This window comes from Ruditapes philippinarum, unplaced genomic scaffold (assembly GCF_026571515.1).
Source record: "Ruditapes philippinarum isolate M1 unplaced genomic scaffold, ASM2657151v2 ctg1506_1_1_1_1, whole genome shotgun sequence".
Lineage (NCBI taxonomy): Eukaryota > Metazoa > Mollusca > Bivalvia > Venerida > Veneridae > Ruditapes > Ruditapes philippinarum.
Window position 1 is genome coordinate 839 of NW_026864737.1, and position 144179 is coordinate 145017.

At 31.8% G+C, this 144179-nt stretch overlaps 6 protein-coding genes across 9 annotated transcripts; 3 read left to right on the forward strand and 3 right to left on the reverse strand.

The window, feature by feature from the left end:
- The first annotated feature begins 4219 nt into the window (after nucleotides 1–4219).
- On the forward strand, nucleotides 4220–11831 carry LOC132726674 (transmembrane protein 198-like). The gene is made up of 4 exons (XM_060712015.1): nucleotides 4220–4244; nucleotides 4549–5145; nucleotides 7547–7683; nucleotides 8498–11831. Exons 1-4 carry the CDS (start codon nucleotides 4220–4222, stop codon nucleotides 8633–8635), a joined length of 897 nt encoding a protein of 298 aa, XP_060567998.1. The 3' UTR covers nucleotides 8636–11831.
- Nucleotides 11832–12983: 1152 nt separating this feature from the next.
- Nucleotides 12984–20158, reverse strand: LOC132726675 (succinate dehydrogenase cytochrome b560 subunit, mitochondrial-like). Of its 2 annotated transcripts, none has more exons than XM_060712017.1 (6): nucleotides 20050–20158; nucleotides 18141–18191; nucleotides 17276–17383; nucleotides 16626–16687; nucleotides 15598–15764; nucleotides 12984–15117 (listed from the first exon to the last, which is right to left on the reverse strand). In XM_060712017.1, exons 1-6 carry the CDS (start codon nucleotides 20064–20066, stop codon nucleotides 15013–15015), a joined length of 510 nt encoding a protein of 169 aa, XP_060568000.1. In that variant the 5' UTR covers nucleotides 20067–20158; the 3' UTR covers nucleotides 12984–15012. The 2 variants fall into 2 exon arrangements, with proteins under 2 accessions (XP_060568000.1, XP_060567999.1); XM_060712016.1 differs by lacking the exon at nucleotides 20050–20158 and adding an exon at nucleotides 19853–19902.
- Nucleotides 20159–22937: 2779 nt separating this feature from the next.
- LOC132726678 (tubulin monoglutamylase TTLL4-like) lies at nucleotides 22938–77629 on the forward strand. Its single transcript, XM_060712023.1, has 21 exons — nucleotides 22938–23063; nucleotides 38623–38810; nucleotides 39357–39573; nucleotides 40230–41451; nucleotides 42116–42231; nucleotides 43110–43340; nucleotides 43606–43716; nucleotides 44578–44654; nucleotides 45287–45481; nucleotides 46131–46213; nucleotides 46712–46840; nucleotides 47989–48111; nucleotides 50625–50723; nucleotides 52768–52902; nucleotides 53613–53753; nucleotides 59012–59123; nucleotides 59909–60119; nucleotides 60764–60837; nucleotides 61607–61704; nucleotides 64060–64261; nucleotides 76436–77629. The coding sequence occupies exons 2-21, from the start codon at nucleotides 38730–38732 to the stop codon at nucleotides 76475–76477; spliced, it is 3699 nt and encodes a 1232-aa protein (XP_060568006.1). The 5' UTR covers nucleotides 22938–23063; nucleotides 38623–38729; the 3' UTR covers nucleotides 76478–77629.
- A 9774-nt stretch (nucleotides 77630–87403) lies between these two features.
- LOC132726679 (short-chain collagen C4-like) lies at nucleotides 87404–90954 on the reverse strand. Its single transcript, XM_060712024.1, has 2 exons — nucleotides 90685–90954; nucleotides 87404–88396 (listed from the first exon to the last, which is right to left on the reverse strand). The coding sequence occupies exons 1-2, from the start codon at nucleotides 90914–90916 to the stop codon at nucleotides 87768–87770; spliced, it is 861 nt and encodes a 286-aa protein (XP_060568007.1). The 5' UTR covers nucleotides 90917–90954; the 3' UTR covers nucleotides 87404–87767.
- Nucleotides 90955–98217: 7263 nt separating this feature from the next.
- On the reverse strand, nucleotides 98218–102083 carry LOC132726677 (uncharacterized). Its single transcript, XM_060712022.1, has 3 exons — nucleotides 101778–102083; nucleotides 101332–101465; nucleotides 98218–100574 (listed from the first exon to the last, which is right to left on the reverse strand). Exons 2-3 carry the CDS (start codon nucleotides 101440–101442, stop codon nucleotides 99597–99599), a joined length of 1089 nt encoding a protein of 362 aa, XP_060568005.1. The 5' UTR covers nucleotides 101443–101465; nucleotides 101778–102083; the 3' UTR covers nucleotides 98218–99596.
- A 1268-nt stretch (nucleotides 102084–103351) lies between these two features.
- On the forward strand, nucleotides 103352–107758 carry LOC132726676 (uncharacterized). 3 transcript variants are annotated; one of them, XM_060712020.1, is made up of 3 exons: nucleotides 103352–103487; nucleotides 104103–104242; nucleotides 104536–107758. In XM_060712020.1, exons 2-3 carry the CDS (start codon nucleotides 104132–104134, stop codon nucleotides 105472–105474), a joined length of 1050 nt encoding a protein of 349 aa, XP_060568003.1. In that variant the 5' UTR covers nucleotides 103352–103487; nucleotides 104103–104131; the 3' UTR covers nucleotides 105475–107758. The 3 variants fall into 3 exon arrangements, with proteins under 3 accessions (XP_060568003.1, XP_060568001.1, XP_060568004.1); XM_060712018.1 differs by having other exon boundaries at nucleotides 103404–103500; XM_060712021.1 differs by lacking the exon at nucleotides 103352–103487 and adding an exon at nucleotides 103500–103541.
- The last annotated feature ends 36421 nt before the right edge of the window (nucleotides 107759–144179 follow it).

Below are 144179 nucleotides of genomic sequence, written 5' to 3' on the forward strand. Positions count from 1 at the left end.
AACTCATGTATATATACACAAATTTATTTACTGAACCCCATTAAAATGTAGAGATATAAACATCTGTGAAGAATAAATTCTGCTTCATCTTCAAAATGTTAAAATGTTTTATAAAAGACATTCCATGATAACTGAATCTTCAATAAAAAGTCCATTAAGGTGTATTTCCTCTTATCATTTTAATGTTATTTGAATGTTTGAAGCTAGTAAAACTGCAATAAAGAATGCACAATTAAGATTATAAACATTGGAATTCCAAGAAGTGATTTTAACTCTAACCACACTAAATATCATAAGTGGGCTTGTCCATCTCTTATTCTGGACCAAACCATTTGTCATTTTAAGGGAAAATTCCAAAATATGTACTGACTGAATATAGCAAACAATGCAGATCGTTATAAGGCTCATGAATCATTTTTGGGTTACAGGGAATAAGTGGCATTATGGCTGAGTGATTAACTCATCAGACTTGTAATCTTAGGAGTCAGGACTGCTGGCTGCATGGGTTCAAACCCCAGTTAGGGGCGAGGGGTTGTTCCTCTGTGCAAGGAACTTTACACTCATTGCTAAGTAGTGGATGGTTTCAGGAATAGCTTAGAGAGCTGGTAGTGTGTTGATCTTTCTACACAGTCAAACGGAAATAAATTCTGTCTAAACTATATATAAAAATTTAGCTTATTTTAATTATGAGCATGATATATGTTGTTAGAGCTGTATAAATGGCAACCACAGGACAAAAAAAGTCATCCTGACCATGATATGACGGTCAAAGTTTAAGGGACACTATGACCTTTATCAGTACATTGTATGTATTAATATCAAAGGGGAGACCCTTCAGGAATGAGATTTGCCATAGATGAAACATAGCATGAAAATTAACAGAAGTAATACACTAGTATCACATCATCTCAACTGTTTACATCTTCTATGATTGTGTTGTAATTGATTTTGCATGTAATGCCAGGTTTAATTATGTTACATGATTTCCTCCGAAATATTCTTTTGACATGTTAAATTATCAGGGAAACAGAATTTTGTCTGGTAATTTACTGTGGATTTTTGTTGGGAATAAATGCTGTAATTTCAATATTAAGAATTAATGAAAGAAGAAGAAAATAAATGAGAGCCTGTTTAATAAGATATCTCCTGTATATATACCTTAATACAGAGACTACCTGTATATAGCAGCCAAGTCTTTGAAAAAGGAAAAGAATGAATTTTAATAGTTGGGTGCTATCTCAGATAATTGCCCTTAAAATTTTATTGAAAAGAATGAAATTTATTAGTTATGTGCTGTCTCTTTTCCCTGTCAACTTTACTTTTGTTAGTATAATTGATTTAATTGGTAAAATTGAAAACTTTATGCTAAACTTTTTTGATTTGGCTGGCTTTTGGGGTATTGCCTTTATTTGGAAGTAGTATTCGGTTAAACAATATATACTTCTTCCATATTTTCAAACAAAATTTCAATCCAGGATTGAGTAGAAAGCATAAAGCTTATGAAACTCTCTGGAAGTATTCTTTAATAGTGTAAAATTTTGGTAACCATTAGAAATACATTGATAAATACCAACGTCTGTTGTTGTTGTTATCATTCTGATTTTTTCCACAACAAATCATGCAAAATGAATAAGATTAATATTCCCATAGATCGGTCTGCAGATCTTAAGGACACTGTGACCTTGTCATAGTTTCATACTCTTGTGTAATAACCTTGGAGTAATATTCTCAAGGAAAAACACAGATGTAACATATTATTATCTTATCAATGATATATCCCCCCAATAATCATGTGGTAATTGATTTTGCATGTAAAGCCGGGTCACGATTAGGATACATTGGTTTTTGGTACAACTTTCTCATGAAAAACATGACAGATTCACAGTCTGCTATGATATTGGCATGAACTCATTAAATTCACTGCCCGGCTGCCATTTGCTCAAAGTGACATTTTTAAAAGGACTGAATGTCATCAAAAATGAGGTATAATCCCAAACAAACAAGAAAAAAAACACTTTAAGACTCTAACATTCTTGCTGCAAATTGTCTGGCAGTTGTAAAGAAATCCAAAGAAAGCCTTATCATAGTGTCGGTGTAAGAAGGGTAAAAAATGCATGCTAATCAAATTATTGTTAGTTTAAAATTGTTAGGGGTGTATGACTAAAGATCACTCCAACTAACAGGCACAGAATGTTCACTGACCAATGAAAATCCTGAGATTTGATACAGAGCACAGATTAAATAATATTGAGGCCATTTTGTGCTTTTTACCAATCTAAATTGAAATCACAGGACATGGATACTCAACATGGTAAAACAAGTTGACAGTTGCCATTTTTCTTCTTTATGGGGTGCTATTTTTGGTGTGCACCATTTCCGTTTTAGTGTCTGTAAATCTACAGGTACTGCTGGCAGAAAGTATCACCTGCTGCAAGATATTATTAAAATGTTGGAGTAGAACAGCTGTTGTAGCAATATATGAATGGGATTTATGATCTAAGAAAAGTTTGCATTTTTCATGTAACAGAAGGTGTAGGCCACCTGCTCTGCAGAATGTTCTTAGAAATAGGTTTAAAGTAGATATGCTGAAATAAAGATGAAAAATTGCTCATTATCACACTTCTCAGGTAAAGATAAGTGGAATACATTATGTCAGAAATTGCAATAATTTTCTGAGCCATATTGCATTTTAATACATATTTTATTTTCAATTAGTGCTCGCCAATTTTTTTAAGCCAATCACCGACGAGGATTTTTCAAATTTTCAGGTTACAAATCTTAATAGAACAGATTTTATATAAACTGGACGTTTTATATTAATAAAACGCAAGTCTGAGCCATATTGCATATGTTCTTGTATAAGCTACAGTCGCTTTAGCTCCGCTCCTTTTATTTTCAAGTAGATCTTTCATTATATTTGGAAGAATGTTCATTTGTATATTTAAGGTTGGATCATAAAATTAACTAATTGCAGAACTGTGTTCTGAGGTTCTCAGGGCTCAAGTCCCGGTCAGACTGCACAATTTTTCTCACCCTATGACATTCACATACATATATTTCAATACTATAGACTCAAAATTGTTATGCATTTTATAACTCATTTTATAAAACGTATTAGAATACTGTTGCATTTAACAACACAAACTCCTTTTCAAAATTTGAAGAAAAAAAGTTTGTTCTTTGCTGTTGTTTTTCCCCCTAAAATTTTGCAAGCTGCAATAAATTTTCAAGATAAAAAATTCAAAATGTTAAAGCTATCTTTATGGTGAACTAGCTAGTAATGGCTTTATTGCTGACATATGAAATTTTTATGATTTATTTCAAAATAATCTAGACTTTTGAAAAAAAAAAAATTTTTAAAGGAAAAAGTTATGATTCATCTAAACTAATAAATAATTATGTTCCTTAAAAAAGCTCACTTTAGTAAACAACCTCTCCTCTATTATATTTACTAATATATTCATTTAATTATATTTTAATGGTTAATTTGCATTTTAAGTGATATAATTTATGTTATAAAAAATGTTTTTTTAATAAATGAAAGAGATAATTAGGGTAAAAAAAAACTTATTTTAGATAATAATAAATGAGTATGAATAATTATAAGTTTTACATTGCTCCAAATAATTTTTGATAGCCTCTATGAAAAATAATTTTATGAAGTTTAATTCTCCTCAAAGTCACATTATGCCTCAAAAACAAATAAATTTATACTTTTAAAAAAAAACCCGGCAAACATGAATTTCATAATGTTTAAATAATGGTTTAAGAGAATGTTAGATGCTTGTTACCTGAAGAAAGTGGCGATAAATGTGAAATAGTTTGTCATTAAAGTAACTGATGTATACAAAGTAGTATTTCAACTTCCAAACAAAATACTAATTCACTATAACAGTTTTACTGTAATTAATGCCAAAAAAGCAAGAGATGAAAAAGATTGTTGATCTTATTGGCAAATGAGTAACATTTTGGATACTATAAAAGTACACCAAAATCAAAAAGCTTTTGAGAGATAAGAATAAAAGCATTTCTGTGGCATAATGGGCCTTTAAATCTTATCTTACTATGGTATATGTAATGAATACACTTTTACATCTTTCATTAAGATCAAGACCATTCATCTTTTTTTAGGAAAAATTTCATACTAAGTATTGAATGAACAAATAGTTCAGACCATGATCTGAAGCGGGTTGCATGGGTTGATTCAGTCACAGCCAGCATGCCGAAAGTTAAAGTGGCTGACTGTTAGATTTTATATAAAATGTCATTCATTATTACCAAAAATCCATAATTTGCAACAGTGGCTGTCTGCACTACATTTGCCATTTTAACAATGATGTGTCCTTGGTTTTAAAAAACACATTTTGTTGAATTTTCCAGGATGCCTTTTCTAAGATGAAGGATTCAAATTACAAGTTATCATTATTATTTCTAATAATATAAAAGTACCATTGGAATATGAAATACATGTTTATCTAAATATTGCATAAAATACACACATTGTTGATGATTTGTATAGTAAACTTTTTAAATACATGATTGTATACAATATATTTATATATATATTATTAATATTTTCAGGTTACCGGTTTTTCAAGGCGGTGATGTTTCTAACCGGATTCCTGTTCGGTTCTGTACTAGTCTACATGATCTGTCTCGAAGAAAAGACGTTTACTCCGCTCATAAATGCCGGAATTTCATTAGGTGCCGGAATTTTATGTGGTCTTCTCACAATGTTCGTGCAATATATAGGGCTCTTTATGACCGGGTTCAATTTCGGCATTTCCATAGCAACGGGAATTCTAATCGTCATTGAACAAATTTATCATCTCGAAATAATATGGATTCCGATCGGGATATTGGTGGCGATCGGTGTAATATTTGCTCTATTGACGCTAAAATTCCAAAAATCGGGAACAATTCTCGGAACAAGTTTGTTTGGAGGACTTTTAATGATCTCATGTATAGACTATTTCATCGAACAATTTCTTTTGATGATGTACATGTGGGAAAGGATTAAAGCGGATGACTCGCCATCATTGTGCTGGTTTTCGTGGATCATACTCGGCTGCTGGCCGTTCTGTTTTCTGGTCGGATCGGTCACTCAGTGGAAAATTACTGGACAAGGGTTTAGTCACAAACAGGGTAAGTTTTTTATTATAATTATGCAGTTTTGTTAGTTTATACAAACTTGTTTTAGTTTAATTGTGTTGGAAGCTATTGGCTTATTGAAACACTCTCAAATCCGTTCCTGGAACTAAGCAATGAATGCAAGGTTTCTTGCTCAAGGAAACAACAGCTGGTCCCTGACAGGGTTTGAACCGACGCGGTCAGCAATCCTTAGATTACTAGTCCAATGCATTAACCACTTGGCCAAGCTTCCACTTTCAAGTAGTTTTGTTGAGCAGCATAGGTAGGGAAACTGTACACTCATTGTTCAGTACTGGTTTGATTCAGGAGTGTTTCTATTAGCTCTAAGCTTTCTACACAATCAAACTAAAATAAATTCTTTTTATTACATGCTTTTCGGTGGTTTATAGAAATATATCAGTGATTTAAAACTGGTAATTTCACTGTTTGAAACAGTGAAATTACCACTTTGATAATTTCACTGTTTTGAATTTAAGCCCCTTACGTTGTTTCAGTGAAATACCAGCGTGCACAGAACTGGGTACCAACTTAATGATGTGACGTCATAAATGACGTCACATTATTATTTGGCGCGCTTTTCATTCAGTATTAGGTTTAATGTCTTTTTAAAACGTTTCTTTGCATATAATAAAAAGAAAATTTGTTTAGTTTAGTGTAAGATCGAAATATATTTCACCTTGTGAACACCAAAAGTTCATATTTCACTCGTGGCTGCGCCACTCGTGAAATATACCTTTTGGTGCTCACTCGGTGAAATATATTCCGATCTTACACTGAACTAAACAAATATCCTCTATATAAACCAAATATTGCTTTTCTTAAAAAAATTGTGAGATTTAAGAATTTTTTCTGAGTCAGCTACACACTCTGCCTGGTGTTTTGACTCATGGCTTTCAGTAACAAGATAAATAGCTCCTGACTCATTTGATATTTATTTATCATATTCCAATCTTAATCTATGGTGTTATGATAAGAGCTGAATGCATTTTGCTATACATTTTTCTATCTTTTCCCTCAATTTATGACCAGTGTAAAGTTAGGCCAGCCTGAGCATCCATGTCCTCTAACCAGATTCTGTTCTGATCTCTGCTTTATGTCCATGGTATTTTTCTAGATTTAAATATATGTACATACCATTTGGTTCCACAAGTCTCATTTATTACAAAATTTGTAGGATAAATGTTTTTGGGCAAGGGGGACCTTATCCCAACAAACAGTTTGAAAAAAGGTATTATTTAAGCACAACTTACCAAAGATTTAATGAATTTGTTCGATTAGGTTTAATAATTAGTTGGTTTAAATAGCAACTCTTTGGTTTAATAAGTAATCTTTGGTTTGATAAGTAACTCAATAATTTTTTTATTTAAATAAGTGAACTGTTGGTTTTATAAGCAACCCATTGGTTTAAATTACCCTTTGAATTTAACAAAATAACCTGTTGGTTGAAGACTTCAATACAAGACTACAGGAGTAAGCTCCCTTGGTTAAATTTATATTCCTGTACTTATATGCATATTGTATATACCACTAAGATTGTTATCTGCATTAAAACTGATGAATGATTTGTAATAATAACCTAGGTGTTTTTGATTGTCTCTACTGATAAATATGGTTAACATTTATATAGATTTTATGTCTTGTCTAGTCTGGTAATTTACTGTTAACCTAATAATACATACAACGTATTGTATGACAGCTGTCCGTGTTTGATTTATAGATATACAATTATAAAACATCTGATATATGGGTTTATTAAAACAATGAAACAGTCTATTATTTTGTGGTTATTAGTGTAAGCAGGTAGTGATTACTTTTTTTTTGTAAATTGTATTTTGAATAGCCCGATGGGGTCCGAACCTCAATTTAGCCATTGCGGTCAGTTTAGAGTCATGCCAGCCCGCTTATCAAAGCAGTCTGACCAGACTCAAAGCTGTTGGTGGTCCAGTTTTTGTATTTTGATGTTTAAATCTCTTGATTAAACATTTGGACTAATGGATTCTTAAAATCTGAAGCATTAGAGAAATCTATTACACAAATTCTTTGGGTTTAGTGTTTAATACCCTGTAAATGTTTCACATCAAAATAAGATGTGTTATCATATATTGTCTCTTTTTTGAGAAGACATTACTATAATTTTTTTTCAAGAAGACAGTCAGAGTTTCTTTCTATTTAATGTTATATTTAATGAAAATTTGCATATTTTTGCTTTAATGGATTTCTAACCATCTGTTGGGTGTCATTGTGCAAATATTTCAAGGAAAGGTGTAAAATATTATATATATATATTTACCTATAGCTATATCTATTTCCTACCATGCCCAGTGAGTGATAGTTATAAATATCTCACTTCAGTTTTGTTGTTATCATTATTATTATAATTTAAATGTTATCACAGTGCTACAGAACAGACGAACTGAGACAGTAACTATAAAGAGGACACGACCCAAAGAGAAACCTAAGGAGAACCCGCACCAGTCACGATACCGGCATCTGTACCAGGTCCGACGTGTCAACGGAGACGTCATTTCACAGGTATACTTACTTTATGTCATATACTTATATACTGGTTAACTGCACCAGGGCAGTGGCAGTTTTAGTTCTTTCAGTTTCTTTTAAAGTTATGTTATAATGAATTTATCATACAACAAATTCCTTTTTTTTTAAGAGGAAAACATGAATTTCTTTCATAAATTCACAGCGTATAAAGTTTACATAAATGTCACCATTATCCAATGAAAAGCGATGTTATAAACATGCAGTATTATTATCACACAGTATATCAAAACTGTACATTACAAAGCTACAGGAGACAAAAGACCTTGCATGCTGCTCTGTGCATTATTTCAGTCACAAGTAAACAGTCCTTTGATCCAGTGACCTACTGTAGCTAGATATAGTACATCCTAATTATTACCTCTGTGAATCAGAGATGCTTTAAAGATTGCTGAGTAAGCAAATATATATATATAGGATGATAAACCATTTTCGCTGGTAAATAGTATTTATAAATAACTGGTTTCAGTAATTCTATATATAGAAAATTAAACGAAAATAGAAGTTATAAGTAACAAGCTATAATAATTTGATACAAGGGAAATTTATGGATATTGTATGTTAAAGGGAAGCTATGGCCTTAAATGGTTTATTTTTCTGCATTTAAACCCATGGATCATGGGTTGTAACCCTGGGGATACAAGGGGGTTATTTGATTTTTTAGTACTGGTAAGTTCCAGAAAACAGATTTGAGAGTGGTTGAAATTACGTTTTCTTTACTATCAGCATTTTATGAATAATGTGTAAAGTAATTATTAATGAACTAATATTAAAATCATTATTTTGATTTCAGAACTATATCCAGACCCTACAGAACAAATTGTCGCCATCATTACGTAACCTGACTCCAGTTCCCACAGAGCCACAAGGAGAGCCCTCAAATGAACCTGAGAGCACTAACACAACATTGACCCAGATTCCAGAAGTTTGACCTTGATCTTTGACCTTTGTGACTGTGTTTATATTCAGCCATGCTTGGCTTCAGCTTTCTGCAATGCTGGTGCAATAAGGGAGTTAAAAAGTTCCTTACAATGAACTTTTGAAAGCATACAACATCTGGGAATATGCATTTGTGTCAATTGTTCAAGATGTATTTAGATATACATCGATGACCTTGAATGACCTTAACCTAGGTAGTGACTGATTGCATAAATTTGTGTCATATCAATTTTTAGGGGGGTCATTGTTCAGATGAGAGCAAATGTGAAAGATGGTCAAGCTCAAAATATGATTATAAATGTTATATCAACCTTGACCTTGCACTGTGGAACCTTTGCTAATTGTCTTAAGTGAAAGTTTATTACATGAAAATGTTTTATGCTGGCATTAAATTGATATGTCTGGCTGGCTCAGTTATTTTCGGACATGAGTTGGATATGTTTCAGATACTGACAAAATATTCCAGTCTTTTTGTTTTTCGCACACAGGAATTTTATGTTAGACAAACTAAGAGAGCGAACATTTCTATGAAGGAATTGTGTGACTTTGTGTTCATAATATCAGTTGATGATGTAAATTATCATTGTGGTTGTTTTGTTTTTGTCACTGAATGAAAAAATGAATTATTTGGTGGTTAACATAGTGAAACTGTTTCTTGTTTTAGTAGTTGGTTATATGTTGCACAGTAGTACACATACTTATAGTAATTTTTAATGACTTTCTTAAAGGAACTCCACAGAGGTCCAAAAACCTGAAAACCTAAAAATACTATCTTGGATCAATTGGAGCACCAAACCCCCCAAAAAAACAATAAACAATATAAAAAAGATAATAATGTACTCAGAATTGAATTAAAAATCAATGATAAATGCAATTCTGAACCCAGTTTTAGTTGAAAGCGTATAAATGCTTTTCATTTTTAGGTCATTTTGTAATAAAAAATTATTTTTTCGTGAGCAAATGATCTGAAATTTTGCACACAAGTTATTGGCCTAGATATACATACATGTACATTAAATGGAACATTAATCTTGAGAAATAAATACCAGTCCAGTCATGTCAAAAAACCTCAGTGGAGAACCTTTAAGATTTAGATTATTAAAAAGCAAGTGTTTAAACATTTGCATGTTTGTTATAGAATATTCTGAAAGATGAATAGAAAATATAATTTTATTTCAATGAAATATATGAATGTATCTCACTGTAAAATGATACAGATTTTTATCATACAATAGAAAGAAATAAAGAATCTTTCAACACAAAATTGAAAATGTTGCAGGCTCGGTTAAGACATTTTAGATGTTAAAAAAGCATAGAATAAAATTTTAATGTTGTGAAATTTAATTTTAAGGAATAGGAATATTCAGACATACATGTATATATGTCAGATATTTTGTTTTATTTGAGTGTATACATGTATATCATGTCTTGCAGAAAATACATCCAGTGTTTCATTCTGAGTAAATAAGAAATTTAACATTTATACAATAAATGAAAGTTAACAGATTTGTTAATGAAGAAACATAATGAAGGAACAACAGTAGTTTGTTGTATATAAATCTGCACTAGTACTACTTTATGTAAATGCAATATATATACAGAAATGTTTGTTGTTTTAACATACTTTTACATTTATATTGGACACAACATGTTATTTATGACTGCAAAGGTTATGGTAATAAAGATTTTATATACACATACATACAGTTAATTAATTAGCTATGCATGTAAATTGTCAAAAAATGTCAATTATTGAATAAAAGTGTTAACGTTTTATGTACTTTGAATAAACAGCTGCGCATATGATATACTATCGAGTATGGTAAATGTATAATTTATGAACTGGAGGGATAATGTGAAAATTATGCTATGTGTATAAATTATGATTAAAGAAAAACTGTTTGACCACTTTGTTGATTCCCTGAAGAAAGTCAAGATGAAGCTCTGTTATTTTTGCCAGTTTTCTTTTTTTTACATTAGTAAAGAGTTACATCTTAGTTAACTTATATGACAATAATAAACAGCAACTTTTATCAGAAAGTACACAAATTGAGTGAATTTTTATTGTTTTCATCATATATTTTTAAAGTATCTATTTTCTGTCATACAGTCTAGGTGGAATTCAAAGGTTATTTTGTAAATATATGGTCCAGTTGTGTACCAGTACATGTATTTGAGATTTTTTAGACATGTGTAATAATTTCTCCATTTTTTAAATATATATTTTTTCACATTATTCAAAATTATGTCCTAAAACAACTTTGTTACATAATTTTTCTTTTCTTAAATTTCTGTTTTAAAATTTTGTCTTAACAATAATAAGAAAATTGATTTTACATCATGATTTTGGTTTTATACTGATGTGTTTGGATACTTTTGAAATGTATTTTTAGCTTTATTTTTTTACTCAATTCTAAGAGTGCTAGCAGCTTAAAGCTTGAACCTGTAACCTACAGGAACCAAAAGTGATTAGCCTTTTGTCACCGGTATTAGAGCCAGGCCAGCCTGTACATTCGTTCATGCAGTCATACCATTTGCCCCTCACTGCTATTGGCTCAAATCCCGCTAGGGACTTTGAATTCATTCAAGTGAGGAAGGTATCCATCTAGCTTATGAAACACGTTGTTCTGCTCAGGTGCGCCTTTGTGTCTGAAATAATTCATGGAGGGGCACCCGAGGTCTACCTCTACCAGTAAAGCTGGAACGTTGCCATATGACCTTTACTGTGTTGGTGGGACATAAATTCCAACAAAACTTTTAAATTTGAAAAGCAAGACTTCATTAACATACCCATGTTCTACATGTCTGTAAAATAAAATAAAAAATCTACATGTATATCATCTTCCTCACAAACTTTGGTATTTGTTTTACATGGTCTAAATGTCATTTTTGTCACTTTAGTGCAGTAATGAATTCAATCCTATTACAATTCAACACGAGTTAACTCGTTACTGCAATAAGTTGATGATTATAATTTGCAAGGTTTGACATTCAAGTACACTTATTTATATGTTTTTGTCATAGATTGTTGATAAAAATTAGCTATTGTTAGGTGATAGAAATACCTGTATATCTTGTTATATTTTGTATTTTTAAGTCATGTTTGTTATATGCTGCACCATTGACATTGTCCGGAAATGGTTCCAAGTAGTGAAATTGAAATAAAAAAACAAACAAACAAGTACAAACTTTTGTTTATTTTGATTTTATTCCCTCGATCTTTGATTTTAAAATTTTGTTTTGTTGTTTTTGGTTTTGTCCAGATTTAAAAGTATTTTAGTGTCACAGTTCAGAACTGTTATGTAGGGGGAGATGAGTTTGCTGCCGGATAGCTCGGGTGCTAGAGATGGGGAACAGTATTCGGAGGGATCCGGGTTCGACTGCAGGTCAGACTGCACATTTTTCTCCCCCCTGTGACATTTGGCACCCAACGTGGGGCCTTGACTGAATATAGCTCAAATTCTATTCACATTTCTCTGTAACTCTGTGAAATTCGAGGACGAATTTCAATATAGCAAGGGAGTTTGTCACAGTTCAGAACTGTTCACTATGTAGGAGGGAAGATGTGTAAGCGGCCGGATAGCTCAGTTGGTACCAAATATATCAAACATTAGCCAATTGGGTATATATAATAAGCAAGTGAATAAAGGGAGATAATTAAAACATTAAGCAAAGTAGCATTTTATTTCTTGGACAATGCACTCTTTTTCTGGTCTTTAAATTATTAAATCCTTCCAATATTTTAAATTCAATTCCCAGAGTATTTTCAAAGGAGGTTATTCAAGAACTAACTAATGTAAATACATTTTCCATATAGTACTTTGACAATGCATTCCCACTCACTAAATCAAAACTATGTGAAGTTTCAATGAGATATTAGACATGTGTTAAACATCATAAAGGGAGATAATCAAAAAAATTAAACAAGGTAGTTTCTTGAATTCTGCAATTCCTTTTACTAGCTATATAAAGTTTTAGTTATTGGGTGAGGGAACTTACCAGCCTGCATAACTCAATCAGTTAGAGCGCGAGACTTGTAATCTCGACATTGTGGGTTCAATTCCTGGGCTGGCCAACTAAAAATTGATAATCAGTCTTTCAGATGAGACTTTAAATCGAGGTCCCGTGTATGGGTGCTTGGCACACTAAAGAACCAGGAGAAGCTTCTGGAATTGAAGCATCTTTCTGTATCTGTAATTGCACTATCTCCAAAATCTAAAATGACTAATACTCTTCTGGAGGACTCGCCCATATGGGCAACCGGTGCCGGGTATAAATAAACACAAATACACACACAAGTGAGGGAACTTAGGCATTCCATGATATAAACAACAAAGAAACATTTTTGAAAACCCAATTTATTCTAAAAACTTTTGAGAATGAAAACCAACAAGTAACATGAAACATCAAATTTCAGCTAAATTACAATAAACATGTAAAAACATTGATTGTTATGATAAAGTTTAATACTGGTGGACATACAACGTGTAAACATATATAGTGGCAATACATTGTGAAATTTTGTTCAGATATAAATATACAAAAATAAATATTTGACTAAATTCCCTGACTTTTTTCTTTTGAGCTAATTCAAATAAAAATGAGCATTTGATATACATATACAATGTACACATCCAGTCACTTTTAAATTTTGTCACATTCACTACCCCTCCTTGTTCAAATTTCTTTGATAAATTTTTTGTCACTCACTTGTTATAAAATTTTGTTCCACAAAACAACTGATTACAGAACCAACACAATTTACATAATGATTTTTCATAGTGAAATGACCAAACAAATCTTACAAGTAATAAAATAACATAGTTATATAATGGTATCATTCATTAACAAGACTGCAGGATTTTTTTCTAGCACACATCTTTTACCTGTCTTGTTCTATTTCTTAAACATTCAATACACAGTCATTACACAGTCATTTAAATTAAGAGACAAAAATAAATAACAATCTCTGAGCACTTTTAAATATAAAGAACATTTTGGTACATGTAAATAAATAAAAAAAAGAAACAAGTTAAATTTAAACCCTTATCCACCCTTAATTTCTTAAATGAACCTGCCAAGCTTCCAGATTTGGAACTGTCCATTATCAATTTCAGGGTAATCAGGCTGAATTTTTGATATTGGTTTGCCAACAGTATAGAACATGGTCAGACAGCATGTACATTTAGCCTAGCCTGTCTCTATCCTGGCCCCACAGGCTACTCGCCCAAGTTCAAGCACCAGCCTGGTTCTATATTTGCAGCAATGACAACACGCAGTTCCGGCACTGGAAGGGTTCAACAAAAGCTAAATAGTCTGGCTTGTAAAAAGAGCCTCTAAATGTTGGTAAATTCAGCAACTTTGGTCGCTGATTTTAAACAAGGAATGTTTAAGAAAAATTGTCTATAGCTGTATGTGAAACAAAGTTAACTCCCTTTGAAATGAAATGCCATTTTTCTTGTCAAGTAATGAAAATAACATTTTATGTAGTTTTAACAAGTTTCTCTACTAATTAACAATGTTCACATAATACAAATGTATAATGTATATGTAATATCACATATTTCAACATCATGATAATACTTAGTAGTTTCCTGTTTGGAAATTGTCATAAATCTTAATGTAAATAAAAGTCTAAATTAAACGTAAATAACAAAATCAAATAAAAATCATCCAAATTGAAGTGAGCAAGTGATTTTGGTTTAACAACAAATCAATAATAATAGAGTCATATACCCCTAATTATATTTACAGAAAACAGGTTTAAATTTTAGATATAAATCTACATCTTCAATATCTATGTTCACAAATAAAGCACATGACTCAAATAATTTAGCACATTGGTTTTGACATTCATGAAAACAGCACTGGCCTAATGCAGATCATTCAACATTTCATTGACAAATCACAGAGATTTTAAGGTCACTTGTTATGACATCACATTTTTTCTGCTTTTTCTTGGTTAATATATATCTAAAATGCACCATTGGCTAATAGTCTTAAATCTATTCTTAATTATCTATTCTAATCTATTCTATCTTTAATTTAATCCAAAACTGGATTGCATTCCAGAAAATAAAACAGAAATTTATAACCACTCTACGCTTTTTGAATAGGAACACTTTCATTGGTCAATTTGGAAACTGAGATTTGAATCAACCAATCAATTACTTGATTTAACTGACTGGTCTAAAAATTCAACTTTTATCTGAAGCAAGTAAAAACTGAGGTTTAAATGAACAAAACAATTACAATTTCATAGGCTGGTCCACAAATTAATATTTTATTGTCTAAGACAGGGGTTTGATAAATGATCCATCAGAGAAGCAGTCCAGTTTAGTTGCCATGGTAACAATGCAGGTATCATAATTACAAGGCCATCAAGGCAGCTGTCATCAACAATGTGAAGAACAACACTGCCCAGCCCGTTTTAACTATTTGTGGTAACTGGAAGCCCATCACCATGTCCCATGCCTACAATAAATAAGTTATTATATACAACTGTTATATTTCTGTTATGAAACATTAGATACACCTTGAACCTGCCAAATTTTTGAACTGCTTTTGCTGTTCTGAATTTGGAACAGTCCATTCAAAAGTAAAAGGATTTCAAAATTACCAACAGTATAGAGCCTGGTCAGACTGCTTGGATATGCATGAAATATGAGTGTTAAGTATCATGAAATATGAGTGTTTACCAAAACATCCAGGGTATCAGAAAATAAAGGAAAATGCTATGAGAAAGAGTACGAGTCTTGCCTTGACAGAAGGAAGATAAAAAGGCAACTATTTGTTCCATCAAAATATTTCGGAGTTATACTTTATCACTAAGATTTAAACATATCTGCTCTTCATATCAGAAATGCATATTCATGATTAGTTTGCAAATCAATTTAAAATGTGCTTATTGATTTTTTCAAAGACAATTTTTATACCTTTGGTACATGTACTTACTAAATGTCTGATACTGGCTATAGTATGGTAGCTAAAGGAAAAGGCAAGAGTAAATTTAGTTAGATTTATCAATCCCGTCCCGACTGGTCCCCAACTCTGTACCATCTGCAGGTAACCAGCAAAATCGTTACTACCAAGCAGGTAAATAATTGGTCCCCCATATATCACTGAAAATAATGAACATATAAATCTAGTCAAATATACAAAATTTGGTAAAATATCTAATACATAAATACATGATGTAGGTAGTCAATTATATTCAAAAGATTTCAAATTTCAAACTAGAAACGTGTTCATAGCACAATGATGCCCCTACATTCCACTGTTCTGTCAGTCTACAAACCGTTTGTGAGACAGCAGGGAAAAGTGGCTGTCAAACAAGGACTAATCTATATCCCCCGCCCCGCCCTGCCCCCCTTCTAAAAAGCAGGGGCATAAAAGTTAATTTTCAAGGTAAGTAGTAGAAGTAAGTCAAGCTTGCACTTTCTGAGTCAAGCTGATAAGTTGACAACCTAGCTATACATGGGGGAAAAAGTAACAACTACATGTACTTCTCGATGTTATATTTCAGCACCAATGACACACCTGGGTTATCAAACAGAATTTTTTTATTTGTTTTTTACATCGCATCAACACAGTATATGTCATATTGCATCATTCCAGCTTTACTGGTGTAGGAAGACCACAGGTGCCCCCTCTGTACATAAATTCAGGCACAAACGGGCAACTGAGTAGAACCACTGACTTTCTGTAAGCTAGCTAAATAGCTTCCTCACATGAAAGAATCCAAAATTCCAGGCAGAAAATCGAACCCACAGCGGTGAGGGGCAAGTGGTTTGAAATCATTTGAGTTAACCACTCGGCCATGGATACCCTAGTAAAAGAGATAATTAATTAGCTAGACAAATTAAACTGAATATATTTTTCATCAGTTTGATTTATTTCTTTTTTAACTAATTTAGTCAGATAATGAAATGCAGCTTAAAATTCATTAATACAACATCTTGTCTATATGTTATATAATTTACCTGCAGTTAGAATTGTTCCAGTTATTCTGTTAGATATAGACATCACTGCCGTCACTGGTAATCTGAAATAAAGCAAAGCATTTTATTTTAGCTTGTTAACTAAGCTTGAAACTTATTTTAAAATTTCTCAATTCTCTTTCTTGATCAATACGTACTGATGTTAAAATTTGAGATATACTTGTGTCCTTGTCAAGATCAAACCCAGGCCAGAGTAAGGATCAAAACCAATGATCTATGGGTTGAGATACAGATACCTTTTAGTAACCACAAGGAAGGTTTCCCTTAATGCCAAAGAGGTGGCAGGCCTGATATTAATTTTGCTTAAGAAGGATATATAGTTGACAGCCACAAAATTATTTTTAGACAATTATACAAGTTGAAAGAAGTTGATAAAATGGCAGTCGACAATAAAAAAACTTATGGTATTTTAAGTGGGAAGATAAGGTAGGTCTAGTGAACTTTCTACAGTTGAATTATAAGTTTACAGTTGACAGTCACAAAACTTACTTTTGTCACTGTCAACTATAACCTTATTGAGTTACAGATAGTTGACTAAAGTACTTACTGCATTTCATTGTAAACTGTTGAATATTGCGGCAATTGATTACACGTATTAGAAAAAAACAAAAACAAAAAACAAAAAAACTTACTTATAAATTGTAAGATGAGGTGACAGAGGGCGGTTACGATCCCTGTTTTTCTTCCAGTATTTCTCCATCTGATCAGCAGCCTTCGTCTGTGAAGATGCTGGTATTATACTGTACAACGATAGAAAAACCGTCATCATTAAATGAGCCGCGTCATAACAAAACCAACATAATGGGTTTGCGAGCAGCATGGATCCAGACCAGCCTGCGCATCCGCGCAGTCTGATCAGGATCCATGCTGTTCGCTATCAGTTTATTTACTTGTTATAGGGTCTGTAAGCGAACAGCTTGGATCCTGATCAGACTGCACGGATGTGCAGGCTGGTCTGGAACCATGCTGGTCGCAAACACACTATGTTGGTTTTGTCGTGACGCGGCTCAAATGCATTCAATATCAAATAATTATTTATATATCTTTGTTTATCATCAATTCAAGGTAATATTTTTTTTTACATTTCACCATAGTTCATTTTCTACGAGATGCTGTGCTTTTTTTTATTTTAAGCATATTTTAAAGTGCACTATACCATTCTCCACCATTTCGTAACTACAGTCAAGTAACCAGTTCCGGTACAGGACCAGTTCCGGTTTCCTCAATGCTCTTTTCATTGAAATATTTCTCACATTTGAATTTTTTGTTGATAATATAATGTATTATGTGTTTCTGACAATCTGTTGGCAGCTCATAATTTTTATGAATAGCCAGTTTTCTAGAAAAATGTAATTGAACGAGTCTGAACAGATCCTATGCCGAAACTGGACCACTGAAAATAGTCATATTATACATAATTCAATAGTGATTTTATTCATAATAATATACATGTATACAAATGGAATATAATCGAAGTTGTTCAAAATAATTTTATACCATGATTGAAAGCACTTTGATGCTTGAAGCAATCTTGGAACTGTATTCAACCTAAAACAGAACAAAGCAATTCATGTATAATTTAATCAGCAAATATTTATTTTCCATTTAAATAATAAATAAATTACAAATCATTTCTACCAATTAAGCCAATCTTTATAGACTAGATCCTTATATGAGATAGAATCTTTACACTCCCAGACAGCTCCGTCAGTAGACCTCTGAAAAGCTATATTAGGGTCTTTTGTTTTCTAGCCATGATCAGACTGCACATTTTTCTCATTCTGTGGCATTTGTCATTGTAATTAATGTGGGTAAATGATTTTATATTTATGTGTCAATTTACATTTTGGTCTCTAAGCTCATTGTGAGAAAAATGTCATATATTTGCAGACTATCTTCTCTCTTATAATGCAAACAACCCTGTGAAATAAGAGCTGTTGGCAGCTCAATATGCTTGACTTTTCTTAGTGCTCGATTGTGAAAAACAGGATAATGTATAACTTCATAAAGGGCCATAATTCTATCAAAATCTATGTTAAGAGTTCTGGGCCTCGGACAGTAACCTCTTTTTTAGCTCACAAATATGTGTGTGAAGTTTCAACCCATTTCCATTTGTAGTTTTGGAGACTTGCACACAACAACTTGATCAAAGACTTTATGTGTGACACCCATGACAACTTGCCTGAGTAAAATTGCTTTCCCTATTCTTCAAATAGGTCAGCTAAAATGTGTGTTGATCGACATATTGATCTGCCCCACACCTGTAAAGGGGACAATTTCTAATTTACTAGTATATTGGTCTACTCATTTACGAGTTTTTATGTTAATTTACCCAGTATTATGTAGACGATTAATCAGAATGAAAAAGGGGAAATAATTCTCACAAAAGTGACAGTTACCAAATATTTTTCTTTCTGTTTATGTTATACATAATGCACAACAAACAAACAAAGTTTAAATGAAATCTCTTTATTATTTTTCTAAAAATATGATTTTTTATGTCTGTTCTATATTGATATATATTGAAACAGACTTTAGTTGCTGATAAGCTCCGCCTCCATAGCATGCTACATGTAACATCACTTGTGTATTAAATCTTGGAATGTTAAGACGTACTCTTGTTGTCTCTTCTAGTTCAAATTATACAATAGCATATTTTACTGGACATCTCATTTGAGATATAATATTCTTGATAATATACTTGTCACTAAAACAAAACATGCAATGTCATAAGCCCAAATAGTGTTAATGTCCCTCTACACTGACCGAGGGTAATCTATGAATAGCGTCTGCATGACCTGGAGTCAAAAACAGTATGCTGAGAAATTGCCTTGAGGCATAGGGCGGGGCCTATAGTGTTTTGACTGACAGGAAACTCGATCAGCAGGAGTCTAGGCTCCAATATACAAGGATTTAGTGACTTACATTTATCTTAAGCCCGTTTTTGTTAATATTTCACCCTTAAGCCCGTTTTTGTTAATATTTCACCCTTAATATGCTAGCTTAAATAAAAAAAATAATTTTAAGCCAGGGTGTCTGGGAGGGGGGGGGGGGCTTCACCCCCTTAAACCCCCCCCCCCCCGTAGAGCCGGGCCTCGATTAGAGGGTTGACATTTGCTTCCAGATGTGAAATTTTAAGGTGGACATTTGCCCATCCGCTGTGATACAAATCTGTCCGATTTCAGTACATAGAGGTCAAAATGACCTACCTTTTAGTATTACATAATTCATAATTGAGTAACATCGTGCATGTATCTTAAATTTACATCAAGGGGACTAAACCTGTTCTTTATTTTGCCGAGTTTGACAAAATTTTAATCCGCTATTGTCGTATTGATTTTATAAAAAAATTGCATATTTCTAAAGTCTGCAACTGATAAACATTGCATGTCCTCTAAATATTTACCTCATACTGCCCGCCATGGCTTGTTTACCTTTTTCGTACTGGTACCACTTAAAGAAAACGGTTCACAATGAAACCAATTTCACAGGCTGGAAAACAGCACGTAACCACGTGTATTTTTTTTTGGAATTACGGACATTTCGGACCACGGACGTTTCGGACCAGACACTTCGGACCAGATTTTTTGGTCATTTCGGACCAGATTTTGTGACATTTCGGACCATGTGATGGTCATTTCGAACCATGATGGAGACACTTCGGACCAGCACATATATTCCTTTTTATATGTAATTTTTTGTTATTTCAGGATGTATTTAAATATATTTTCTAATAATAAATGCAACAAATATTTGACATTGTTATTTTTTATGATATTCAAAATGCATGCAGTAATGACCTGTCCGACGAGATTTTCAGATGTTCTGTGGTACTAAAATAATTTTATGGTACTAAAAATATGGTCGTAGAACAGAGCGAACCGTGAGACCAGCATATTTTTTAATATGGAAATTTAAACAACAGTCCACCAGAATACCAATTACTTTACTGTATCTTTCTGAAGAACTAGGCCCTATACTTTTCATCTTGGAAGTCTTATAAATCCATCTTTCCAGTTTTCATATGCTTGTTAAATGGACTTCGTGGGTGTTTGAAGATCACTTGCCCAATTTTATAAAAACTCGTTTACAACCAATTATCAGTTCGTGAAGTACAAATGTAATATGGAAGAATTATACCAAAAAGGGAAAACGGCCAATGAAGCTTATCTACTCTTTACGTTATTGAAAGATATTCCGTTCTGAAATACTATGTACAGGGACCATTTTTCCTATCCATATTATGCAAAAAAAAAGATAAAAAACATATTTTTCTTTATTACTTACTTGCGAAAAAAGAACACTGAATATAAATACAACAGATATTTAAGCTGAATACCAAAAATCAGTTTAAAACCTATAATGGGCTTAATCTCAATAAAATTAAGATAATTTTGTAAAGCAAATATTAAGTTTTAAGTTTTAGCGTTTTTATTGTCACATCCGTGTTATTTGTGCCGTGTGGCGGCTGTAAAAAGTCTCCCCGTACATTTAATCAATGATGTTATATTTTCGATCCTTGAAGATCGTTCAGCACGACATCATTGTTGTGTATACATGTTATGTGGTACTTTTAGTTTCTTCTATTGGGCCATTTTCAACTTGGGTGGTTCCAGTATTCCTACTTGAATACTGTATAATCACCCTTAGGATATGTTGCCTGCTTTTTAAATTTGTCTTTTGACGTCTTATCTGTGATATGCAGGCTTCATAACCTCAGATCCCCTTTCAAAATTCCATTCTATTTAGTTCCGCCCATTGTTTTCTCGTTTAGGGCAAAAGCTTTCTTTTACTTGGGGACCATACGCCGCTTTTCATGGAATGACACTACTGTGTCACATTGAAGGTTCCATGATAACCGCCGTATGAACACATCTGCGGATGTTTATAAATTCAAAATTTCACCATTTTCGTGTTAAATGTTGAATTCTGCTTAAGCCGGTGCTAGGGGGCGTGGACGGTAAATTGCACTGTACAGTACCGTCCATGAACAGGCTCAATCAAACCGAGCCTGCAACATTTTCAATTTTGTGGTGTTGGACTTTCTTTAGGGATTCTGTTTTTCTCTATTTAATTGCAATTTAAAAAATAATAAACTGCTGATACAGAAAAAAGTGAATGCATACTTAATTAAATACACATAAAGAAATATCGTAAGGAAATTTAAATGAAGATATTTCAGAGAGTGAAGTTTGACCACGCGTAGTTTTATAAGACTGTTTTAATTTTTATAATAAAATGTAAAATGTCCATGTAACTGAATTGCTTTTAATTTGCTTAGTTATAAACAATTTAAGAACACGGGTCAATGCAAAGTGACGTTTACAGAAAGCAGCCTCTGACAAATCACGACACACAAGATTAATTATATAAAAAATTGTCCAGTAGGCCAACAAACATAAAGCAAGAGAGTGCACAGAAAGACGAGGAATATTGTGTGTGTGCGCGTGCGCGTGTGTGCCTGTGTATGTGCGTGTATGACAATTAACCATATCAATTAACAACTCGGCAAGCAAACCCTAAAATTGTTTGAATAATGTGAATCCCAAAAGCTGCAACGGAACGAAGATGCAAGGAAGTTAAATTCGTCAGTTTTAATATGCAAAGAATAAGAAAATGGGAAAGGAAGGTAGTTGGATAATATGACTGAAAGACTAAAGGAAAAATACATGATAGGACATACAGAGCAAAAAAGTGTCACCACATAGAATATAAAACAATAAAAATATATGTTTTTTTATTATTTTAGCGTTAAAACTTTAGTTGTGAACATCACAATTTGATTAAATATCAATAATTTCATGTGTGATTGACTATATATTCATGATTGACGGTAATTTATTGTTTTGAATTTGAATATGTGATCAAATATACATTAAAACAGTAAATTCACTTCTGATTAAACATATCAATTCAACCATACATCTCGTCTTACGTCGATCATAAATAGATGAGCTAGAAACTGTTTTTTTTTTCACTAATTTAAACAACGTATAGAAGGAGTATTTATAAACATCTGAATACTATGTAATTGGCCTACTATAAAGTATAGAATGTAATACTAGGTAAAGTTAGATGATTATTGAAATGGCAAAACATTCTTTAGGTTCAAATATTTTGGGAGTCAATTTGCAAAAGGAATTTTAACTTTTCGATCGATCTTGAAGCTGAAATGTTAAAGGATATGAAAAAGACATTACTATTCGCCCCCTCTCTTTCTTTTCTGTATTTAAAAATCTTAGGGTCTTTGTATACTTCTCGGTTCAATCGTAAAAACCGTAAGCCAGTCCGCGCACTTTGGCGCCGTATTCCGACAAATGTCTGATGGAATTTCATTGGTCAATAAAAGTTGTTTAAATCACTGTGATTGGTTCTTAACTGACTGTTACTTAGCATCGAGTGGAAATAGTTGTAATCAAGGTGAAACATTAAACATTTTTATCGTAATGACATTATTGTGTAAAAAAAGTATTTTAGTTTCATAATTATTTAATGATTAATTGGTAATTACAAATTTCCATTTATCAAAACTGATGATTTTGCGGATTTACTTGGTTCATACGTTCGTACCCGTGCCAGTTCGTACTTATTTCTTTTGTGTTAAGTTATGCACTTGTTAATATTTTTGTTCCTGTGTTTATCTGAAGAAAAGCCTTCATGTTTTTAACATTTATCTTTAATTTATTGAATAGACTGAAATGTATTGAATAGTTTGTTCAATGTGGCATGTATTGGCTACTTCTGCCTGATGACACACAGTTGCAGTCGGTGTTTATCTTGCTGTCAGCTACAGGTGATGAGTAATATTATATCTGACTGATTTGCTTATGATATGACAATGATCTGAACATGAAATGGACGGATTTATCCTTTTCCTAATTTTTAACTCTAGGGTGCAATTTTCCCCTAAACAAGTAAATAAAGGACTGTGCATCAAAACACCTGAACACATTCAAATCCATCATTAAAACAACAAACCAGTACTGAGCAATGAGTATAAAGTTTCTTGCTCAAGGGAATGACTTGCCTTAAAGGTAGTTTGAACCCACATGACAAGATTGTTAGATAGCAGTCATGTCTATGTTCCTGTAAGGGGTTTGACATGATATGAATATAATTATATATTGTATTAACTTTAAATTCAAAAGGGGGATGCCCTTGTGTACCATAGTATCTTATATTTCTGTAAGTTTCTTTGAATGAAAAGGACTTAGTTTCACAGACTTATTTTACAAGCATTGGCTGCTGCATCTTTAATTAAAATCATTCATACTGTACCAGTGAGTCAAAGTTGAGTCACTGATCACGGCATTTTGGTTTTCATTAAGGTCAATCCCCCATGATAATAATTTAATTTAAATTTATCTATATAATGGGATTATATCGGCAGAACTTTTACCCGGGTTTGGGTTACTTTATTTATGTACAGATAATCTTTGAATTACTGTATAGTGTTTAAGCATTGTTCCCTACCTCATAAATAAAATGTTTGTGCAGTACAGACAACTGTTACATTGTACTCTTAACTTTAGACGTGAAAGACTACCTTTTGCATAGTAAATCATGTTATATCAGTGTTGTTGGTTCATATCTTTTAGAAAATAAAACTGAAAAAGTATCACTATTAAGAAGTTTGACAAATAAATTTTTACAGTAATTTGTTATACTTCTTTTAGGTTTACTGGAAAACTTTAATCATTCCATTCCCAATGGTTTTAGGCCTTTAAGGAAAAGGGCCCAAAGTTTTGACTACTTGTGAGGAAATTTATGGGTTGTAAATGTTCAACAACAGTTTTAATTTTTTTTTTTTTTTTGCCTCCCATATTGGGGAAAAAAGACATTCTCAGCTTTTTTTGGAGCTGGCCGGTTCACCAAATCCATTTAAAGAAGGGAAAAAGTGTTGGATTCCTAATATATCGCTCAATCAAAGTTATTCTTGAAAGCAGCATGCCTCCTGATTCATCATTAATTTCATGAATTTTTTTTAAATTTAATCAAAAAGTAAAATATTTTCAAGTAAACAAAGAAAGTAATTTATACATGTATTGCAAACGGCACTTTCAACACACATAAAATGATAAATTACCATAAAATGTCAAAATATGGAAAAAAATCCTTTAAAATCCTTTAAATACTGTGTTAGTCATGCAGTAGAAATAATCAAATATGGTGATAAATACTGCATAATCAGTCTGTCATTGCCTGTAACATATAAATTTTTAAATGAAATGTAAAATTTATAAATTTACTTTCCTTATAATCTTCGTACAATTTTCTTAAAGGTTGATTTCCTTGAAAGTTTTTGGCACCTCTGAAGGCATACAGTTTTAAAGATAGAATGTTGCCATTATGTGAACTTGTATTGATTTATCTTGTGAATTTATTTGTAAGGCTTTAAACCAAAGAATATGAATAATGTACGCACCTACGTTTAAAGAAGAATTAGATCATAACAAGATTTTGTAAAGAAATCTTTAGAAGTCGCCCTTCAAGACAAATTAAAGAGTTTGTTTGATATTTCTCTATCTTTATTGATCTGTTGCTTTGAGACAGTGACTTTACCTTTGTAAAAGTTAATGCTCAAGTTTTTCATAAATTGTCAAAAAGATAAGAAAATTGATTTATTTGTCAATATTAAATATATACATTCCTGATCAGGGGAGATTTGAATGTGAAATGAAATATCTGCGTAAAAGGCTATTTTTGAATATACACTTTGATCATGTATTTATAAAAAATTTTTATATATGATAGGTAAAAGATTACAGGATCTTATTTTGATGCTACCGTAGCGTTCATGTTTGTATCAAAAAACTTCCAGCTTTTGTTAAAAAAGAATAAGGATTTATACCAAGTGCATTATTTTGGTATGTGTTATACTAAAGATTTATATTCAGTATCTTGTGAATGCTTTGGTTTTGTATGCTTATAAACGTCTCTGTATAGTTGGAAGTTTCTCTTCTTTCAGTATTTTGCACTTTTGAGAGAATTTTATTTCCAGAAATTTCAGTGTACAATTTTGTATGTGTCTTGGTTATTAGACAAAATTTCTTCTAGAAATTTCAGTACATGAATAAGAGAAATGAAAAAGACATGATTTGTTTTCTGACAGAATTTCAATATATGATACTTGTGGAAGTTGTGGTAATGCACTATGTGAAGATTATATTTGTTTTGTTGATGATTCCCTATGGTAGTGAATAAATGATGATTTGTTTATTATTTGTTTGTATATACGTTCTAGGTGATTATTTTGTTGTCATATCCAATATGTATGGGCCTTGTGTATCAGTGTGTCAGTGATGATAAGTTTCAGGGAAATGTGGTGAATTGTTGGCTCACATGATTTCAATATTCTTGGTAGTTCAATAAGTTATAGTTTGTTTTTCACACTGTTTTTCTCATGTATTTTGACAAAGGTATAGAAAAAATAGCAATTGCAATGTGAAAGTCTTGGCATCTAATTGGGAATTTTCCTTTTTACAATTAAAGGTAACCATATGAAATTTGGGAAATTTGACAAATTTATTAAATTGTTTTAATCTGATGATAATATTGATTTATGAATGGTTGTTTCCCTAAAGTCTGTTGTTATATATGTACATGCCTTAAATTTGTGCTTTTTTGGGATATCTTCATACACATGTATTTTAGGAAATTGTTTCGTCAATTGGGAAAAGGGGAAAAGGCCTATATATTGCACCAAAAAAAACAACAACAAAAATAACAAAGTGTTCAGTTTGAGATCTGCCTTTTAGAGAGTAATTCCATCATATATTAATTTCGATGATTTTTAAAAGTTAACTCACTCCTGTGATTGGTCGTTCAATGTTCATCTATAACAGCTTGCAGAAAATCTGATCCACATAAGTAGAATAAATATATCATGATTGGTTATCCCCAAATCCTTCCGAATTTTTCATGTCATTAATCGTATGTATACTAATTGGTGTGAAATGAAATTCGTTTTGATTTTGCACGATTAAAGTGCAATTTTTGTGGCAGTTGCACAAAGAGCAAGATTTTTAACATTTTAATATCATTCAACCGCAATGCCTTGTCCGATATACCAGAATGCACGCGATATTAGTGATGGTGCATTCAACACTTTTTTCCATCAATGCTAAATATTTATCTATTTTGGGCATTCAACATTTAGTCTTTTAGAACTTAGAAATTTTTGTGGCATTTTGAAAATAAGTGCAGAAAATATGCTTGGTTCAATAACAGTTTTAAAATACACCCTTTGATACCATTATATATTTATACTTATTAATTTTAAATAATTAAAATTTTAAGGTTCATTAAGTGAGATAAGTTGACAGAGAAATTTTATAGTCAACAGTTGAAATGTTAATATTGACACTTGAATTTTAACAAAACAAAACAAAAACTGTGAAAAAAAAACACAAACAAATAAAATAAAAAAAAGAAAGAGATAATATTACAGTTACAGTAGAAAAGAATTAATCTTTTGTGAAAAAAAAAATGTTAATCAATTTTAAGTCGAGAGCTAATTTAAGCACAATTGAACTTAATGACTGTCACTTTACACGGGGTTTAGTTACCTTAAGAAAACTTTTATTTATAAGGTGCAAACATTCGTATCGTATATATATCAAATTTTATTGCATGCTTTGACACTAGCAGGTACAATTTTATTTATATACTATTGAATCGTACAGTCCATTGAGCGATTATTTGCAAAATGAATGGGATATATACATATAGCTTTAAGATATTGAAAAACAGCCGGAACATATACTATTCTTAATATACTATATATCTTAGGTCTACAGTATTGATCCAAATAAAATACCTGTGTCAGTTAAAAACTTGTATACCTAATTAAAAAAGAGTTAAAATCTGAATATTTTTTTCATGATGATGACAATTTTTTTAAAGGCACATTAATTATACCTCAGAAAAGAATAATTTTTTTCCTTCTTAAGAAAGGGCAAAAGTGGATTTTATAATGTTTTATATAACTGTTTAAGAGCTTGTTAAATGCTTCTTACTTGGATAAATTAGTACTGAATGTGATATTTATTATAAATTATGTCAATAAAATAGTAAAATGTGCACAAAGTAGTATTTTGACTTCCATACAACTGTTACTGTACTAATTGTAAAAAAAAAAGCAGAAGCAAAATATATATCAGTTCACAGTATGCAAAAATAATAATAACGCATGGGTGAAAGTTTTTCCGTCTTAAGACAGAATTCCGTATTTTCGTCCTTCTAGGAAGTGGATTTTTGATTTTCTGAATCATGTAAATCCAGTGAGATTTTAGTAGGGGGAGGGGTGTAGGCCTCCTAAAAGTTTTAAACTTGTCTAAATTCCAAATTTGATGCTTAATAGTTTAATATGCTAATTAGCCTGGAGTGTTTCCAGATATTTGTTTGTAAAGCTGTCATCGATAGAAACAATACTGATGTATCATCATTATTTTTTTTGTTGATCAATAATTAATACACATTTGAAAGAATGTATGATTAATTTAAATTAATTTAAATGTCTAGAATTTATGAAAATTCACAAAAACAGATACAGAAACAAGTGGCCATTGTCCTAAACAATATGCTGTTCATGTCTGTTGTAGATCAGCATATTCGATTAATATGTTGCCACCTAGCTAACGCTGACACCTACATTGTTAGGTATAAACCAAGGTGCTTCTTCTATAAAGAATTCTATCAGTACAGTCAGAATCACACGCACAACTAATAAAATATTAATATACGAGACTTATGCTACTGCTGTAAATAATTTATTCAAGTATCGCTAGTACACAAAAACCTATCGTAATCTGAGAGTCGTGACATGATTTGGATCAAGTTGTTTTAATTCGGAGATGTTTTTTGACAATAGATGCACAAATTTATTTCAGTGGCTAAAAGTCCAGCACTTTATAAAAACTCAAAGTCAACTATGGTTAAGACTGAAAGCAACTATACTGGCTACTTAACTGAATTCTTACAACTTCAGTTTACAATATCACTGTATAATAGAGTTGAATGTCAACATTCCAACGACTGCCATGCTGTTCTCGAGGGATTTCGCCCTTAAAGTAATTTACAGCCAATTTCCTGAAATGTACAATAACCGCCCACAATAGATCTTATCATTCTCGTCCTTAAAAAACTTGTGCTGATGACAGGTACCGATAGTATAAGAGAAAAAACCACAGATAAAAAAATAAACATTAAAAAATCAAGCATAAATTGAAATTATGGATAAAATTGGATAAACCTAAATGTTCAGTGCTATCAAAGGAATAAAGTTCAAAGCTTTATTGCTCACGATCGAGCTTTGGTGGGAATTTTATCAAGATCAAGCTAGATGATTTAATCGTGATACAATCCAATATTACGCCCCAACAAGCCGCAATTTAAATTTGAAATTTGTGCTAGACAATACTCGCACATTTTAAAACACTCCTGATATAAATGTCAGTGCACAGGTGAAGAAGTGGGATATATTGTCAAGAGGTTTAATTCGTTCTATGCAAGTGAAATTCTAATTAAATACATTGTACATGTTTGTTGGAAATATTTTTTATTTAAGTAGGAAAAAAAGGTAAATTCATTTACCAGGGTATAGATTTTTAAGTTTTGTTGACTCACTGCTGTAGTTAAATATAGTATATCTAAGATATTTCAAGATCTTTTCTAAATATAATGATAAAATAACGGAATTATATTACAGCAAATAAGAGGTATGACCAAATATGAAATAATTTATAATAACAGCTTGATTATTTGTAAAATTATGTCAGTTTTTGCTCTTTTTGAATCATTTCAAACATTTCGCCTAAGATATTTCCTATAACTTTTGGTCTATTGGCTGAAACAGCACACGTGGTTCATCAACGCAATCAGCTACGCAACATCATCCGTTCGCTCGCTTCATATACGAGTCAAACATGTGTTAAGATCACTCTGAAGTGAAATCACCTGTAAATAAAGGGCCACTCTTTCAACAACCCTTCATTGGTCATGGAAAGAATGAATAATAAGCTCTAAATAAAAACAATCTTGTTAAAAAGGACAGTGTGCTTGTTTCTCCCTTGGTTGGTCTTTTGGTCACAAGTTTGAACTGTATGTTGTGTGATGGGAGCCGCCCCCGTGGCTCGAGGGTTTAGAGTCAATGATCATTCTAATCAGTTACGCGCTCTCTGGTGTGAGTTCGATCCCCGGGAAGATGCCTGTTGCGAATAAGTTTAGCGGCGGAGGACAGGTAGTCTTAGTACCAATTAGAAGGTTGTAACCTCCAGGAACTACGCCGCCTGTATGACTGAATGACGTTTAGGCGAAACTGAAATGCATAAAATAACAAAACAAACGACGTAATGCTTCTCAGTTTGGTAACGTATTGATATAATATATTTATTTCAATTTATATTGTCTTTTAATTTGACCCGGTAAATTTAAAAAAGAAAAACCAAGATACTGCACAACAAATACATTTATACAAAGGGTAAGAATAAAACTTCACAAAAATCCAAATTGAATTGTGTGTATTTGGTTATGTATTAAATTAAATTTAGGGCAAAGAACTACAAGTTTAATTTTAAATAATAACTTTGCATTTTTCCCCCCTTCTTGAGACCAGAAACGAAAATGTTTACCCTGAAACTAGGAGAAATTATCAAAATAAGGACAACAAGTGGTACTTCAACTATTAAACATAAAATTTAAAGGACTTGTTCCATCATGAACAGGTGCTTGTAACTTTGAAGTGTCATTACTGATAATGACTTTACTATCTCACCTTTTTATGGCAAATTTAGAGCTGAAAATATGGCCCTATTGAATAATTTCCCTCTCCGGAAAGTATAAATTTTTGCATTAATTCTGAAAAACATTCCCCTCCAACAGTGGAAAAAGGGGGATTTTTTTTTTTCTTTTATGAGATTCATTTTATCATAAGAGAGGAACTTTGAAGCTTGAAAAGTTACTAGTTCTTTTTATCACAATCTAACATTAAAATTCATGGACAGTTTAATCCATTTCAAAAATTTTCCGTTTTCCTCTCTGAAACACAATTTACCCCTCTCTCCATTGACTTTGGGACTATTTTTCTAAAAGTGAAAAAAAGACCCATGCCATTTAATTTTCCAAATTTTTACTGGTTTAAAGGCTAAATTCTACTAGTTGAAAGGCTAAATTCTACTGGTTTAAAGGCTAAATTCTTCTGGCTTAAAGGCTAAATTCTACTGGTTTAAAGGCTAAATTTTCTAAACTCTCCCAGTCTAAACTCTAAAAGCCATACAAGTCCATTGCATGAACTAAATTTGTGCATAATTAAATAAACGATTTAAGAAATTAAAATTAATCAGTAATTAAAAAAACTGACAGATGGATTTTAAAAGTTGACCTGAAATTTAAGGTGACTGGATTTAAAGAAGATTATCGTGATAAATAAATAATCTTATATTGGTACATTAATTGATATGCAGTGGATTAAGTCGTATTTTAGCACCTTGCATAATCCCCATCTGACAAGATCCAACTAGAACCTGATTAAGTGTGATTGTCACACAGATAGGGTGTCTCCCTGTAGGTCAAAAATATTTTATTTATGCTTGGTTATTGATTTGAGATAAAAAAAATCAAAACAAAACAAAAACTTGACGTACATGATTCAGCATATTAATTCATTGTTGAAGCGTTGTTTTTTTTGTGATGGAAAAAATAGGTTGTGTGAAGGATATAATATGATGTGTTTTTAAAAGGAAAATATTTGCAGATTTTTTTTCGAGTTATACAATATAGTTTTATACCATGTTGTTTTATAAATTTTGGAATACACATGACAATGTTTGTGCATTGTAAAAACTGTTTGTTGCTGGTATTTAACAAATAGTGTAGTAAAAAAAAAAAATGTTATATATGTATATTTTATTTGATTGATATACGGATATACTGAATTAATACATGCATAGTTTTTGGAAGAGTTTTATGAATTTTGGAATATAGTGTATATTTATTTGTTCATGGAATTAAGGCTTGCTTAAATGTGGTAAGAGAAATTTATGGATAAATCTGATATCATAAACGATATTGCTGAAAATTCTGTTATGTTACCACAGACAGTTAGATGTATATAATTATGCAAGTGGAAATAAGTCTTTAAGACTTTAATGGGCTTTCCTGCATATACACATCTTACTGTCCTTTAAGTGGACCCTATGCATAGGGTCCTAAAAATAAAAAAATTCTTAAAGATGTTAGCATAAAACTTGAACTTATCTACTCTTCACAGTACAGGACAGATAATTAATCATACTTTTTTAGAAAAAAAGTTTTTTCTTCCTCCTTACTTCCTTCTTAAAGGACACAGTCTGGTAAATAAAATGTGTGAGCTATTTTCATCCACAGATATGGAAAAAGTACAGGACAGATAATTAATCATACTTTTTTAGAAAAAAAGTTAAAGGACACAGTCTGGTAAATAAAATGTGTGAGCTATTTTCATCCACAGATATGGAAAAAGTACAGGACAGATAATTAATCATACTTTTTTAGAAAAAAAGTTTTTTCTTCCTCCTTACTTCCTTCTTAAAGGACACAGTCTGGTAAATAAAATGTGTGAGCTATTTTCATCCACAGATATGGAAAAAGTACAGGACAGATAATTAATCATACTTTTTTAGAAAAAAAGTTTTTTCTTCCTCCTTACTTCCTTCTTAAATGACACAGTCTGGTAAATAAAATGTGTGAGCTATTTTCATCCACAGATATGGAAAAAGTACAAGACAGATAATTAATCATACTTTTTTAGAAAAAAAGTTTTTTCTTCCTCCTTACTTCCTTCTTAAAGGACACAGTCTGGTAAATAAAATGTGTGAGCTATTTTCATCCACAGATATGGAAAAAGTACAAGACAGATAATTATACCCCCAAAAACGAAGTTTGGGGGGGTATATAGGAGTCACTCGGTGGTCGGTCGGTCGGTCGGTCGGTCGGTCGGTCGGTCCAGACGTCCGTTGCATTTTCCTTGTCCGGAGCATAACTTGAAAACTAATAGTTGGAATTCAATATAACTACATACAATGGTCAAGCACATTGAGAGGAAGTGCAGTGCACAAGAACCATAACTCTATCTTGACTAATTACAGAGTTATTGCCCTTTGTTACTTTTCCTTGTCCGGGGCATAACTTGAAAACTACTGGTTGGAATTCAAAACAACTTCATACAATTGTCAAACACAATAAGGGGAAGTGCAGTGCACAAGAACCATAACTCTATCTAAAGTAATTACAGAGTTATTGCCCTTTGTTGCTTTTCCATTGCTTTTTTTTTTGTCCGTTGCATTTTCCTTGTCCGGAGCATAACTTGAAGACTAATTGTTGGAATTCAATATAACTACATACAATGGTCAAGCACATTGAGAGGAAGTGCAGTGCGTAAGAAACATAACTCTATCTTGACTAATTATAGAGTTATTGCCCTTTGTTACTTTTCCTTGTCCGTGCATAACTTGAAAACTACTTGTTGGAATTCAAAACAACTTCATACAATTGTCAAACACAATAAGGGGAAGTGCAGTGCACAAGAACCATAACTCTATCCAAAGTAATTACAGAGTTATTGCCCTTTGTTGCTTTTCCATTGCCTTCTTTTTTTGTCCGGACCATAATTTGAAGACTAATGGTTGGAATTCAATATAACTACATACAATGGTCAAGCACATTGAGAGGAAGTGCAGTGCATAAGAACCATAACTCTATCTAAAGTAATTACAGAGTTATTGCCCTTTATTACTTTTCCATTGCTTTCTTTTGTCCGGACCATAACTTCAAGACTTATTGTTGGAATTCATTATAACTTCATACAATGGTCCAGCACATTGAGAGGAAGTGCAGTGCACAAGAACCATAACTCCATCTTGATTTATTACAGAGTTACTGCCCTTTGTTTCTTTTCCTTGTCCAGAGCATAACTTTAAAACTACTGGTTGGAATTCAAAACAACTTCATACAATGGTCAAGCACAATAAGGGGAAGTGCAGTGCACAAGAACCATAACTCCATCTTGACTAATTACAGAGTTATTGCCCTTTGTTTCTTTTCCATTGCTTTCTTTTGTCCGGACCATAACTTGAAGACTTATTGTTGGAATTCATTATAACTTCATACAATGGTCAAGCACATTGAGAGGAAGTGCTGTGCATATGAACCATAACTCCATCTTGACTTATTACAGAGTTACTGCCCTTTGTTACTTTTCCTTGTCCACAGCATGACTTGAAAACTACTGCTTGGAATTCAAAACAACTTCATACAATGGTCAAGCACAATAAGGGGAAGTGCAGTGCACAAGAACCATAACTCCATCTTGACTAATTACAGAGTTATTGCCCTTTGTTACTTTTCCTTGTCCAGAGCATAACTTGAAAACTGCTGTTTGGAATTCAGTACAACTTCATACAGTTGTCAAGGACATTAAAAGGAAGTGCAGTGCACAAGAGCCATAACTCCATTTTGACAAAATACAGAGTTACTGCCCTTTGATACTTTTCCTTGTCCGGAGCATAACTTAAAACGTACTGGTTGGAATTCAAAACAACTTCATACAATGGTCAAGCACAATAAGAGGAAGTGCAGTGCACAAGAACTATAACTCTATCTTCAGTATTTATAGACTTATTGCCCTTTGTTCTTTTTCTTTGTCTTTCTGGACTTATTACACAGTAATTCAATTAAACTTCATCAATGGCCAACCACATTCAAAGGAAATGCAACATATATGAACAACAATTATCTTTAATTGCCCACAACCATAACTCTATGTTTCAATTCTTTTACAAGGTAATTCTGTTACTAGTAACATCCTCATTTCCGAAGCAGACTTGTGGGGGTATTAATCACATTTAGTGATAGTTCTAGTTAATCATACTTTTTTAGAAAAAAAGTTTTTTCTTCCTCCTTACTTCCTTCTTAAAGGACACAGTCTGGTAAATAAAATGTGTGAGCTATTTTCATCCACAGATATGGAAAAAGTACAGGACAGATAATTAATCATACTTTTTTCAGAAAAAAAGTTTTTTCTTCCTCCTTACTTCCTTCTTAAAGGACACAGTCTGGTAAATAAAATGTGTGGGCTATTTTCATCCACAGATATGGAAAAAGTACAAGACAGATAATTAATCATACTTTTTTAGAAAAAAAGTTTTTTCTTCCTCCTTACTTCCTTCTTAAAGGACACAGTTTTTGGTCTCCTTAATTGAATCTGGTAAATAAAATGTGTGAGCTATTTTCATCCACAGATATGGCAAAAGTACAGGACAATAATTAATCATACTTTTTAGCTCGACTATTCGATAAGAATAAGTAGAGCTATTGCAGTCACCCGAGCGTCGGCGTCGGCGTCGGCGTAACCACTTATGTTAAAGTTTTTGTAATAGTTCAAATATTTTCAAAGTCCATAGACATATGGCTTTGAAACTTTGCACACTTGTTCACCATCATGAACCCAACCTGTAGACAGGAGGAGGTAACTCTATCAAGCATTTTGACAGAATTATGCCCCTTTTTCGACTTAGAATTTACGTTAAAGTTTTTGTAATAGTTCAAATATTTTCAAAGTCCATTGACATATGGCTTTGAAACTTTGCACACTTGTTCACCATCATGACCCCAACCTGTAGACAGGAGGAGGTAACTCTATCAAGCATTTTGACAGAATTATGCCCCTTTTTCGACTTAGAATTTACGTTAAAGTTTTTGTAATAGTTCAAATATTTTCAAAGTCCATTGACATATGGCTTTGAAACTTTGCACACTTGTTCACCATCATGACCCCAACTTGTAAACAGGAGGAGGTAACTCTATCAAGCATTTTTTTTACTATCAAGCACTAAGAATAGTCGAGCGTTGCTGTCCTACCGACAGCTCTTGTTTAGAAAAAAAATTTTTTCTTCCTCCTTACTTCCTTCTTAAAGGACACATAGTTTTTGGTCTCCTTAATTGAATCTGGTAAATAAAATGTGTGAGCTATTTTCATCCACAGATATGGAAAAAGTACAGGACAGATAATTAATCATACTTTTTAGCTCGACTATTCGATAAGAATAAGTAGAGCTATTGCAGTCACCCGAGCGTCGGCGTAACCACTTATGTTAAAGTTTTTGTAATAGTTCAAATATTTTCAAGGTCCATTGACATATGGCTTTGAAACTTTGCACACTTGTTCACCATCATGACCCCCAACCTGTAGACAGGAGAAGGTAACTCTATCAAGCATTTTGACAGAATTATGCCCCTTTTTCGACTTAGAATTTACGTTAAAGTTTTTGTAATAGTTCAAATATTTTCAAAGTACATTGACATATGGCTTTGAAACTTTGCACACTTGTTCACCATCATGACCCCAACCTGTAGACAGGAGGAGGTAACTCTATCAAGCATTTTGACAGAGTTATGCCCCTTTTTGAGTTAGAATTTACGTTAAAGTTTTTGTAATAGTTCAAATATTTTCAAAGTCAATTGACATATGGCTTTGAAACTTTGCACACTTGTTCACCATCATGACCCCAACCTGTAGACAGGAGGAGGTAACTCTATCAAGCATTTTGACAGAATTATGCCCCTTTTTCGACTTAGAATTTATGTTAAAGTTTTTGTAATAGTTCAAATATTTTCAAAGTCCATAGACATATGGCTTTGAAACTTTGCACACTTGTTCACCATCATGACCCCAACCTGTAGACAGGAGAAGGTAACTCTATCAAGCATTTTGACAGAATTATGCCCCTTTTTCGACTTAGAATTTACGTTAAAGTTTTTGTAATAGTTCAAATATTTTCAAAGTCCATAGACATATGGCTTTGAAACTTTGCACACTTGTTCACCATCATGACCCCAACCTGTAAACAGGAGGAGGTAGCTGTATCAAGCATTTTTTTTACTATCAAGCACTAAGAATAGTCGAGCGTTGCTGTCCTACCGACAGCTCTTGTTTAGAAAAAAAGTTTTTTCTTCCTCCTTACTTTCTTCTTATAAAAGGACACAGTTTTTGGTCTCCTTAATTGAATCTGGTAAATAAAATGTGTGAGCTATTTTCATCCACAGATATGGAAAAAGTACAGGACAGATAATTAATCATACTTTTTTAGAAAAAAAGTTTTTTCTTCCTCCTTACTTCCTTCTTAAAGGACACAGTTTTTGGTCTCCTTAATTGAATCTGGTAAATAAAATGTGTGACCACAGATATGGAGAAACCTTTTAATCTAGGCGACAATCCCATGAATATTTCCCTAGGAAAACATTTCTAAATATTTTCCAAATATAGAAATAGAAAATCCACTTATTGTAATTTGTACTTTTTGTTCTCCTTATACAGTCATGAACATGTAAGTTCAGCTATATATTAAAGGAACTCCACTGAGGTCCAAAAGCTTACAAAGATAAAATTTGAATCAACTGGGTGACTTATAACAGACAGATATGCAAAAGAGTATCAGAAATAAATTAAAAATCACATATTTGTGGCATTCATATGAAATTCTGGAAAAACTGTCTAGACCTAAATCAAATGGAACATAAATCTTGAAAGAAATAATTTCAGTCCTGTCATGTCAAAAAACCAAAGTGATACATTGTACCCCTTTAAATAAATATTTTATTAAAGAGGAGTAAATATTATAGGTTTTATTTGATCCTAATGGGTAAAATCTTATCTTCTTATGAAAGATTTGTTTACTGTCAGGTATAAATGAAATAGATTAAAAGCTTTAAAATTGTTCATGTTTTTTGTTGCTATTTATGTAAAATTAAGATTTTAGAATATCTGTACGTCTTATTATTCAGTAGGGTTTATTTTAAAGTGTTTGTACAAAATAGACAAGTACTCTAAGGAAGGTTGTTTATTATTTTACAAGTCTTTTAACTTTATATAATTTGGAGTTTATTTGTTGAAAGTTTTTATTGTAAAAAAACTCTGTTGAGAACATGATTATTGATATATAATTGTGACAGTTGCATTTTTTTGTTTTCTTTGAATAGTTTCGCTGTACTATTTTGTTTGGATCTGTGAAGACTGTTAATACATACCGGTAATTTCTGTTTTGTTATGGAATAAAAGCATTAGAGTCGGAAAATGTAGGGGTTGAAAAGAAATAGGTAGAAAACGTATGAATATTTCATAACTGTTTTGTATTTTTGTATAAAAAACAAAACTAGTTTATGATATTTGAGTAGATTTAAAAGCTTTTTAGATGTTAACAAGGTAAAAGATTTATAAATTTTTCAAGAGCTATCGACAAGTTTTATAGGGCGCAATAAATTAGATTTCAACGAGAATATTTTCTATTACTTGTTTTTTTAACGTACTTAAGTAGCCTTTACTGTATTATGTTATAAATCTTTTTCACTGTCAAAGTCTGTAGCAAAAATTCTTTATTGAAACTGCCAAAAATAGAAAGAATTTTGTTCATTTTGGCGGAGTTCCTGGTATCCGAAGCAAAATGGAACGTAAGCTCAAGGTTATGTAAAATGCATACATGTGAAATTTTTTCAATGTTCAAGAGAGAATTTACTTCAAAGAGAGGGAGACTTTTTAATTGACAAATAGACATAGAAGGAAATTTTGAAATGAAAAAGAGGGACATTTATTTAAAAAAAACAAAAAAACACTTCTTATTCTAAGAAAAATATTTGAAATTTGACATGTGAAAGGGGGAGTCTCTCGCTTAAATAGGGATAGTTAACATGTATGTGAACGTAATTTGAGAAATGTGTACGAAAACGGCTGAAATTTTTTCAAGATTTCAGAAAAGCAGATCAAAATCGCCACACACAAAAGGTCAAATAGGTTATAACTGGAAAGAAATCTTAATTATGTTTATAATTTCAAATTTGACTGAAATTTCAGACAAGCAGAACAAAATTGCCACACACAAAATGACATATTGGCATTATATTGTTTTTAACTGGAAAGAAACTTTAATGTTTATAATTTTGTTAATTTCAGAATTTTTAAAAGGTATTCAACATGACAGAAAGTTGACGCAAATGGGAGGTTAGTCCCTCCCCCTTTCCCCTTTCTGTCCCCACCCACTGAAATAAACACAAAGAATCATGGGAGATCAAGGAACGGGCAAGTTGACGGCAAGCCTGGAAGATCTCTCGCTGAAGAAGCAGCTTCCACTACGTCAACAGGTAAAAAGTTATAGACGATTTCCTTTATCGTGTACTTGTTCAACAGATTATACATGTATATTTTATTGTCAGCTTATTACTATGCCATTTTACTAGTCATATTTTGAAATATTGTGGGTAATAACTAATATTGATATGAATTTAATAGCCTTGCATAAATAAATTGAAATGCTGTCTGTTCTTATTTGATGATTTTGGAAAGAAACTTATTTGGTAAACAACAGTTGATCCGTAAATGCCCTCAGTGTATATATGGACTTTTGTCTGCAATAAATTTTAGTTTTGAACTTTAAAGTTAAAAAGGTGAGATGGAATTTTTTGAGTTATTCTCTACTTTACGGCTACTTTTCAATGATTTTTTTCAGTTTTCCGTACATTTATACATATGTCATGTAATTTATACAAATGTCATGTATTTCTGATGTGTTTAATTTTGTTTTTTAAATGTCACCATTTACATTAATTTATAAAATGAATCTTTTTTAGAAAAGAGAAATAAGAAACTTATCAGTTCATTGAACGATCATTAAAATGTTTTTTTTTCAGGCCCAGAAACCCATGTTAAAATACAGCAACAATGCCATCAAACCAGTACAGTTGTTTAATCACGCTGACTTGATGTCAATACGCAGCAATGCCGAAGCGGCCCGTAACGCATACAGTAGTCTAAGTAACGCTTCCACGACCAGTACCATGTCAACTCCATTCCGATCCAGTATTAAACCAGCTCCCAGCCCACAAATGTTACTGCAACCAGCGACAGGTTTGTTCACCTCTTATAACCTTACCACATATTATAATCTTTAACCTGTTAAATTTCTTAAGTGGACTTGTTACCATTTTGGAACTGTCCATTATAAATTTTAGGGATATCAAGATGAAAATTGAAAGTTACTCGGCCAGCAGTATAAAGTTTGGTCATGCTTTACTAAAGTGCAGATAGCAGGCTGGCCTGGCTCTATTCTAGGGGCAAAGGCTAATTATCACTTACGGTTCCAGCATGTTAAGGGTTAAAGAATTATACAGTATGAATTTTATTCTCAATACCATTGCTAAGAAAGTTTCATTGTGACATAGTTGATTTATAAACAAGGGAAGATCTGTTTAAGCATTTTGATTGTTGAATATAGTGTTCCATTTAAGTTAACAAGAAATCTTTCTAAAAAGCTGGTTTCCAGTTATATGTTTCCATTTACAAGAAAATTAAATGCAAAAACAATAAATTTGTACCGTATCTATCATGTGCAATTTTGACAATAAAAGTTTGCCAATATCTATTTATTTGTTGAGGTTATTCAATTACAGTATTGCATTTAATATATATATATATATTTCAATAAAGTTGTAATATTTAAGCAATAAAACTTTGAATGTATTTCTTTTTAAAACATTAACAAAATTTTGTTGTTTTTGTGTTAGGTGCAAATGGACATCAAGCCAATTCCACTTCCTCTGGCCCAGTCAAAACTTCCCCTACTAAAGGGCATTCAAATCCATATGCACGACCTCTAAGTGCCAAGGACATCGTAAGTGATCTTCAACACCAGCAGAAGATTAAAAAGACCCCAAGCTCCACTCAGACTCAATCTGGGCCCGGCTCTATGTACACAAGTGGCGGGTCGGGAACCCCTATGTTTGGATTTCCAGTGAATGCATTCATGAGACCTCAAAGTGCTTTAAGGAAGGAAAATTCTGCTCAAAGTACTAGTACCAAGTCTATGTCCGATTCTAAAAACAGCATTAATTCACAAAGTTCTAGTGCGAAATCGAGTGTCGCTGATGGAAGTCCAAATAAGACTGGTTCCAAAGTCAGCCCTAAAAAGGTTATTCCGCCCACTAGACTGGAACGAGAGACAGATTTAAGCCAGACTGGTTTAGCAAACTCTAATTCTGGTTCCCAGACCATGAAAAACCAGTTTGGGCAAGCTAAGCCGGCTGCAAGTATGAGCTCTGAAAGAGTGAAACAGAGCCCTGAGAAAGCAAATGTTGTTAATAATAATACATCTAGTCCGTCCAAAGTAACTGCTGCTTCACAAACTCCTAATAGTGCTATTGCTAAAATGAACGACCCCTCAAGTGGTGAGGGTGTGAAAAAAGTGTTAAATTCTAAAACTGAAGTTTCGACCCAATCTAAGCCTATTGTTTATGCAAGACCTGTGTCATCACTGCCAAGGCCTGGTTCGGCCGCATCATCTGGAACACCAGACTCCCAGACCAAGGTTCGAAATCCTAGCTACACGCCAACCAAGCCGTATCATGAAGTAAATAATCCGTCCTCGAAACCGCCAATTTCGGCTGTGACGAAAGTGCAGCAGACGACAGAAACTGTTATAAGTGTTAAGGCTGATCCACCTAGGGGAAATACATACAAGGCTCCTACGAACATTACTAAAATGAACGATTTGAAACAATCCAGTGCAAACCAGAGTGGCAGTAGTTCAAAAGAATCGAGTGCTAGCTCTGGAACAATATATTACAGGAAGGAATCAAAGGCAGATGTTATGATTCATGAGCAGCGACCTCCAGCGGTAGGGGCACCTGCAAGACCTCTTAAAGGTGCAGAGAAGGGGTCAAGGACAAATTTGACATCAGGATCAGAGTTGGACGAGGGCGCTGATGATGAGTCAGAAGTTCCGTCAGGGTATGTAACTCTTATTATGAGAAAAAATAAGGTTCAGTTACTAAATTAGCATAAAATGCAAGTCTTATCAAAGTTTTGCAAAGGTGTCTGTTGGAATCAAGATTAAAATAATGTACAAGTAAGTAAATTATTAAAGACAATTTTATACAGAATTTTTGTCATTGACTGATATAGGGCTTTTGAAAAGACTATATATTTGCATTGAATTGCTTTCTTGATTACAAATTGATTGAACATAAATTTCTTTCTTTAAACTAACTTGTGAAGAGAATAAGAATACATATAAATAAGAAAAAAAAATTAATTATTAATAAATCAATACATAGTAGTAAATAAATAAAAAATTTTGTTCCCTTCTTGGGGGAGGGGGGTCATATAGATATACCCATGTCCATCTATTAAGATTTTATGTCCCCTACTTAGTGAATGGGTGACATAAAGATATGCCCATGTCCTTCTTTATACTGCCTATCAGCAAACAGACAAAACGGTGGAATGACACAGCAAACAGACAAAACGGTGGAATGCCACTGGGGGCATCTGTGAAACATTTCTAGTTTCTCTTGTTTATATCCTTTAACACTGGGAATTTAAAATCCACAAGGGATCTCATGCTTAAAATGTTTCGTTCTTGCGTTGTGTACATGAATATGATTATTTATAGGGAGCGTATGCCCGGAGACGGCGAGGCGAGCGTCGAAGACGACGAGGATTATGATGACTACGATGATGAAGATATGGTAGATGATTTAGATGATGACTGTATAGGAGGATCTGACGGTAAGCCAGAGATTTTTCTCACTTGATTGGGACAGGAAAGAGGCGTTAGTCTCTTGATTTTTGGAAAAATTATCTCTAAAATAGCTTTTTTAGGATGTAAAATAGCTGGGGTATGTTCAGATTTTTTTTAAGAAAACTGCATGATTTAAAAGATTTCAATTGGGAAGAGGCCTTTTATATGCCTCTGTTATATAAGGTGAAAAATCACTGTAATTTGAATGTTAAGTTCGGTTCCAAACCACTTTTTCGTATTATTTGCGTGTTTTGGTTGATAGTCATGTGACCAGCAGATGATTGTAACATAATTAAGGTGGTAAAGGTATACTGTTGAATACATGTAGTAGGACTGGGTATGATGAGTAAACTGTACAGATTAATTGGGCATGGCATTTATTTTCATTTGATAGTATTCCAGTATTTCGGTTAAATCATAGTAGGGTATGATAAGTAAACTGTACAGGTTGGTATGGCATGGCATTTCCTTTAGAACCAGTACTTTGGTAGTATTCCGGTAAAATTGTAGTTGTAACAATATTTTACAGTATGTTGTAATACAGTTATATACTTCTGTTAGGTACCAATTAATTGATTTGGGGTTGGTTTTTTTTTTTGCAATTTGCTACTTTAGTTTTGGTTTGTTATGTTAAATATACTCAAAAAGACTCATTTAAAAATGTGAAAATTTTAAAGTCAAAAGCGAAATAACCAGTAAATAACATTATAATTTATGAAAGAAGTTTTGTTTTTTCCCAAGCTTCCAGAAGGCCTAAAATTAGATAAGAGATTTTGATATTTGTAGCTCAGAGTGCTTGATTTGTGATGTTTATTATTATGTGTGTTATTGTCTTCTACTATATACGTCATATTCCAATCTTCAGGAGAATCTGACGGATATTCCTTCACTAGCAGTAGTATGTCACTAATGTCACGACGATCATCATCTGCTCATCGTCTGAAGGCTCGCGCATTCAGTGCGACAGGAAGTGACATAGGATCGGTCAGTCGACCTCAGACAGCCTCGCCGGACAGGACAGTAAAGCCACCACTTATCCACAGCCATTTTCCTAACATTCCGCCTGTCGTTACATTTGTTGCCGAGGGGGATAAAGGTGAAATGTCTTTTATGTGTTCTTTATTGATTTAAATTTATGATTGTCGGGTGACAATGCATTTTTCCAACCTCTGCCATAATTGGTATCCAAATTAACTTTATTTCTCTCACACTTCATTTAAAGTTAACAGCTTGAAAAAACATTTATATAATTTTCATCATAAAAAGCAGATTAATAATTTCAATATTCCAGATTCAAAGCTTACTGAATTGGAAAAAAGGTTCTTAAAATATACACGTGATTGTAAATATTGTACTTGCAGTTGAACAGCTGCCTTGGGATTACAGGAAGTTTTTAAAGTGGCGATTGAGTCCGATCACTCCGAATGTCGTTAAACACTGCCTTGCTAGGTCTGGATTTAGAATAACTAAACGTAAGTTTTGTTTGTTTGTTTGTTTTGGGTTTTACGTCACACCAACACAGTATAGGTCATTCGGCGACATTCCAGCTTTACTGGTGGAGGAAGACCTCAGGTGCCCCTCCGTGCATTATTTCAGGCACAAATGGGCACCTGAGTAGAACCACCAACGTTCCGTAAGCTAGCTGGATAGCTTCCTCACATGAAAGAATCCAAAGTTCCTGTCGGGATTCGAACCCACAGCGGTGAGGGGCAAGTGGTATGAAGTCCACGACCTTAACCACTCGGCCACGGACGCCCCCTTAAATGTAAGTAGCAGCCTTATACCAAAGCTGGCTATGTTTCTTTTCCGTTTTATTGATAAATTGTTTTATTTTTTTTTTAAAGAGTAAAGAAAAAAAAAAAGTGATGCCTTGATGCATCTCTGAAATCACCTTTTATTTTGAAGATTTATGTCCTAAAGATGGCCTAAGGGAGCGGGGGCCTAGTTGTTAAAGTATCTGCCTCTAAACCCAAAGATCACGGATTTGAGCCCTACTTGGGTCACAACCATGTTTCTTCATTTGACACCAGTACTGTTTGGTTTCAGGAAGCAGACTCGAAAGTGATTGATACATGTACAAGTTGCAAGACCTTGTCACAATCAAGGTTAAATAAATATGTTTAAACCAAAGATCATTTCTCCATATCTTGAAAATATACTAAAATAAAGTGAGAAATCAGCTCAGTTTCAACTCTAAAAATTTGTACTATATTACTTGTTAGTATAATTATAAGGTCACAAAATCTGTATGCAAAGCGTACAAATTCAGATTTGCCCTAAATAATTAAAAAGTGTGAACTTTTTGAAAATATTTTGTATATTTCTTTATGTAGGTAACCATGATTGGTTAGGCTGCTGGGGTAAACATATGAAATCTCCAGGTTTCAAAGCTCTCAGGGAATACCAGAAGGTAGGCACATATTTTCCATGATTTTGTTTATTATTTTTACAAAATTAAATATATAATTCACAATTTCTGTAAGAAGCTTTGTAACATTCTTTATTGAATCAATATTCGCAACTTAAACATCAGGTCAACTGTTAATAAATCAACTCTGTCTTTCTTTGTTTTTCCCACTTTAATTAGAGGAATGATGGCAAGGACCCCTGGGGAGTGGAAAATTGTGTTGCAGATGTGAAAAAAGGGGAAATTTACAAACAAATCGGACAGTCCATTTTATGTTTAACTGTGAATTGCAAACTACAATTACCCTCTCTATCCCCCACACTTTGGCTTTGAAATGGGTTTTAAATAAGAAATTTTTTTAAATGTTGGGTTTATTTAGAAATAGGGGGAAAATATATATTCATTTTTGACAGGGGAATGGGCTGAATTTCAGTCCCAAATATTCTCTAAATAGCACTGCAACTATACATGGAGAATCTCAATTTGATATCAAGATAGAATGTACTCTTTTGTTACTGTGTAGAAATGACATGAACTCTCTTGCTTCCTTTTATAAATAAATTTAAAATTCAAAACAAAGACAGAAAAAAGTATGGAAAAGATGTGAACAAAATTTATATATTTTTGTTTTTCAGTTAAACCATTTCCCAGGATCATTTCAAATAGGTCGTAAAGATCGCCTATGGAGGAACTTGTCCAAGATGCAGGTCCATTTTGGCAAGAAAGAATTTGGGTTTTTCCCACAGACCTATTGTCTTCCGATGGATGCTAAACTTCTGAAACGTGCATTTGAAGATGGTGGACCAAAACAGAAATGGATTATTAAGCCTGTAAGATATAATGCTAGACAGGGCTTCAGTAACCGAAATTTAGGAGTCATTTACTTCGTGATTTTGGCTTGTGACTTCTAAAATGTAATGCTTTTTTTTCTTTATAATGTGACTTCCAATGTCAGACATTTTGCAGTGTCTGACATCCAAATTTTGGAAGTTAATAGAAGTACTGGCTAGGTATATTTTCTTATAAAATTATGTCCTTACATTATTTCTTCTAAGCAGAGCCTTTATTTTGTTAGGGATTTCAACCAAACTTCCAAAGAATTATCCTAGTGCATATATTTAGAAGTTAAAAATGATTGGATAACATTCTGCTGAATTGTGGCCCTTTGTTCCCCCCCCCCCCCCCCCACAACATCTTCAGAAAACATGGTTCTGTGACAATTTCCTGTCCCGTTTTATATTAAGGATATAAATATTGTACAGTAAAATGTATGAAAATTTGATATTCATTTTAAGAATTCAATTTATTTTGTTTCAAAAATCACTGCAATTTACAATTAAAACAACAGGCCATTCTGTCTACATAACCAATTCTTGTTCTGAGGTTAGATACAGTGTATGAAAAGCTTATATTATTATTTTCTTTTCGTTATTTATTCTGTGATTCACAAATTTTTCACATGATTTATTCATTTTGCAGCCTGCATCGGCCAGAGGTATTGGGATCAAAGTCATCAATAAAATCACTCAGGTACCAAAGAAACGTCCAGTCATTGTTCAAAGGTAAGCATACATTAACATGGACAAACTTTTGTAGGAGAATTTCTTCAGTAATGCTTTAAAGTGCTGTATTTGTGACGGATTGGCCGTCTTTTCATTTTGGAATGGTCCATTCAAAGTTAAAGGGATTTCAGTACTAAAATACAATTATTGATTATGGGTTATAGTCAAACTGCTTGGAGGTGCATGCTGGCCTTGGTGATGTTTAAACACTTTGATTTTCAGCAGGTTAATATTTAAATAAAAATCACAACAACAGCCCAAAATTTGATATCAAGGTGTAACCCCCATTGGGAAGAAACAATTTCTTTATGAGTTGAAATCAATTTCATCATGTACTTCAAGCAATAAATTTATTAATAAATTTTTAATATCCATGAGCTAATGTTAAAGTATTCATTTAAGGTCCATTTAATACACTGAATATTAAATTAGTGCATAAATCAGTTGGTAAAGCCAGGTTTCACTATTATACAATATTTTTTCCCCCGGCATTTTCAGATATTTAGGTCGGCCTTATTTAATCAATGACAGCAAATTTGATCTACGTATATACGTATATGTGAGTTCGTATGACCCTCTCAGACTGTACGTGTTTGAAGATGGATTAGCCAGATTTGCATCTACGAAGTAAGTCACATTTTCAGGTGTTATTTCTGTGAACCATTAACATGATAAATATCTAAAATAGACTTGTCTATCTTACCATCTAGACAAAACCCTTCATTATTTTAAGGAAAATTTCAGATTATATAATGACTGAATAGCAAACAGTGCAGACCATGATTTGATGGCACAAAATGTGCTGGCTGATACTGGTCTGCACAGGTCGTATGGGTGGAATCTGTTGCCATTAGCAAGCTAAAGTTTATAGTTTTATGCTTTTCAAGTAAAAGATGCTGTTTGTATTCAGTGATTTACAGCTTATATAACAGATTCGATAAAAGGCCTCTTCCTAATTCAAAGTTTCTTAACATTATGCAGTTTTCCCAAAAATCTGAACTTAAACCTACTTTTTTTACTTCCCAAATTAGCAATTTTAGCACAAAAAAAAACAACAACAAAAAAACAAAACAAAAAAAAACCAAAATCAAGAGGCTAAGGCCTCTTCCCAATTAAGTGAGAAAAATCACTGGTATTGAAAGTTTAGTTTGTAACTGTTGTAATTAAGCGATAAATAAGTAAAAGGGGGTATGGGCGAGGTCCATACTCTCAGTGCCTGGAAGGGCACGTGGACCCTCATTATCCTTAGAAATCTAGAATACAATTGGGGGTTGGGGGGGATCAAGGTTATCCCTTTACCATTGAAGCTGGGAGATCCCTATCTGACTTTTACAGTGTTATTTTTACAGACTTACATTCCGTTCAAAAAAATTGTTAAGAAACTCAATGTCAACGTTTAGAACTGTCCACTATTTAAGGTGATGATGTGCAAGCGGTCGCATAGCTCAGTTGGTAGAGCTAAAGAACAGTATTCCAAGGGTCCGGTCAGACTGCCAATTTTCTCACCCTGTGACATTTGGCACCCAACGGGGAACCATGACTGAATATAGCTCTGTAACCCTGAGAAATTTGGGGCAGAATTTCAATATAGTGGAGAATATGTCATGGTTCAGAACTGTTCACTATTTATGGGAGAAGATGTGTAAGCGGCCTTACAGCTCAGTTGGTAGAGCTGCAGAACAATATTCGGACCCTGGTTGGAGTCGTGGTCAGGCTGCACATTTTACTCACCCTGTGACATCAAGAATTGATACAATTGCGTTTTGAATTTTCAGGTATTCCAACTCCATGAAACATCTAGCCAACAAGTTCATGCATCTTACAAACTACAGTGTAAATAAAAAGAATGCAGACTACCAGGCTAATGCTGATGATACAGTGTGTCAAGGTCATAAATGGTAGGTTGCAAGGGGTATAAAATAGATTTTTTTTGTTACAAATTGTACGCATGTTTTTGCATTAAAGCTGGCATAATTTTCATAATACACTTTGATTGCTTAATAATAACTAAATATATGTTAAAGGGTTCTATTCTATATGTAACTGAATGCAACATGTTAGACCTGCAAGTGTTATGTTACAGAAAAATTCCTACATTTCCCAAGATTTTCCTCCTTACATTTTCTTCAGATTTTGTTCCTTTTTTAGCTCACCTGAGCATGCTCAGGGTGAGCTTTAGGATCGATGATTGTCCGTCGTCCGTCCGTCGTCCGTCCGTTCACATTTAGTTGTTAACACTCTAGCGGTCGCATTTTTGCCTCAATCATCATCAAACTTGGTCAGGCTGCTTATCTAGTTAATAGCTCGGATGAGTTCGAACATGGGTCATCTCGGATGAGAAACTAGGTCACAAGAGCTAAAAATAGAAAAACCTTATTAACACTCTAGAGGTCACATTTTTGCCTCAATCATCATCAAACTTGGTCAGGATGTTTGTCTAGATGATAGCTCGGATGAGTTCGAACATGGGTCATCTCGGATGAAAAAGTAGGTCACCGGAGCTAAAAATAGAAAAACCTTGTTAACACTCTAGCGGTCACATTTTTGCATCAATCATCATCAAACTTGGTCAGGATGCTTATCTAGTTGATAGCTCGGATGAGTTCGAACATGGGTCATCTCGGATGAAAAAGTAGGTCACCGGAGCTAAAAATAGAAAAACCTTGTTAACACTCTAGCGGTCCCATTTTTGCATCAATCATCATCAAACTTGGTCAGGATGCTTATCTAGTTGATAGCTCGGATGAGTTCAAACATGGGTTATCTCGGATGAAAAAGTAAGTCACTGGAGCTAAAAATAGAAAAACCTTGTTAACACTCTAGCGATCACATTTTTGCATCAATCATCATCAAACTTGGTCAAGATGCTTGTCTAGGTGATAGCTCAGATGATTTCGAACATGGGTCATCTCGGATGAAAAAGTAGGTCACCGGAGCTAAAAATAGAAAAACCTTGTTAACACTCTAGTGGTCACATTTTTGCATCAGTCATCATCAAACTTGGTCAAGATGCTTGTCTAGGTGAAAGCTGGGATGAGTTCGAACATGGGTCATTTCGGATGAAGAACTAGGTCACCAGAGCTAAAAATAGAAAAACCATGTTAACACTCTAGAGGTCACAATTTTGCCTCAATCATCATCAAACTTGGTCAGGATGTTTGTCTGAGTGATAGCTCGGATGAGTTCGAACATGGGTCATCTCGGATGAAAAACTAGGTCACAGGAGCTAAAAATAGAAAAACCTTGTTAACACTCTAGTGGTCACAATTTTGGCTCAATTGTCATCAAACTTGGTCAGGAAACTTGTCTATGTCATTGCTGGGAATAAATCGAACATGGGTCATCTCGGATGAAAAACTAGGAGCTAAAAATAGAAAAATCTTGTTAACACTCTAGTGGCTACTGTTGTGATCCAAATATTCTGTTAATTGGTCTGAAAGTTTGTTTTGATGATTTCTAAGTCAAAATCGAACATGGGTCATCTTGGATGAAAAACTAGGTCACACCGCCCAAATATGGAAAAACCTTGTTAACATTCTAGTGGTCACATTTTCGACTCAATTATCATCAAACTTGGTCAGGAAACTTGTCTATGTCATTGCTGGGAATAAATCGAACATGGGTCATCTCGGATGAAAAACTAGGTCACAGGAGCTAAAAATAGAAAAATCATGTTAACAGTCTAGTGGCTACTGTTGTGATCCAAATATTCTGTTAATTGGTCTGAAAGTTTGTTTTGATGATTTCTAAGTCAAAATCGAACATGGGTCATCTTGGATGAAAAACTAGGTCACACCGCCCAAATATGGAAAAACCTTGTTAACATTCTAGTGGTCACATTTTCGACTCAATTATCATCAAACTTGGTCAGGATGCTTGTCTAGGTAATTGCTTGGATGAGTTTTCGAAATCGCATGTGAAACTAGGTCACCGGAGCAAAAAATAGAGAAATCTTGTTAATACTCTAGTTGCTACTGTTTTGATCCAAGTATCCTGGAAATTGGTCTGAAAGTTTGTTTTGATGATTTCTAGGTCAAGTTTGAATATGTGTCACCTGGGTATAAAACTAGGTCGCACTGCTCAAATATGGATAATCCTTGTTAACACTGTAGTGGTCACATTTTTAACTCACCTGTCATGAGACTTGGTCAGAATACTTGTCTAGGTAATTGTTTGGATGAGTTTGATAAGTCAGGTGAGCGATCTAGGGCCATCATGACCCTCTTGTTTTTTTTTATTGCAAATTTATTTATTTGTTTTATTATGAAAGTATTTATATGTTGTACTTCATTATTTAATACTTGAAATTTAACTGACCACCAGATGGCCTGAAAATCTTAATACAGCAAAGTACAATGACAGGATATATGATTAACAGGAGAAGATTTTATCTGGTTTATCGTGTTTTCAGGAGTTTAAAAGCATTGTGGAACTACATGAAACGACAGGGTGTGAATACTTCAGCAGTTTGGGAGAATATGAAAGATCTCATAATTAAAACAATTATCAGGTATGTTTATTTTTTGAAATATGTTTATCACTTAATATTATAATAATAATAATATTTGCTAACGCCAAATATCTGGAGCTTTTAATTCACTATCTTTTCGACACCTGGAAATATCCACTTATACAGTAGTTTTTGAAAATTTCATAAAAAATGGATGCATTTCACCCTTGTTTATTGGGTTTTATTCAGAATTTGTTCAATAAGAATATAGAAGCATTTTTTTCACAAGTAGACTAGTAGTGGCTTGAAAATTTCATTTAAATGCTACATGTATATATGTATCTGAAAAATGGAAACATTTTTCCATTCTAAATTATGGCCCATTAGCATGACTAATCAAATTTAACACAGACAAGTAAGTTTGAAAATTACAAATGTAATCAAATTTTGTTGATATTGTTTCAGAATAGGGGCTTGGTTTGCTGCATCTTGTCTATATATTTTTATAGTGAAACACTACTGTCAAACCTGTGTTAAAAGACCACCTCTGAATAAAGATCACCCTGTATATAAAGGCCACACTGATAACCCTTCTTTGATAAGATAGAACAAAGTACTTTATCTATTTACAGGGTGTCCGTTAGACCCTTGAAATGACTCTTTGACCCTTCAAATTTCCAAAAGGCCTGATTTGACCCTCAGGATTATAACTGGAGGGTCAAATTTTGTTAAAATCATGGGGATTTGGCCTTGAAGTTGGTAAAACTTAATCAAAATGACCCTCAGGATTTCATGGCTAGTGATAAATATCCACTTATCTATATAAAGCCCATTTCGGTCTCTCCATTTGAAGACCTTTATTCACAGGTTTGACTGTATTTTTTTGTTTCCTAAAAAATTTGTGTCAAAAGTTTAGCATTTGTTTATCTAGTGAAATATTGTTGTAAATCACTTGAAATTACAGTGTGAAAAAGAATTATACTGTAAATAGACATACAGTGGAACCTGTCTAATCCGAACTCGTCTGGACCAGAAGAAAAGTTCGAATAAGAAAGGTTTCCGGATTTAAAAGGTTTTTTACATGTTTGTTCATGTTATTGGCAGAATAGTTTAAGGAAAGAAAACGGGAATGCATTTGAAATTGCAATATAAATATGTTATTTTTGCAGTCTCTTATTGTTCATTTTTATACATGTGTATACAGGAATAAATAAATAAATTAAAATAAATAAATAAGCAAAAATGTAAAAAGTAAAATTAGAAAAAAAAATTGAAAAAAGTTGTCCGAAATTCGGAGTAGACAGGTTCTGGATCCGAAAGGTTTTTACTATTGAAAATAGAACGAATAAAATCTGGACCGGACACTTCGTTCCAATAAGAAAGGATTCCGGATTAAAAGGGTTTGGATTAGCAAGGCTCCACTGTATTATCAGTTCTGTAGAGTTGGGGTGTCTTGCATACATGAAAAAAAATTGAGAAAAACACACACATATATATATATAAATATGTAATGTATAGACACTATTTGGATACTTCACATCAACACTTTCACATGTTATTCACTGTCATCGGGATATGTTAATGTTAACCCTACCCTGCGGAAACCAGAAGTGATTAGCCTTTGCACTGCCATGCAATCCAACTTTAAATTTTCATCTTGATATCCCCAAAACTGATAATGGACTGTTCTAAAAATAGAAACTGGACAGGTCCATTTCATTAATAATCAAGTTGTTTTAAGGGTTAAATATTATCAAAAATAACATTGTGACTAATCAAATAAGTCTTAACAATCACATATTTCAGATAAAAAAGTCATCAGTTCTTCGTTTGAAAAAATATGATGATTACTCAAGTTTTATTATTTTGATATTGAAACTTTACAACCTATAGCTAGACAAATTTATGATACAAATTTAACAAGGTAAAGTTATAAGATAAAAGATACAGAGCTATAAGATACAGATTTTCATGCTTTTTATGGGGGGATGGTTTTGATTGGGTGGGGGTGAGGTGTGGGAAGACTGACAAAACAGTGGAATATAGGGGAAGTTTTGTCATAATCAACACATTTCTTGTATTAAATTTCTAAATTGTTTTACAGTTCAGACGGACCGGTAAACAGTTTGATTAAGGCTAACTGCAAGAGCCGTTATTGTGTACATGAGCTGTTTGGCTTTGATATTCTTCTGGATGAAAGCTTGAAGCCATGGATTCTTGAAGTTAACATATCACCAAGGTTTGTTTTCTAGTTTACATACTTTTTTTTGTATACATACATTTCTAGTATACATAAACATTTCTAGTATACATACTTTTCTAGTATACATACAATATAGATTTTAGATGTCTGTGTTTACCTTTTTGCTGCCAGACCTGTAACTTTATATTTAAAATATAATTAAAAGCGTATTTGCCTTGAACAATTCTAAAAACTGCAGGAAAAAATTATTAAAGATGGATGCATATTTTTCATTGTATGTTTGTGATATCTGTAAAATTCATACTTTTATTGAAGAATTGAACAGGATTTAAATAAAAATGATTTTTTTTCCAAATCTCAATCCAAAATATGATGAAAATACAAGATAAAAAAAAATCAGTAGATCACATGAATGTCCTAATAGGGGTCTGTTTTGTTTGCAAAAAGATGGTACTTACTTTTTTCATGCTAAGTAATGGACTTTCAATCTTTGCAAAACCATTCCATCATTTTAGGGAAAATTTCAAAATATGCACTGACTGAATAACAAACAGTGCAGACCATGCACAGGTGGCAGGGAAGTGCCAATTGAGTTTGGTCTGCACTGGTTGCATAGGGAAAATCAGTAGCCATTGGCAGGGTTAGGGTAAATATACAAACAGATAATATATGTAATTTTTTATACCACTTTTTAAAACATGAAACATCATTAAAAATTTTGACCACATTTTTTTTATTCTTTACAGTTTACATTCCAACTCTCAGCTTGACATCAACATAAAAGGTCATATGATCAAGGACCTGTTTAACATTTCCGGTATACGTGTACCGGACAAACACGATCTAGTCCAACATCCGCCACAGACCAGCGGACCACCAGATCTCAGGTAAAAGGCGTTTATATATTGTAATAGGGCAATTCAGAGAAAACTGCTCAGAAAAAGTACGATATATATTGTATAGAGGCCTTGGATCTGAAAATTAAGGACATCATATATGAAGGGCCTTTAGGCAAATATATTGGAACTTTGGGTACTTAAGGTCTCGTGTAAAGAGCATAATGTGGTGGCAGATCTCGGGTTGAGGAAATAATATGTTGGTAACATGGGGGTTTCAGATCCCAGCCAAAAGTGCCTTGTATGTATCACTAAATAGGGGTTTTGATCTGAGAGAAAATGGACAGTATATATCAGTAAATTGGGGAGGGGAGGGGAGGGGAGGGGTTCAGATCTCCTGTTTAGGACATATTAATATATTGGTAACATCAGAGTTTCAGATTCTGGTCAAAGTACATAATATATTATTAACATGGGAGCTTCAGATCTGAGGTAAAGTGCAGTATTTGTAAATTTGGGTTTGTATTATAATACAGCTGTATTTTTATATAACATGGGTGTTTCAGGTCTCGGAAAAAATACATTATACTCATATATTGTCATAATATTGGTAATATGGGGGTTTCAAATTCGAGGTTAAGGGATGTTTATATCAGTAAATTGGGTGTTTCAGATTTCAGTAAAAAGCTATTTACATAATTATGTAACATTCAGGTTTCAGGTCATTATCTATTGCCATTATATTGGTAAAATAGGAGTTCCAGGTCCGAGATTAATGGCTGTATATATATCAGTAAATTGCATGTATCAGATGTCAATAAAAGAAGTGTATTACTATTTAACATTGGGGGTTTAGATCTCAGTATTTTGTTAACATAGGTATATTACTCACAAATTAAGGCATCATGTCAAAAGTTATATATAGGGGTTCTAGATCTCATGCTGATAAGGTTTTACAACCAGCATAAGTATCTGGCATTGGAAGGTAAAAACAGGTAGAAAAACACTAACATGCTCAAAGAAAAATCCCAAAAAATAATATACATGTAGATATTTCACTTAAAATACATAAAGCATAGTAAAATAGCCCTTCTCCAATAATTTGTCATGCAATTATTTTACTACAATAGCAAAGTGATTGAAGACCGTTTAGTTTTTTTGTAATCTACGCGTAGTTTGAATTTCATTTTGGCGCTTTTCCATTGTTTATTGATAATTTGATATTAAACAGCTGATCGGCTCGTGTAATACTTGTAATATTAATCAGGCTTTGTATTTGTATGGAACGAATACGTTGTAACTTAAATGACCCTGTTAATTTGCCGTAATCGTGCCGAAAGTTTATACAAGATATTTGATAAGATTAGAAAGCATTGGCATACTTCTTGCTTGAAAAAGCGTGTCTGTAAAGAGGTATTTTTAGCTCTTTAATTGAAAAGCTGTATATAGAAATTGTATATAGAAATTGATACAGAACAATGTTTCCGTGGCTTTGATTTTAGGATATACAATAATGAGGCAAGGTTGTAAATCAGTCTGTATATAATACACAAGGTTTAAAGGTCAAAAGGTGTAAAATGGCAGTTTATGGTCACAGTAAAGATCAAAAGATATCATTTACTTTAAAAGGTGTGTCATATTTCACTTACATGCGGTATGAGTGTAATATACATTTATGCAAAGAATAGTAATATAGTGTTGAAAAATTGCATTGAAATTTTCCATGTAATTTTGTATGATACTTTGGCTAAAGATATTTATGTATTTAATGCCAAATGTGTACTAGTCTTTGGTTATACTGGCACCTAACTCAGGGGCAGTGGTTGGGGATGGTGGGGTGGGGGGGTACCTTTTGTCTGTCCCAACATTGCTACATTTGTAGGTCAATGCAATGGTTTGATTTTAGGTAAAAACTTCAGGAGATATTTCCAACTCGCAGGCTGTGGCATAATATTATACCAGGGAATCGAAAATCCAGAATTCTAAGTGCCTAGAAATTTTTTATTCAGGTTCAGGAAAAAAAATTCTTGTATATCAGACTGGCGTTTCTGTTAGTTTTATCTATGATAGAAATGTCATCTGTCATTGTGGGTGCCAGATGAGTCACGTGCTATACAATGGCATGCTTATGAAGACGTAATTTTACCGTTATGAATGAAGTTGTAATTTCATATGCTGTTGTAAGAAAATAGTTATGGGTGTTATGACATAATTTTCCATGGGAAATGTTTTAGTAAGGTAAAGAATTTAAAATATGATGGAATTTTGTAGAATATACAAGAAAAAATACCTGACAAATGCTTGCGGTTGGTACCAGAATATCCGTCCCTCGGGAACCCGCCCTTGGATATGAATTTTGAGTTTTTCCTCTACAAGTATATTTATTAAGAGAATGATTTTCCCTTTAGAATAACAATGGACTGATCCAAATTAAAAAAACAGGGCAAAACCATTACAAATTTATAGGGATGAAGTTTTCATCAAAAGTTAATTGCATAGCTAAATGATGTTGCATGTTCATGAAAATTTTTTATCTTGTTTAGCCATGCAATTATTGGCATGCACATGGAAAAATCTTGTCACGATATTACCATGTGTCCACCATATATAAATCAATGAGGAAAAAAAATTACATCACTTGATTACATTTATATTACAACTCCGATCTTCTAAATGATAGAATCTTGCTGATTAAACAATTCAGTGTTTTTTTGGCAATCTATCCTGGCAATGTTCAGGTATTTAGCCAAGTAAACCATGCTCCATGATTGATAAATATCTCGTGACAAAATAAAGTCAAACAATAGAGTTTACAAGTTTTGTATAATTCTTAAGATAATCTGTGTTTTCAGCATTTTTTTTATTCACAATAATGTTTACAGCTAATTAACGTCAATAGAATTCATGTATGTAGCAATTAGTTTACTGTAGACTAAACAATACAGTTTCATGGCTTCTTTAATGTTTTTAGTGAGTAGTTTAAAAGGCATTAGCAGAAACTGGGTCCTATTGAGTTTGCCCTAAGGCTGGTTCCTCCTGTTGGGTTTGCCATAATTCCAGTTCCCTATTGGGTTTACCCTATGGCCAGTTCCTACTGGGTTTGCCCTAAGACTTGTTCCTATTGTGTTTTCCCTATGGCGAGTTCCTATTGGGTTTGCCCTAAGACTGGTTCCTATTGTGCTTTCCCTATGGCCAGTTCCTATTGGGTTTGCCCTAAGACTGGTTCCTATTGTGTTTTCCCTATGGCCAGTTTCTATTGGGTTTGCCCTAAAACTGGTTCCTATTGTGTTTTCCCTATGGCCAGTTCCTTTTGGGTTTGCCCTAAGACTGGTTCCTATTGTGTTTTCCCTATGGCCAGTTCCTATTGAGTTTGCCCTAAGACTGGTTCCTATTGTGTTTTTCCTATGGCCAGTTCCTTTTGGGTTTGCACTAAGACTGGTTCCTATTGTGTTTTCCCTAAGGCCAGTTCCTATTGGGTTTGCCCTAAGACTGGTTCCTATTGTGTTTTCCCTAAGGCCAGTTCCTATTGGGTATACCCTGAGATTGGTTCCTATTGAGTTTGACCTATGGCTGTTTCCTATTGGGTTAGCCCTAAGTTCATCTCCTATTGGATTTGATTTAATGCTGGTTCCCTAAGGCCTCCTGGCCCTTCATATTCCTTATAGCACATGGCACCTTTCTTATTTATTGACCTATCTCTTAGATATGAAGATTAGCATTGTTGTTATTTCAATGACCTACCAATAGATAAGGTTTCAAAATTGCTGAGGAGAGAATTAATAAGATAGACATACTTACCTTTGTATATAGGGTAAATGTGTAATGAAATGGAGTTGAAATTTAGACCTGAACAATGCTTGTGTGTCTAAAAACAAATGGGGGAAAAACACCACAGAAAAGAATAAATACCAAGTTTGGGATTTTAATTCTTACCCTGATGGAACCGAAAGTGTAAAGCCTTTGCCACAAGTATAGAGCCAGGCTGGCCTTTCCATACAGTCTGACCAGGCTGTACAAACTTCAAATTCTCATCTTCATATCCCTAAAAATTGATAATGGACAGTTCCAGGAGAGTCCATTTAAGAAAAATTTTGGCAGATTAAGGTTTAAGTTCTTTATGTCTTCTTTTAAAATTTGATCTTTCATTTGTAGTAGTAAATATAAGTTGTACTTTATACATGGATCATAAAATCCATATACTATACCATTATTAAATTCTAAAGGTGCAAATTGTCAAAATATTGACTTTGCGTGGTTACAACTGTAAGGTCATCTCAGGTCAAACTAAATGTAGGTCGTAGGTATCAGCTTACTATAATCAGTGTCTACGATCGCAGATTTAATAAAAAAGCTTTTGAATGGGACTTGTGACTCTTTGATATTGTCAGTCCAATTAAGTGGTGTTTAAAATAATTAGGGAGTCATTCGGGTAATCTATTATCGTAATATAATTATCGGTTTTGAAAATCTCAAGTTATATAATTGGCCATTAAGATATGCAGCAATTGAGATAGTGATCTTTATCTTTTCAACACTATGTTTTGGCTGATTTATTATATTGTGTTAGTAATATGTCTTATTAAGTTAATAATAGTTTACTTCAGTAAAAATTCTTATTGAAAAAAAACACAAAAAGTTAGCTTAAATGCATGCAAGAGCTTATAACCCTTACCATGTTATAATATTTGATTAGTTTTGAATTTATGACTGTCCTGGACTCATGTCTAGTCTGCATAAAAATTTAGGCTAGTCTGCAATATATATGTAGGCCAGTCTGCAATATAGAGCCAGGCCAGCCTGTAATAAAGAGACAGGTCAGCATGCAATATAGAGACAGGCCAGCCTGCAATATTTAGCCAGGCTAGCCTGCAATATAGAGCCAGGCCAGCCTGCAATATAGAGCCAGGCCAGCCTGTAATATAGAGACAGGCCAGCCTGCAATATAGAGACAGGCCAGCCTGCAATATAGAGACAGGCCAGCCTGCAATATAGAGACAGGCCAGCCTGCAATATAGAGACAGGCCAGCCTGCAATATAGAGACAGGCCAGCCTGTAATATAGAGCCAGGCCAGCCTGCAATATAGAGACAGGCTAGCCTGCAATATAGAACCAGGCCAGTCTGCAATATAGAGACAGGTAAGCCTGCAAGAGATACCTGCTGGTTGTTGTTGACAAAAGTTCTAGATCTTCATTAAAAGAAGACATTGTTTTGTACAACTTAATTTAATAATGCACAAAGCTCTAGCTCAATTTATATTGTAGATGTATACTTGGTACATTATAACTTTTATTATGTCATCTTTTTTCAGTATGTATGTCCCGCCAAACAATGTGTGCATGGATAAACGTTTGTTCAGTCAACAGTTATCACCTGACGAGAGGGCAAAACATGCTTATTACAGTCAGAGGCATCAAGATGAGGTAGGGGCAGATAATTTTTGACAGAGTTAAGCAACTTTACTGACTATACTATCAGTGATAGTTTGAAATTTTAGTTAACCTTCAATAACATTGTAACATAAAACTTACTGTGCACAGTGCTTTAGCTTGTAGTATAAATATGCCTTGCTTTTAAATTGTCCATTTCTAATATGAGGTGTTTTGATTTATCAAAATGTTCAAATTGAGCTGCTAAAAACTGGTATAAATCTTTATTTGTTGCATAGGGAAGTTATGATTGTTGCTATGATTTTCATTGCTAAAAGGTAGTAAGAAACAAATGACCATTTAATAGATTAAATGTCTGAGATCAATTGTCACAGATAAATTTCGCCTTGCCTAAGGCTAATTTCGCCTTGCCTAAGGCTCATTCCGCCTTGCCTAAGGCTAATTTTGCCTTGCCTAAGACTCCGCCTTGTCTAAGGCTCATTCCGCCTTGCCTAAGACTCCGCCTTGCCTAAGACTCCGCCTTGCCTAAGACTCCGCCTTGCCTAAGACTCCGCCGTGCCTAAGGCTCATTGCGCCTTGCCTAAGGCTCATTCTGCCTTGCCTAAGGCTCATTCTGCCTTGCCTAAGGCTCATTCTGCCTAGTCTAAGGCTCATTTCGCCTTGTCTAAGGCTCATTCCCCCTTGCCTAAGACTCAAACCAGCGTCCCTTAGATTACTTACCAGATTTTCTCCCTATTGAGCTAAGCAAGCAAATGAAATTTCAGTACATATCTAGTAAAGATTCAAATTTATTTTATTTATTTTACTCTAAATTACAGCAAGTTCAGCAGTCAATACTTGACATCCTGACGCCCGACGACATCCGGTTCCTGACTGAGAGTATTGACGAGGACGGTCGTAAAGGAGGGTTCCAGCGAGTGTTTCCCACGCCAACCACTCACAAATATCTGAAATATTTCGAAACTCCAAGATATTATAATCTTCTGCTAGACCAGTGGGTGCAAAGATTCAACCGAATGGAGCAAAGAGGTACTTAATTCATCTGTCATATTTCCCCCATTTACAAGTGCTTGGTTTTTCGTGCAGAATTCCAACTGTGCGCTTTAATTTGAGGCCCTAATGAAATAAAAGTTAAAAGTTTACTTTTAACATTTTCCAGTAATATGGTGTTAACATTGGGCCAAACCAAATGAAAAATGAAAAGAGAATTTAAAGAATGTTTTCTTCATATTTTATTTTTGTCTTTCTGTATTAAATGGCCACAAGAGCTCAAAGTGGAGAATATTGTATGGATCTTATACTGGCAATATGTAGCTTGAGAGTTACTGTTTATGGCAGTAATGAGGCTCTGCTGAGTGGTTTTCTTACATATTACATATAAATCATAATTCAGTAAGAAATTAAAAAAACTAATATTTTCTTCTTTAAGCATTTTTTTCTTCTAGTAGCATATGAATTTACAAATTCGTTCATAACGACAAAATGACATCATTTTAAGAACGCAATTCATTTATAAAAGGCGGTGGAAATAGCGAACAGTGTAGAATATGGTCAGACAGCATAGATGTGTCTACACATCTTGGTCTTCACTGGTCGCATGGGTAGAATCAGTAGCAGCTAGCAGGCTAAGGGTTAATATTTTCATAATTTTGTTATTTTGATCTCTTTATCAGGAATAGCATTACTTCAGTCATATTGTGAGGATGGTATTCATCTTGAAATTAATACAGACAGTCCAAATCATCAGGTAAGTGTAGGAGTCTGTACTTTTTGACATCTTGTCTGTTTCGAAGAAAAAGTCAAGGGGATATTTGTTGTTGGGGGAAAATAACTTTAATGAAGCCCTTACTCAAACACTTAAAGTTATCAATACAAAACTTAAAATACTTAAGAAGATTTTTGGTAGTTTTCGTATAGACATATAGGCAGGATTAAAACTGTTCGATGGAATTTGGCATGTTAGAATATGATGACAGAAATATTTGGCCAAAAGTTGAGTGTCACCTATCTCACTTTTGGGTTATCTGCCCTTTAAGTGCATAACAGTCATAATATTTAAAAAAAAAAAATAGTGGCTGTGGCCCGTATCTGATGTGTTTGTTATCACAGATGAGTGTTTGCACTGCATGGGCTGTTCTAAGGTGTTCTAATTTTTGAGTTACAGAGACACTGCATAGGTTGCCTATAGAGATATTCCAGTTTTATTGGTGTAGATAAAAACCTCACATTCCCCTTTTGTGCATTATTTCAGGCACAAGCAGGCAATTTTATATAACCACCAATCTAGTGGTTCAAATTTTCCACTAGACTTGCTCGAGAATTTGCCAGAAAATATTTGTACTTTTACTTTTGATATAGAATTTTTTATTGATATTTTGTCTTAAAAATGTCATTTTGTCTTAAAAATGTCATACTAATTGCGTAGAAAAACAAATATTGACTTTTTGTTTTTGGTAATACTGGTACAAAAAAAAATGTTTTAGAATTATTGTACATTTAGAATTGTTTTATTGCAGTGGAACCCACCTAGTGCAACATGTCATACATTCCGGGAGAATCGTCTTCTTAGTGCGCCATTGTCTAAACACAAGGAAATGGAAACCTTGAAAACTAGGTAAATACAATGCTTTAGTAAAACTATACAGTACATGTAGTTTGTAAAAATATGGTACAAGATATAGAAAATATGGTAATATTGTTAAATATGATAATTTTGTGAAAAATGATATAAAGGTCTTAGAATACAGTATGTTGGTAAATGCAGTACAGATTTTTGAGACCCAGAAATGGGTTGTGTTTTTTTAAGGGGCGAAAAAATTATTAAATATGATAATTTTGAAAGAAAAAAAAATGAAAAAGATCTTAGATTTTGAGACCCAGAAATGAGTTGTATTTTTTTTTTTTTTTTTTTTTTGTTGTGGTGCAAGTAAAGGGGTAGAAACAATGTCAATATTAGTCAATGAATACGGGTTAAGTTTGTTTTTATAAAATGAAAAACACAAAAAAAATTATATTTCTTTTTTATATAGAAAGGAACACTCTAGGAATTGCATTACATATAGGGAGGACACTGATACAGTGTAGGTAACAGTTGGGTGATATCTGTTACAGTTTCTGTTACAGTTACTTTGTTATTGTTAAGACTGTTAAAGTTGGGAGTTTATACATGTACAAGCAGAAGGTGTATTTATTATTTAGATGGCAGTAGACAATGATCCAGAAATTTCAGAAATAAATACCAAATTATATTTTTCATTGTGACAATATGTGGACCAACAGCTGAGAGATAACCAAAATGTTTAAATTGACTCAAAACCAACAAACCAAACAGTTAGAAACCATGTTAGATTATGGCTTTTAAGATATGACTGTGTAATATGAATGATATATTGTTGACATTAGGTTTAAACAGCAATATGACCACATGAATCCGACGGTTATAAGTCTACCTGCGATTGAGAAACGAATCTAGTAAGCACATTGTATTTTCTTGAAGCTATGGACAGGGTAGCAGCTTTTAAAACTTTCGTACCCCTTTATCATGTATACAGTGCCTAGGCTGATCGTAAGGTTGCGTTCTCATACAACCTTGTCATATCTTGCTTACTAGAATCAAAAGGTTAAGGTCATTTGAATAAAAACGCTTCATTTTAAAAAAAAACAAAAAACAGGTCGAGTATGTTTCTTAAAGCTACGGACAGGATTGCAGCTTTAACTTTTGTCTCCCCTTTTTCATGTAAGCAGTGCTTAAGTTAATATTCTGTCATCTGGATTACTGGAATCAAAAGGTTAAGGTCGTTTCAATTAAACGCTTCAGTTTTATTTGTCTGTTGGATTTTTCTTATATTCTCTTAAAAGCTTCGATGCTTTTCTTCAGGGTTTAGAGACTTTTTATGTTTGTTTATCTTTTTGTTTGGAACCGGTTTTGCATGAAGTATATACTAGTCTGAAAAAAATAGGGTAGACCTTTATTTATGGTGAAAGGGTAGCTTAATGCATGGTTTACGAGAAAATTGAGAATATTTCTTTACTCTGAATGGTATAATTTTGAATATTCATGAGGATATATGAAGAGAATAATAAAATATTATAATAATTTGATAGTTTGATATGAAATGGTCATATTTTCTTGTTTATAACCCAAGTTTCAGTCATGTGGCATTGAGTCCACCAGTGATGTTACAATGTGTAATTTTATATTGATTTGGAATATATTTGTTTTTATCATTTTTGTCTAGGCGTCAGAAAAGCTTTGATATATACTTAATTCTGTAAGGTAGGGGTCATATTGTAAACATTGCATGTGTTACTGTCAGTGTAAGTAAGGTGGTTAAATGTAAATCAGTTTTTAGTTATGATTGATTTTTTCATTGTGTTAAAGATGTTTTACATACTTTCCTTTGATTATGTAAGATTTATTTTTTTGTGCAGTTTCATTATTTAGTTACTCAACGTATTCTTTTTCAATGTGCATAATTGTATCTATAATCATATAAAGCCCCTCTTCAGGGATCGAAAAATATTTTCAGAGTTCTGCAGCAGCTTCTAAATCTAATGTGAAGACAACATTTTTCTATTTGTCCTGAATCAAATTCTCTTAAATTCTACTTGTAATTACGAGCGGACAAGTGGAATTTTTTTATCTCTGCTCTTTTTTTTCCAATGAAATAAATGAATGTTTCAGACCCAAATGTTTAAATGATTGTGTTCCTATTACCAAAAAATTGAAATATTTTTATTGAACGTTTTTCCCAAAGTAAGAAAAAGATTAAAAAACCCAATTTTTACCATAATAGAAATGTATGGAAAACTACATTGTTGTCCCTGGAATTTAAAGCGTCAGAGAATTATCTTGATAATTTCAATGTTTTGAATTTTTGAGCATAATTGGATTGAAAATATGCATTGTGTATAAATTCCTAAGTATAAGACATTTTAATGAAAAAAATTAACTATCTTAACTTTACAGAGGAAAACTCATAATATGTAAATCATCGCCACAAAAATTTGGTTACACCACACCAAATTTAGAGGACATGTTACCAGCTATGTCCGTGCAAAGACCGAGGTCTTGCCTACCGAGGTCTTGCCTACCGCGGCCGGTTTCGAGAAACAATAAAAGAAACACACAAATGATCTTGTATAGGCGGAGAATCATGCTTCTGTCGAGGGTAACAAAAGTCGATTCTTGGCATGTATTACAATATTGCTGAGAACACGACATTGTCTTTTATTATCTGTAAAAAAAAGGGGGTATAAAGCTATATTTGTGTCAGCCGCGGAATATTTGTTTTCATTATGGTAAAAGAATCTTATGAAAGTAACTAGATTTTCGGAATAATTTTTTGTCAATTTGAATTCAAAATGGATTACGCATGCAATAAAACATGACTGAATCTGCTGAAAATGCAGTAAAATTATAATTTAACCCTGGACAGCTTTGAAATTGGGAAAGTTCATTCCAAGTTATAGAGATTTCAATTACAAGATACAAAACTTGAGTTTACCAACATTTATAGAGCCTGTTTTCCAGGCTGTCTGACTTAACTGGTGACAAAAACTAATCACTTTTGGTTTTAGCAAGTTGAAGAAACATTTTATTCAGACTTTTTGCCTGTTTTAACTTAAGAAATTACCATTTAATTTACAAAATCTTCTTTTTTTCCTCATTTTTGGGTGGTGGTGGTGGTCTTGTTTAGTTTTTGAATTTTTTACAGTATTTTGTGCCAGTTACAGCTTTATACCCTTCATCTCCTGCATGTTTAATATTCAAGGCTTCCAAAGTTATTTCATATTCAACAAATAATTGAGTCTGTTGCCTAGTTTTGGGGCGGATATGATTTCACACTTAGGTGTCCAATCCAAAGATTCAGCAGTTAAAATTGAATATCTAGGCATCTGATTGATAAAATGTGAATGATAACAATAGAGGGTGAATGCACCTTATTTCATGCATCAACATCTTCAGGAGCCCTGGGATGCATTTAAAGCCTAGGCTAGAAGGTCCGAGGGCTTCTGCAGATGTTAATGCAGAAAGAAAGGTGCAATATTGCTATTCTTGCATATGTGTCTAAATTGATAATTCCTCGTTTTGTTATCTGTATTTGGCATGTTTTTAATATGTGTATCTCAGCATTTTGTAAGAATCGTTTACTGATAAACAGGATGAACATTTTCAGGCATCATGATTTATAAAATGTATCAGAATTTACGACAGAACAAGTTTTTCCTTTTAAATAAGCATTTGCCCCCATTATATTTTACTGGCACAAATAATTACGGGTTTGTCTCCCCTCCTGTGACACATGTTTCTGTATGTTTGTTCCTTCCATAGGCCTGTGCCATTTTGCCCGAGTTTAAAGTCGACTGGGTCAATTTCATTTAGGATAAATTAATGATAGATATTCCATAGCCTTGCCTTGGTTCATAGGGCTGTTCTAAGCGTTGTTAAATTGACTGTGCCATATCCAAGTGTAAAGGGTCAGTGAACAGGTAAAAATCAAAGTTTCTTGACAATTTGCCATAATTGTGTTCAATTTTACATTTTACTATGAAAAAAAAAATCAATAATCTACACGACCGACAGAAATTTCTAAAAATATTGTTAAGAATATAATTATCGTTAACATTCAAATCTTAAAAAGGGCGGAGCAGTCTTTTTATAATGTATGTTGATTTTTGTATTGTATCAAAAAAAATTTTCATTATTAATTATTGGTCAATCGCCATTATGATAGATAATCTGTAGAAAAATAAAACTATTTCAACTCACATAACACGAAAACAGCGGAAAAAACAAGCATACTGTCACTTTTAAACAGCACCAACAAACATCCGTGGGGGGGCTACAGATGTTTTCATTTTACGAATTTCTTTAATAGTTTCATCCTGTTTACAGTATATAATTTCGTTGGCTAGTCAGCATCTCGAGACTTTTGCAAGCATGATACTCTGTTTGTATAAGCATGTCAAAAAGTTGCATGAGTTTTTCTTGTTCAAAGAAATTATACATTGGTTCGAAAGAATATATATATTTTTTGAGTGTAAATCAGTACATGTGTAGTTCTTCTTGACCCCATTGAACGAAACCTTAGAGAAGTTTCTTTAATGCTGTTGTTAATAAATTTTAAATAAACTGATTGTAAAAAAATTTCTTTGACCTTTTTTTCTCCCTAAACATCATCTTAAGAATGCTTTCCCGCCAAAAAATCTAACATCTGTCAATATTGAAGAAAAATCGTTATTTCCAGAACATTTTTTTTTTCAAAACCTTGGGCATTAGATTATTTATAATCATTCATCCTTATCGCTATGTACTAAATTCCGATTGTAAACAGTTAAAAAATATTAAATACTGAAGATTGTGAAAAATAACGCCCCGGAAATGACCGATTTATTACGATATTGGCTGATGTAAGAATTCTTTTGGCGGGAAAGCATTACAGTAACACTACCTAAACAGACAATGATGAAAATACTTGAAATTACACAAAATCGAGTTTTTACATGTTAAAACATGGTCTTACACATAATTTTGAAGAAAAATTGTTTTTTTGTAGATTTTTTTTTCCATTAAACGGGCTTATCAATACTTTTGTTAACCTTTATAGAGCAGGAGACACTGACTAATTACCAAAAAATTAAAACCAAATCAGGTAACCATGGTTGAATAAACCTAAATATATGCTTTCACTGTCAAGTTTTTGTTGTTGTTTTTTTGCTTTTCTATGATATATTTTATAGCCGTGTATATACCTTGATGTGTAACTTTTTTTCTCTCCCCCTCTTATACATGTACATCAGTCTATCTTTTATTTCCTCTAGAGGACGTTCAGTCCCCATTTGGTATCTGTCTGCGGGTCCGTTGTGACTGGCAGAATGTTGCTCGAGTCGTGAGTTCTTTGAACGTGGCTCTTCTTTGTTGGTCCTAACTTTCATACTTTATTTGGTCCTTACTTTCATACTTTATTGTAATTAAACACCTTATGACTTGATCTGTTTACCTATCAGGCAATGGTAAATCTTAACTCTCTCTTTTATAGAGATAGATACATCCCATGTATTGAAAATATACAATTTGTATACATGTATAAAATTTAAGGGCATTATATCAATATTAATGCAGCTCTTGAACAAGTCACTATTTTGTTTCATTAAGCTTCCATGATCAATATTTTTTTCTAAACTCATTTTTTTCTGCGAGATTGATTCTCGCCATTTTACTGAATCTTTCCTTCTACCACTGATAATTCATGATATTAGGCCTACATGCTGTTTTATTTATGGCCACAATGTGAAATTGAATGAATATAGGTTCACATATTACTGAATTTAATGAAAAAATTGAAAAGAATTATATTATGTGAATGAGTTCAATAAATTTAGGAATGAAACTTCTTGAATGTAATATTCTTTTCCAATATCAGAACTGTTTATGGTTAAAAAAGGAGTACTTTTACAGATTCACAACCTCCAATGGTTTTAGGTTAACAATGCTTTTCGAAAAAGTGGAACTATTCTGTTTGGTTCTTATTACATTGTTGTTGAATTTTTAGATTTATATACTTTGGGAAAACTTCGGAAAAAAAGAGAGAAAGTTAGTATTAGTCATTTATGAGCAATACCTTTGATTCTGAGCATACTGCCCCTTTACTCAATCCTTTCTGTAGAGCTGAACAAACTGCCTCTCATTGGTCTATGCTAAGTCACATGTTTTGTGCTATTTATATATATCTATATATATCCTCAAATCTCATTGGTCTCTGTGTGTAAAAAAATTATGTTATTTATAGATCTGATCAGTGTATACTGTCTTTCCATTGGACAATGCTCCTTCAGATGTTTTTTTTTTTTTTACTATTTGTTACCTTTGTTAGCTTTTGCAAAAATTTAATACATAGAATCCCTACACTTTTAAGTGGGCATTCATTTCAAAGTATTGTAATGCATTGCATTGTATTGCATGCCTTTTCATTAAAGCAAACATAATTTATTCTATGCATAGAAGAATAAGTGATATAAAAAGAGATTGTGAGCCCAACATAAATTTCTTTATACTCTTAATTTGTGGAAAATTTTTCATGCATATTTTGGCTTTGCTCTTTTCCATCTGTTTTCTCTTTGTTAACATGTACATGTTGTAAACTTAGTGAGTATTGGGTATACTCCTTATATAATTTAATGGGAGTTAACCCATTACTGCATTAAGTTGACAATGTAGTGCTCATAATTATGTGTCTTATAAATGAAGCCTCATGTAAACACAGCAAACTGTTCTGCACAAAAAATTTACGTTTAAGCTTTTGCAGAATTGTTCAGTAATAATTTAAATGGTTAAATAAGCCATTAGCAATTTAAGTTTGGTTTTTTAAAAACCATGGACACTTAAAAGTATGGATTTTCATAAAAAATGTATAGTTTCAGTATGGTTTTTAGCTCGACTATTCGCAGAATAATCGAGCTAATGCAGTCACCCATTTGTCGGCGTCGGCGTCCCTGTGGTTAAGTTTTTGTATGTAAGCTGGTATCTCCATAACTACTGAAGGGAATGGATTGAAACTTCACACACTTGTTCTCTGTGATTATCTTAGATGATTGGCACAAGTCCCATAACTCTGATTTGCTTTTTTTCATAATTATGCCCCTTTTTCGACTTAGAAATTCTTGGTTAAGTTTTTGTATGTAAGCTGGTATCTCCATAACTACTGAAGGGAATGGATTGAAACTTCACACACTTGTTCTCTGTGATTATCTAAGATGATTGGCACAAGTCCCATAACTCTGATTTGCTTTTTTTTTATAATTATGCCCCTTTTTCGACTTAGAAATTCTTGGTTAAGTTTTTGTATGTAAGCTGGTATCTCCATAACTACTGAAGGGAATGGATTGAAACTTCACACACTTGTTCTCTGTGATTATCTAAGATGATTGGCACAAGTCCCATAACTCTGATATGCTTTTTTACATAATTATGCCCCTTTTTCGACTTAGAAATTCTTGGTTAAGTTTTTGTATGTAAGCTGGTATCTCCATAACTACTGAAGGGAATGGATTGAAACTTCACACACTTGGTCTCTGTGATTATCTTAGATGATTGGTACAAGTCCCATAACTCTGATTTGCTTTTTTGCATAATTATGCCCCTTTTTCGACTCATGAATTCTTGGTTAAGTTTTTGCATGTAAGCTTGTCTCTCCATAACTACTGAAGGGAATGTATTGAAACTTGAAGAGTTTGTACCTTTTCGGACAATTTTATGTATTCATATAGGTAAGCATTATTATACTCAATGAAACACCCTTGTGACAAATTTTCGAATAGTCGAGCGTTACTGTCCTCCGACAGTTCTTGTTACTCAAACCATTTACAATTGAAGTATGTTTTTAAGCTAGAAACAGTTTAAGTATGGTTTTATATTCCATGTACAGTTTTATTATGGTTTTAACACATACATTTTCAAATTGAAGTATGTTTTTAAGCTATGAACAGTTTAAATATGGTTTTATATGCCATGTACACTTTTAGTATCGTTTTTGATAAAGTATGAATTATTTACAGGCCAGTTCCTTTGATTATTTTTTATAACAGCATGTATGAGAATGGTTTTATTGTTCAAGACCTATACATTTGTATGTTGCAATATAGATTAGGGATGAATTGCATGTGTTTTTTATCACTGTATTTATATGGTGTAGTAACTGTTGTATTCTTGTTTGTTCAAATGCATGACCTTGAGGAGACTGTATTTTTGCAGTTGTGAAGACAGACAAATAAAATTTTCGTTTAAAAAAAAAAGTTAATCTATTGTATAAAATGTCTCAAAAAAGGTTTTTTCTTGATGCTGGATGCTAAAAAAAGGAAAAATTTTAGGAATATAAAAAAACAATTTTTTGTGTAAAGCTACTGAATTTTCAGGTTTTTATTTTTTTAATTACTATATTTGTTGTTAAATTGGCTTTCTTTGTCATTCTAGTGAGCCAGACCAGAATATTCAAGTTGTTTTGTTTTTTTTGCGCTCCAAAATTTAATAATTATACCAATTTTTTTTCGAATAAAAATTCACTGCAAACATATAAGCTCTGTGTTTTATCTTCTTTCGATGCATGACTCAGTTAGTATTGTGTATTTCTTATTGTTATTTTCTCCACAGCTCGTCAACTTCGAACCTGCTCAAGACTCAAAAACGTACGGTTTCTAAGCCCGTACCTCAGCGTTCAGCGAGTCAGTCGAGCGGGACCTCTTCTATAAATAATCTAGTCTTTAGTCCCCAGCCTCCAGATATCTTGTCCCCCAAGGGCAAAGCTCCGAGCAGGTATAACGTGTACACAGAGTGATTGTTGCTGTTGTTTTTTTTGTCTTAAAAACAATAATCCATTTTATTTTTATAGGAAGCTAAATTAATAACGGTAATTTTGGTGTTATTTTTCTCTTTAAAAATCAGTTGGTTTGTCTACATGTTTTCAGCTTAATATTTGCAAGCTAGACCTGACTACCTTTATTGGCCCAGTAACAAGAGTAATGTTTATTGGCCCAGTAACAAGAGTAATGTTTATTGGCCCAGTAACAAGAGTAATGTTTATTGGCCCAGTAACAAGAGTAATGGGTCTTCATACTCGATTGTTGTTTTATTCCTCCATTTTTAAAATGGGCTAGTATTTCCTATGACAGAATTTTCTAAAATATTCTCTATTCCTAAAAAAATCTGTTATCCCCCCCCTCTCCCCTCAGTTTTCATACTTTCATTCATAATTTTCATAATTTCATGACTCTAAAAATTTTAACTGAAATTTGGTGACCTGTCTAAAGAACCCCATTACAAAGTTTTATCCAAAGCTCCAGTCAGTGATGTAGCTTATTTAACAATATGGTGACTTCAAGTCTTCCTTCATCACCACTATATTAAGTTATTCATGACTGTCCCTAGTGTAAACATAGGCCAGCACTAGTACAGAAATCAGGAAAACAGTAAGGCCTTGATGCTTGTAGTTGACTATAATAACATTGTATACAATGATTCTTACTACTGTGGGTTCCAATCCCTCCAGGGACTTTGAATTATTTTCTTGTGAGAAATCATTTCGGTTTTGGAACACTATTGGTTCTACCCACCTTCCTTGTTTGTGCCTGAAATAATGCATGTAGTGGCTGTTGTGGTCTGCCACCACCAGAACTGCTGGAAAGTCGCCTTATGACCTTTTATGCAGACTTGGTGCAACTTAAAAACCTACCAACATGCCATATTACTGATACACAGTATTGGTGTGACTTAAAAACCCACCAACAACCTCCTAGATGATTTCCATACTGCAAACAATCAAAAATAGAAATAAGTTTTAGATGCTATCTTACACAGAAAACACTTGAGCTAGAAAGAATTTTGGTGTGCTGTTTCCTAACATGTTATTTAGTCTAGTAACAGAACTACATGTATAGGCTAGTAATGGAACTATAGGCTATTAACAGAACTATAGTCTAGTAAATGAAATAGGAATATGCCAAAACCAACTTTGCTAGGTGATTTTGAAATTTACAAATGTGTTGAATGTCAAATGCTTTTATTAAATTTTCTTCTTTGTGATTTTTATTTTCAAACAAAAAATATTACACTTTTAAATTGAAACTGGAGTTGATTTCCTGTATTCAAACTTAAAGTACTTCTTGAAAAATGTAACCAAATTTCAGTTTTAGAACTAATTATCTAAAAAACTTTTTTGAATACATACAGCCGCAGTTTCTGATTAATTATTTTAGTTACTAATGAAAATATATTTATATGTTTTTTACTGCTGTTTTAATTTTAAGAATTTTTCGTTTTCTTTACTTTGAATTATTTTATTAAAATGTGGCCATGTAGATGACAAATAAATATATTATTCAAATTCAATTTTGAAAAATATATGTAATTATTTACATATATGTATATTTTTTTTTCATTTCCTATGCATTATTACATTTTTTAATGTTACCGAGAAAAAGTCTTATAATAACTACTAAGGGCTAGTTTTTATTTGTATGTTATATAGAAAAAATCGTGAGATAAATTTCACGAATTAAATACAGTCAAACCTGGAATAGATGACCTCATTTTCTTTAGAAACTAATGAGATGCTTGTCTCAATCGTTGATTGACCTATTTAGGAGAAACCAAAAATTTGTGCCGCACAAATAATAATGATTTTTAAGTTTTAAAGTAATTTATAATAATTGTTTAAAAAAATATTTTTGTTACCATTGCACCAGCCTAGGCTTAGATACTTTGTTGATATATGATATAAGACAAAAAAGACAATCAACTGATATTTCCTTACTTTAGGGCAATTCGGATGCTATTGGAACAATATTGCCCGCCACCACCGCCTGTACCCGAGAGGTCCAGGTACATAAGCACTTGTGTAGAAAATTATTTTGCTTTTTTTGTCACTAGTTTTTTTGTGAATCATTCATTTTTACAAAGGTGCAGGATTCTCATTTTACAGTACACAGACTTGTCATTTTGTCACAATTTTTATTATTAACAGAAACATAAACTTCTTAACAAGTTTTTACATAATTTCAGTGATTTTTAGCTCACCTGTCACAAAGTGACAGGGTGAGCTTTTGTGATCGCTTTTCGTCCGGCGTCCGTCCGTCCGTCCGTCGTCCGTCCGTTAACTTTTGCTTTAAATGACATCTCCTCATAAACCACTGAGCCAATTTCATCCAAACTTCACAGGAATGTTCCTTTGGTGGTCACCTTTAAAAATTGTTCAAAGAATTTAATTCCATGCAGAACTCTGGTTGCCATGGCAACCGAAAGAAAAATCTTTAAATATCTTCTTTTAAACAACCCTAAGAGCTAGAGCTTAGATATTTGGCATGAAACATCTTCTAGTGAGTGTCTACCAAGTTTGTTCAAATAAAAGCCCTGGGGTCAAAATTGGCCCCGCCCCAGGGGGTCATTGATTTTCCCTATATGCATATAGTAAAAACTTAAAAAATCTTCTTTTAAAGAACCCAAAGAGCTAGAGCTAAGATATTTGGCATGAAACATCTTCTAGTGAGTGTCTACCAAGTTTGTTCAAATAAAAGCCCTGGGGTCAAAATTGGCCCCGCCCCGGGGGGTCATTGATTTTCCCTATATGCATATAGTAAAAACTTAAAAAATCTTCTTTTAAAGAACTCAAAGAGCTAGAGCTTAGATATTTAGCATGAAACATCTTCTAGTGAATGTCTACCAAGTTTGTTCAAATAAAAGCCCTGGGGTCAAAATTGGCCCCGCCCCAGGGGGTCATTGATTTTCCCTATATGCATATAGTAAAAACTTAAAATATCTTCTTTTAAAGAACCCAAAGAGCTAGAGCTAAGATATTAAGCATGAAACATCTTCTAGTGAGTGTCCACAAAGTTTTTTCAAATAAAAGCCCTGGGGTCAAAATTGGCCCCACCCCAGGGGGTCATTGATTTTCCCTATATGCATAAAGTAAAAACTTAAAAAATCTTCTTTTAAAGAACCATAAGAGCTAGAGCTTAGATATTTGGCATGAAACATCTTCTAGTGAATGTCTACCAAGTTTGTTCAAATAAAAGCCCTGGGGTCAAAATTGACCCCGCCCCAGGGGGTCATAGATTTTCCCTATATGCATATAGTAAAAACTTAAAAAGTCTTCTTTTAAAGAACCTAAAGAGCTAGAGCTAAGATATTTAGCATGAAACATCTTCTAATGAGTGTCTACCAAGTTTGTTCAAATAAAAGCCCTGGGGTCAAAATTGGCACCGCCCCAGGGGGTCATTGATTTTCCCTATATGCATATAGTAAAAACTTAAAAAATCTTCTTTTAAAGAACTCAAAGAGCTAGAGCTAAGATATTAAGCTTGAAACATCTTTAAGTAAATATCTACAAAGTTTGTTCAAATAAAAGCCCGGGGGTCAAAACTGGCCCTGCCCCAAGGTGTCATTGTTTTTAACTATATGTGTATAGTAAAAACTTTAAAAATCTTCTTTTAAAAAACCCAATGAGCTAGAACTTAGATGTTTAGCATGAAACATCTTCTTATGGGTGTCTACCAAGTCTGTTCAAATAAACAAATAAAAGCCCTTGGGTAAAAATTGGCCCGGGGGTGGGGGGGGCTATATACAGGTGAGCGACCTCAGGGCCATCATGGCCCTCTTGTTTTTATTTTTTTAAAATTTTTTTTTTAGAAATAAAAATGGTTCACAGTGGCCTATTGGTCAAGATCTCCCTCTCCAAACAAAGAAATTTAATGTTGAATTCCTACTGTTTTCTAGACATGATATCTTCTTCAAGTTTGTTTTATCAACAAGGAAGCCCAATCTTATACTTTATTTTTGTTAGCAAACAATTTTCTGCTCAAGAAGGGGAACTTTGAAACCAAAGAAGCCCTAGTACAATCAAGAGAAAATAAGATGGTAAAATTCTTGCCAATCCCTGAAGCAGTTAAAAGTCACGGCATATTTATGGGCCAAAATTAATCAGAACAAATAGCAATTTAGCTTTTTCAAAGGGAGCATACTCTTGAGGGCATGAAAACATTGTATGGTTACTTCCCTTGTGTCATATTTCTGAAGCATAGAAAAAAATACAGGAAATAGCCAAAATATTACAGATTTAATGTCAGACTAGGGCCAGATATCGATTAAAAACTGATTATTGCAGCATTCACATGGTCTGTCTTGGCTAGATTATTAATAACTCTTGAGGTTCTTTTATTTTCTTCTTTTTTTTCTTTTTTTTCTGTTCTCATAAACAAAAACGAGCAGAAACTCAATACAGTTCAAACTAACAGTCGAGCCATGGGATATATTCTTCTTTGCAGGTTGAAGTTCATGTGGTTGTAGAGATTTGCTTGAAAAAAAAATATAAAAAAATAACCAGCATTTTGTATGTTTTTGTTTGTTTCGTGGATTTGTATCACTGTTTTTTCTTTATATTGGACTTTGTTGTTGTTGTTGTTTTCTTGCTGTGCTTTATATATAGGGTTTTAGGGTATTCAATCCATTTAAACAACAATAAGTGATTCTGTCTCAAGTTTCATGGGTGCAAGTTTTTCAGGCATTTGCCTGAACTTCAGAGGGGTTTTTTAATGCTCCTAAAATTAGTCTTTTTCCTATATAAAACTAATTAATATAGTGTTTAATTAAGGTTTCCCATTTTGGTAACTTGCACCAATGAAGTTTGTATTATCCAAGAATGTATTTAGACACTGGTTAAGAGGTCTGATACTTGACCCAGAGATTTTGGGTTAAATTGTTGGGGATAGGCTGTTTTGTTTTGTTGTTGTTTTTTTGTTGTTTTTTTTTGGGGGGGGGGGAGGGAAGGAGATTAAAGTGCTAAACTAAATATGTATTACCTAATGAAATAATATGTAGTGTTATACATGCATGGATTGCAGTACCTTCATTCACAGAGTAATTTTTTTTCTGGTTTTTATATAAATAAGTATGTTGTTATTGTATCAGTGTATCTTTCTTGAATATACATTCCTATTTGATTATAAAATGGATAAGATATGCAGATGAAGATTATTTAGATTATTTTCACTGTAATGAAAATGATAAAAAAAAAACTTTTTATTTTCAAATACTGTCAAACCACTTAATTTTGTGGGCACAAATTTTCTTTTTTGTTTGTTCGTATTTTTTTAAAAGAATATTTTCATGGTTTTTAATAATTATTGAATTGTTTTATGTAAAATATTAGAAAAAATTATCTAAGGAGAAAAATTAAATTTTTAAAAATTTTGTTGGTTCTTAAATTTGTAGATTTACCTATTCATGAAAATCACGAAAATATTGATTATTTTAAATGGTGGTGATAATTTGTCTGTAGACAAAGGAATTGTTCTTTGGTGTTTTTTCTTCTTTGTTTTTTTTTATAGATGTTTAAAATAAGTAAAGATATATTTGTTTTGGAGGTCGAATATTACCAGTTTGTTTCAACAAAACTTGGCATTTTGTGCTGAAAACAAAATGTCTTAAACCAAAGCTTAACTTACTCATAATGAGCTATAGTTTTCTTTGGCAATAAAATGTACAAGTTAAGCATTGTTTAGTTTATAATGGAAGACATCTTTCTATTAACAAGTATGACTCATAAAATATTAATTAGTGTAGACTTTGCTATTTATACTGAAATTCTATGATGAAATATCTTGTAAGCAAACAAATATCAAATTGGTAATTTATAAACAGTCTTTCAGTAGTAAAGTCTAAGAACATACTAATGAGTATTTAAAATAACCAATTATTATGAAATTTAGACATTTGACAAAATAGACATAACATTTTATAAACCCGGATTATAATTATATATATTTAAGACGAAAAATGTTGTTTTTCTTACCTTCAGGTGACTGTCAGTCCGTCTACCCCCGTTGCAGGAACTATTTAGTGGTGTCCTACCAGTTTTTGCGTCCTCCAAGTACCAGCGACAAACCATGAGAATTGTACAGCAAGAAATCAAACAGCCACTAGCAAGAAAATCGAAGAAGAGGATGAAATTGAAAACAGAGCAAGTGTTCCGTAAAGGACAACAACAATAATGAAATCTCTACGTTCAGTCTTCAATAAGTTGTAAACCAGTCTATTTGTGATACGTTCTAACTTTTGCTTAGCAGGTGTTCCCTAAAAGACAACAACAGTAATAAAATCTCTACGTCCAGTCTATCATAAGCTGTGTACCACTCCATTTGTGATACGTTCTAACTATTGCTTAGCAGGTGTTCCCTAAAGGACAACAACAGTAATAAAATCTCTACGTCCAGTCTATGATAAGTTGTGAACCTGTCTATTTGTGATACGCTCTAACTTTTGCTTTCAACTATCCTATATCTTTTTCTTTGTAAATAGAAGTAATAATGAAAGTCTGCTTGGCCATACACAATTGCAATATACATAAGAAACTATGAGTCAGTATTGGCCATGTTTCAAAGTGTATTGTAAATACTCCATCTAGACTGTGATATTTTTGTATATTGCAAGCTTTTTGGTTGAATTGGCTAAAATAGGAGTTTTAAGTGTGGTATTTGCGCCTATTTTACTTTAAAAGCATTGATGTGAAAAAAGTTGTATACTGTCGACATTCTACAACATATACTTGTATAGTTGTTATTGTATGAACTGTCATGTGATACAACAGTTTTAACTATGCAGACATGTATATATATTAACAAAGTGAGGTGCTTACAATGTTTAATGGCCCATTAATGCCTCAGAAATGCTTTTACCTTTTTGAAAGCTTTTTCAATGTTCATGCACATTTAAAGTATTTTAAAATGTTACTCATGGGCAAATTACCTGAATCATCACTTTTCTTCTTTTACTTTTTGGCAATAAGTTATATATAACTTTTATATAATTGTAAAGAAATAAAAATTTATTTATTTCTGAGGCATAATGTGCCTTTAAAACAAAAGTGACATGTCATTGCAAGAGGTGATATCGTAAGATCACTCTAAACTTGTGTTCCCCAACAAGACTTTATGCTGGTAACAAATGAGCTGCACTATTACAAACCAACATAGTGAGTTTGCGATCAGCATGGATCCAGACCAGCCTGCGCAACCAATTGCAATCTGATCAGCATCCATGTTGTTCGCTATCAGTTTCTCTTCTTGTAAGGACATTGTAGGCGTACAGCAAGGATCCTGATCAGACTGTGCGGATGCGCTGTAAAAGTCCTCAAATGACTGTAGCTGTAAAAGTCCACCATTGGCTTTAGCTGTAAAAGTCCACTGTTAGTTGTGGCTGTAAAAAACACCATTTGCTTAAGCTGTAAAAGTCCACCATTGGCTGTAGCTGTAAAAGTCCACTGTTCGTTGTCGCTGTAAAAAAACACTACTTGCTTAAGCTGTAAAAGTCCACCATTGGCTGTAGCTGTAAAAACCCCTCATTAGCAGTGAGGGTTTTTTCTCTTATAAACTGATTATGAAATTTTGTAAAACATAAATTTACTTACTACTTACACATTTTCTTTACTTTTAGTTTTGTTATAAAATAATCTCATTGAAGATGTTGTCTAATTGTTCGATTGTTATTTATTCTTTGTTACTGCTTGCAAAGGCGCAAATTTAAGTTATATTGTACAAGTCAATACTATTTTTTTTATAAAGAAATACTAACATAGAATAGGATCTGCTAATATTATATGTCAGAATGTAGTTGTTAAATAAGATCAAAATCAAGGTCATTACCAAGATCAAAATCAAGGTCATAACCAAGGTTACAATCAAGGTCATAACCAAGGTTAAACTCAAGGTCATAACCAATCCCATTAGACTTACTTTATTTGATAAGTACATATTTTTTTGTGATATGTCTAAGCGATTGAAATGGTTATATTTGCCCTGGAATTCAGATAGTCAAATGTTTATGTGGCTGTACACAACAAATGTAATAAAAATCAGTCTTTTCGGCAATTTTAGCTTGTCTGTTTCGAAGGTGCAGTTGTTAGACAAGGGGTGTAATTTTGAAAGCATTTTTGGAGTAGTGCCCCTTTTAAAGTGAGAATTTTTTAACAGACAAGTGTTAACAACGCATCCATTGCTCTTGTTATTCACAGTTATTTTGTTCCTTTTTTGATATATACGCACGTATTAAATATCATTTTAAGCGCAATTTTGTACAGAATATCTCTACAGGGGGGTAGACGGAGTATTGAAAATAATATAAAATCCTTGTTGAAACATACCATAGAATAAGGTTAGATAAATGTTTTAGCTCATTTTAGCTCTTGTTAATTGTTTTGAACACTGTCAGTTCTCCATGTCCATTTTATCATTAGCTATATTTTCACACCTTAGTGCAGTAATGAGTTAACTCCTATTAAATTATATAAGAAGTTAACTGGTTACTGCACTAAGATGACAATATAATATCTCAACATTTTTTTATCTTTGGATATTTTTTCATTTATAGGGACTAAATTTATCAATGTTTACGGCCATGCGAATTTTACATGTCATATTTAGACAATTTTAACATTTTGAGAATTTAAATGTGTTTTTCATAGAGAAGATTAGGGTGTGCCTCCGATATGTACAATTTATCAAACTGGGAAGGGCCGTGTTGCCATGGTAATCTTTCACCACAGCTGCTTTATAATAAAATCCACACATTTAAGACATTTACCTCGAAAAAACATTGTTCATATTATTTATTTTACATGTACCATTGTAATTTCATTAGATATTGGATCTTTATATGATAGATGTCCGTGATAATGAATTTAAATAACTATGTTCTATTATTTTTATTTAAAACACGAGAAATGTATGTAAAACTGTTTCCTGTGATTTTGTTTTTAGATATAATTATAATTCTTCATGTCCTTAGATTAAATAATAATTAAAATATTTTCACGCAAGGTTGTTATTTAAGGTTGTTCAATTAAGAATTTTCTTGTTGTTGTTTTTTTGTTTATTGGTGTAAAAGAAATGTATAATTGAAAAGGATTATGAATTTGATATAAATGCTTTGTATTTACAAATTCTGTACATGAAAATCTTTGATAAGATATGAAGTGTATTCGGCTACAGCAATAGAATAAAAAGAAAAAAACTCAGTAGAAACAAAATGTTTATTGATTTGAAAGGAAAAAAAAATATCCTAATAAGTTTTATTTGCTTGACCTATTCAAAGAACATGAAGAGAGCAATTGTTCGCACATCAGTGTTGTCGTCACACTTTGGTTAAGAATTTGCAAGTTAAGTTTTTGCCTGCAAGGGAATGAGTTGAAACTTTTCCCACTTATTTGAGGGCATAATAGGAGGTCACCATACATGTGATATTCAAGCAGGATTTAAAAAGATTCCAATATTTAGACCCTGATTCCAATTTCCTAATATGAGACATGAAATTCTTGATATTTGTCTCTCGGAAAAAAAAAAGAAATGTCAACGTAAAAAATCAAATTCAGCCCTGTAAATAAAATGAGCTGCACCATGACTAAACCAATGGAATGCATTTGTGACCAGCATGGATCCAGATCCACGCAGTCTGATCAGGATCCATGCTGTTCGCTATCAGTTTCTCTACTTGTTATAGGGTTTATAAGCTATAAGCATGGATCCTGATCAGACTGCGCGGATGCGCAGGCTGGTCTGGATCCATGCTGGTCGCAAACGCATTACGTTGGTTTTGTCAAGGCGCGGCTCAAATGTAAATTGTAACTCCAGGCATTGTTATGTGACACTTTCCAAGGCCCATAACTCTGACACTGAATTTGACAGAATTATGGCCGTTTTTAAACTTAAATAATTCTCATTTATCCAGGCTCTTGATTTACTATCTAGCACTGCGAATAGTTGAGCACACTGTCTACTGACAGCTCTTGTTTTTTAAATGTTAATCACGTTCCATCATGTTGGGGGGAAAGTTTTGTGTATGTTATTAATAAGTCCTAAAAATGCAAGTAGTTCTTCCATTATAGAGCATATTCTTGCAGTCTGTATTATTTATTGGTATACATTTGTCATTGGTATGCATTATTTATTGGTATACATTTCTCATTGGTATGCATTATTTATTGGTATACATTTCTGAATGGTATGCATTATTTATTGGTATACATCTATCATTCGTATGCATTATCTATTGGTGTACATTTGTCATTGGTATGCATTATTTATTGGTATACATTTACTAATGGTATGCATTATTTATTGGTATAACACTAAGATAAAAATCCTAATTCAGTAACATTTTGTTATTAATGGACACATTTCTATTTCTGTTGTTATAAACATGTATAGTAGCAAATTAAAAAGTCGCATCATTGCTTAGTTAATGTTAGTTAATATTTATTCTAAAATGTTTTGTAAAATAACTGTGCTACATGTATTTTGTGTAAAACCTTGAGACATTTAATAGTGAGAACTCTGCTGTAAGTTTTCTGTGTAGATTCAGTAAATTTGTTACATAGTGCCAAATGAACTTCCTAAATGCTTTAAACAAGAATGTCAGACCCTTTTCACATGGGTAAAATCCTGCTAGTTTACACAAAGCATGCAGTTTGTCAAGATTTTGTACTTTATAAATTAGTTCATTTCCTCACCTTAGTGCAAGAACTGTTTAACTCCTATTAAATTTAGGAGGGCTTGACTTGTTACTGCACTAAGGTGTCAATTTAATTTTATACTTTGATTCTGAAATCACTGACATTTTGTAATGGACTGAGTATAATTATGGAGGTCAGATCGAGTCTTGTCAATGAGCACAAAATAGGGAAGAAATGGGTAAAAGTATTTATTGTTTAAATCACCATGGTTGTTTTTTGCTTGGCCCTTAATTAATACAGTATTTGGATGTTTAGCACTTTTTTTTCAAGATTTTAAGAATTTAAAACTTCTACTTTTTTCATGTTTGACGTATAATGTAAAATATATGACTAAAGATGTATCAATGAGTAGAAAGTTCCTAATTTTAACTATATTTACTTCCCTTGCCAAAAGTGGCAGCCATTTTGGGGGTCACATTGTATATAATATAATTGACAAAGTATGAAAAAAATGATAAATACAGCAGATTAAGGTAAAAAATTTGACAAAATATAAATAGAAAATCAATAAAAACAGTCCATTTAGGTGAATTGTCTTTTATACATATGAAGGAATATATTTTACTATAGCACCAATATGTCACAAAAACTTTTGAAGATAATAGAATTATGAGAGATTTTTATCTTTGGCTTATGATATATGAACAAGACAAACCCCCCCCCCCCCCCCCAAAAAAAAAAAAAATGGCTGCCAAGGGAGGTAAAAATTGCTATTCCAAGGGAGGTAATAATTGCTATGTGAAGAAGTTAATCTTGTGATATTCCACTGGTGATGAAATAGACCAAAATTAATGGAATCAAACCAACAGCAGCATTATTGTTTTTTTTGAAATTTTGTTTTTTTGCAAAGTCCTGGGAACGTGAAACTGTGTACTTTTAGGTTAGTGAAATACTCTCTTTGCTGTTTTGATTTGTATGTTATTTCTGTGTAAGACATGGACCAAATGCCTCAAGTTTTAGCAAGTACTATGTTAGAAATATTTAGGTACTGGTTTTCAATATGACCAAAGTTTTTTGTTGTGTTATATAAAGTATAGAAACAAATAATTGTTGCACATAGCTAAAGAAACATAAGGACCTAGGATTTTTTTTTTAAATCCGATCAACTAAGAAATGAAATATTAGGGGGCTATACTCTCCAATATTTGATAGTCACAAAACGTATTGTTTAAAAATGCATGCTTTTAGTGTATTAGATGTGAGAATGTTATAACCAATTGCTAAATTGTTGATGCTTTTTGAAAAAAATGGAATAATCCAGTTTATGTTTATGTTAGTATTCATCCGTGCTGTTCTACAGAAATTAGAAATTTCGACGGGAGCGATAGCGACAGGAGAATGTTTCTAATTTCTGTAGAACAGCTAAGAATGAATGCTCAAGTGTCAAGCTTTATTCGGCTTCATTAATATTCACTTTAATACATGACGACTATTTTCGAGAACGCGGTTCTATGAAGCACTATGGAAAATAGAAGGCGACCTATGAACGGAATTTGATATACTATTGACTTTTGTTCTTCAATGAAAATTGACACCCATAACACACGTATTATTTTAAGAAATAATGCGTTTTTCATTGGATCATCAATAAAGCTGGACACTTAACGTCACCTTAGTGCAATATCGTAATAAGTCCTTCTAAATTTAATAGCAGTTAATCAGTTATTGCACTAAGGTGATGACTTACGTGTCTCTGTGGTAACGTATTTGTTTTTTTCTGTGATTCTAGATAGTATTATTACTGGCTGTGATACAAACTAGACCAGAATTATTGTTATACCATTATTTAAATAAATTAGTAAAATATAAAACTTTGTTTCTTTTCTTTTATTCTACTTGTACAGGATTTAAAATAATGAACATTATATGCTTCAGTATTACAGAACTCCTTTAAGAAACAAGAACGATCAGTGAATTCATGTGTCGATCAATGATCATGTGATGCCAGATGAAAGCCAATTTTACACTCTGAGATTATAAGACTTGTAAAAAAACAACAACTTTGTTTGTTAGCACTAGTGGTTACTGTTTTGATCCAAATATCCTTGAACTTGGTCCGAAAGTTTGTTTTCATGATTCTAGGTCAAGATTGAATATGGGTCACCTGCGGTAAAAAAAACTTGGTCACACTGCTCAAATATGGAAAAACATTGTTAAAGCTCTAGTGGTCACATTTTCTCAACTATCATGAAACTTGGTCATGATGCTTGTCTAGGTAATTGCTCTGATGAGTTTGATTGGTCAGGTGAGCGATCTAGGACCATCTTGGCCCTCTTGTTTTCTACTTGTACAGGATTTGAAAAAAAAAAAGAACATTATATGCTTCAGAATTATGAAACTCCTTTAAGAAAAAGAGGTGTCTCTGTATTGTTTTCACTTAGTTTATACAAATTTATTTTAGTTTGTGTTGGAAGCTATAAGCTTATTGAAACACTCAAATCCGTTCCTGGAACCAACCAGTACTAAGGAATGAGTATAAAGTTTCTTGCTCAAGGAAACAATGGCTTGCCCCTGAGAGGGCTTGAACCCACACAGTCAGCAATCCTTAGATTACTAGTCTGACGTGTTTTCCCAAATGAATGAATTTAAAATAGTAGGCCCTTTTTCAAGATTTTTTATTTTCATGAAATGAAAATTAGTACATACGAGTGCCATACAGCTACATTCTTTATCCACATATAATGGGTGAAAGAACAATATACAAGTTAGTTTTACGATAATAGTAAACGTCACATTTATAAATTACAAAAAAAAATCTAATTCTTAAATCTGTATTCTTTCTAGTATTGGCAAACATATTACAGCCATGGGTACATCTTTACTAAGTGCGGTTTTAAGGATTTCCAAAGCAAAATGGGCACATCGAACAATATAATCTGACACACAGTTTTTGTGTCGCCTCCTAAAATAACGGCAATATATATAGATCACTTCTCTGTCGTCTGGATGTCTATCTGTCCGACCGTCGCAAAACTTGTCTGGACTACCACTAAAAAAGCTGATGCAATTCAATCCAATCTTTACAGGAATGATCAGTACCAATTCCAGTTATGCATATTACTGGTATCTTCTGGTTCAAAAACTTTTGTCAGAGTTATGGCACTTGAACGATTTATAGCTTGACTATTCGAAAAATATGGAGAGCTATTGTAGTCGCCCCGGCGTCGGCGTCTGCGTTGGTTAAAGTTTTTTGTAAAGTCATATATCTCAATTATTGCTTGAGATATTCAATTGAAACTTACAATACTTATTTATAGTAACAATGTTCATCAAATTGACAAGTTGGATAACTCTGCCTACAATATTTACAGAATTATGCCCCTGTTTAACTAAGAAATTTTGATTAAAGTTTTTTGTAAAGTCGAATATCTCAATTATTGCTTGAGATATTCAATTGAAACTTACCATACTTATTTATAGTAACAAAGTACATCAGTTTGCAAAGAAGAATCACTCTGCAATATTTGCAGAATTATTTGCCCCTGTTTAACTTAGAAATTTTGATTAAAGTCTTATGTAAAGTCGAATACCTCAATTATTGCTTGAGATATTGAATTGAAATTTACGATACTTGTTTATAGTAACAAAGTACATCAGTTTGCAAAGTAGCATCCCCTTTGAAACTTGAAATTTTGGTTAAAGGTCTTCAAAGATATATACTTGAAACTTCACACATGTACTTAGGGTCATAATTGAAGGTAACATCTCAAGATTCATTACTGTGCCATGTATTTTGACTGAATTATGCTCCTTTTTGTACTAAAAAATCTCCCTTTCTTGGTTAAGTTTAACATGCAAGTTTTGCATATCTCTGAAAGTATTAAAGATACAAACTTGAAACTTCATATATATACTTGTGGTCATAAATAATGATCACTGAACAGCTCTCATATCTGTGTCATGTATTTAGGCTGATTTATCTCCTTTTTTTATTTAGTCTCTTGGTAAATGTTTACATGTAAGTTTTACATATCTCAATAACTATCAAAGATTTTGATTTTAAACTTCACATATGCATGAAGGGTCATAATTGTATGTCACTGACCAAGTTCCATAACCCTTTCTAGCATTTAGGCTGATTTATCTACCCTTTTCTACTTAGTCTCTTGGTTAATGTTTACATGCTAGTTTTACATATCTCAATAACTATTAAAGATGTTTATTTAAAACTTCACATATGCATTTAGGGTCATAATTGTAGATCACTGACCAAGATTCATAATTCTATCTTGCATTTAGGCTGATCTTTCTCCCCATTTTCAACTTAGAAATTCTTGGTAAAGTTTTGCTTGTAAGCTGTTACCTCCATAACTACTAAAGGTTTGTGCCCTTTTTGAAACAATTTTATGCATTCATAATAATAAAGCAGTTATTTACTTGATAAAACATCTTAATAACAAGCCTTTGTACCTTTCCGGTCAATTTTATATATACATAGGCAAGCATTATTATACTCAATAAAACACCCTTGTGACAACTTTTTTGAACAGTCGAGCCTTACTGTCCTCCGACAGTTCTTGTTATTTTCAATATTGCCCAAACTATTTCCCTTATTTCAGTAAAGCAATTTGAATGAAAATTTATAGGATTGACCGGTTGCTCAGGTACTGAAAATGCGCATATTACACAGGCATCAGGTTTTGGGCTGAGTTATGGCCCTTGAATAAAAAAGGCGTTTGGGCCTGTAAATGACTTTTTTGTGTTGCTTGCTACACAGTTGCTGATAAATGCTACAAAGAAGTCACGATTATAAGGATCACTAATTTGTCGTCTGTGCGTCACGTAACTTGTCTGGACTACTGGAAAGCTACTAGTGCATTTAAAACCAAACTTTACAGGAATGATCAGTACAATACCAAGTCTTGTTGTGTATATTTTCAGCATTTTCCAGTTCAATGATTTCTGTCAGAGTTATGGTTCGTTTTTTCCAGACTACTATTTTACTACTAATGCAATTTGAGTGGAACTTTATAGGATTGATCGATACCTTTAATACTTATGTGTTATTAATGGGTTGTCCAGTCGAATGATTATTGGCTGAGTTAAAGCCTTTAAAATAAGAGTTTTGGCCTGTTAATGATTTTCGTGTCTTCTTCTACATATGTAAGTAGATAAGTAGCCGGAACAATTTTGTCAATTATTGGCTATCACAGGTGACACATGTGAGATCACTGATAACTCTTGTTTTCAATTTAAATTTGCGAGTCCTGAATTTTAAGTGTTTGTGAAATTATCTGTATTATATTTATGACGAGTATTTTATATATGATAAAGTTACTGACGAATATATATATCAATTAACAAGAGTCAAGGTTAAGGTCACATCTGAATGATATAATATATTTGTTTGGTAGCAAGTCTTGTTTTGTCCAAGAATGAATCAAATCCGTGCATAAATAACAAAATATGACAGTTTAACTTAAATTCAATAATTAGACCTTGGTGGTCAAGGTCATTCGAATATCAAGGTCATTATTAGTACTAACCTTTTAGAAGGTCCAAAATATTGTTTTGTCAAAGTATGAAAATAATCCATTTAAAATTAACAAGTTAAACAAGTTACAGTCAATCATAGAATAAACTCGGTGAAAATACAACAATTTAACATTCAAGGTCAAGGTCAGAAAAGACCCAAGGTAAATTCGAGTTTGATATACATGAACGTCTTATCCAAAAGAATGTAGTGTTATAATATGAAGTCAATTCATTCAGTAATACCAAAATTATACCCTGATACATCAAAAAATATATGAAAGTTTCAATAATTTGACCTTCAAGGTCAATGTCATTTATGAGTGAAGGTCAAGGTCTCTCTGGTTACCTTAAAGGTCTTTCCTAAAATATTATTATGTTCAAGGTTGAAGATGATCCATCCAAAAATAACAAAGTTATAGCCACACCGATAAACAATGCCGATAAGCTGTGTCGAATATAGTATTAGTCATTTTATATTTTGAAGGATAGTGCAAGATGATGCTCCAATTCCAGAAGCTTTTCATGAAAATTCAAAAAAATGTATTAAAAAGTTAAATATTGTGAAATGAACAAGGAAATAATTCACAATTTGCAAATGGACTTACAATCCACGTAAATTACCAAGGAGAAGTCTAAATATGCAAAAATAGCGTTGGTCACGCAGTAGAAATATGGCAATAAATATTGCTAAATCAGTCATTAATCGCACGTAACGTGTAAATTATTACTTGAATATTGAATATTTTCTTAAAATCTTAGTTTATTTTTCTCATGTTTGATTTTCATGGAAAACTTTGGCCTATTTGTAGACATGCAGCTTTAACAGTTAACTTAATAAGAACCTTAGAATTCACAAGATATTTTGAAGTTTATTTTATTGATACGGAGCTTAAATACGTCAACAAGATACATTGACAATGAATCACGATTACCCAGTAGTTTAAAAACGGCGTTATTTGTATTGTTTTAGAATTAAATATTGCAAGGTCGATTTTACTCGCGTTCAGGACAGATAACCCTTTGGTTTTCCTTAGATATTCCTTTGCTATATTCGCAGTTCATGCAGGCACTGTTTATAGGTGTATTATACTTTGTATTTGTCGTACTATTAAGTTAAACCCTGCACAAACTATTTGTAATATAGAATCATTCATTTTGAACATACTGCACAAGACAGTTCCCTTCCGTTTACGTAAGGCGGACACGGAAGTGATCCACAACGTGCTTCGACAAAATAAAACAATCTTCCGTTCTTATCAGATGAGCCTTTGGGAAGAAATTCTGGTCCACTATCAAGGCAAAGAAATTCGCTTGCGTGATGTGTCTCGTGATCACTCACAAGATATCCGCTGTATTCTAATGTCCAACCATCATAGCAGACGTTCCTACCAGGTAGCATCAGAACATTTGATCGCTTTGTCGTACATACACAGCATGGCACATCGTGGTTATGCAGAGGTTTTCCAAAGAAATTATCCATGTTTCTTTGATGCAGTTCATACTCAACTCCCCATACAGTACCAGACGATTGCTCCGCATCTTCATACGCACCCCATAACGGTTTGTCAGGCAGACATAGATAATTAGACGCGCCTTTTTTGTCATAACGCGCACCACCGGCAAATCCTTTATAGACAAGCTCTGTTCCATTGGCAGGGCACTTTGTCCTTCCCCAACGAACATACGAACTTTCAGAGCTCCCACGGAAGCCTTTGACCTCTATCTTATGCAAATTGTCCTCCACTGCTTTAACTGCTTTTCTGTATTCAGCATTTTCATCTGCAGAAATCAAGAGAATGAAATTATCAAAAAATAGTTCTTTACTTTTTCTGTCAGTTTACTTATTTTTTTTTAATCGAAAAGGAAAGTACATGTATATCAAAGACAATTATATACAGTTTTCTACGGATTTTAAATTTTTAAATGGATTTTAAGCATCGTTTTCTTTTCATTTATGATTTTTGTTCCGTCTTTGAATCTAATAACAATGTTAATCATGAGGATTGTACAACCCACATTGTTAATAAGCACTAAGAGGTATTAAAAACGTGAAATAAAGCAAAAAAAGCATATTTTAAGTAAGGATATATTAATAAAATAACACCAGGGTATGTAATAGCTACAGATAGAGTTTGTCTTCAAAAGTGTCTTCTTACGTCTGCAAGAAGACAGTTTGCTAAGATAAACAACAAATTGTCCAAGACGAAGCCGAGCATAGAATTGTTTACTTGTCCTAGCGAACTGACTTCTTCACGTCTGTAAAAACACTTTTGAAGAAAATACACAAATGTTCCTAATCTAAAACCATAGAAAATATTAACATGGCCATTAGGCAGTGTTAAATATAGGCAAATCGCACGGAATTTTCGTGCACGTATTTCATCGGACAGTATCCGCCTTCATTTATTACACACATGTTAAAATGTTCAACACTGAAACCGACTGTGAACATGTATTGCGACAATGATTAATGGATAAAGTTTTGGACCTAAAATTTGGTAAGTTTCCTTATTCGCATGTTAAACGTATTGTAAAAGACCGTATCATATGTAATAGGCAAAAACTACATATGAGAAAATTATGATTGTCTGCAGCAGTTTAGTTTTAACATAATTATGGAATGAATCAATATAATTTAGATGATCAAATGATAAGAGAATTATAAAAGCTTTTCTGGAGCTTTTTGAACACACAACTCATTTGTATTCTTTTTGGCGGGGGTAATATGGCAAAGGGGAGGTGTAGGCAGATACAAATACTGAGGCTTTGATTCCGAAAATTGCTGTCCAACATATTAAATTCATATTCCGATGAACTGGATTCCTTCTCGTGTTGCGTAATCAAGTTCGCTCAAACTTTCCTTACGCTGCTATGTTGTCCTGATTGAGGCTGTTAAAATATGGTCTGTTAAGATTTAAGATGCAACATCGATCTTGTTTTTAGCTGACTATTCGAAGAATAGAAATAGCTAATTTGTTCACCCAGGCGTCAGTATCGGCGTCAGACGTCGGTTAAGTAATTGCATCTTCAAAACTACTGAAGGTACCACCGGGTTGAAACATCACACACTTATTGGATAGTTTAATAGTATAGGTAACTATCCAATAATCATTACTCAAAAATGTGGATTTCGACCAAACCATGTCCTTTTTTCATCTACATTAAATCTACATCAAACAGACTTTGAATTGGATTTTGCCATTCATGAAATGTGCATAAAACTTTGCAAAAGATTTTACTTCGTCTTCAGAAATCTAGCACATTCAAGGTAAATATTTTTTCTGTTATTGTTTCTATTTTTTGTTTATATTGGTCCTTAAAACATAGACCTGGAAGTGTTATTGCAAATTGTTCATCATTTTTCATTGTGAGCTTTGTTGTTATATGAATTCGGGACAACTTTCACATGGCTGACAATCCTGAATCATCTTAAATATTCTCTTTGGAAGAACATTTCATATTTCTATAGTAACTTGTTCTGTAAATAAGCTATAGCTTTCATAGGAAATATGCGAGAAATAAGGTTAAATTAATTGCGATTTATTACGTTTTTATACTCACTAGGATTTAAGAATTCAACGTTGAATTGCAATTGCTCTAAGAGTACAACGATAGAATGTAAAATCTCGCTACTTTATCTTTATAATACAAAAGGGCGACACAAGATTTTTATAACCAAAATTTTGCATGTGAATAGTTGTCTTTCAACTGGCTCAAGCTGGAGCCGCACATTTCAGACTTAAGAAGGCACTTTTTGAATAGCTCTGCTGTGGGTATAGTCGTATAATAGTGCATATTAGCAATCCGGGACCGATGTGGAGTTTTTTTTATTAATATTATACCGAACCAACATTTTAATGTATTTTTTCATCGCTGTGCATTGTTTCATAGCTTTTTTATGAGGGGAGAGAACTATAACAGTACGTTTTCTTAAGTCTTTACAGATTACCCGCCCCTTGAGAATATTGCCAAAAAATATTGAAAATATCGAAATAACACCATGTGACGTCACATTACGCTGTGCAGTAAAACGTTAATTTAAAGTATAATAAAAAAATAAAATTTACCTTTCAGAGTATTTATCAATGTATTCAGATCGTTGATGGATTCTTTCATTTTCTTTTGATCAATTTCCTGCAATACCATTTGATGTAACATCTTATGCTCATAGTCAAATCTTGATGTACATATTGGTTCTTTGAGTCCATTATCCATTGCAATGAAATGTCCATTCAATATCAAGTACAATAAACAGGTTAATAATAGAACAGACATTTTGCCTATGACCATACCGTCCATGAAACCTTACATACGTCACAAAATGATTTAGTCTGTAAATTAAAAGATAACGTCTTATGATTATAATAATTCATGAGTCAGAAACTTTTTACCGGATTTGGAATCAATTGTGTTTGAAGCGTTAAGAAAAATGAATACAATGCAAATGACCTTTGGTTATTTCACAAGTCCGACTCTAAGTCATAATCAAGAACAGCAAAGTACATATTTCCTTTTAGGCCATTGTCAATTTGTAGTAATAATAAAATCTATGTATTTTTGACTTTTCATGGACATTTTATACAGTTTATATGACATAGAAATCGTATGATTTGTTGGTGATATTCAAGAATGATTATTAGAATATCCCACAATATAAAATTGGGAACAAAGACGATATTGAACAAAAAAAATAATAGAAATTTTAGATATCAAATATATGATATCTCTGATAAAATATAAATACACGTTAAGGCATAACTACAGAAGCTGTTATTGTAAAATATTGCAAGTTTAAGGGTTGGGTGTGAAACTAACATCAAGATGCAGTGTACGTACAATAAGTCAGTTAAAATGTTAAACATGTTAAAGGAAGATTAAGATTTGCAAAGGATATTTAAGAAATATACTCAGAAATTCGTATTTTTGTGCTATTGTTAGCCCGATTTAAGTGAAAAGTGCTACAACGAATTGAATTCTGGGTAATTTTTCACATTAGAATAATTATTTATTTCGAAAAATTATATCCAGTCCCAACATAAATCAAAGCACAGAAGGCGCTGAATTTGTTTGGGTCTCAGAATAGGTTGTGAGATTATAAAACAATTTGTTTTTGTATAGTGTCACCAATGCTTTCCAGTGTTTTAACTGTAATAAATTGGCTATAATACTAATTGCAACACTGATAGTCAACTCAATGTTTATTTGACTTAAAAAAATGAGATGCGTCAACTGGGATTTGAACTCCAGACCTCTTGTTTCATAAGCGAGCGTGCAAACCCCTCGGCCACCGTGAAGTTATATGATAACGGCTTGAAGAAAACCTTATTATTCTAAATTAGGGTTTGTAGCTTATTATTTCGACGCTAAACCTGTTGTTTTTAACACAGATGTAAATAATCATGGAGCTTACTGTAAGCATATTGTTACGAAAACCTTCTCTTTATGAAAAGTTTTGTTTATTCACTCTTTTCGCTTAAAAGTAAACCATTTCTCTATGCTGGTATAATGAACAAGTCAAGTCCAAGTGAAAGCAGGATTATATTTTTTGCAGTAAATCAAAATAATGCATCATTTTATTTTCTATCAACAGTCAAAACCAAAGTAAAATTCTTAACAACTTCAACAAATACATTTCTTCAATTTCTAACTCAAAAACTAGCCAACTCAACTCAACCAACTCCAACTCAAAAACCCCAACTCACTACAAAACTCCTCAAAAACCCAGCTAGAAAAGTTCCCAGCTTATATAACCTTCTGTTTGCGCAGCTAGGGTGGTGTGCAAAAGTAGATTGTCGCGCGACCCACTTGCGCTAACCAGTTTGGCACACAACTCATTGCGCGACCTGAATGTTGCGCAACCTATTAAAAGTGCTGACAATGCCTTAACAATGTTCAAAATGGCCTGCAACTGGTTCAGGTATACAGACTGTTGTAAAATACAAACATAAGTACAAAAATACATAATAGTTATATAAATTTACATGTTAACACTCAATAGCATAATTATTATCTGTCCAATAATGCAACTTAATACATGTAATAGTGCAAAATACACTTGTATTAATAAAGATATATGTACTATATATGGCTTATAAGACCAATACACTTACTACTGATTGACAATTCTATAAACTTATAATACTGACTGATAATTCATTAAACAACAGAAATATAATCTCTCCAGCTTTACAACATACAGCTCAACATTTGAACCAAGTAACCTGTACATAGATAAAGCAGTAAGGAATCCCATTCATAAAATCTGATATGACCAAATTATGCTTTGTTAACATCAATTGAGAGTCTCTTATTGCGCGACCTCTCCATATTTGGAACTAGCATGCCTGGGAAAGCTGATTCTGCGCGACCTTTCCTATTGCGCGACCTTAAGTGTCGCGCGACCTTTGGCTGCACGACCTTTCCAAATTTGGAATGAGGTATGCTCATAATCTAAAAATAACTGAGCTGTGCCAATGTCCTGGACTGTTAATGACTCAATTGTTTTACAACAAAAAATGAGTAAAAGTTAACATAAACATTTTAACCAGCTTAGAAATGTTGTCCAGATATACCATCCTAAAAGAATACTCTTCTAGTAAAAGACTAGTTTCAAATTTCATAACAATATATATCATTAAAGAATATAACAATATTAGAAATCTTCGACCATTCGGGAACTACTTTGCTTGAAAATTAATGCGCCTCTCATTTGACAATCTTTACGCATTGATCTCCCTGAATTTTTCGGCGTTAGTGTACATATAAAGGGAAGTAACCGCTTCAAAAAAGTGGACTACTTTAGGCATTTGCAATTAACAGCATTAGGCTCTGAAATTTCGCTACCATTATTTGTTTGGTCTGAACGACCCAAACAAATAAAAAACCTAAAGTGGTGTCCCTTTAACAAGAGGAATTTTACGTATCAAAGTAGTATTTAACCAGATTGCTTCCCCCTTGAAAAACGTATATTCATTAAACAGTAAGCAGACGATTAAATAAGCAGACGGCAATTTTTTTCCCAGTTCGGGCAAACAAATATGACTTTGTGTTGCCCGTAAATGAATCAGAAGACCACCTCTTAGTACTTTTTCATTCCCCGCAAAGTATTACAATTATTAACGTAAACTGGTGTATGAGACAGTTTTATCAAAGAAGTTTGCAGTAAGTTTAAACCGACTATTTCTTATTTTCTTCTTTCATAAATTTAATCTAAACATATGGTTAAAGTATGATTACATTTAACAATACTTTACATAATTATAAATGATGTTTGATTGTATTTGTGACATGTAAACGAGCGACTTGCGTACATAGTTATTTTATATAATATATATATTATATATATATATTTTATAAAATACATCAGTGAATAATTCAAGTACAAAAAAAGAAAGAAGAAAGAAATTGCATAATTTATTGAAAAACAAAAAAAAAAAAAAAAAACAACAAAAAAAAACAAACAAAAAACATTTTGATGGCCCCAGCGAATATCATCATGAAACCTTATGTATCTGATAAAAACTAAGCGAATGCATCTTGCCTTTAATTGCAATATTTAAACAAATCATAAAGGTTTAATAACTCTGTAGGATTTATTTGTCAAATATTCAGTTCTGAATTCCCTTTGTATGAAAAAGCTTGATGCTGATTTTGTATTGAGTGACACAGGCGCTGTTTAAAATGACAAAAAACAACAACAAAATAACAACAACAACAACAACAACAATAAAAAAACAAAACAAAAAAAAAAAAAACAAAAACGCGTAACACTTGAAATGAATGCGTTGGATTTTGAAATATTTTCTTCTTTTTTTTTTTAATTCCAATTATGCCTCAGCAGTGCTATGATTTTTATTTTTCAAAACTCCTTTTTGGTAGCTAGTTACAGTTTCCAAAAATACTCATTTGTCATAGACTAGATCTATCTTTGGTTGCTTTTGCTCTGTTGGCAATTGGTTTTATTACAGTGAATAAGTATTTTGTATGGAAGTCAAAATAATATTTTGTTTACATTTCGCTACATTTATAGAAAATACCTTTATATAATATAGATTTCTGAGCCATAATGTGCCTTTAACGTTTTGAATATGTATAAAAACGGAAAACTAAATATGTACAAAATGTAAATATGATATTCTACACAGTGTTTGAAAAAAACAACTGAACAAATAAATCGGTTCTCTTGAACGAATTCCACCATTTCCTTGCAGTATAAACACTTTTTTTTCGAAAATCAACTTATTACAGTCGCGTTATTAGTTTTTTTGTAAACACTTAGAAAGACCTTGTCGTTTATTTAATTCGACACTTAGAATAAATAATTGCAATATCCTTCTCGTAATTGACATTGACATGGCCGTAACACTTACAATAATTTTCCGGTGCCACTTCGTATCAATTAATCACTTTATATATTCACATGAAACGACACATTTCTCTTTGAGATTGTTATTAAAGATCATGGTTCAAGGCTGTAATTATATTAGCAGGGACATTTTAAAGGCCCATTATGCCTCAGAAATGCTTTTATTTTTATTTCTCAAAAGCTTTTAATTTTGTTTACCTTATAGTATGCAAAAGGTAACTCATTGGATATTAACAGGAACTGTTGCTTTTTGGCAATAAGTGCAGATATAGTGAAATAGTATTTTGTATGGAAATATAAATACTACTTTTAACTTTTTTAATGACAAATTATTTCACATTTACTGCTATTTTCTTGAGGTTAGAAGAATCTAACATTATGTAAAACTATTATTTAAACATTATATAACTCTCATTTGCCCTTTCTTAAGAAGATTTTTTTTTATCTTATTCTGAGGTATAATGTGCCTTTAAATAAAAATTCTTCACCCTAATTATCTCACATTGTTTTCAAATTTTCTAAAAAAATAAATAGCTTTTCTGATGTACAACATGTCACAGAGCTTTAATGGATTAAAATAAACGTTTAACTGAAGTGATAGTGCCATGTTTGAATATCATATTCTTTTCAATAAGTATCTAATTTTATCTACCTAATAAATAACGTACCAATGAGCAGTCTATAAAACTTAACCGTTGAGAGAGTTATAATGACATTTCAGTTTCCAATTATGGTTCCCCTGGCATATCTTGATGATTTATATCTATCAATTTATTTATATTTTTAACTATTTATTATTATTTGATATTACAGACAATTTTTTGCTATTTGTTAAATAACAGACAGTTCGTCCTCAAAGTCATTCGAACATTTAACAATTCGCACCAATATTAAATATTATGTTCTCGGCACATATTGTCTTGAACTTATTTTAAGTTTACCAATCATTTTAATTTTACTTGTTATCCAATTTATTTTGCTTCGACAAGACGTTTCAATCATTGTCGCAACAGACAAACATTTCAGAATTTCAGACAAATACCATGATAACAAGAACATGGAGAAAAAAATTATTAGTGCTTCGGATATTCAACTGTTATAGAGAACGATTTTCAATTCTGATTTTGTACATCACCTGTGACTGTTTACATCATTTGGCGGCGTCTTTGATGTGCAGCATCAACATTTAACTTGTTCAATTACTTCGTTGCTTTGTACTAACAACCACTGGTAATTTTCGAAAGCATTTTCCATGTGACAGCTCTTGTTGTGGTTAATTAACAAAGTTATGCAATAATGCAATTTGTTTCTCGCTGTCAATGTGAGTTGAATTAGTAATAAATTTCTAAAGATTGGCAAACACTACCTTAATTATTATAAAAAAACTGTCCCACTCTTTTTTAAGAATTGAGATTTACCGATTCAGTCTGAACGATATTAATAGAAAAATCCAAGTTGATCACTGGTCACTTTGATCATTGGTCACGTTGATCATTGGTCACGTTGATCATTGGTCACGTTGATCATTGGTCACATAGATCATTGGTCACGTAGATCATTGGTTACATAGATCATTGGTCACGTAGATCATTGGTCACGTTGATCATTGATCATGTTGAAAATTGGTCATGTTGAAAATTGGTCATGTTGATTATTTGTCACATAAATCATTGGTCACGTTGATTATTGGTCACATTTATCATTGGTCAAGTTGATCATTGGTCACGTTGATCATTGGTCACGTTGAACATTGGTCGTGTTGATCATTTGTAACACTGATCATTGGTCACATTGATAATTGGTCACGTTGGTCATTGGTAACACTGATCATTGGTAGCGTTGATCACATAGTAATATATATATAAAACGTCAATTATGTCAAAATTAAAATTTTTCTTATATTTTTTCTTGTTCACTGAACACTTGGATGGGCATAATGTCATTTTAAATATTATTACAATATCTATGTTTCCATAGCTTAGTTGTTCTTTAAAATGCACATGGCTCCGTGTTCACTAAGATTTAGTATCAAAATCGTACTAATTAACTCAAATATTCTGCATTGTTTATCACTTACATGCATGTTACTCCGTACATGTTGTTGTTTTATCACTATCTGGGGCAAATTTCTTAAATCCTTAAAACCATTGGAAGTAGATTGCAGATATACGTCACAATTTATGTACGGCATTTTTTAAAGTAAGGGAATTTTAGCAAAATAACTGTCATGTTTGAAGGTATTGTTTTTGTGGCAAATCATAATATTTCCTGTATTATTTGATATTTTGGAAAAGATCAGATTATTTTTGACTTAACACTTTATAAATTGATATTAATCTGACAAAGATAACATTGCCATTACTTTCGTACATACTGGCGGACCATCCCATCATGTTATGCTTTCCAATTTTTAAGGAGTTAATTCAATACAGTGTTGGAGCAATACCTCTAGACGCTTGCAGAAACATGATCACAAAGAAATCGGATCAACTCGGCTATCATTCCTAATCAGGAAACTGACGGAAAGGGATTGGATGACTTTTAAGAAAAAAATATTGCATTTTCGCCGATTCTTACATTTTTCATTTTCATTCATGATCGTATATAAATCTATGGTGGAATAGACAATTGCAGTATTTTTTTCTCGTGGCCACGACTTATTATCTTGTGGCCGCAACTTATTATCTTGAGGCCTCAAGATATTATCTTGTGTCCTCGACTTATTATACTGTGGCATCAATATATCATCTCGTTGCCACGACCCATTATCTCGTGGCAACAAGTTCTTGTGTGTAAATCAGTGTGAACAGATGAATTAGACGTCTTTAAGTGCAATTCGACGGGTCAAAAGAAGAGATGTCAGCATTAATTATTCAACCGCCTTGTCCAAAATATACTGGAATAGGGTATTTATTGTGTTGTTTCTCACTCTTTTAGATGCAGAAAAAAATCAAGGCATAGCAGTCGTATGACTTCGATGATCAGTGTAGTACTATTTGACTGGGACAAAAACAAATGGCTATGAATGCAAATGACTGGCGTATGAACTTGACTTGTTAGTTATAACTGTCAAGACTAAACCGGAATACGATTTCGTTTGATTTTCTTTTGTCGCACTGTTAGACTGGGACTGTTTGCTTCAGCCAGACAAGGAAAAAATGTAATCAAACAACAACAACAATAATAACAACAACAGCAAAGAAATCAAAATTAAAACAACAACAAACGGTCGACATAATATAAATGTATAAATAATCTCAAGTAGATACATGCAAGTGTTGTAATGTACAAAAACAAAGCAATTTGATGATTCCTACTCATATTTTTAGTTATAATTATATTCAGTTTTTAGCAATGAGAAGAAACATTGTTATAGAAACAATACAAACTCATTCGCTTTATTTATTTATTTTTTTTTCATTTTTCAAGGAATGAATTTAAGATTCAAATGTTATAAGGTCATTGTCTGATCAAGTTTGGCTGAATTGGAATAAGAATTATCCAATTTTGCCAAATTTACAGAATTCGAGGCGATATGTTATGGAAAATATACACGAGAAAAAAGTGATGCACAAAAGGACATTATTGCAATAGAAAAAGTCTGTATATAGAAGTTTTATGTACATAAAGAAAATAGTCATATAAAAAATAATTAGACAACAAAAAGTAAACAACATAATAATGAAGCTATTACACATGAGAAAAATTAAATAGGAATAAGAAAATATTTTTCCCCAATCTTTTTTCTTACGACACATACTATAGGGAAATATAGTTTTCCGTTTTCAGACCAAAACATCTTTTGAGAAATAACTATTCCCGTAGCCTCAACTTTATTTCGTCAAAGTAAATAAAGAAATAAAGAGCTAATGTGACTTTAAAGAAATGAATCAAGCGGTGAATTTGCTACATAAAAAATGATCTTCAAAGTCACGTGGCATGGGCACACTGTAATAGTGTACAAATCTAACTAGACAAGACGAATACAAAATATAGAAACTATTTACAAATGAATGAAATGATAGTAAAAAACAAAGTTTTCTACAGAAAAATAGACGACGATTTAATATTGAATCTACATGCACATAAAGAATATGAAAACGTAAAAAGTAATATAATAAAGCAGAATAAAACATTAATCAAAAGCTATTGCCATATGGATAAAAATAAAATGTAGATCTGAATAGGAATAAAAAAGGCTTAAAATAGAAGCAAAAATGTTGTAAACCTCATACCAAATAAAAATATAAATGCGTGCATATTAATTAGAATAATTCGAAGCTTTTATTAGATCTGAGCAATGTTTGACTTGACACTTAAAACCAAAATTTAATCTCATTTAAAATTGTTGTAGAAAACTAAAAAAGATTACATGTATTGTTTCGAAATGTGGCAATAAAAACAATTCATTTAAGATATAATATTGGTCTGAGCGGTGTTTATCGTCTATTTAACAACGTACGAAGCCGTAGGCGTTATAATACCGGTAGTGCATTGCTAATTTGGCCTGATACGAGCTAATAATGTAGAAAAAATGTAATAAAACAATGCATTTTTGTTTGCATCATTTGCATGGCTTAGTTATAAGTAATCTGGTTCGTAAAAAACACTGGTTCAGTTGTAACAATAAACACCAACATCCTCCGAATGTTTACAATCGGACGTGTCATAGTCAATTTTACAATGAAACAAAGTCCTTTCATATCCTTTACATTGTACTTCATCAAATAATATAGTACCAGAACCTTCCCCATAATATGCTTTATGTCTGAAAGTACCACGTTTAAAGCCCAGTGCCTTGCAGGCTACCGTAGCTTCATTTGTACCAAAATTATCATCACATACTGTTCCCCAAGCGCCCTTAATGAATACTTCGAGTCTACCAGAAGAAGACGATCCACCAACTAACCTTATAGTGTTAAAATCACCAGATGCGTTCATCAAATTTATAATCTGTTCTGAGTTTTGTACCGCCGCAGAACAAGTATTTAACACGTCTTTACCAGATGTAGACATTTTTTGTTCAGTCCTGATGATTTCAAGACTCGAAGTGAATTTTTCATTGAAATTCTTATTCACTGTCGATAAAGTGTCTAGTTTGCGTGTGTTTAAATCTTCACGGTCTTTAATATCAGTTACATTATTTGAAATAAACTCAAGTGTGTCTTTAAATTTCATAACGTATTCTAAACTGTCTTGAAAACCCTTTATATTACTCCCAATATCCTCTTTTATGAACGACATCATTGTATTCACAGCAATGCTTGTTTCATTTACTTTGTCTGCTATTTCATTTGATTGCATTTGGATGTTTTCGATTCTGTTGTGAAGACCTTTTACTTCATTACCCAAATTTTCTTTCCAAGAATGAAAGAACAGTTTTTGGTCCTTGAAACCTCTTTTGAGCCTCCTGAATTGTGACTCTAAATGTGTTACTTTTGAGTCAGACTCTTCCTCCTTACTGGCCGGAGTAGATGTTTGTCCTGGAGTAGGTGGATGTGATATTTGTGAAAGAGATGCATTGATAATCATACTAAGTCGTTGCAATTCCTCAAAGTTTCTATCGGCAGATTCTCTAAGCATACCTATATCCTGTGGACAAAATATTTGTACACTGTTTTAATAAAGTGGTAAATACATTGACTAATTATGTTGCCAACATCTCAAGTCAAATTTAAAGGCACATTATGCCTCAGAAATTCATATGTTTTTTTTAAATATTAAAATTTAGATATGTCCAACATGTGATTAATAATGTTTTATTTATGAATTTAGAGCACGTTAGATTTTAACAACTGATGAAAGTAGCACTGAACGTGCAGTGATGTGTCGAAAAGAGCAAAATGTGAACAAAGCAGTATTTTGACTTCAGTACAAAATACTAAAGCACTATGATTATAACAACTGACAACATACATAAAAGTGTGTTCATCTATATGGCCATTTTTTGTGGAAAATGTTACAAGATACAAAAAAAATAAAAAAATAAAAAAATGATTTTTGAGGCATTATGTGCCTTTAAATGAGGCATTATTGTATTTTTATCAAATGCAATAGACTTCTGAAAAAAAAAGTGAAAATAATTTCTCAAACTGTGATATATGTTTCGAATATACGAACAAAAAGGCATAACAAAGAAAGTTCATTTTCATATCAACTTAAATTTTTGAAATTTAAAATTTATATGTTTTATGTCGTTGATTCTGCTAAGGTGCTCGTTCGCGCCTAAAATAATGCACGGATGGGCGCCTTAGACCTCACCAATAAAGCTGGAACGTCGCAATATGACCTATGCTGTGTCGGTGTAACGTAAAATCCAATTAAAACAAACAAAACATTGTCATCTTACCTGATAGGTCATTTTTTGCATTGCAAACATTTTGCTCTCTAACTGCCTCAAACGATCGCAATGCACAAACAATATGCTAAGGAACAGGATGCCTGCTTTGACGGCAATCATGTTACTACAACAAATTTGGCCACCTGAAAACAGGACAATACTTCACTTGTTATTATCATTTTTACCTTATTGTCATAATATTTAGTGAATTATAAGAGAAATAAATAATTGATAAATCAATCGGGTTTTAACTACGTTAAATATCTGAATATCATTTATGCTCTTTATAGAAAATGATACGCTGGGTTTCACATTCCAAAAAAACCCAAATATGTTTTTCTTTTTGAAAAATTGATAAAATTTTGAAAAAATTATTAGAATATATTCTTATCCAAAATATTTTTATGAGAAACCAAAGATTATCCATTGCACATATATAATAAAATTACATTTACCTTCGTTTATATTCAATAAATCAATTTCTATATCTATATTCGAATTTCAAACATTTGCACACGAGAACTTAACTTTCAAAATAGATCCGATGCTTTGCCGGCTGGTCTTAAGTATTTTGTTAACAACTTTGTGAACTTGAAATATGACGTTTTTTACGTTTCAGTTTATATAATTATGTCTCGTTAATACTTGTAGCACTTACAGTTTCTAAATTTATACATATTAATTGGCCATAATGACCATTATATGAAAGAAAATGTAACAGAATTAGGAGTTCCGCTCTGTGACATATCTCGATTTAATGATGGTAATTCAGATGTAAGTCTCCATTTAAAAGTGTCAGACAAAAACATTTTGTTAAGATAAGCAAAACCTGACTTTGCTCAAACAATGTGATTAGACAATAGAAAGTGTAATCTTAAACTCGCAGACATTAGTATCGACGAAACGATTGAGATTATGTTAATATTATTTTAATTGATTTGAGCTCTTAATATTGTACTAAATGTCTAAATATGCCTTCTTTGTTTACTATATTTCATATACACATATCTTTTATACACTTTTTAAAATTTCAAGTTCATTTAAAAATGACATATTGACAAAATGATAACACAAACATGAATATTATACATGCCTCCAGATGAGTCAAAATATTTAAATAAAATCAAACTTGAGAAAAATGTACTAAGACTTAAGGAATGGTAAAACGTTTCAAGATTACATATTATATGCGATTAATGACTGATTTTTCAGTATTTAAAACTATATTTCTACTGCGTTACTAACGCAGTGAAAGCTATTCATGCATATTTTGACCACGTTTTGATAATTTACGTTGTTTTGTCATTGATAATGTGTTAATTGCTTCCTTTTGATAACTTCACAATAGTACACATTCAAATACATTTTCAAAATGTTCATGAAAATTTGGATGAATCTGGAGGCGTGCTGATTTAAAGGGTAACTCAAATTAAGTCGTTTTATTTGATCCTTTGTTATCATACAAAAAACTTACTTTATCTTAATATCGAATTTAAGGCGCTCAAAACAATGTACTGTAAGTATTTTTTGTTTGTTGAAAATTTATGCCATTCTCAATAGAAATAATGTTCTTTTTCTTTCTAGAGTATACACACTTTTTGACATTATAAACAAACACTTTCCGTAAAGAATGTTCATTCTTTTGAAATATATCTGGTGTTTTGTCCATATGGACCCTTGTTGCAAGCAACCATTGTTGAGATCCACTTGACAATGCTACTTGCCAAATATCTTATGTATAGGCCTTGTAAATACCATTCAAGAAGATTTCAATGTGTTTTCTTTTTTGAAAGCTGTCTGTGATACACAGGCTTAATTACATCGGATCCTTTTTCAACAAGGAATTTCAATAAGTTCCGACATTGTTTTTTCATTTAGGGCTCTTTTATTCTTCTACTGAGGAATCAACCAATAACTCTATCTGTTATAAAACCGAGATAGGTCACTGAATGGTACACCCAAATTTGTTTCATTTTCCGTTTTATAATGGTCTTTGTGCCAATTATCAGTAAGTAAAGCTGTAGAAACCGCAAGTGCTGTAAGTATTACCGAGCCATAATTATACAACCAACGGCAATAATTAAATGATTAGTTTCAAGGTTACAAAGTTGTTTATCAATTCTATGTGCAAAACATCTAGAATTTGGATAAAATTTAGCTCAAGTGTACGTTTTCTGTGTAAAGATAAGATTTATTTTAACATTTATTAAGAAGTTTATGTAAATATAATTTCAGATTTTTGCAACTAATTACTTTTTGTTTAACATGGTAACAAATTCTTGATAAAAGTTATATAATCTGACATTTTAAAATTATGTTATCAATATTTAAAAATATAATTTGGTTTTTGATATGATACTTAAAAACCAATCTTTATAAATAATAAATGAAATTCAGATAATAAATTAAGAAAGATAAAATCCGCTTTGTTAATGAGTTTTCTTAACCATAGTAAAACATGTATATGATAATAATAATAATATAATAAATAACATGTATATCCTTAAATGTGAGACCGCCTCCGTGATCAAGGGGTTAGAGTCGATGACTTCTAATTCAGTTAACTCTCTGGCGTGGGTTCGATCCCCGGGAGATGCTTTGGTAGTTTAGCACGGAAGAAGGTAGTCTAGTACTGGTGTAACTCTCCAGGAACGATGGTTAGGAAACTACCCGCCTATATGACTGAAATACTGTTGGGAAAAGGCGTAAAATGAAACAAACAAAGAAAACCTTAAATGTAATGAAAATAATTATTATATAAGTAATAATAGTTGTCGTAGTTTCAGGTGACCAAATTTGTTGTAGTAACATGAGGGTCGTCAAAGCAGGCATCCTGTTCATTTGCATATTGTTTGTGCATTGCGATCGTTTAAGGAAATTAGAGCGTAAAATGCTTTCAATGCAAACAATGACCTATCAGGTAAGAAACGCATCTTATGTATCATAACCTATGTTTGTATTAATAAGTTGATATGGAAAATTAACTAACAAACGTTCTATAGTGTGCATTCTGGGTAGTGTCGTTAGGACAATTTTGGCATATATGAATGTCATATTTAAGATTAGTTCAACGCATTTGATATGAAAGAAACCATAACTCATCATATGTTTTACTTGAGATTTTTATCAGATTATTATTCATGGTATTGATCTTTTTGATAGATTCATATGAGCCAGTTTAGCACTTTATCTATATTCTTATTATGTTCACAGGATATAAGTATGCTTAGAGAGTCTGTTGATAGGAACTTTGAGGAATTGGAACGAATTAGTATGATAATTAATGCGTCCCTTTTGCAAACAGCACATCTACCTACTCCAGTACAAACATCTGCTCCTGACAGTAAGGAGGAAGAACCAGAATCAGATGGAACAGAATTGGAGTCAGAAGTCAAAAGACTTAAACGGGGCTTCAAAGATCAAAAAATGTTCTTTCATTCTTGGAAAGAGGATTTGGGTAATGAGGTAAAAGGTCTTCACAAAAGAATCGAAAAGCATTCAAATGAAATAGCTGACAAAGTTAATGAAACAAGCAATGTTGTGAATGCAGTGATGTCGTTCACAAAAGATACTTTGGAAGACGTTATTAGTGTCAAAGAAATACTTAAGATAATTTCAGAAAATGTAACTGCTCTCAAAGATCGTGAATTGGTGAACACACTCAAACTAGGTGCTCTATCGGATGTAAATAAAAATTTCAGTGAAAGCATTATCTCGAGTCTTAGCAACATAAAAAATGAGCAGAAGAAGTCTAGTTCAGACAAAGAAGTGTTTAAAACTTGTTCTGCGGCAGTACACAACTCGGAGAAAATAATTAATCTATTGTCATCATCGGGGGAGTTTAAGGACGTACGGTTAGTTGGCGGATCGGCTTCTTCTGGTAGACTCGAAGTCTTCCTTCATGGGAAATGGGGGACAGTATGCGATGATGAATTTGGAACAAGTGAAGCTGAGGTTGCCTGCAGGACACTGGGCTTTAATGGCGGAGGCGTTCCCAGACAAAGTGCATATTATGGAGAAGGAACTGGCCCAATTTTATTTGATAACGTTAAATGTAACCGGAAAGAAAAGAATTTGTTTAATTGTGAAATTGATTATGACACATCCGATTGCGGACATAGCGAGGATGTTGGTGTCGAATGTAGGGACTGATCATTTGTTTGTAATGAAAAAATGTGTTTTTTTTTTAAAACAAATCCATACACATAATGTTTTTACATACTTCTAATATAGGGTTTCTTTATGTAAACATACTATGCTTTGCGTCAATATTTAAAGATATCTTCTCTATTGGTGTTGACCAAACAGTCACATAAAATAATTTAAGCCTTTAAATGACATACCATACAGTTCATAGAAAGTTAGTACACTATTTTTAACATTTTATCAGTGACCGAGTGTCTATGTACGATTAGAACTTAGCTTGAGATGTCCTTAATGTTTTCCTTCGGAGAAAAAAATTTATAAAAGGAATGAATGCATATACGCAAGTAACACTCCGAGATTGACATTGTGATGGAGTTCTTAGAAAGTTGAAACAAACTTGTTTCAATAGAAATAATAAAAATACTCTTGACTATTAATTAAAATGGACTTGACTGAGTATTGAAATGGACCACGTGAAAGTATCTATGGTTATTGTTGCCAAACGTTTAGTGTTGGGGTTGAATTCGGCTTAAGCCGGTGCTAGGGGACAAAATGGATCTGCAATTGTCAACTACTTGTCTTTTTCAAGATTTTTAAGTTTGGCTCCTATGCTCATCGATGCAAGCGATTATTTTAATACTAAAAGGAACTGCATCGGATCTTTTTGTCTTAAAAGTGAATTTCTGATAAAATGTCATTATAATGCATATATTGTGAGAATACTATAGAACCGTTTAAGAAATGTGTGTAAAAATAAGCGCTTGTGTTAATAAATAACAATATAAACTGCGCATAGATAATCAAATATCGTTAAGTTTGAAATGTTTTGTTGGTAAAGTAACTCAAATGCTTTCAAACAGTTCATTAACTAGTGAGAAAAATGATATTTAGGTAACAAAATATTCTGGTTACTTTATTTTGATATTTTACAAAACACATCAATAGTGTACATTTTTAAATTAACGCAAATATGAGCTCATATGTACTTTCAAATTGAAAATTCAAAACAATATTTCAGCCATTATAAATAGTTTACTTCCAGTGCGGAAGCATTTAATTTTTACTTCTATTCTTGACAAAGATCCTTTTGTAAATATATACTTTAAATGACCGAGATTTTTTCCCCTTAAAGTTATGAGTAAAACCTTCACTCGAAACTTTTTTAGTTGTTTAACCTAAAGCTTGCTGTAAGCTACAGAATCTAGCAATACAATTAGTGCAGACCAAGATCAGCCAACATATCTATGCAGGCTGCACTTTTCACTATTCAGACAGCGCTTATTTTTAAAATTTCCCAAAAACTAATGATGAATGGTTTTGTCCGGATTATAAGATAGACATGTCCATTTAAGATAAGGGATAATATATTATTTTCACGCTTATTTCCACAGCCAAGTTTTCTCACAATTAAGATAATGATTAAAATATATTATTTTTACGCTTATTTTCACAGCCAAATTTTTTCACAATTTAGATAATGGTTGACATATTATTTTTACACTTATTTTTACAGCTTATGTTTTCTTTATGTGTAAATGTAGCTATTAGATTAAGTCATTTCATATGTGCATATAGAATTTATACAACAACCATTTTCTAGAAAACATAGTTTTTGAATAAAGTTATCATATACTTACAAATATATTTCTCTGTATATATATATACAAAGAAAAAACACACGAAAAATCGAGCCAATTATTTTTTATCTTCGTGGTGCATATTTCTTATATATACAGCTAGATAATGCTTTGGCATGGAACACTGATATCAGTTCTAATGATATCACCTCATCTTTTGTGAACTCTGAAAGACCAAATATTCATTTATTTAAATTGAATACAATTTGCCCGGCAATGGCTTTATGACATTAAACGCATTTGTCGTTTTTTGTATTTCTGACAATGTGTGTCAGAATATTAGATTCATGGTTTTGAATGAAAATCCATAGCAAGTGAACAATGTCAACGTAACTAAATCTATCCCATTGTATGAATGGCAATCGGTAAAATGAAAGGAATGCTCAAAATAAAGTACTTGAGTGACTATCGTTTTTATATCAGACTTTCTCTTCATTGCTAGAGACTGAATAAATAGGAAAATACAGTGTATTTTATAAATCAGCATCATGCTCTTTTTGCAAAGACTGGATTTTCTACCAGAATATATTAAAAACATTCATTTGTTCCTTGCTATGGACTGAAGAAATAGGAAAATATTTTAACAATCAGTATCATGTACTTTTTGTAAAGACTGCATTGTCTACTAGAACATATTAAAAATGTACACCGTTGTTCGTTTGTCATGTTCTTTTTTAGTTATTTTTCTCTTGATTTTTGCTGTTGTTGTTAATCCCCTTCCGCGTAAAGGGGATTATAAGAATGGCCTCCGTCTATCAGTCCGTCCGTATGTCAGTCTGTCCTTCTTCCGTCCGTAAACCTTTTCATGTCCGCTCCATAACTTTTAAACCGCTGAATTTTTTTTGAAATTACTTGGCAAAAGTGATCACCATAATTGGACGATGTGCCGAGTGCTCCCCCAGGTTAAGGTCACACTTAAAGGTCAAATGTTTAAAAGTCTTCATTTCATAATAAAAAGTCTACATGTAGTGTCCGCTCCATAACTTTTTAACCGCTAATTTTTTTAAATAACTTGGCACAATTGATCACAATTATAAGAACATGTGCAGAAAGCAAAAATTAGGTTGCTAACTCCAAGGTCAAGGTCGCAATTAAAGGTCAAATGTATAAAAGTCTACAAATCGTGTCACCTCCATAACTTTAAAAACTATGATTTTTTTTGAAATAGCTTGGCACAAGTGATCACTATTATAAGTGCAATAATTGAATTGCTACCATAGGTCAAGGTCACACTTACAGGTCAAATGTTAGACATTTCTTGTCTGTCCAAAACATTTAAACCGCTGCAATGTTTTTGAGACAACTTGGCTGAAATGATCACCTTTATGAGACCATTGGCAGAGCACAATAACCAAGTAACAATCCTAAAGGTCAGTGTCACACTCCAAGGTCAAATATAAAAACATCTATTTTTCATGTCCACTTACTGACAAATTACCTGGCACAAATTATCCCAACCATGACACAATCTGCAGAGCTCAACATCCAGGTTGCTACCCCAAGGTCATCGTTATATGGTCTCCATAACGTTTTGACTTTATGGAAGATTTTAAATAATTTGGCACAAATGATCACATGACACAACATCAACGTCATTGTCGGTAAAAGGTCAAGAAGTACTCAATCATGTTCACTGCGTAAGGGGATTTAGCTGTCCTTTAGACTGTCTTGTTTTGTATGGATGTCTTGAGATAATAGCTAGATAGTACTTTACTTAACATCGAGGTCAAAAGTGTGTTAAGTCTTTGGAACTTATTGTGCAGTACGCGTCTCGTTTGCAGAAATATTCAAGTTAATCAGATGATCATCTTTTTGTCCGATTTGTATTTTCTTCATATGATTTATTGTCTTTTATTATTATTTGTCAACGATGTAAACTAAGAAAAGATTCGATGAATGATAAAAGAATATATGTTTTTGCAAGGCTGGCACGATTTCAGTCCAAGATTGTTTTATATCGCTCAGGCGTTAAAGGCGCATTTATGCTATTATTTATATTCCTCAATAACTTTTGTTTTTGGTATCTTGTTACAGTTTCCAAAGATAAGCACCAAAAACTAACTTGCTATATACACGAATTATCTATTGCTTTTTTTTGCTCTGTCGCCAATTTGTATAATGATATGGAATTAGTATTTTGTATGGAAGTCAAATTATGATTAATATGATTAAAGGCGCTTTTCTTTTCCTTTTTTGTTGGGCTTCACAGTGAAGGTCGATGGCGATTATCCAGCTTTACTGGTGGAGGTGCCCTTTCGTGCATTATTTCAGGCACGAACGAATATCTGCGAAGAACCATTCCGTAAGCTAGCTTGATAATTTCCTTACATGAAAGAATTCGAAGTCCCTGTCGGGGTTCTATTCCACAGCAATAAGTTGAAAGTTGTTTGAAGTCAACGATCTTAACCACTAGGGCACGGACGTTTTGGCTCTGAGTTTAAAAGCCTTTAAACATTAAATCTAAAAAATAACATAGATTAACTGGAGCATTTGAAGTGGTAAAGTTTGCAAAGGATAATATAGAGTTATACTTAGAATTAAATTGAAAATCGATAGTTATAATTCTAGTCCAATTTAAGAAAAAAGCGTTTCAACGCTTATCAATATTAAAAAAAGACAGGGTAAGGGAATGATCTGAACTTTGCAAATGAATAAATAGTTTAGACATACAGCAATTGTTTTGTAAATAATTGAAAAGTCCAGTCCTGCCACGTCAAAAACCTCAATTGTGGTGTCAATTAAACAAGATTTTAGGAAACGAAGCTGTGAATGCGAAAAACAACTGGATTTACAGTAAGACATTCTATACAATATGGAGCATTACAGGAATCTTGAAGGACTTTATATCTTATAGCCGGAATCTTGAAATTCTTATTACAAATTGAAACAGAAGTTTGGAAAATATGTTTAATTAACCTTGATGCCGATCACCAAACATTGCCGCTTTCGCTCCCTATTTAGCTTCTTCAAACAATAAAGACATATTTATCGCCACTCGGACTTTACTATTTGCTTTTTTGTATCAAAGTTTATTTTTGTATAATTGTTTCTTTTTTATTGTCCTTCAGTCAAAGCCGCCATTATATTAATATTTCTTTTATGAACATCTTCATAATGGCGAAAAACAACTGAATAATAATCTCAGGCAAACTAATAACGAGAGTTATGAGGAGTGTATCACCGAAAAATTGAATAATTTCTTTTAAAGTAATCTAAGAAAGAAAATTCGTTTAAATAGCTAAAAAAACAAGGCAAATAAGAAACAAACAAAAAATAAAATCTATAAAAACATCTACCCCCTCCCTAAAACAAGAAACAACATTAACAACAACCAAGAAAACAAAAAAATGTCATAAAACGCGTAAAAATTGCCATGACATATAACACTACATATCTGGAAACAGGATAATCATTTACGAAGCGCTATGTACAGATACTTACCGGAAACATTTGGATCTTAACGTCGTGACTTGTAGACAAATAAATTACTTTTATGACCCATCTAATTAATTTCGTATGTTTAACTGATTGATGTAAACGCGGAAACTTTCCTTCGTTAAATAAATGGATAATATGTTTGAAAAAAAGAAAACAAAATGTTCAGTGAATTAGTTTCCAACCATATTCATTACAATTGCTTTTAGTTATATTACTATGTCTGCGTCGGAAAAGGTTTAATGTCTACAATGTCTACAATGTGTATCATTTGTTTAGAACACATTTATTGTCTGTGTATCTGAGTTTATTTATACTCGCCACCGGTTGCCCATATGAGCGAGTTCTCCAGAAGAGTAACAGTCATTTTAGATTTAGGGGGATAGTGCAAGATACGGATACAGAAATATGCCCCAATCCAGAAACTTATTCTGGTTGTTTAGAATGCCAAGTGTTTCAGCACTGATACGCGGGATCTCGATTCAAAATCTCATCCGAAAGATTGCTAAGTAATTTTAGTAGGCCAGCCCGGGAATCGAACTCAAAATGTCGAAATTACAAATCTCACGAACTAGGCCGACTGGCATGACGCATCTAATTTCAATTGTAAGACTTTAAAATTTAGACATACAACTTTGAGAGTTTTAACACAATACAAATGCATGACACCTTAAACAAGAAACGTACAAACAGACCTTCATGGTATTGTTATTTTATTGTGCTTTAATATTTTTTCTTATGTATGATTTTGGAAAATAATAATTAATACTTGATTGAATCGCAAATTATTTATCATCTTTTATTATAGATGTTTGAAAAGCCCTACATTATAAACCTCTCACGGGAACAATAAACGGGTTTGCCTTCTTGCCTAAAAAAAACTTAAAAAAATAAGAACAAAACAAACAAGAACAAATTACAAAATTATGAAACCGGCGACAGGCGTTAATTTAATTTTTTTTTAATTCTCTAATCAACCAAATTATATCATTTTAATGATTCCTCGGATTCTTTAAAAGAAAACTACAATTCAATTTCTAAAACTTGATATTTTTGTTCATAAAATCGTCTCATTATTGAAAATTGATTAAACAACGTTTCAGTAGCAGCTATTTTATCAAGCTTATGACATTATGAATTCATATCCCTGCAATATTTTCTTTTATAATGTAACCGTGAATTCTCTGTTAATGTTTATACAGGTTCGCCCTCTGTATTTTAGAAAATTAGAAAAAGTTTTCCTGGTAAATGATCGAGCCGTTATGTTTAAAGAAAGCACACTAATTAATTATACTTGTATGAATCAAGATATGCTTTAATAGAATAATTCAATAGTCATTGCAACTTGAATATAAAAGCAAAAAAGATTTACATATTTTATAACATACATATATATGATTTATAACATATGTTATTCATAACATATTATTACGATTTATAACAATGTTGACGGATTTATAACAACCTTGAAGTAGGAGATAGACCAGAAATGATATTTTCTTTATTGTAATCTTACTTTTTATCAAAATCCCTCTTATCTATTTAATACATAGATTCAGTACTGAACGAGTTAAATCAAAAATTATATTACTATCGAAAAAGGGTTCGGCTTTTTATTATGTTTTCACAGAATTTGTTTCTGCAACATCTGTGTTACTGAAACAATAATTTTTGTTGTAATTATAGAACATCTTTGTGATTTTACTGGAGAAGTTAACAATATTCAATCCGTAAGTTTTTTGGCGAATTGGGGCTTTTCATGACGGTGATTCTTTTAGGTCGCAGAGAGAACAAGAGGAATGCGCAAAATGTGTCCAAAATTTTTATCGCTTGTCAGCAGCCATTGGAAAACATTTTATTAATCGATGCAACACGTTCTTGCTTTGTTTGTATCCAAAAACATTTCACGCATAACAAGAGAAAAACACGTCAGGCCACATATCAATAATTTATCCTTAACATGGAATATATTTATGACACAAAACAATGCGACATCGAAGAAACGAAAATCATTTCCTTGTAATATGAGAATGCATTCCCTACCTTACATACAATGAAAATAAAATTATCGCCGCCCGTACATCATTTTTGATGTTATTAAATATGTTTTCTGATGTTTTCTTTGTGTATTGTTGTTTTCTTTTAATTTATCTGAAATGAAGGCTGTCAGGATATCTAAAACTTCCTTGTGATATACATTGTAATTGATGCCATCTGACACAGGATTTGTAATTGTTAAGTGAAGTTATCTTGTCAGAGAACATTGATCTTTTAGATGTACTGTCTAACAAATACGCATTAATCTATTCCAACTCTCTTCTTTCCAAAATAAGTTGGCGAGAACATTCTTTGGTATTACAAACCTTTATAGACAAATCATTATAGTATAAACGTTTACCTGAAAAAAAGTTTCCTTAATAGTGAATATTTAATAAGAAAAGCCTATGAATTGTTTGTAAATGCACCAAAAATGACTCATTCTTTTACAGAACAAGCTTATAAAATAAAGTACCGTATCCCCACTACGTTAATCATATTTTCAAATTTAATAAAAAAGAAACGAAAAACGGATCAAATAGCACTTCATTTTCAATTATTTTCAATCTGCAAGATCATTACGACCAATGAGACCAATTTCAATTTTGCCATTTGTAGTATTCTTAAGGAATTCTTTATTTTCATATTTTATGAATAATATGTTATGTGTGATTGTGGTGCCGATTAAAAATTGTATGAGTTTTGGAAGTTCTTCTTTACAGAAATATAACGAAAACAGTTTTAGGCCAAGGAGTTATGACCCCGACATTTGCACCTGTCATGTTACTTTTTGACCGGCGATTTGTAAAGAACTGTTCACACACCATATGTCTGATAACTTTGTCGAATGGAAACTGTATTAGTTTAAAACTTCTTCTTTACAGAAATATAAGGCACGAAGCTCCGTGTCAAGTAATATGGCTAGGAGATTTCCGCTAGGTGTGAGATAGACAGTTTGTTCTTTTTCTATATAAAATGTAAAATCTTTCGTAAAAGCACCATCTGATGCCAACCGTCCAAACACCATTTGTGTGAGTGTGTTGTCGATTAGAGAATAAGTTTATTAGATTGGAGGTTCTCCTTTACAGAAAATGAAGGCACATAGCTCTAGGTTAAGGACTATGGATTATGAATGTAAAATATTAAAGTTACGATAACAAAATTGTTACAAAAATATATAAGAGGCTTGTGTTATTTTATTACCCCCTATATTGTCATTGATCATATCATATTCTTTAAGACGGGGTCATCTAAATATCATTAGGACATTTTATAATATACACGATTAACAATTATAAGCAAAGATCATACTAATGCATTACGAAATTAGGAAAAATAATTCTCAATGGATATTCATTTAAGTACACTGCGAACAAAAACAATGATTCAGGGTCAAATATTTGACCCATTAAAAAGATCTAGTATCTTATATAGAGTAATATTTCCCTTTTTTGTTAACTTACACCAGACAGACAACTTTATAATTGATGTCTAAACATAGAGTAATGTTTTATTCTTATAAGACTTGGAACTTTATGAAATCCCTCGGCCCGCGGGCTTGCACTTAAAATGCATATTGTGCTTGTGAAGATGTTTATTTACGAAAACATGCACATTGTTGTTTTTGTTGCATATTTGAATCGGTCATTTCGCACTTTCGCACAAGAGACCTGTTTTGTCACGATTAAAACGCCCTACTATGGGGTCATTAAAAAGATTTGTACTGATTTTAAAATCACCGAGATCGCCATTAGGTGGTGAGTGATTTGGTGCCCCCAATTACACACAAAAAAATGCTTAAACGGATTTTATCCGTTGGTTCATGTTTTTTCTCACTGAAAGTACACTTTTTTGCGCATTTTTACTTACCCCCCACCCTCCCGAAAAAAAGCAAAGAAAAAGACAACAACAAAAAAAACAACAAACAAACAAAAAACCAAAAAAAAAAAAACAGAATAACGGAATCTCTTAAGAACGCCCAAAACGGAAAAAAAGAAATTTTCTCCCGCTCGGTTTGATTTAAAGTTAATGGACGGAAGTGGTAACATAACATGGTGGCGACTTGTAGAGAAGTAAATTACTTTTATTTCCCACTGAATTCAGTATGAATTTCATGCAATATTACTGGACAGGTTTTAACGCAGACGATATTCTTCCGTACGGTTAATAAAAGGATAAGATGTTTGAAAAAGGAAACAAAGCAAACAACGTTTAGTTAATCAATTGCAGACTTAATTAACTGGACACTAAAACAGTTAAAAGAGTTTAGAACAATCTGCACGACCGTTTTAATTTGTCTCAAATAGAACACATCCAATTTAAACGTTTTAAAAATGAATTAGAAAGTCTCCCTCGGAAATTAAAAGGATTGTAGAACACGCGGCATGAACGCAGTAAAACATCTTGTTCTTAAAGTACAAGTTAAATCATTGTAACAATATCGTTTATAAAAAGGTTGACAAAAGCAATGAAATATGAATTAACCTCGAAAATACACGAACATAAAAGATGCTGCATGGAGATAATTTGACAATTGTAGAAAATGTCATTATTGTAAAGTTTGTGTGTATACAAAAAAACGTGTATTTCTTTCCGTCTAAATAGTGAAAAAAGGGATTAAAATATTCTCAATTTCATTTTCAATACTATTTATTTAATGTGTCTTTTAAGTTTGTGAAATATATTAAATCACATTTGTATTAACACACAAAACTCAGATTGAGTTTAATGTATAAACATTAATTACGTCCCTTTATCCGTATCGCCGATAATGTATTTGAATTTAGAATTTAACATGAATTTTATAAATGTTGATATTGAGCATGTGAGTGCGTGCGTGCGTGTGTGTGATAATTTCCATCGATGGGATTGATAGTAATTATAGTATAATTAATTTAAAATGTCTTACCAACATTGTAGATGAATAATCAACGAAATAATAAAAGCACCGATTGGTACTCATTTAATTTGTTATCTTTTAAATCTGACAAAATTGATGGCATTAGATATTTCAAATTCATAAAAAGTCAATTCCTGTAACTTGATATTTTTGTTCATTAAAGTAACTCATTATTGGGAATTAATTGTACAACGTGTCAGTAGCGTATTTATCAAACCAGCGACATAGCAAATTCCCATCCTTATAATACTTTTTTACAATTTATTCTTTAATTTACATGATACCTTGTTTAAACAAAATTAATATATATCATGTTGCCGGCTAAAATATCCTGTCATTTAACATGTTTCTAGGAAAAAAGCAATGTTTGTCGTTTGGAGGAATCCAAAACTTGAATATTACAAAGTTGTAAAATTCTCCTTGCAAATTAGTTTTGTAAAAATGTTCTACGTATTTGCGTGGAACTGTATTTTTCATAAACCAAACTTTAGACAGTATCGTAATTTGTCAGTCATTGCAATTAATATTTACATGAACTTTTATTCTGCAAATGCAGATTCACATTTACGTAGGAGACACACGGCGAGCACGTTTTCAATGTACGTGCCAACTGCAATAACTCCCCGGTACTTTCATAATCAAAAGATAGCATTCAAATTCCATCAATTATATTGTTTGTCACAATTGTGGGTATGATTATCACCAGGGATTTTGAAATAATTCATGAAAAGAAGCTATCCAGCTAGCGTTTTGAAAGTCGGTAATAATACTCGGATGCCGGATTGAAAATGAAATGACGCGTTTATAGAATAGATAAAATGTAAATGAAAAATGGGTAAAATTAAAATTGTTTCAGGCTTCGTTGATTGAGCCTTTTAACACTTTAATTTAGTGTTAAACACTTATCATTGAAATTTCGTAAATGATGTTACCGTATTTAGAATTCATTACTATTTATCTGACATTATTTGTTTCATTAAACATACTCAGTATTTTTAGTACTTAATTAGCAACATTATATTAAGGATTTGTATATACAGTGTCGTGCCAACAACATTACTGATGCGTTCATTAATTCAATTAACCGAGATAGTTGAGTAATAGCAAAAAGTATTTTCAGGACTTAAACCTCTTAATAAAACATTTGAGTATATTTACTTATCATCTGAAACACGCGATGATTGCATCAACTGAAAAGACAAGACAGCAAATACGGCTACGAAATTACAGAGGTTATGAACATTTTACACATCATTTCCAAAGTATATACATCTAAGTAACATGAAAATACAATTTCATTGAAGGTGGCTTACGTTAATGTGCATAAGTACTACATAATGTTGCTTTCTGTCACTCACTGTATAGCTGTTCACTTAAAATACATTACAAAGAGCAATAACTTATCAAACACGCTGATTTATCTGAGCCTTCAAATATATCATGAGTATGGCGCTACCAATGTGCTGCAATTTCTTGCTTTTCTTAATCAAATACACAATGCATGTGGTACAGTACTTCGTAAAGAAAAGCAAACATTATTTACTTATAAATGTTGTGTTAAGATTGTCATTATTATATGATGTATTATCTTAATTGAAATATTTTTCTACCTAATTTACGAGAATTTTTTATTTTTATTTTACTGACTTTCAATCTGGTTGGCTCTTTTGTTATTCATTAAACTCGTTTAATTTTTAACGTTTAGATCTTATTATCTAATTGTTTTATGTGTTTCTTTGTAATACAATATCTTCAGAAGAAACGTTTGACTACTTTTATTCAGTATTTTTAAAGTTAATTTTGAAGTAAGCAAATCATATAAAAGATCTTATATCTCATCGGAAAACCGATAAAGAACGAGTTACTTGCTTACGTTTAGAAATCACGTACCTAAGTTTTTAGGTGTTTATAGAAATAAACCCTTTTTTTTATAACGTTTTTTTTTACCATAACAGAATCACGTATTATCAGTTTTACCTAGATGTCATTCTTATTTGCAGTGCATGAACTTTTACAATTCTAATTTACTTAAAGCTATTTTTATATAAGAAAATCCATGTTATTAAATAAATACGCTTTATGCACTTCGCAAGGCGCTACTTCGTTTTAAAAGTACGGGATATCTTCTTGACGCATTGTTTTTTTTTCCTAATAACTTGAGAAAATTTTAACGGAATGATGTTGTGACATCAAAAACCTTTTCTTCATGGAAACAAAAAGCTAGTATAGCGGAATGCACTTTGGTGAAATCTGGTAAAAAATTCTTTAACAGCATTATTGAAAGAAGAAATGCAATTCTGTTCTGTTAGGGGTCTCAATATATAAGAAGAAATTAATCTGTTTTCAGAAGAGTGAAGCGTATGGTTAAGATTCTTTTTTATCATAACGATAAATATTTTTGCGAAACTTTAAAGATGATAAAATTTATATTATGCTTTGCCAGAATTTCAAAAATAAGGGTTCTTGTCCCGTTACAGAGCAAACACATTTTTCTATAATGTATTGATGTTGGATGAATATTTTGTATTAAAAAAAGATTTGAAGTTTAGAAATACCTTTTTTACATAAAAAATATAATTTCAACCTTTAGGCTATTTAACATGTTAACATGTTGGTTTGATCGTTGCTATTAAATAGCTGTTTTTAATGAAGACTTTCATTTTTTAGAATAAAATATATTGACTGATGATGATGATAAGTATTGTCAGGGCAAACCGACACTGAACTATGTCTATATTAAAATATTAATTTCTGTGTAATTGATCTTGAAAATGTACTCTTACTGTACTTATGGTAGCTAAACCTTAACTGAAAAAGTAGCAAAATTCAGCGCGTGTTTCTCCATTTTTTTAAATTTTTGTTATTTAAAGGTGAGATAAGATGGTCGAAACTATTACATTCATTGAATTAAGAAACACAAAGAAAAGAAGGAAGGGGAAAAATAGGAAAAATGCCCAAAATATCACAGGTGTAACCAAAATTATTTTTAAATTTGGGCCCAATTTCTATAATTTGCTATATATGTAAATTGCAATTTATTTCCATACAATTTTCTCACCAATGATTGACAGATCTAATACGTTTTCTTGGATTGAAAATCTGTTAGAATTATATTTATTTGTCTAGCCGAAATAAAAACTACATATTTTATATACTGGAATATTCCTACTCTTTGCAAGGTTTGTTAAACACTTGGTAGACGAATCATAGCATTGTATTTATATTTAATATTGTAGGTTTTTTCCTAATGAAATTGTTATACGATAATGAATTGTTTCATTACGAGGGGCATATTATGATTAGTTGCAACAACTTAATTTAATCATGATTTGCACGTGAAAGTACATGCATGATATACCGTAATAAAGACATTATTGACTTTTCTAACCTATTGTCTTTTTTTGCACGATTTGCACGTGCAATAAAAAATTAGCCGGTCATTTAAATACATGTGGTTTTGCATATGGCTGTTGAGAAAGAGGAACAAACAGCGTATTGCAAATTTTTTGGGTTATTGGGTAAATGCGCGTCAGAAATAAAAACGGATCAGGATTTAGTTTACGAAGAAAATACCCTTCTATATCGTACAATTGCTAGGTTGGTATAAGGAAAGTTGTTTAAAGGAAGGTAGAACTAATGTTAAGGAGGATCCCCGCCCTGGGCAGCCAATTTCCGCTACCTCTGAAAAAGACATCAGCGCTGTCAAAGCCATACTAAGTAGTTTATGAAGATAAAAGATATACAGTTGGGGAGATCATTGACAGATCGGGCCTTAAAGTGTCTTTTGTGTTTTCCATCTTGAAAGAAAAGTTAAAGTTATTGAAAGTATGCGCCCGTTGGATCCCGCATTTCTAATTTTACAAAAAAGGAGCGGGTTTAAAAAACCTTGCTTAAATTGACTTTTTTCAAAAATTGAGACCTGGCGCCCGAGGGCATTTTGAGTTGTACGGGAAAGAAAACCGGTGCTTGTTTGAGCCCGACCTAAACTCAGAAAAAAATTTTGGGTAGTTGAAAACAGCGATCGCCCAGTTGTTGGTCATTTTTTACAGGTATGACTTATTTTTAAAAACGCACTGCCGTTGCCACTAATTAAAATATATCTTTCGTATATTGTACAAATATATTAAAAATATTAATAAATATATATATAATAAATATTTAAATAAATTTCGTGTCTGCTCTTCATATTTTAAACCTATAAAAAATGTGACTAATTATGGAACGATGTGCAAAACACTTTTTTGAAGAAAAACTTATTTGAGTCTTATCGTGTGAAACTACAATGTCTAGAATTTGGAAATTTGGCTTGTAGCATTTTCTTGATTTATATAAACTTATATAGGAAAACACATTTAAGTCTTATTTTGTGAAACTACATAGCCCAAAGTCACTTTTTATGTAGACTAAAGTAAAGGAAAATACATCTGATCTTTTTGTGGATAAATGCTATACCTTTATATTTGGCATATATATTTGCCCAATAGACCTCTATTAATAAAAGTTTTATGAATCATCCGATCCGCCTGGGATAAAAAGTACTCTACAATTCAGGTCAATTAGTATCATAAGGATAAATAAGATAAAACATTTTTCAGACAAGTTTCTTGGTTGGTTCTCTTCTCTTCTCTTTCCCAATTTAAAGATTATTTTTGATTACTGAATCAAATTTACGTTCTGGCGTATATTGCCCCGCCTTTGCGGTGCTCTTGTCTTTTTATTATGCCCGGCAGTAATTTGAACAGAAATATTTTTCTTTGAACATAGAACTATTTTCTATGTCAGTTTTTAACAGAAATGAAACATGATATTACCAATGTGAGATTGATATAAATGTTTTTGTACAAAAGCTAAAATCGTAGTTCATCGTACCTTCAAATTTCTTTGAAGACATTGTTTCAAAGCCATAAAGCCTTTAATGAAACTTTAAACTTAAAACAAAGGATTCTTGCAACAAGCAATGCATATATTTTTGTTAAAATCATAAAAGCATTAAAAGCGTAAAAAAAGAAAAATGAATTACAGTATCTTCTGAGACTGAAGCAAAAGTATCTGAAAATATAATTCGAGCATTTTTTTCTCGGAAGCTTGAAGAGTTTTGAGCCGATGTACAAGGCAAATAATAAAAGAAATCTCTTACCACATTAATCAATCAAACAAACAAAAAACAACAAAAAAAAAAAAAAAAAAAAAAAAAAAAACGAAAAAAAAAAAAAACAAAAAACAAACAAAAATAACAAAACAAAAACCAACACAAAAACAAAAAAAAAAAAAAAAAAAAAAAAAAAAAAAAACCCAAGAAAACAACAAAAAAACTCTTTTGAACAAATTTTAGGAACATTTGCCCTTGAGAAGTAACTCTGTTTCAGAATTTTGATGGCTATGATCTGTACTATCATCATATTGAGCCTATGCCAAGAAAGTCATTTTTACTCCATATTTTGCTTAAAATTGTGTAAAAGGAGCGTCATCTTCCTGCAGTGATAAACAGAATCATGCTGTGATATTTTTATATCAAAGACTTGAATGAATATATTTTTGCAACATATCTATATAGTCTAGAACTATTTATTTCTTATAATTCATTGACTTCTGTGTTGATTAAAAATTCAACATGCACATTTCTTAAAGGTAGGCAATGATCTAAACCCCTCCATATGTGCAATGAGAAACCATTTTTTTTTACAGTATGCAAATGATGACGCTGATTCTAATAAATTCGGCACAAAAGAGTTTCATATATTAAAAAGGATGAATGTTTTTGCAGTTGATAACACGATCTCGTCTAGATTAAACAATATTTAACGATGTTGATTTACGAGGTTTATATTTTTATTGTGAAATCAAATTGGGATTGTTGACTGTTTCAAAAAAAAAAAGAAAAAAAAAAAAAGAAGATTTATTAATGTAAATTCTTGAAAGGCCCACTTTCCTCTCTTTTTCTAGAACATGAATGATGTTACAAAATTATTATCGCAATACAATTTATAAATATAAATGCTTGATCGAGCTATTTTCCCCATTTTTCAAGACCATAAATGATGTAAGAAAAATATTTTCGAAAAAAAAGATCTTGTATTATTCTAACAATTATCGGTTGAGAAATCAAATCGTCATTAAAGAAATATGTCATTTTTTATATATAATTTTGATCAGAGATAACTGCAATTTGTTTTAGGAAACTTTAATGACATTCTTTTAATCTGTACACGCTGAAAAACAAATCATTATGAAAAAATGTTCAAAAAAGAATGCTATGTTCCAACTAGCTGAAACCTACTTATTTTTAAACTCAAATTAATGCGGAACTGCTGAGACCTAAAATAAACATCTTCTTTTTCAGTTGCTTTACCTTTGGCATTAAGCAATGTGTTTAAATGTCTGGGCTGAAATGTGACTTACTTTCCTTTTGCAATTTATTTCAGTGGAAACAAATGTTTTAAGCAATGACAAATTAAAAAATTCAGTTATGTTCTGCCAAGCAGACATTGTTGAAATTCACGCAAGTAGTAAATTGTTAAGCCAGACAACCTTTGTTTTCAATCATTTTCAAATTATATTAATGGTACATATCTGTATATTGTCTGTCATATGAGTCTGTCAATAATATGATACAACTGTTTTCGGAAGTGTGCATAATAATAATAAACGGAAGACATCATTCCATAGGTTAATTGATACAGCTATTATGGCAAGGTTTGTTACTGCATAATTGGGGATAAAACTTTTATTGTCCATAGTTTTTTTCTTTCTGAAATTGTACTCTATATTTGTTAAGAAATGATAACTGTTCACCAATCGTACGATGTAAACAACACATTATCACAATCTTTGTATCCTCATTCAAACCGAATGCTAATTTTTCAATTTATCATCGACATTTAGCACAATGATATAAAGTAGGCGCCAAATACATTAAATTCTTATTGATTTGATATTAAGTTCTTATTGCTTCGAAAGGTAGGAGACATCTTTTTAAAAACTATTCAATGTGTTATTTTAGTTGTTAAGCGGTTTCCTTATACAATATATTGATTTGAGACGGTGCAGCTCAATTTTAAATAATAAAATTCATTTCATTCTTAGCAAAATCGTGAACACCATTTATTTGAAAAAATGGAATAGATGAAAACAGACAAATAGGGTATAACATCAGCTCTAAAATACATTTTTGTTGTCTCTACAGAGCAATATTTTTTCTTTTATTATAAATGAGATAAAGATCGACAAACTTATATTGTCAAATGACGACATCAAAAAAGATAATCATGTCTACAGATGTCTACAAAACAAGATTTAATAGCGTTATTCTCGTGTACAATATGCATGTGTGAGACAGAAATACGCAATTCAATTCCGATGACAGAAATTCCTTTGTAAATTTTACAAAGTTAACAAGTAACTTGTAAAACACTTGTAACGTTTTCTTTCAAGCTTTCAGTTCACAAGAATAATGTGTCCGTGAATCAAAATATTGTTTGTATATTATTTTCTTGGTAAGGTCTGTAAAACGTATTTTAGTATTTCTGTATTAAACTCATATGTTATAAGCATCTACTACATATGTCCAGGTTCCTATTATTCGAATTTAACATATCCATTTCTTTCAAATTGAAATATTATTTTTAGACTTTAAGTATTATGCTTTCATTTCAAATAAATCAAAATTTCGCATGCAATAATACATTTGTTTTTAATTCTAAGCAAATTATGCTAAATTGCTTAATATTTCTTTAAGTGAATTAGTCTGTAATGGAAGGTCAGTAATACGTTGATAGTATTTGGTATTAGATATAACAACAAACTACGAAAGAATTATACATGGAAGTTGTTGGCAAGTGTGTCATACATGGTTCGGTATATCAAAAATTTACATAGCAGATAATACAACCTCTCAGAACAAAATATTATTCTTCATGAGATAAATGGTTATTTTAAATCACTTAGAATTTTGTTAACATTTCTATTTTCAAGCAGCATTTTATAAGAATATCCAAATGAATATCCATTTCTGTTGTTTTTATCAATAGTTGATATTCTGGAAAATGTGTCCATTGTAAACATATCCCATTTAAAATAACCTTTATAAAATAAATGTTTTTAATACGAATTTCATTCAACTATATTATGCATAATACATTTGATTAAAAAAAATCCATGCTTCATTTTCATTATTTTATATAAAAAACAATATTTGCTTGTAATAATTGTTTGTTAATGCATTTTTACTTAAATAGATTGTGCAACACGATAGGATAGTTCAAAGCTCAATAATGACAAAGACAGTGTCACATCTTTCAAAGCAATGTTTAAGTAAAATATTTCTAGCATTTTTGTTACGAGCTGATCTAAAATGACTTAAAAGACTAGTAATAAAATTCCAATAAAGATAATACAATTCCCTATGTCTTAAAATATGAAACATCACGGAAACTTAAATGGTCACATAGATAAAATGTAGAAACTCGTCAACATATAGAGTTGCATAAAAAGTACATTTGTACCAGTGAACAATTACTAAACATTTCAAATGGAAAATGAAATAGAGGTCGTTGAAAAAAATGCCGCTTTTGAAATTCCAGTTTTACTATTAGTGCATTTATTTGCTTTAACATACATGTTGAATTAATTTGTAAATTTATTGTTATCAAGTTTAACATTTATTGCTGTTATCAGCAGTAATCTCACCATTAAAACAATTTATTCAAACATATAAATTGCTCCAAACCTTTTAAGCCTACGTTTGTCAAATATAAAAGTCTATACTGTTCGGACAAAATGGATTACAACATCTCTTCATTTACAACTACAGTAATAAAAGCAGCCATTGTTGCTTAGGAATAGCATTAAACAGTACTTTATCACGCAACGACAATTGAGATACTTTAAATAGTATTTTTTGAGACTCTGAAATACAAGAAAAAAAATTAAAACGAATTAATGTTCTAGACATCAACAATGTAAGTTTAAAGTGTAAACGTTTAAATTCATAACCACAATAATTGACATCAGTCACATTTGCTCCCACGTTAAGTTATTAATCAGCATTTAAATATTTTCATTGTCATTGTTTGATATGTATCATTTATTAACTATGCTATATAATTCAATAACATATACAATTTATGCTTTGAAATTTTTTTGAAGATATTCACAAACATACACTTTGTCTAGATATTTCATTTAAATGCCCGTTATGTCCAAAATATGCGTTTATTTTTGATGTACTTTTATAGTTTCTAAAATATTACTCATTGACCAATTATGCAAGGTTGTACTTTTTGTAAATAAGTTTACTTTATGCTTTAACAGCAGGCGTAACGTTTACTTAATAATTATTCATATTTAAGAAAATGCACATGTTTCGTTTTTACGTGTTTTAATAATTTAGATTCTACTTAAGTTTTTGACATGACAAATCTGGAAATATTTTGTCGAGAATTACAATGTATGTACAATTTGATAAAGGTCCATTTTTTTCCTGAATAATTATTTCAATTGTGACCAAAACATGAAAAGAGTTATAAACTCCGTTCAAAATTGCTTAAAAACGATTTTCAATTTAATTCCGATTATAATGTTTAATCATTTGTTGCTTATATTTTTGGTTTACTTATTCCCATTGATCTGTGTAAGAAATAGACTTTTGGACCTCAGCTGAATTCATTTTGAAAAGAAAATAAACCTATCCTTAGCAAATAATCATAAGTCTCGTGTACAAATGAAATTCAATAACTCTATCCACAATAACACGATTTATAAAACGTGATAAAAGCTCATTTGAAAAACAGAGTTTGACTTTTATCTAGTGTTTCGAATAAACAAACTTCACAAAGCTTGAAATGAGGGTTAAAATCGTTACACTTTTTAAAAACCACCAGTTTGAAAATCACGAATACAATTATGTGTAGCATAACTATTCATTTTGAAATTTGTTTTAACATTTGCATTGCTTTTTACGAGTTTCCTCTTTTGGCAAATGAAGTGGCATTAAAAATCGCTATCATGATTTTATCAGAACAGGATTGTCAGTTGCCAAGCAACCATTATATAAAGACGGCTAATCCGTGTCAACAGTGATTTAGTCATATGCTATGTAAAGTATAAAATAAAGCATGTCAGTATTGTTATATTTTTTCTGGCCCTTCGGGATCATTGATGCCAGCACGTTTAAGTGTTGAGAATTGAGTACCTGTCAAGCCGGTGCTAGGGGGCGTGAGGGATGTTGCACTTATTCATTATCCCTCATGTACAGACTCAATCAAACCGAGTCTGCAATTCTCATGTAATTTTGTTGTGATTAATGCTTCCGAGGGATCACTTTATTTCCATTTCTAATTATCATGTAATTTTATTATGATTAATGCTTCTGAGGTATCGTCTTCTCCCAGATCTTCACAACAGCAGGTGTCAATTGCCGTGTAACAGTTGTAAAGGTGTCAAGTGCCGAGTCAAATCACTTCAGTGTTGTTATATCTTTTTGGTCCTTCGGAATCATTGATTCCAGTACTTTTAAGTGTTAAAAAATTGAGTATCGCTCGAGCCGGCGCTATGGGGCATGAGGGATGTTGCATTTGTTCATTATCCCTCATGTACAGACCCAATCAAACCAAGTCTGCATTTGTTTTGTTATTTTGTTGTGATTAATGATTCCGACGGATCACCCTTCTTTCAAAAAACAAAACAAATACATGATAGATCTACAATATATAAAAAACACTCCCATTGACAAGAAATCGCTACCCCCCAATACAAAAAACTGCACTGATCCTATTCAGTGGTCTTACGATATATCATATGTACAAGGTTTATATTTTTTTTCTTTTACAGTAAAAAATAAAGTTGTTATTAAAATGTAGATTTGGCTTCCTTTCTTCATGAAAAAGAACTTGCACGGTCAAAATTGGCCCAACGCATGGGGTCTCAGTAACTACGTAATAATCATTAACGGGGTTAATGCAATAACTGGCATAAAGTTTATTTTCAACATGAAATAATAAAATGGAATTTGGGGCATTATTATTTCATTATTAATATTATTATTTATTATTAGAGACTTAATCCTCTGAAATGGTCATTTCCTTCAAATATTGAAATCCGTTTTTAAAATTTAGCATATGAATAGAAATACAAATTTGTAAAAGTCTTGGTAAGACCTTTAAAAATAATTTATTGAAGAAATATTTCTTATTTCTTAATAACATTTTAAATAAAACAAGTTCATAGCATAACATGTAATAAATACATTGTTATGCTCATTTGAACGATTTATAAATATTTCATTAATATTTGTTAATTCAGCTATTTTTTATAATAAATGTTTGACGGTATGGATTTATAGATGTTAAATGTAAAACAATAATTTTATATTTCTCTGAGTGGAATAATCATCGGAAAATCAATGCTAGAACATTTGTAAATTTAAGATATTCCAGAAAAAATAACACATTTCTAACAGCTGGTTCAGTTTGCTTATCACGTTATTGACGCACATTACTACCGAGTTAAGTACATATTTAATGATAAACATCCGATTATTGCATAATAGGAGGACGATATTCGTTCAATCAAAAATACGTATTTTATGACAATTCATAAAAAGATCGCGGAATTTTTCAAAGTAAAATAAATTAGATTTAATACATAAGGTCAAAATCGACCTCTATTTTTATAATCAAATTTGTATATTTGTATACCCTTCTTCAGTTTTTTTTTCTTTTTCATAATCTTCTTCAGTTTTTTTTTTCTTTTTCAGTCACCTTACAGTTTTAAAAATCCTGTATGTTGTGATCAAAGTGGTATATCACACTTAGTGAAATTATATATAATGATGTACATAATTATGCAAATAAAACAATTTTCAAACATTTAAGAATATGTAGAATGTGAACTGCAAATATTTGTGCATATAATATGTAATCATTAAAATATATGTATTCATTTCCCATTGTAAAATTTGACTGAAACTTTAAGGAAAATAAATTTGTTATTACCTCCCTTTATTTACATATAAGTAATGCTTTCTGAAATTTACAATATTGATAAATCTTAATTTGAGCATCATATTTATGATTTATTACCATAAGAAAATTGTGTTACAGGATCTTTAATTATCATTTTATTTTTCGCGTCTTAATTGAAAGTTTTATATAAGTATCAAATATCTCATCTTAATTTTTGTTTTCATAGTGATTTTATTAAATATGTAATATGCTCATGTTTGGGTTAATTAGTTTCATTTCAGAAATTTATTGAAATCTTGTAAATTTTTCCTGAATATGTCTAATCTTAATCTGTAAATGTATAAACTATGTTTGGGAAGCTGCATTCTCTTTTACTTTCAAAATAACTGTCAAATTATATAATTTGGTCTATTCTTATAAAAACTGCCAGTTTTAAATAACATTATGTAATCATACTACGATTACCTGTAGTTTGGAAACTTTAAAACGTAAGATATTTTCTCTGCGTGAGTTCAAATATGTTTATTATACATTTCGAAAAAGAGTGTATAGTAATTATCAGTTTTTTTTAAATATCAAATTTTATCATAGTATCATAATATATCAGCACTAAATATTAAATAAATCAGCACAACATTATTGTTGTGTTTGTGGTATTTTTAGTTTTAACTATTTTGCATTTTCGAGTTGGGTGGTTCCAATATTCCTACTTGAATAATGTTAAATCACCTTAAGGATATGTTGCCTGCTTTTAAACTTTGTCTTTTGACGTTTTATCTGTGATATGCAGGCTTCATAACCTCTGATCCCCTTTCAAAATCCCATTTTGTTTAGTTCCGCCCATTGTTTAGGCACAAGCTTTTTAAATGGGCTGTTCAAATTCTTTTTTTCCTTGCATGAAAAACTTGACATTTCTTTGTCTTCAATCAGTCGCGTCAATACGAACTAAGCTAAGTAGGCTGTGCTTATGTTGATGTTGTTGATGACAGATGGTTCTTATTCTGTTTCAAGTGTTTTTTTGATCAAGTAGTTAAAAAAAGACCACACGTACACAATACACACACACACGCATGTGCGCACGCATACACACACTGTATATATATTTTTGGTGTTTTGAAACTAGATAAGGCAAACAAATCTGTAAATAGTTACACTTAATTAAATTTCGCTACTAGCATGTTTATCTTAATAATTTCTGTACGAGTGAACCATAATTGATTGACATTCTTCTTTTATTGCCAATAATTGATTCAAAGGAAATACAATTATCGTCTCAAGTTATCCCTTCATAACCTGTCAAAACAGACAGTTACACCGCCCGCTATTGATATTTTATCTATAGCTCAAGATATTGAAGCAGGCAGACGACATCATACTATTACAAGCCACTAACACGAGCAGAGGACAAAATATAAATTAAGAAGTAAATATGGATGGAACAACAATTAAAAGCTGTAGAAAACAAAAGACTTTGTTTCTCATTTTACCTCATAAAAATGGATCCAAGTCTGCTAAGCCCAAGTAAATCCAGCAAAAATGTTTAATTTTATCGTTATTAACAAAAGTTTATTAAAAAGAATTTTAATATTAAGAAAATAATTTTTAATATTGTTATATGTACGTAGTACCGTTTAATGTGTTTATATCAAAATGTCTTACGCATTTGTTCTACTTACAGAACAGCCTTTTTATGCTTATATTTATAAGTATTTTCAGGATCAGCATATGTTATTTTAATGAATGATCCTGTTTCATATTTAGATTTTGATATTTGCTTACGCCGGTGCTAGGGGCGCATTAACTGTCCACTTAACCTAGCTTGCAATGAGTACTTGTATTTACTTCAAGGACGCATTTAATGGTAATCAAATATTTAGAGAAAACCGTGGAATAAAAGGACTGCATGATGCTTTAAAAATTTCTCCACAAGAATTTGATTCAAATTATGATATAATTATTAAATTATTTAATGAAGGTTTTATCCTTGGAACTTCTATTTTTTGGTAATTTCTATCTTTAACATGCCATTCCTTCTCGCATTTTGTAACTGTAATTCAATGACTGCCGATTTATTAAAGCATCTAACGTTTATCATTTCTACAAAATTAATGTTAAATTATGAATAAATTGAGTCATACTTTATCAGACATTTACAATCATTATTTAATTTTTTATTATAAGAAAAAGGTAAAACAAATTTTATGCAACATTTTGAATATTTTGTGAGGAAATGTGTTTATTTTGTGTCACATTAAACGTGTAATGTACATTACAAATAAAATTTCAGCATACAACATTTTCAACTAAAATGAATTGACTCTTCATATACTAAAATAGAGCGAACGCTAGAGTCTAACAATTAGTGGATATATTTTACGATGTATATAATAACAATAATTGCATGAAAGAATAATCTCATGAAGTGAACTAAGTTATACCATTAATAAATCTTGAATAAATCCACTTGCTTTTTTGATTATTACATTGTACCATCATCTAGACCCTTAAGGGATATATGAAATAGCAGTATCTAAGATATAAATGTCTTTTAAACTAAAATATAGTTACATTGACATTTCCCTTGACATCTCGTATACCAAATTGAATGATATATTTCGAAATGTCTCTAGGAATAACCGGTAAACTTGACATGATGTCTACTTACAATAGTTTATAACCTTTTTAATTTTGTAAACAAATTATCTGATATTTGAATTCACTTTCATTTGATACTTACATTTATTTAGTAGTTATATAAAATACTAAAATATGTGTGTTTGCTTACATTTCACGGCATATGAAATACATAAATATGAGCCTTAGATACATCTTCAATATTCTGTCTATTTTTATGAAATATTCATGTACATGTATATGTTATTTGAATCTGCCTATAGTAATATCAACTTATGAGCAAATGTTCTTTTTTACTTTATTTTTACAGAAAAAAATGTAGTGTTTTTTCATAAGTATATAGTGTTGATTGAGTTTAGATGAGAAGTTATACATGTATAACCAATAAAACAACTTGCGGCAAATCAATGATACATAATTATTTCGTTATACCATAAAGCGCTATTTTAATAACTCGTCATGAAGTTTTATGCTTTTACGTCCAAAATATTGCCATAATATTCTTACTGATACAAAAAAAGTGAAAATGAAACCAATACTTTTAACATGCAGATTTCCGTACAATGTAGAAAATGAACTACACATTTTGTTCACAAAAACACTTCGAGCTTTGATTTTTTTGAAGAAATATTCTTGAGTAGCTTTGGAGAACGGGTAAGTGTAAGTTGTAACTGTAGGGATTCAAATTAACATGGTAAAGGGGCAAGTAAGCAATTTATGTGCCACTTTTAAAATGAATGTCACATTATTAATTTTCAAACAGCCAATAGTTCTTGCTTTGACTTCTCAGATATTATCTGGTTTTTATTTTGTTGATTTCAGTCCCTTCCTGTTCATTTCTTCGTCTTTAAATACGGCTTTTAGCTAAGTAGCCACTGTTAATATTGATGGTGTTGACACAGGACAGTTTCTGATCAGTTTTAAGTGTTTTCTGATCAGTTTTAAGTGTTTCCTTGCATGAAAAACTTGACATTTTGTTGTCTTTAATCCGTCGCGCCAATATGACCTTTAATTAAGCTAAGTAGGTTGTGCTTATATTGATAATGTTTATGTGTGATGGTTCATGATCTGTTTTTATCAAACATTCTTAACTGTTCACTTTTCAAGATTGAAAGCAGCATGTCTCTCGAGGTGGGTTTATTTTCATGACATTTATTAAAAATGTATCAATGGTAATATATTGTCATGTGAACAAAGAGAGAATTTAACCATTACAAACGGCACTTACAATCTACGAAAATTATGAAAGGTAGTTCAGAATATGCAAAAGCTCTAACTACGTTAGTCGTGCACTAAAATGTTTTGAATAATACTACAAAATTTGTCGATATTTGAATGAAACATGCCAATTATTTCTTGACTGAATATTTAACTTTTATTTAAAAACCAAAACAAAACAACAACAACAACAAAAATCTGTTGTACATTCTTCTCAATGTTGATTTTCTTGAAAAAGTTTGGTTCGTTTTAAGGCATGAACACTTAATATGTTTTTTTGTTTAATAGGTTACGTAATAATAATGAAGCATCTCATGATATTGTTTTGGTCGAATAGGAACAAATGCTTTTTTTTCTAGAGAAAACATGGAACTGGCTAGTTAAATGAAACACATGTATTTGTAAAAAAAGAACAAAACAAAACTGAAAAACAAACAAACAAAAAACTCAACTATTAGTATATATGTGATGAGGTAGTTTCGTTACTAAACGAAGATGTAAAGAATAAATAAATCTCATAAAAATGAGTAGAAGTGGATTGACAATAACATATATTTTCTAAAGGCACCATCTGATGTCCTAATGCACTAATGAATAATGCTATTAGGTATTGAAACTATAGTTATCTCGAAAAAATATAAAGCACAAAAAACAAAACAACAACTCAACAAACAAATAAACGCAACAAAAAACAAAACAAAATGTAAAGCAAAAGCTAACACAAAACACAAACATACGATAACAAACCTTGAAAATCGAACATACGAACTTTTTTATTTGTATTTTTCCAAATTAGACAAGGCAAACAAATCTGTTAACACTTTCAGTGGATTGGTCTTCAACAATGGATACAATTTCCATTAGTATTTCAAATATTGATATAACAATAGAAATGTATAGTTTAGATATTTGTATAAAATATTTCTTGATCACACGTGTGTTGATAGCTAGAGTATTTATTGATTTAGTATGAACATAATTATAATGATAAATAATAGTATTGTGTTCTATAGCACGTTATAATCTGCCATTGTATTTGTTAATATGCCATATTTGATCAAGTATCGGACACTTACCAAAGGCATCCATACATAGTTCCTTCGTGCTTTGTTGTCATGTATGACACTAAATACTATCAATACAATTGGAAATAAAATCACAGATCTTCCATTATAGACCATTCCACTTTCTTTAAATTTTGTTACAAAAAAATTTATGTGAGAGTGAACCATAACTGATGGATTTCTTCTTTATTCGTCAAGAATTAATTCAAAGGAAAACAATTTTCGTCTCAAATTATTTATAAAAAACCTGCAAATACAGAAAGTCACAATTGATTGATTTTTATCTGTGAGTGTTTACAGACATCTCCGCATTCATCATATTTGCTGTCAATAGGTGACAGCTTAATCAAAGTATTATGTGGGAACTGAATTTCTATTTTTAGCAACAGTGTCCGTGATTTTAATCAAAGTAACATGGGTAGTAATGCCGAGAAGCGTCTTCTACCAACATACTAAGTTTGGTGTCAATAGGTCAAAGCAAACTGAAGTTATTGACCGAAAATTTAATTAATGATTTTAGCAACAATGACCCTGACCTTGATTGAACACGTCTGGGTAGTAATCCTAAGGTATCTTTTGATATAAGCTACCTATACACTAAGTTTGTTGTCAATAGGCTTAAACAAACTCTAGTTATTGAGCAGAAACTGAATTTCGATTTTTAGTAACAGTGACATTGACCTTGATCAAATACACCTGGGAAGCAATCCTAAACGGTCTCTTAGTATAAGCTAACTATACACCAAGTTTGGTGTCAACAAAACGTAACAAACTCAAGTTATTGAGCGGAGACTGAATTTCTATTTAAAGCAATAGTGCCTTTGGCCTTAATCACATATACCTGGGTAGCACTCCCGTGCTGCCTCTTGATATAAGCTACTCACACACGAAGTCAATAGGTAAAAGCATTTACAAGTTATTGAGCGGAAACCAAAATTGGACGCCTAATCGCCTGCCCGCTCGCCCGCCCGCTGACTCCGGCATTACAATAACAGGTTTTTGTTGAAAACCTGGTAAAAACTATTTAGGTAAAATAGATAACAAACTTAGATCTAATTTATTTAGATATAGACAATATCGCAAATTTTGGTCTAGATCATATAAAAGGGTATTTTTTATATATATTTAGTAAAGGTACGTAAACAGGTGTCCAGACAGTGTTCTTGTTTCGGTATCAAAATACGTGTGCAGGTATACATGTGTATACAGTGAGTTAGGTACATTGTATAATGAATCCCGTTAAATAAACAAAGTATACAAGGTCGTTATACATCTGTGTCCAACTTTCACTGGACACACGGGCTTGTCCAACGCTCGTTAAGTTTATTCGGATTTATGTATGAATTCATTTTGTAAACAAAAGAAAATGTGAAAATGTACAAGACTATGTGAAGTAACATTTGAGTATTTGTGTATGACATTTGGTTTTTAAGTTTAATTAGGGCAGGAAAATTTAACTCCGTATTCATTTTATGATACATACAGGATTCACAGGGGAAAGGTATTATATTTCTTTTATTCTTGGATTGTTAAAAAGGTAAATTTTTCAATAACATTTTTAATAACATATTCAATTTTGCCGTGTTGGGCTTTCTTAAGGGATTCTGTTTTTCTGTATTTTATTTTTCATTTGTTGGATGGAAAGAAATATGTGAAGATCAATTTAATTTGCAGCAATTTGTGTATGGTCCTCATTGTTGATCAGATGATACAGATTATCTAAACTGATCAGGGATATCTTGTGTACAGGAATACCATTAATACCATTAACAGGGTGCAGCACCAGTACCATGCCAAACGAAATCGGTAAGTACACATGTTTCGACAATACATTTTATTTTCATTTTGTCTTATTGAAGAAATTTTGTTGTGTTCTCTTGCTTTAGTCATAAACTAAATTATAACTAACTGGTTCATTTAAAAACAGCCAGCATTACCATGATTGTGGCAAGCTTCACTACCATTTAAAATTGTCTTAACATAACTTAATCATTTTGAGTGATAAATTAAGGGTACATGAACAATATTTGATTTATAAATATGCTTACTTTATTATTTTTCTGATCATAACTTTTATTTAAAACAAATGTACGAACGAAATAAAATACATTTTTAACTGATTTAAGACCTAGAGGATATTGAATGAGTGTAAATACAATACTGAATTTATTGAATGAGTTGAATGAAATTATATATATTATGCGAGTCTCTGGCGAGTTTAATATTATTTCATTCAACAGGTTCAATAAATTCATTATTGAAATTACGCGAATATAATATTCTATTTATCACATATCCAAAATAAAGAGTATTGAAAGTGAAAACGAATCAATTTTCAATAACGCGTCTGTAGTTTAACGCTAACATGTTTGTATAACGCAAATGACGCCACGTCAAACTATATGCAAGCCGTGCAATACCGTTTTTACTGATTCGCAAAATCGACACGGGAATGTGATAAATTTCTTTTCATATCAGAGAGACAATTACATCTTGATAATAGATTATTTTTTTAAATATGTACACGGTGATATGTGTATAAAAGGAAGGGGGTCGCATTTACTGCTAATACCTACTATGTTATTTGTGTAAAAGATGTCAGGACATTCATTGTAAAACAGTTTGGTGAAGGCAATTATGCCTATGAAACGAATAACATTTTTCATCTTTAAAAAGGAAAAAATAAACACACAAGTTTTTAAACATTTAAGTTATGGTCTTAGGTAAAGCCGTATGAAATAAGTGGCGTTTAAACTTTCATGTATAGTAAATACACGTATTTCGACAATAATTTTATTTTCATTTTGTCTGATGGAAGAAATGTATTGCATGTTAGATTTTCTTGCTTTTGTTTTAAACATATTCTAACCAACTGGTTCATTTCATGCGCAGTACTATTTTTTTTTATAGTTTCAATTCGAAATTTGCTAAAATTCTTCTAACAACACAATGAATGTATATTCAATTTGATATGTTAATTAAATTAACTATACAAAACTTGCTTATTAAATGGAGTAATTTTGATTTTCTTTTAACTTTAAAGCAAACAAGAGCACACATTTAGATTGTTATTAGAAAACAATAGTGTGGAAATATGACTAAACAGAATGTTATTTCGTGTGGCAATAAATAAGTTTTTCTTGAAATAAAATCATTGCTGTGAGTTATTCATTAAGAGGTAAATAAAATCGTAATTTAATTGTTATGAAACCGTCATTTTCATTTCTTACCTTCACATAATGATATTCACAAATTCTTATTTATGATTTAATAACTTAAGTAGAAAAAAGTAAGAATACTGTTTTCTTTTCACTAGATACTAACTTTCGGAAAGTTTCATTACCGAAACATTTTTGCATCCTTTGTGTCTTTTAGCGTTGAACACATAAGTAATAGAAATATATCAAAAAGCTTTCTGTATAAAACTTTGTTGTTAAATTGTTTTTTTTAAATGTTATAACAATTGTACCTCGTCTTTAAACAAAATGTTAATGCTTGTTTATTTACAATATCTTACGCGAACACACAATGAACGCTTTTATTTAAAAAACAAACAGCCATCGGAAAATCTTTGCACCACCAGGATTGTGGCAAACTTTACTACAACAGCCACTGAAAAATTTTACACCACCAGAATTGTGGCAAACTTCATTACCACAGCCACTGAAAAATCCTTGCACCACCGGAATTGTGGCAAACTTCACTACCATATAAAAGGTCTTAAACATAACTTAACCATTTCCCTTGATAAATGTAGGGTACATTAACAATACTTGATTTCAAAAAGCGCTTACTTTTTTTTCTCATCATTCCATTTAAAAAATCCAGGCGAAAAGAAATACATTTTAACTGGTATAAACATTTCTGTTTACATAGGAGATAATCTTTTTGATCCGATCTGCACATTTTGATAATGCATGATTTTTTCTTTGAAATATGTACTAATCATTTACACCAATTGATATTTGTATTAGAAAAGGGGGTCTCATTTACTGCTAATATCTGTGTTAAATGTGTCATAGATGTCAAGACATTCAATGTAAAACAGGTTTGAAGAAATTATGCCTCAGAAACGAATGACATTTTCCATCTTATAAGCGGCGCTGTAACTCGCGTGTAAGGTAAATACACATATTTCGACAATAAATTTCATTTTATTTTGTCTGATTGAAGAAATGTGCTACATACTGGAATTTTCTTGCTTTAGTTTTAAACACCTTCTTACCAACTGGTTAATGTCATAAAAAGTACCGACTTTGTATAGTTTCCATTCGCAATTTGCTAGATATGGTTCTAACAATACAAATGTATACTAGTATTCAATTGATAGGTTAATTAGATTTACTAAACGAAACAAGCTGATTAAGTGAAGAAATTTTGATTTTAATTTGATTTTTAAGCAATCAAGAGATCAAATTAAAATTGTAATTAGAAAAATTAGTGTGGCAAGATGACTGAATAGAATTTTATTTCGTGTGACAACAAATGAGATGTTCATGAAATAAAATCATTTGCTGTGAGTTCCTCTTTAAGATGTAAATGTAATTGTTATGTGACCATCGTTTCATTTCTAACCTTCACATAATATAATTCATAAATTCTTAATTATGATTTAATAACTTTATTAGAAAAAAATGGATACTGTTTTCACTGGATACACATTTACGGAAAATTAAATTATCGAAACATTTTTTGTATATATAATGACTTCTCCTTATAAGACATAAGGTGATAGAAATATATAAAAATCTGTCTTTGTATTTTTTTTCAAATGTTTTATAAATATTACCTCGTCTTTCAACAAAATGTTAACGCTTGTTTATTTACAATATCTTACACAATGAAGGCTTTAGTTTAAAAAAAAACAGCCACCGGAAAAAATCTTTGCACCCCTAGGATTGTGGCAAACTTCACTACCATTTAAAAATGATTTAAACATTACTTAATCATTTCAGGTGATAGAGTCAGAGTCCATTAACAAAAAATGATGTCAAAGTACGCTTTTGTTATTTGATTTTCTTAACATAACATTTATCTTTAAAAAATGTCCGAACAAAATGAATTACATTTTAACCTGATTTAAGACATTTCTTTTTATATCAGAGAGAACATGTAATCTGCTTTGCACATTTTGATAATAGATTAAATTTTCAGATAAGTACTATATCATTATCATTTACACTAGATATGTGTATTAGAACCATAAAAGGGAGGCGGGGGGGGGGGGTTGGAACTTACTGTTGATACGTATCTACTATGTTAAATGTGAAAAGGATTTCAAGACATTCAGTGTAAAACAGTTTCGTAAAGACAATTATGCCTCAAAACGATTAACATGTTCCATCTTTAAAAAATGTAAAACATCAGTTCAAACGATAAAGCAATGGTTTTCGAGCATGTCTTAGACAAAACCGTATGAAATAAGCGGCGCTCAAACTACCATGTATGGTAAATACACATATTTCGACAATACATTTTATTTTCATTTTGTTTGATTGAAGAAATTTATTGCATGTTGTATTTTTCTTGCTTTAGTCTTAAACAAAGTATTACTAACTGGTTCATTTCATAAATAGTACATTCTTAAAGTTTCCATTCGAATTTTGCTGGAAATTCTTCTAACAACACAATCAATGTTTATTAAATTTGATATGTTTATCAGATTAACTAAACGAAACTTGCTTTTTAAGTGGAGTAATTTTGATTTTCTTTTAATTTTAAAGCAAACAAGAGTACAAAATTAAATAGTTATAAGAAAACAATAGTATGAAAAGATGACCGAACAGATTGTTATTTCGTGAGGCAATAAATGTTCATGAAATAAAATCATTTGCTGTGAGTTATTCTTTAATATGTAAATGTAATCGTTATTAAATTGTAACGAAACCGTTGTTTTCATTTCTAACCTTTGCATAATGATATTCATAAATTCTTATTTATGATTTGATAACTTAAGTAGAAAAAAGTAAGAATACTGTTTTCACTAGATAATCATTTTCAGAAAGTTTCATCACCGAAACATTTTTTGTCTTTTAACGTTGAACACATAAGGTAATAGAAAGATATCAAAAAGCTTTCTATATTAAACTTTGTTCTTATTTTTTTTCAAATGTTACTACAATAGTACCCCTCTTTCATTAAACCATATTTTTATAATAGACCAAGTGTTCATAAGTTTGTTAAATTGATGCAATCTTCTAATAGGCATACACTGCTAAATCTTGGTAAATTTATATATGAAGCTTTTGCATTGCGCAAGACTCTAGTTAATTGGTGATACAATGCAGTATATTTTACTAAGTTTTTGTTAAATATATTTTCGTTTTTGAATTTCAATACATTCTTGCAGAATTATAACAATCTATTGTAAACTCTTTAACTATACAACTTAACTAAAAAGCAAACTTAATTAAATATATGATATTATTGCAATTCTGTATGTACTGTATGATGGCAGGAATTTATATATACAATGTTCAACCTCCAGTTAACACTCGTGGAGCGATAATAATCAATATTTCTTTTTCTTTTCATATATTTTTTTTTTATTTTTATTTTACACTTCTACTTTCACGTATACATGTATGTCAATGGAATTTGTATGATGATGATCTGTAACTGGTCAAATCAATAAAATGTATTGTTGTTGTTGTTGTTGTTGTTCAAACAAAATGTTAATGCTTGTTTATTTACAATACTTTACGGGAACACATAATTGAGGCTTTTATTAAAAACAGAAAACTTTTGCACCACCTGTATTGTGGCGAACATCATTAACATTTAAATGTGTCCTAAACATTACTTTAAATTCCATGTTTAAACATGTTAAAAAGAGTAAAACATCAGTTCAAACAATAAAGTAATGGTTTTCAGACAAAACCGTATAAAATAAGTGGCGCTTAAATTATAATGTATGGTAAAAACATATATTGCGACAATAAATTTCATCGACATTTTATCTGTTTGAAGAAATTTATTACATGTTGTATTTTCTTGCTTAAGTTTTAAACATATTCTAACTGGTTAATTTCATAAATAGTACTGACTTTGTATAGTTGTCATTCGCAATTTGCTGGATATTCTTCTAACAATACAAATGTACTCGTATATTCGATTGATATGTTTATTAGATATACTAAACAAAACACGCTTATTAAGTGGAGGAATTTTTATTTCAATTAAATCTTAAAGCAAACAAGAGCACAAATTTAAAGTGTAATCAGAATAATTAGTGTGGAAAGATGACTGAATAGAATTTAGTTTCGTGTGACAACAAATAAGATGGTCATGAAATAAAATCATTTGCTGTGAGTTCCTCTTTAAGATGTAAATGTAATTGAAATGTAATTGTAATATTACCGTCGTTTTTATTTCTAAGCATCACATGATGGTATTCATAAATTTGTAATTATGATTTAATTACTTAAGTAGAAAAAACAAAATGACTGTTTTAACTGGACACAAATTTACGAAAAGTTTCATTACCGAAACATTTTTTTTGTTTACATAAAAACTTCTCGTTATAAGACATAAGGTAATAGAAATATATAGAAATCTGTCTTTGTATTTTTTTCAAATGTTTTATAAATATTACCTCGTCTTTCAACAAAATGTTAACGCTTGTTTATTTACAATATCTTACGGGAACACACACTGAAGGCTTTAATTTAAAAACAGCCACCGAAAACAAAACTTTACACCACGAGGATTGTGGCAAACTTCACTACTATTTAAAAGTGATTTAAACATTACTTAATCATTTCAGGTGATAGAGTTAGTGTCCATAAATAATAATTTTGATTTCAAAGTACGCTTTTGTTATTTGATTTTCTTAACATAATATTTGTCTTAAAAAAATGTCCGAACAAATGAGTTACATTTTTAAACTGATTTAAATATCCTGTATGTTTTGTGATTGATATTGTTAATGTGTGTATCACACACTTGCAAAATATTATATATGTATATAATTATGCAAATAAAACAATTTTCAAACATCCAAGAATATGTAAAATGTGTACTGCAAATATTTGTGCACATTGTATTTAATCAATAAGTTACATGCATTCATTTCTTATTGGAAAATTTGACTTGGAATTTATAGAAAATAAATTTCTAATTACCTCCCTTTATTTACGCAAAATGTTAAATTGGGTAATATCTTTATAGATAATGCTTATTTGAACTTACAAGATTGACAAATCTTAATTTGAGCGTCATATTTATGAAATAAAACCATGGAAAAAATGTGTTACAGGATCTTTAAGACATTTCTTTTTATATCAGAGAAAACATGTAATCTGCTTTGCAAATTTTGATAATAGATCAAATTTTCAGATAAGTACTATATCATTATCATTTACACTAGATATGTGTATTAGAACTATAAAAGGGCGGGGGTTGGAATTTACAGCTATTATCTACTATGTTAAATGATAAAGGATGTCAAGACATTCTGTGTAAAACAGTTTTGTAAAGACAATTATGCCTCAAAAACGAATAACATGTTCCATGTTTAAAAAGAGTAAAACATCAGTTCAAACAATAAAGTAATGGTTTTCGAGCATGTCTTAGACAAAACCTTATAAAATAAGTGGCGCTTACACTATAATGTATGATAAAAACACATATTGCGACCATAAATTTCATCGTCATTTGATCTGTTTGAAGAAATTTATTACATGTTGTATTTTCGTGATATTCTAACCAATTGGTTAATTTCATAAATAGTACCGACTTTGTATAGTTTCCATTCTCAATTTGCTAGATATTTTTCTAACAATACAAATGTATATTCAATTGATATGTTAATTAGATTTACTAAACGAAACACGCTTATTAAGTGGAGAAATTTTGATTTTCTTTTAATTTAAAAGCAAACAAGAGCATTTATTTAAATTGTAATTATAAATTAGTTTGGAAAGATTACTGAAAAGAATTTAATTTCGTGTGACAACAAATGAGATGTTCATGAAATAAAATTATTTAATGCGAGTTACTTTTTGAAATGAAATTGTAATCGAAATGTAATTGTAATTTAACCGTCGTTTTCATTTCGAGTTTTCACATAATGATATTCATAAATTCTTAATTATGATTTAAAAACTTTAGTAGAAAAAATAAAAATACTGTTTTTCTAGATAAAAATTTACGGAAAGTTTCATCACTGAAATTATTTTTGTATCTGTATTTAAGCGTTTACTACATAAGGTAATATAAACATATCAAAAGTTATCTGTATAAAACTTTGTTGATTTTGTTTTTCAAATGTTATTACAATACTACCTCGTCTTTCAGCAAAATGTTAATGCTTGCTTATTTACAATACCTTACGGGAACATAAATTAAAACACAGCCATCGGAAAAAAATGCACCACCAGGATTGTGGCAAACTTCACTACCATTACGTAATCATTTCGCGTGATAGATTCAGGGTACGTTAACAATAAAGGATGTCAAAGAACGCTTATTAGTCCCCTACCGGTTTACCGGAGGGGACTTTAGGTTTACCCTCCGTCCGTCTGTCCGTCCGTCCGTCCGTCTGTCTGTCAGTCCGTCCGTCCGCAAAACTGGATCCCGCGATAACTTGAAAAGTACTGAAAATATTTTTATGAAACTTGGTATATGGATAGATGGCAGTATGGAGATTATGCACGTCTTTTTCTTTTCTTCTTATGTTGAAAATTCTGGTTGCTATGGCAACAAATAGGCTAAAAATATGGCAAATTTTACACATAAACTGGATCCAGTGATAACGCAAAAAGTACTGGAAATATTTTTATGAAACTTGGTATATGGATAGATGGCAGTATGGAGATTATGCACGTCTTTTTCCTTTCTTCCTATGTTGAAAATTCTGGTTGCTGTGGCAACAAATAGGCTGAAAATATGGCAAATTTTACACATAAACTGGATCCAGTGATAAAGCAAAAAGTACTGGAAATATTTTTATCAAACTTGACATATGGGTAGATGGTAGTATGGAGATTATGCACGTCTTTTTCCTTTCTTCCTATGTTGAAAATTCTGGTTGCTATGGCAACAAATAGGCTGAAAATATGGCAAATTTTACACATAAACTGGGTCCAGTGATAAAGCAAAAAGTACTGGAAATATTTTTATGAAACTTGACATATGGGTAGATGGCAGTCTTGAGATTATGCATGTCTTTTTCTTTTCTTCCTATGTTGAAAATTCTGGTTGCTATGGCAACACATAGACTTAAAATATGGCAAATTTTACACATAAACTGAATCCAGTGATAACTCAAAAAGTACTGGAAATATTTTTATGAAACTTGACATATGGGTAGATAGCAGTGTTGAGATTATGCATGTTTTATCTGTTCTTCCTATTTTGAAAAATTATTAGTTGCTTTGGCAACAAATAGGCTTAAAACATGGCAAATATAACAATATTTGTGATTAGTCAAAAAGAGCTGAAAATTTTTATGAAATTGCATCTTTAATTCAAGATCAAGAGTTATCTCCTCTTTAAGAATTTTGCTTTTAAAATGTTATATTTTGGTAACAGGGATGTTTCTTTTAAAATGTTATATTTTGGTAACAGGGATGTTCCAAATATTAACTTTAGAGTGTCCTTCAGTCCGTCTGTCTGTCTGTTCATAAAAACTGCTTCCTGTGATCACTTTTAAAGACTTTTCCAACAAGTTTACTTAAAATAGAGAAAAATTGAAACATAAGTGAATGGCCAATGGCCCTTCAGAATGTTGATGGGGTTCTAACCGGTAGGGGACTTATGGATTGCTTGCAATACTATGATAATTGCTTGTTGTATTTGTTTTTCTTATCATAACATTAAAATATTGTAGGAACGAAATGAAATACGACATGTTTTAGCTGATTTAAAACATTTCTTTTTACATCAGAGAGAATTTTTTTCTGCTTTGCACATTTTGATAATAAATTAATGTTTCAGATATATACTAATCATTTATACACATGGATGTGTATATTAGAACTATAATGGGGGAATCGAAATTACTGCTAATTTCTACTGAAACTAAAACCTGATTTTTTGGTTAAACGCCTATTATTTACAATTAAACATATATTCAATGGCGTTTTACAAAAAAAAACTTGTTATAAAACTTAATTTAAACTAAAATCCCATAATGATATTTTTTAACATGAATGCAGTGTTTAAAAAAAATTGCTAAGATACAGATAATAAAAGTGATACAGACAAATTAAACAATAAGAATTATTGCTTAAAATATGGCGTAGAATATCAAACACCTAGCACATAATACACAGAGAATAAAAAAAGAATAAAAATAACTATAACATGAAACCATATCATGTTCAATGTGTAAAAGATGTCAAGACATTCAATTTAAAACAGTTTAGTAAAGGCAATTATGCCTTAAAACGATTGACATTTTTCATGTTTAAAAAGAGGAAAACATCAGTTTTTAAACAAATATGTAATGGTTTTCGAGCATGACTAAGGCAAACCCGCATGGAATAAATGGCGCGTAAAGTCTCATGTATGGTAAATACAGATCATTTGACAAAACTTATTTTCATTTTGTCTGACTATAGAAATTTATGACATGTTGGATTTTCTAACTTTCGTTTCAAACATATTCTAACCAACTGGTTCATTTCATAAATAGTATATTTTTTATAGTTTCCATGCGAATTTATGTATATGTTTTAACAATATAACTTTGTCTTGTAACAAAAATTTTATACTTGTTTATTTACAATACCTTAAAGGAACACACAATAAAAACTGGTGTTAAACTGCCAATAAACACCGGTTAGGGACTACTTGTATATATGCGCTGTTATGTTTTAACCCT

Bases quoted from the DNA above. Each gene is read 5' to 3' on its own strand.
- LOC132726675 (XM_060712016.1), bottom strand. From the start codon at position 19,887: ATGTTACTCAATTATGAATTATGTAATACTAAAAG. The intron at 17,384-18,140 runs GTATAAAATTAT...ATCGTTGTACAG, and splicing joins TCAAAGTGCTTTCAATCATG to TATAATACCAGCATCTTCAC. The intron at 15,118-15,597 runs GTAAGTACATGT...TATTTATTGTAG, and splicing joins TAGCCAGTATCAGACATTTA to GCATGGGACATGGTGATGGG.
- LOC132726674 (XM_060712015.1), top strand. From the start codon at position 4,220: ATGCCGAAAGTTAAAGTGGCTGACT. The intron at 4,245-4,548 runs GTTAGATTTTAT...TGATTGTATACA, and splicing joins GAAAGTTAAAGTGGCTGACT to ATATATTTATATATATATTA. The intron at 5,146-7,546 runs GTAAGTTTTTTA...ATGTTATCACAG, and splicing joins AGGGTTTAGTCACAAACAGG to TGCTACAGAACAGACGAACT.
- LOC132726676 (XM_060712018.1), top strand. From the start codon at position 103,407: ATGATTAGTTTCAAGGTTACAAAGTTGTTTATCAATTCTATGTGCAAA. The intron at 103,501-104,102 runs GTAAAGATAAGA...TAGTTGTCGTAG, and splicing joins CTCAAGTGTACGTTTTCTGT to TTTCAGGTGACCAAATTTGT. The intron at 104,243-104,535 runs GTAAGAAACGCA...TTATGTTCACAG, and splicing joins TGCAAACAATGACCTATCAG to GATATAAGTATGCTTAGAGA.
- LOC132726677 (XM_060712022.1), bottom strand. From the start codon at position 101,442: ATGATTGCCGTCAAAGCAGGCATCCTGTTCCTTAGCATATTGTTTGTG. The intron at 100,575-101,331 runs GTAAGATGACAA...TTTTGTCCACAG, and splicing joins TGCAAAAAATGACCTATCAG to GATATAGGTATGCTTAGAGA.
- LOC132726679 (XM_060712024.1), bottom strand. From the start codon at position 90,916: ATGGACGGTATGGTCATAGGCAAAATGTCTGTTCTATTATTAACCTGT. The intron at 88,397-90,684 runs GTAAATTTTATT...TGATTTCTGCAG, and splicing joins ATTGATAAATACTCTGAAAG to ATGAAAATGCTGAATACAGA.
- LOC132726678 (XM_060712023.1), top strand. From the start codon at position 38,730: ATGGGAGATCAAGGAACGGGCAAGTTGACGGCAAGCCTGGAAGATCTC. The intron at 41,452-42,115 runs GTATGTAACTCT...GATTATTTATAG, and splicing joins GAGTCAGAAGTTCCGTCAGG to GGAGCGTATGCCCGGAGACG. The intron at 60,120-60,763 runs GTACTTAATTCA...TCTCTTTATCAG, and splicing joins CAACCGAATGGAGCAAAGAG to GAATAGCATTACTTCAGTCA.